At 43.7% G+C, this 121,896-nt stretch overlaps 1 protein-coding gene across 1 annotated transcript; it reads left to right on the top strand.

Annotated features, from left to right (window-relative positions):
- The first annotated feature begins 60,120 nt into the window (after positions 1 to 60,120).
- Positions 60,121 to 120,334, top strand: GLI2 (GLI family zinc finger 2). Its single transcript, XM_033162174.1, has 12 exons — positions 60,121 to 60,223; positions 88,221 to 88,423; positions 89,839 to 90,030; positions 97,960 to 98,161; positions 98,821 to 99,028; positions 100,292 to 100,405; positions 103,234 to 103,365; positions 107,232 to 107,381; positions 108,818 to 108,982; positions 112,714 to 112,995; positions 116,227 to 116,563; positions 117,885 to 120,334. Exons 1-12 carry the CDS (start codon positions 60,165 to 60,167, stop codon positions 120,251 to 120,253), a joined length of 4,413 nt encoding a protein of 1,470 aa, XP_033018065.1. The 5' UTR covers positions 60,121 to 60,164; the 3' UTR covers positions 120,254 to 120,334.
- The last annotated feature ends 1,562 nt before the right edge of the window (positions 120,335 to 121,896 follow it).

The following is a 121,896-nucleotide window of genomic DNA, read 5'->3' on the forward strand; positions in this document are numbered from 1 at the left end:
GTTGGAATGGTTTTAATTGTTTTTAGAATTATTATCATAATTTTATTCTGTTGTGTACCATTTGGATGTTTGAACCCCACATTGGGTGAAAGTTTCCTGCACTGCACCCTCATGGTTCCTTCCAACTCTACAGTTCTATGGACTTAAATGTTGGATATGTACTTAAATATCTTAGTTTAGCAGGGCCATTGGCCTGATCCAGCAGGCTCTTTCAGTGTTAATGCAGCACACATGGTTCCCTCCCTTAACAACATCTGCTTCTCATGCTACCTAATGGTAAGGCCAAGCCTGTCTCCGCACAATCAGTGACCCTACCTTCCCAGTTGTGCAGAGAGAGGTCTCCCCCTGTATACCTTTATGTACAGGGGCTCTCAATAGATGCTCTAATGAATGTGAATAGGAGCGGGGGGAGTCTGCTGGTGCTGCAGTAGCACTTCTCTCACCCCCCTGCACATCTGTCGAACCCAGTTAGAGTGTCTCTAAGGAGCTATTATGTGTGCTGTTCTCAACTAGTTCCTGTTCTGTGTGACACTCAATGAGCGAAAATCAATGACAGGAGAGTGGCGTTTTATGAAGCAGTTCAGCAGTGTCACAACTCCATGATGAGGCTAGTGGTGTCTGCCCCAAAAGAGCTGTGCATACACAGTACACAAAGAGTTGAACAGTAAGTGGCAGAGAGCTTTAAAAATATTTCTTATACACTGTTTACTGAGCCAGTGAGAGCAGGGGGAGACTGAAGGGCCAACTAACTTCTCTTGCCCTCTTAGCTCCCCTCTGACCATCTAACTTCTCACAAATGATTTTTTTAAAACAGAAACATGGCGTGATTTGCTTGCCAAATCTTATAACTGCATTGGGATCAGTAGACATTTATTTATTTAAAACATTTTTATATGACCTTACATTAAAAAAAAAATTCCAGGCACTTCACAAACACTAGAATAAAATCTGAATAAAATCAACACATAGCAAGCCATAAATACAAGAAAACCCACAATAAGGATTACACATAGTGATTTCACTTTAAGTCTGCTTTTGTTCTATTTGGATGCAGACTCCAATTCTATTGCCTGCAGACAAATATGTAAGTCTCCTGTTAATGTTAATGCCTTTCGTACCATCTTTTAATGGAAAGTGGTTCCATGAGATGTTCAGTCTATCCACCCACCCCAAGTTGGTGGTCCAAATAGAATCTCAAGCAGAATATGAGAACTGGTTTCCCTCTATACTATATTTGGACTAGTCTGCTATCACACTGTTTTCATTGACTGTTTCCCGAGGTTCTAAAGGCGGCGGGGGGGGGGAGAGAAAAACGGGGAGACTTATCTGTAGCAAATGACTGTGGTATGATTAAGGGAAGGTCTTGGTGTTGGGGAAGAAGGGTCTCTGTGTTAGTCCTCCAATGACAGGGGGAAAGGCAGGTGGAATTGGTGAAGGGGCAGGCGAAATATGTGTGGGAATATGGGAAGTAGGGAGGAAGATACTGTAGGTTTGTGTGTGTGTGTGTGTGAGAGAGAGAGAGAGAGAGAGAGAGAGAGAGAGAGTGTGTGATGGGGGAGAAGAAATCTGGAGAGGAGCTGGAATTGGAGGGGGGTGGAAATGGATGGGGTTAAAGTGCTGTGGAGGAGAAGAGAGGCCATTGGGAGAAATGAACAGGAAAAGGCCAAAATATCAGTGTCCCTCCTTTCTCCCGCACCTGCCTCATATGAGAATAATAAAGGGTGCAAGGCCCTCAAATATTCCATAGTACTTTCACAATGTATTTCACTCCTGGTACTATGTGTTGTCTTCAACATGAAGTTCCAAATTCTATGTAGTAGCTTACAGTGGCTATTTTATTAACAAGTAAATATCCATGTATGTACACCATCCATCAGCTGAAATTGATGTTCTCTAACAGTACAGATTCTATTCATCTTAAACATACAGTAACATAGGGTGTGTGTACAAAGGGGGCTGCACAATAGGAGAGAGAAGGAGGCCTGGAAATAGGGCTGGTCTATGTGCAAAGGAGAGTTGAAAGGAGGAGGAAGTAGGATAATGATGTGTGTCATAAAGGGAGGGCTGCAGAATAAGGGAAAGGAGTCAGCATGGAAATGGAGGTGTGTGTACAAGGGTGAGTTGAGAAAAAGGACCCTTGAGAAAAAGGGTGAAGATGAAGCTGGGGGTGCAAAGGGAGATGCGGAATAGGAGGTGATGGTGAATTCATAAATGGGTAGAAGGTGAAAAGGGTGTTTAGTAGGTATAATGTGTGGGAGGAGGTAACTGGGGTGTGTGTGGCCTGTGTGTCGGGGTGGGGTTGTAACTATTCGACATGGGCATGGGGGTGCAAAGGTGAAGATGAAAATGGGTGCAAAGTGGGATTGCAGAATAGAACAGAGAAATAGCTTAAAAAACAGAATTGGAAATTTGACAAGGGGGTTCATGAGGTGGGAAGTGGGATGTGTGTGTGAGAGAGAAAAGCAAGCAGGTGACAGAGTCCTGCCTAGTAAAGACCATACAAACAGAGCAAAAACGAATGATGATTGCAGCCAACAGTTACATATACAATAGTTACAAATCTATTTAATCCTTGTCACTCTTATCTTTATTACCCCTGATAATTAGGGCTGCCTGCAGGTGGTAGAAATGTCTGTCAGTTTGTGTCCTGCAATTTTGCAGTCTGCAGTATTAAAAGCCTTTGCAACAGCTGTGCAACCCCAGCTGTACCACCATGGAAATACAACACTTAACCCAATTAGACTGGAATGCTTAGATTTAAATTGGTTATGGTCCCACTTACTTCAGTGGGAGCAAATCAGTTTAAACCTGAGGGTTAACTGGATGCTTACTTGTTTTAGAATGGCATAACTTATGGATATGGTTAACCCAATGCAGAAATAGCCCCAAACCAATTTTATCTGTCTAATTCTTTATTAAAATATTCTTAGTATGCATGTTTCCTGGGAAGATCATTCCATAAGCAGGGGGGCCACCACTGAAAAGGCCCGCTCTCGTTTTGCCACCCTCCAAAACATCCATGGAAGGAGCACAAGAAGGGCCTCAGATGATGATCTCATGTGGGGTGAGATGATCCTTGAGGCATATTTCCCAACTGCCTCTACTTTTCAGAAAATAATATTGTCAGCTTATTGGTTTATACAACCAGCCTTTATTGCCCCACCAATATCACATCACACTTTGGGCTGTTGAATTGTTATGTATTTAAATAAACAGACAATTGCTCAGTTGCGTGTATCAATCTTTTTTCCTCAGAGAGCCTATAACAAAGTTCTGCTTCCAACCAAGGCAAATTAAGCAATGGCAAATTGAGAGCCAGATTTTATTTCCCCCTCTGAAAGCAAATTTTCATTTTTTACATATAAATTAGCATATGCATATTTTATGCAAATTTGTGCCGTGGGCCTGTGTTAAGTTCCCTGCCTTGAAGACTCTTCCATTGGTGGGAACTAAAGACCCGCACCCTGAATCACCCTGAATTATGCTGTCAGTTTCAACTGGATTCTGCTGACCTACACCTCACACATTTTAGCTGGAGATGTGCTGGCACCATGCTTTGAAACTAGAGCATTCTGCTGCTATGGCGCCTTTAGAAACTTCCCTTAAATGCTGGAATGTTTTCAGAAAATAAAATGAGCAGCATTGCTTGTGCTCGCACTGTAAAAACATGTCATGGTTCTTTGAAGAGCATCTGTGTGCCACATTGCTCACATTCCTATGTATGTTTCCCCCCCTTATATTAAGGACTTGATTTGCACAGAAGGCTGCATAGTAGCCATTTGCATTTAATATGCTTCCACAGAATCCATCTTATTCCCACAGTACATGGTTTATATGGCTGATTTCTTTAATCTGGAGAACCCGCTTGGCTGGATGGCGTTCAGGTTCACAGAGTTCTGAATTTTGCAGAGCAGAATCCCACCCCTTACATGGTAAGAACGTCAGAATGCGACCTGCTATTTTTTCTGTACAAGATTTGTTCCACTTGCAGTTGCACATCTTGCTCATTGATTGCTGCGGGATCATTGAAAGCAAATCCTTATGAAGAAGACTTTAGGCTTTCCACGAAAAGTCAGCTTAGCGGTTTTATTAGTTGTTTTCTACCACGAATGACTCCTATAAAGTTCATACTTCCTTTTCTTCTTTAGGTGGAGGATGGTGGGGAACTGGGAATCAAATATATATTCCAGAATATATCATTCCAGGGCGTAATACTTTAGAACTCACCAAAGGGACTCATTTGTCAGGATTACGATCCACATAAAATTGGAAATCAACACCAGCCTCTTCAGAAGCTATTCATGCAGACTTCCATCTTTCCTCGGAGTGGATAAGAATTCATCGTTAAAGTTAGCATAAAGGGGGAGGGGGCACATAGTACCACCTGTGAGGACATCACCTCTGAGTGCAAAACAGTGTAAGTGGAGGTGTTGGAAATAAAACGTTATAGTAGGATAAAAACACCCCTCTCCAAAACTATTTGCACCATGCCCAAATCTCTTCATTTTTTTTTTTAATAAAGCCTTTCAGCTTTTACAAGGTTCCACCCACCTCTGAAGCACATGACAATTTAATGTAGACCAGAGTTGAAACACTAGGTACCTATTTCTGCCTAGTCTGACTCATCATCAAAGCAGTAGAGCTGTTGGCCTGGTGATGCTGGAACTGGAGAAGTACTGCAACCTAAACAAAATAAAGAACTAGAGGCTGCAAGTGGGAAAAACCACCTTCTGACCTGACTTGGCAAATCCCTCCGTAAGAAACTTCTCTCCCCACCACCACCACCACAGCTTAAGCCACAAGGCCTCCCAGACTCAAAAGCAAGAGCAGTGTTACGAGAACACTCAGTTGTTGTTTCCTTTCAACGTGATCCAAGTGGGACCGTAAAAAAATATGCAGATTATAGCTAAAAACTAAAACATAATGTAATTTTAATTTTGCTTTGCTGTCAGCTTGCCTATTATGACCTTTTACACTGCATACTTGCAGTCTGAGGTTACATTTTCTGTTGCCATATTGGCATAGATTTCTGGCAGTATGTCATCCATTTTCAGAGTATCTACTGATCTGGGAGTCAATTGTTCTACTAAATGTTACTGTATGCCAAGAAGCCATACCTGTGAGCTTTCGGGTGTGGTATTTATTCTCACAATGAGAACTAGGCTTTCCATATTGCTACTTTGAGCTGAAGTACAAAGGGATGAAGAGTGGCCAGCCAATCAGGACTACTTTATGACTACTATAGGTCAGCTGGTAGCTCAGAGTCAGAGCTGATATTGGCCAAGAACCTTTTTTCCAGCAAACTACAACCTTCCTCTAACAATCAGTTTTTATCAGTTCATCCTGGTGGACTTAGGAAGATGAATGTTGGAATGGAATGGAATGGAATGGAATGGAATGGGAAAAGAAAGGAAAATAAATTTTAACTTCATAAATCTTTTCAGCACCATTGATGACAGTTGCCTTATGGGGCATAAGATTTTCCTGGATCAAGTCAATGGTCCATCTAGTCCAGCACCTTCTTCTCACAGTTGCCAACCAGATGCCTGTGTGAAACCAGCAAACAGGACCTGAACACAAGAGCCCTCTCCCCCGACTCCCATGATTTCCAACAACTCATATTCAGAAGCATCACTATCTCTGACTATGCAGGCAGAGCATAGCCATAATAAGTACCAGTAGTTGCCATGAACAGCTTTATCCTCCTAGCCTTATCCTCCATGATAAGCTTTCCGACTTGACTTGTGGTGTTTTGACCCTTTTTGGCCTCTGTGGTCTTGGACTTGACTACATGTATCCTGATAGGCAAAAATTGAGTAAAAAGAGGAGGTGAACCGACAGTTAATGTATCAATATGTGACACTTGAATTTCAACATGTATCCCAAGTATATCAGTTCAGCCATGAATTATACTTGGAGTACACGATGAATTCAAATATCTTGTTCTTTATTTAGACTTGCTTACACTGGCTTGGGATTATTCTTAGTAGTCTTAATGAGATACCTACCTGCTGGGCATTGCAAAAGCTTGTGCAGTTGCAATACCACTTACAGCAGGTAAGCTAGCAGAGTTGTTCCCCTGCACATCCTGGAGCCAAGGTTTTTTGACCCAATGGTTTTCATATTAAGAATTCTTTTACATTGTCAAAGATATTACCGATGACAAATATTCTTATAAATAAGAAAATAAACACAAAGGAGTCATGTACTCTGGATTGTGGAACCACGGCTCACAGTCATCTACCCCTGAGACTGGTTTGCTGAATGCTTAAAGAATATGCTTGGCAGAAAATAAGTTCCCAGGTAGGACCGGCCTGAGGCTGATTTGGCCCTGTACTATTAGGCTAAGATTGCACATCTATACTGGAGGTGGAGAGATGGAAGAAAATGTTTTTTATGCTGTTAAAATAAAAATCACAATTGCAATGAACATCTGAAGTAATACTTCTAGCTCAAACCTCCAGATGCACATCACTGCAATCCAATTTTCCGAATGTTCTTTAGTGCTGGGATGTGTCTTTCTCCTTCAGCTAATTTTACTTAAAGCAGCTCTTGCCAGAAACTAGCAAGATTTGTTTGGCTTGCAACGGCATTGCCTTGTAGGTCCTCTTTTTGGTGTAAAAAAGGAGGAAGTGAAAGAACCAGTAGGTGTTGTTTATCTCGTATTTCCTGGAGATATTTATACAGGGCAGTTCGCCATTGCTTTTGTGCATACGATCCAAAGAGCAGTAGGTTTCACTAACCAGAGGAAAGTAATATGAATAATGCAGTATTCGCTGTATATTTATTGACAATGTCTAGGCAACTCCCACCAGTCCATTTAAGGAATAAAAGAAGAGGCTTTGAATTTCTTCCTGTTTGCAGCTTGTTATAATTCAGGTTCTAGAGCAACCTGCAGACTTCTACCACATGTTAGTGAAGCTCCAACCTTTGTCGTAATCCACCTATGACTGGACCACAGCACCCAGACCTCCAGATTTTCCACCTCTTTCATTGTGATATTTGACACCTTCCTTTGGGATATCAATTCCCAAGTTGTAATGCATCCAAGTTGTGAAAACAGAGAGCAGCTGCAACCTCAGTGCAAGCCACTGGCTATAATGCTTCTTAACAGAGTGTGAGCAGTTACTGGATAGCTAAATACTTCTTACATTTGCAGTAGCAGTGGGCACTAACGACACTGAAACCTTGCAAGAAAACCTAAAGGAGCAAGTTGCTGTGATGGGAAACACTGATCTAACTGGTTGATTCCAAAGTATTTGCCTGAGCTCCTTCTGCTGTTTGGCCCATTTCCCCCCCCCCCCCCCGTCAGCTTTCAAGTCTCATTTTTCTTTTCAGCCAGAATATTGTCCTTTTCCCATACTCTCTCTCTCTCTCTCTCTTTCATATACCTTCTCCGGGTGTTGTCATTTATTCTCTTAATTGTGTGAAGCATTTTAGTTTTCAGTTTGCATGGAGGAAACACTTGCCAAATAAAAGTTTGTGTCGTATATGTGACATTGTGGTCTGTAATTTGTATTTCCTTTGCCGTAAAACTCCCCAAGATTTATTCAGATAAGGAAGGCATGTTGCCTAGCAGAATTATTAATATCAAGTAGACACTGCAATTTGTTTTTTTATGAGTTCCCCTTGCCAACCCCTCTTTATTACTTCTCTGTCTCCCTGGTGATACGGAATGCCTGATTAATTGCATTGTGAGTATTGTAGATATCTGTCCAGTCTATAGTAGTGAGAAGCAGTTTAGACAGATCATTGCCAAACATTTATTGCCCTGACCAGCCAACTCCTGGTGGAAAAGCTCTGGGGGAACCAGCCCCCCCCCCCGCCCCCCCAACTCTGAAGCTTTCCCTCTCCTTTTAATTTCCCTTAAATATTCAGACATTCTGTATTTCTGAAATGGTCTTAGGTGGCATGACGAGTTGGGAATGTGATGGCCCATAGAGCTCATTGCTATGGCATGCTGAAGCGACTTTTGTTTCCTGGGGCATTCTTATGACTTGGTGACCCTGACGGTAGCCCCGCTAAGGCCTCTGATCCCTGTTCTTTGTTAATGCGGTCGGGGAAGTCATTAAAATTAAAGTCATATAACTGTAATGAAAAGGTTATTTCCTCCTCATGCAAGTTAAGCTCTATTCACTCTTCCTTTTGTCCTCTCTATGTAGAAGCTTCATTATTTGCCTGACCACAGAGGAATTGGGGAGTGGGGGGGGGGGAGTGGAGGGAGCGAGGGAGAGGAAAAGGAGGAGGAAAAGGAGTGAGGGACTGGATGGGATAGGGTGTCTTTTGAGAGGCAGATATTCTGGCATGAACTATTTCACCACAATCATATTTTGTCAATTTTTATTGATGAACGGTATCTAATTCAATATAGATCTGTGGGTCAAGCTCAGGCAGTAACAATGGGGACTGCATCTGTTGTTCAAAAGACCCCTTTCTGCCCCCCCTCTTTCCCATCTTAATGTTTTAACGATTTCTCTTAGAAGACATACTCTTTGACACAGAAGAGGGGACAACTAGGTATGAACAGGAGTCCTTGTTTCCTGTCTAGATCAGCAGTGCATACCACATACAATTCACAAATACCTAGAAGCAAAACAGAACCATAGATGTTATTATCCAGCTCTCTGGCTGTCAGTTTAATGTCAAAAGTCTGAAGCTTGGAGCTGTTCTCTCCCCTGTGAGCCATGGGAAGGATTCAGAAATCACTAGCAGATGGGTAAACCAGGGTCATAGGAACTTGGAATACATAGAGGGATTAGGACTTTGTCCTGCTGTTGGCCTCTGAGATGGTCCAGACACAAAGTTGAAATGTGTTTCCATTCCAGAGAAGGTTTCAGTGGCACAGCTGTACCAGGCCTGCAAAAAAAAATCTCCATAAATGGAAGCTGGCATGGGAAACCATCACAAGCAAGAGCCGTTGTGGAAGGGATTCAAGGGTATGCTGAGAAATATAGATTTGCACAAGTAGATTAAAGCCCTCTGTCGACCTAACACTACAAATTCATTTTTATGGGCTTTTTGCAGTTAGGAAAGTAATGGGGAAATGCATGGAAAAGTGTAGAATGAACAAATGATTAATGGGAAGATGTATAAGAACCCCCATTAGCAAATGAGAATGAATTCTCATTGTCGTATAAGCTCCCTGCAAGCAGATCAGAATGAGCGCTCAATAACTAGGTCATCTGGAGGAGTCCCTCAAAGATGGATAATGAGGTAGGGACCATCAGAAGGAGGGATTCACTCTCTTTAGGTATCAAGGAAGAAAACCAGAATAGTTTGGTATTAGCTTTTCTTCCAGATCCCACAAGCCAGGGGTGACCCAGGTGGAGAGTCAAGCAACCACAGCTGTGGAGGTCTTGTGCAACATTTAAGTTGGTGTTATTGACAAACAGTCCTGGGTAGTATACAAGTTTATCAATAGGTCTCCAATTCAAGCAATACAAAGTTTAAGCATACCCCATATTAATATAATCAGTAATTTATCAAGCAGTGGGGTATCTTCAGAGCTATAGGCTATTTTCTGTAATGTTTGTTTTGCCCCGTGTTGCCTGTTTTGTCCAAATGACTTGTAATGGGCACCCTGTAATGATGACCAAAAATCTTCATTAGACCAGAAGGTTATCTCTGAATGCCTGGTTCTGTGATCTTTCTGGTTGTTGTTTTGAAGTCTGTTTCCCTTATGAGAAAGTGGTAACTTTTGATGACAAAAAAGTGCTCTTGAAAGTGTTGAAACAGACAGTCATAAAGCAATCTTGTCGCCCCTTGTAAAAATATGCAGTCAGCACAACAACACAATATTCCCGAAGTCAAGGTCTCCTTTACGTTAGTGAGTGTGCTGTTCCTAAAGCTTTAGCTAGCCTAATAAATGATTCATAATAGCCACACCTTTGTGCACAGACGTCCACTTGATGTTCAGTCCATCCTGCTACATCAAGAAGCTGTGTGCATGAGCTCTACAGTTCCAGTTCAGCCACATCTTCCCAGTAACTGTAACAGAGTGAGAGGCGTTGGGGGTAACAAATGAGAAGTCAGAGAAAAGGTTTCTCTCCTGCCTCTTAAAAGTGCAAATTAGCAATGCTCCTTTGTACTTTTTGTATAGCCAGAGCAAGATGCAAGCTCATGAGAATCGGGATTTTGGAGGTGGCAGCTCAGCTTATCCTCAGAGAATTCTAAAAGTTATGGAAAATAACCCTTCTGTTTCCCCTACTGCCTTGAAAAGCACATGGCAGGATTTTCAGCAAATAGATTTGCCAGATAAGGTTATAGCCAAACTCCAACTTTCTGTTTCATTCCTTTCCTCGACTGCTGCCATTACCTTCATCTAATAGGCAAAGTGCTTTGGGATCTGTACAAAACACAGGAGCTGTTTTACAACCCACAATGAGCAAATAGTACAGAGATGAAACAGGAAAATTTCAGGAAATCTGTAGGTAGGAAATATGAGACAATCCTGGTTGTTAATGAATCCTCCTGGTATCACTGGGAGATGAATAACGAATAAGGAAAATGTTACAGGTGGGTAGCCGTGTTGGTCTGCCATAGTCGAAACAAAATAGAAAATAGAAAATTCTTTCCAGTAGCACCTTAGAGACCAACTGAGTTTGTTATTGGTATGAGCTTTCGTGTGCATGCACACTTCTTCAGATACACTGAAACAGAAGTCACCAGATCCTTAAATATAGTGAGGGAGTGGGGAGGGGTATATATTTAAGGATCTGGTGACTTCTGTTTCAGTGCATCTGAAGAAGTGTGCATGCACACGAAAGCTCATACCAAGAACAAACTCAGTTGGTCTCTAAGGTGCTACTGGAAAGAATTTTCTATTTTCTATTTTGTTTCGAATAAGGAAAATGCATATTCCACCAACCTGATGCCCACTGGGTGTTTTGGACTACAATTCCCATCAGCCCCAACCAGCATAGCTAATAGTCAATAATATCCTGGAGAGCACCAGGTTGGGGAGTGCTGTTCTACAATTTGACCAGATGAAGCCCAGCCCTGTGATCATTTCATGAATGAAACGTCCTCCAGGCGAGCGTACACAGGATTTCAGCCACTGTGGATACTTTGGCTTACAGTGTGATCCCAAGAAGTCCCACTGAGTTCAGTGGGGTTTACTTCCAGTTAAGTAGGTATAGGATTGTCAGCTGTATCGATGCACAGGGACACATTTTCCCACAGCGTTTTTGAAGGGCATGTGAGAGAACTTTTGCCAGCACATCCAGGGCAGCGAGGTTGGGGGGGCTGAATTCTAAAATGCTCCTCTGTTGCTTTTCTCCGTCTATTTATTCATTCATGAATTGTAAGCATAATATAGTTTTACAAGGACAGGTATAGAAAAGTCATTAGAGACTGCCATGCATAAGAGGCATAGCTCAGACTTAGGTGCTTCCAGTTTAAAACCAAAAACAATTTTCAACTACTGAAAGTATATATAATTTTTTTCTTCCTTGCAAGACCAATCACAAACTTTTGAAGCATGAAATGATTTTCACTGGCCCTTGGCAATAAGATTCTTCCCCCTGATACTGTCTTTTTCTCAAATGGCTATAATATTTTGCAAGTATTGCATGAAAGCCATACTTTGCAGTCCCACCTAACATTCTTCTTACTGACTGATGGCGTATTGGTTTTGAAAAGTAAACCAATAGTGATTGTGAAGTAGTGATCAAATAAGTCATTTTGGGATGATGTATCTTAAGCTGTAAAACAAAAACAAAACAAAAAAAACCACCAGGAGGGGAAGGTTTTGCAGCTGATCTGGTGTGACATCCAAAAATAGTGAAGATTCTATAAAATCCTTGTTAAATTTAATTGAACATTGAGCATTTATTTTTGTGCATAATTAAATATGTATCTTGCAAGTTTGGAGCCTACCTTTCAAGCATTTCCATTTTTCTTCCTTTTTAAAATACATTATTCAGCCTTTCTTGTGGCACTTGGATGGGGAACCTGTGGCCCTCCAGAGGCTGTTGGACTCCAACTCCCATTAGCCCCAGACAGAATGGTCAACGGCTTGGGATAACGGGAGTTGTAGCCCAACATAGTCATGGGTTTCTCATCCCTTCTTTTGCCACAGGTGAGTTATAAAATAAGTGTGTATCTTGCTTCTGTCCCTTGACATTTAGTGGTCTCCCTGTCCTACCCCTCCGCCCCTTCCAGAAGCCTCATGTGTGGGAGTATTGTGGCACATGCACTTTATCTCCCCTTCCAAAAATGGGGAAGAAAATTCAGAGAACCAGGATTTGAAGTCTGATGTGCCTGACATTTCATTTTGTTAGTGAAAACTTTGAATTTGTTACTTATTCATATAGTACCATGAGGTACTCTGGAACCATACAAAAGAGAGAGAGAGAGAGAGAGAGAGAGAGAGAGAGAGAGAGAGAGAGAGCAATGACAGGTCCAGATGATCATCTGTCTATTGTGATGATAGCACTTATTACAAATTCCAAAAGCAGTTGTCTTGCAAGCTACTAAGATGCAATGTGGTGCAACCACCCACGACTCTGACGCTGACCATTTGAATTTCCCGAAGCAGGGTAGACAAGATCTAGTTTTATTAATTCCTGATACAAGTGGTAATTCCTTATTCAAGTGGTGTCAACAATAATACCATAAAGACCACTGCGTCTTGTTTATTTCAGTAGCCCAATGGGCCAATTGGCTTGAAACGTGTAAGGGATTGCAGGGCTAGTCCCCAGGTGCTAAGCATTTCTTGGCGATCCTGTAGTTATTCAATCACCAGGGTAATGCGATACACCCTCTACTTGCAATTCAAAGTGAGATTCGTTGGGCAAACCCTTTGTTGTCTTGTCTTATAATGAACCTTTTTCTTCCTGGCCTGGATTTGGTGCTAATCTTCACACCGTCAAGCCAGCCCTGATTGGTGGGAGTTTGCAAAGGGCCCCTTTTGTTCTCGTTGAGTATCTAACCTCTAAATCTATTTAATACTCTTTCCGTGGTTGTCCATCATTATGACACATGATTTTCCAAAGGATTTACTATTAGTTAGCGGCACGGGGCTTTCTCCCTGGGGTAGCAGCTCCATGCAGTGAAGAAAATGCATGTTCAATGTAGCAATTTGTCTTTTTTATATATTTATTATAAGAGTAAATGAGTTATCATGGGGGGACTTCAATATTATTGCAAATTAGGTGCTACAAACTGAGCTCCACACATTTGTTATGTCTCTAGACATACGCAGCTTGCATAGTCGCTCAAAAATCAGCCGTTGTGAGCAGTGTAGGTCCCTTCCTCAGAAACTATGCAGGTATCTGTGGAGCGGTGTTCATTTTAAAACCTGTCAAAGCTCCAAATAGGGGAAGAACAGGGTTTATAGACTCATAGAATTGTAGAGTTGGAAGGGAAACCGAGAGTTATCTAGCCCAACCCCCTGCAACACGGGAATATCAACTAAACCACACATGGCAGATGGCTATCCAACCTCTGTTTAAAAACCTCCAAGGAAGGAGAGTCCAACACTTCTTGTGGGAGTCTGTTCCACTGTTGAACAGCACTTAGTGTCAGAAAGTTCTTCCTGATGTGTAGTCAGAATCTCCTTTCTTGTAAATTGAATCCTTTGGTTTGGGTGCTAGCTTCCAGAGCAGGAGACAACAAGTTTGTTCCATCTCCCATGTGACAGCCCTTTAGATATTTGAAGTTGGCTATCATGTCTTCTCTCAGTCTCCTCTTTTCCAAATTAAACATACCCAACTTCCTCAACTTTTCCTCATAAGTCTTCATTTCCAGACCCTTTTTAATCTTGGCCAGTAAGAGTACACTAATGTACATCAAGCATCATGCTGTCTTGTTATCATCATGGTTTTATTAATTCTTTTCTGCTTTGCACCTTCTCCAACTGATCCACCCTTAATTGTCATGATTATTTTCTTTCTTTCTTTCTTTCTTTCTTTCTTTCTTTCTTTCTTTCTTTCTTCAAGTGTTCTGCATTCCTCTTATCTTTTTCAGCATTATTATTTTCAATACAAGAGGGCAGTTGCCAGTTCCAGATGGTTAAAAGGGTAACCATTATCTAGTGTTGGCAGTGATGAAGGCAACCTATTTAAACCAGTCAACTGGAAAAATTTGCTTGCACCAGTGCATTCAGTAATCATCACCCTGAAATCATCACTTTATGACTCTGGCATCAGGTGATACCATGCATGTGTGAAGGAACCATCATGGATCAAATGGAAAAGGCAAGAATCTACTTCTACATCGCCTCATACACAATGACTGGAATCCAGTTTGTGGTCTTGCACTCAGGTAAGGGCTTTTGATCCAGTGGAAATATCTGCCAATAGAACAGGAGAAATGGTTTTTGTTGATTTTCCTTCCAGCCTCCACCCCAGACTACTTGTTCATCCTGTTCTGTAGAGTTCCCCAATAATCAGGAGCTGGTTTTCAGGGAAAGGAGAAAGGGGAACTGACAAAAATTACTTCTCCGTGTCTTCTATTAGTGGACATCTTCACTAGACCAAAAGAGCACTAATTGGATTCCACCCAATGCCTTTCAGTCAAATCAGTTAAAACACTTAGTTGTGACAAATCAAATGATGGAAAAGCATGTGATGCATGTGCATATGTAAACTAGCCCTAAGCGCCACTGGTTGTTTGGGCAGTATTCAACTACCACATCCCATCAGTGTAAGGAGGAGTGGAGGATAATACTCTGTTGCACAAGTAAAAATCCTCACACTGACAGAATGTTGAGGTAGCACTAGGTTGGATACAACCCTTTACTAATTATTTTCTGATATTCTAGGAGTCCTTGAGCTGGTTTCGAGCTAGCCACAATAGCACCCCCTTGTTTCAGGTGGTATATTGCTATCTGACAAAAAACCTGGAGTGTATCGAGATTTCCCTCTTGCTCTTATTCCTCAATTACATCCATCTTTCAAAACTCTGCATTTTATCCATCTCTTTTGAAATACATATCTTCTTATTCAGTCCACTTCCTCGCCATTAAATATAAAAACTGATTAATATTTTGCATGGGAGAAGGCATTTAGAGGAACTAAAATCTGTTGGGTCTCTCAAGCAATAGACTGATTCATTGGAAAAGCCTACCTCTTCTTGTCTATTTCACTCTCCTCCTCCTCCTCCTCCTCCTCCTCCTCCTCCTCCTCCTCCTCCTACTTTTTCTTTTTCTTTTTTAAAGCCTGGGTATCGTATCTCATATTTCATGTAACACTACTTACATTTATCATAGATGACCTGTATCATTTGTACTTGTTTTTTATTGTCTCCTGACGTGCATTGTTTTCTCAGCGTTGAAATATAGTGCATGTAATGAGGTACCTATCTCTTCAGATATAGTCAATCAGTTCATGAAAGATGCTTCTGTAAGCCTTGGACTAGTTTGTTTTAAAAAGCCAGCCTTTTGTCAGATCTTGTTCTACAAGGACTACATTAAACACACACACACACAAATACAAATCTACCTTTTTGTAGCCAAAGAGCACAACTTTTGCAAAACTTAAAGGTAAAGGGACCCCTGACCATTAGGTCCAGTCACGGACAACTCTGGGGTTGCGGCACTCATCTCGCTCTATAGGCCGAGGGAGCCGGCATACAGCTTCCGGGTCATGTGGCCAGCATGACTAAGCTGCTTCTGACGAACCAGAGCAGTGCACGGAAATGCCGTTTACCTTCCCGCCGGAGCGGTACCTATTTATCTACTTGCACTGCATGCTTTCAAACTGCTGGGTGGGCAGGAGCAGGGACCAATCAACGGGAGCTCACCCCATTGCAGGGATTCGAACCGCTGACCTTCTGATCAGCAAGCCCTAGGCTTTGTGGTTTAACCCACAGCCCCACCCACATCCCTTTTGCAAAACTTAGGCTACTCTAAACACATGTAGTAGAGGGTCCCCTCTCTGCTGTGTTTTTTTTTTTTGGGGGGGGGGTTCTCCTGACTAGTGCCAGCATGAACACTGACACTAGCGGCTTCTGCCTGGCCACCCCTGGTATTCTCTTCGCTGGTGGGACTCGCCTGCCGGTCACAGCTTGCTTACAGTGGAGGCTGGCAGCAACAGTCAGGAAATAGGGACACCCCACCTCTTCCTAACCTCCTCCAGCATGGCAGGAAGCGGAGGTGTTGGATTGCTCTTCCTGCCCTACTGAGCACAGACTTACTTCTGAGTTAGCATGCATAGGATGGCTCTGTTAGTATGTCTGTTCTGAACACGATGAATTTGAGCTGCATTGTTTGTAATTCCAGCTGCACCTAAAATTAGTATGTCTTTATTTCAGTTAAAGGAGCAAGAGATAGAAAACATAGCCTGCTGGTTTGTTTTGGATTTTGGGGTTGATTTCACTTCGCACAGTTGTGGGGCACAAACTAGTCAGAGCCATGCACTTCTGAGGTCCACTGATTTCAGGGGGGCTGTTACTCCTGAAGACTGCCCAGAAGCTAAAGTTTAGGACCCAGGTACATAAAACAGCACGTACCAGCTCATGTTCTGAGATCAGCCGAGGGGATGCTATTTGTCAGCAGGCATTTATTTTTATTTAATTTCTGTACTGTGCTTCATCTGAAGATCTCAGGGTGGTTTGTATTATAAAAACACAAAAATACATAGCATAATAACAATAACATCACCTGGCCTGACTAGTACGTGGAGACATGGGGCAGGACCTTCTCTGTGACTGTGCTTGATTGTGGAATTCCATCCCAGAGGTGCTATGTCTGTCCCCTGTATTGTTCACTTTCAGATGTCAGGTGAAGGCATGTCTCTTCTCCTAGGCATTTGGGAGCAGTGTCAATATTGTGCTGTAGTACTATATTGGTCATTTAAGTTGTGTAGCTTCAAATCTTTTAATTGTTGTAAATTGTGGGGTGTTTTTTTACTGAATTGTGCAGTGCCATAGGCTCCTCTTGGAGGAAGGGTGGCATCATCATCATCATCATAATTCATTTGTTGTTGTTTTTCTACATTTTGTTCATTCTTTCAACAATTATTATCAATAATCAACAAAACTCCAATAAAATTTTTACTCCATATCACAGTATTATGCAAATAAATGCAAATTAGCACATTACAACATTTCTTCTAAAAATATTCAAAACCTACTTGAACTGGCTTTTGCAGGAGGAAATTATTTTCATGACAATATTCCACAAAGGGCAACCAATTTCCCCAGAATTTATTTCGCTATGCATTTGCCATTCTTGCTCTGAAATGAGATTTATTTTATTTTATTTTATTTTGCCATTAGAGTCAAATCCCACTCTTTATTAAGCCATTGTTTCCAGTGAGGGAGCAATGTAACTTTCCATAAATTATACCATGGCGCTCAGGTCCAAAGGTCTCTTCCTTTGGCCGCATTACCACTTGGGTTGCTTTTCCCCTTTTAGGGCCGTGCAGTTCTGAAGACGGGGAGAGGGATAAGGAAGCTGCATTTGTCACATTCTTCAATTGACAAAAGATGATGGATACGGCATAGCTGAATAAAGCAGTTGATGCTGAAGTGACAGGATTGATATGTTCAGTAAGAGGAGCTTCAAAGAGCAGCAGCCAGGAAGAAAAATGAAAGGGCAGCGAACAGCCTTGAAAGGCAGCTCTATGGTATTGTTTCAGCTGAGATCTTAAGAAGGCAAAGGCTTGCAGGCCCAGAGAAAGAGTGTGAGTTTGTACAGTCTGTCAACCTCCCAGTACTAGCATGTGAAACACCTCTGCGGCTTTTATTTCCCAGTGGGGTAGGGACTAAATTGTGCAGTACACGGGGCCTAAGACTGAAGCTGCCGGCAGTGTTAGCCGAGTTGCTGCTTCTCTGTTGAGAAGGGGGCATTTTGTGGCACAGAAGCAGCAGTTATATAGAACCCCTCTCAGCCGAGGGTTGAGGCCAGAGGGGGGAAAGGGCAGAGCAATGGATGCGACGCTTCACCTTTCTGTGTAGCCTACATTTTAACCACACCAAAGTCAGGGGGTTGTACACACACAAACATGCATACGGGCGCACACAGAGGTGCCAACTTGTGAGGGAGATTGGGGGGCTGGCGTTGCGCATGTGGCATTGTGGCGTTGGAGGAGCCAGGGAGTGGGACACAATAGCAACACAGCTTCAATGGCCAGCGGCTCCTTTGTTGTCATCCTCCTGCTGCTGCTGTCACCAGCCAGAGGCTGCTACCGCCCCCTTCCACGACAGGCCCTGATTATTATTTTTTAACATTGGATGGCCAGCACCCCCAAAAGGGTTGGGCCCCCAGGAGTTGACACCCATGCACATACACCTCTCTTCACCCTCCATCCAGGCAAGAAAGCGGCATTGCCACAGTTCAAGGACACTTTCCAGCTAGGCAACATTTTTTTCAAAGAGGGTTATCTCTTCCATTGCACCCTCACCACTTTACACTGCCACACCCCTGTTGGGAGGGTAGCGGCTTGGCACCACCCCACTGCGCTGGCTTCTCCTGGATGACAGGCTTCCCAGAGGATGGTGGACTAGATGTCCTTTGGTTTCACCGAGAAAAGTTATTCTTGTGCTTTCAAGTAATTCTTCTACTTCTCATTCCTTACCTTACCTTAGACCAGTGGTGGCCAAACTTGGCCCTCCAGCTGTTTTGGGACTACAGTTCCCATCATCCCTGACCACTGGTCCTGTAAGCTAGGGATGATGGGAGTTGTAGTCCAAAAACAGCTGGAGGGCTAAGTTTGGCCACCACTGCCTTAGTCTCAACATTTAAACAGGAAACTTTCTCAAAGGCATTTCTTTTTGGAACGGTCATTTGGACCCAGGATTTTTACAATTTATTTTCATAATGTGAAAGGCAGGGAAAGTATATATGTTCCCCCAAGGAATTTAGGCTCACACTGTGAGGTTGTCCACCCTAGCCTTAATCCTCACATAGTACAGTCAACCCTCAGTTGTTGAACATAATCCGTTCCAGAAGCCCATCCAGCATAGCTTTCAATGGGTTTCAGGAGCTTCCTGCACTCAAACGGAAGCCGCATCAGACATTCGGCTTCTGAAGAACGTTCAGAAACCGGAGCATTTACTTCTGGGTTTTCAGCCTTCGGGAGCCAAAACATTCCAAAACGGAGGTGTTCGGGATCTGAGGTTTGACTGTAACTTTCTATAGTTGAATGGAGATTTGAACCTTGTTTTCTCATACATCTAAGCCCAACCATCTAGTCACTGCACCACATTTTGCTGACTCTTTTACTGGAAAAAATAATCTGTTGCATATAAGTTATTGCTAGATAATTTGAAGGTTAAGCAATCACAAAAGAGCATGGCTCATTCAAAACATTGATCTTTAAGGTGAAGGGAATGACTGACTCTCATGTAATTACTGCTCTCAAATACTCTCAAGTATTTCTCTAGACTGTCTAAAGGCCAATGTTGTTCAGTTCTGTAAGTAATTTATCAGTCAGTTGTAATTAAAAGGTTTTGCTCTTCATTTATGGCAACTCATTTTGCAATGTTGAACCTATCTTTTTGTCAGTAGATCAAACAAATCCTGTCACATATTATACAATAGGCTCTATGTAGCCATTTCCCCCCATTCTGAAATCCACTTTGTGGATATATACTTTGCCCTTAAATAATTACATTTTCTTAATTTCTTTTAACTTGTTCATACTGCTTACTGTGGAAGTTGCGATATAATTGATCTTAAAGGAATTACTCTATATAGCAAAGTAAGCGGAGCATAAAAAACTGAAATGCCATATTTTAATTTCTTTACCAAATGTCATAATTTGTAAAATATGCAGTAACAATTTAATTCCTGTGGTTATTGTGAAAGTATTAGGAACTCCCAGTATTCTATATTATCCCAGTCTGTTATTTCATCCTTTGTAATGGACAAAACATGAAGAGCTGCCTTCAGTCAATCCAATATGTTGCTGGGAAGCACCTGAAATAATAGAGTGGTTCTTTAGACATAAATGGCTTTTCATTCAGGTTCCTGACTTTCCAGAGAAATCTGATACTCTGCTTATAATTAGCAGCAAGGAATGTTGCCCCATAATCAGTTTGTCACTCTGAAGTCCACTTAGCTTTCTGAACAAAGGGAATATTCATCCCTGTGAAAACACTTTGCAGTTTGATGTGAATTGCTCAAAACAAATGTTATTGTACAATAAAGGATCATCCCCAACTACAAATAAAGTATCCCCACTATCATCACCAAGATGACCAAATAGAAATGTGTCCTATTTATGGTTTCAGGAAGGCAGATACTGTAATGGGAAGTGTAGGATGCTCATGCATATTTGGTTTCTAGTGTAGTGAACATGATTTAATATATAATCAGTTCTCAGAATACAGAAACTGTTGGCTTAAAAATAAGTCTAAAGTTCCCGTATATTCACATTTATATAGGTGGACTAAAAATATAGTATATACATTAATATTATACATCTGCATCTAAGGTGCGGGTTATTACTAGCTTAAAATGCTTAGAGCTCAAATTACTGGGGTCTTGTTTATAATGCAAGTTAGTGTGATTCAGTGGGTAAAGCATGAATGGGGAAGCTGTGGCTATGCAGATGTTGTTGTACTACAAGCTCCATCGTCCCTGGACCCATCATCCAAAACCCATGCTGGCTGAGGCTGATGGAAGTTGGAGTTCAACATAATCTGAAGGGCCACAGGTTCCTCATCCCCAGGGCAGAGGGTCATGCTTAAATATGGAAGCACAGTCCCCCCCCCCCAAAAAAACCCTGTGCTTCTGGTTGTACCAATATGTTCAAAGGGAATTGTCATGGATTCCCAAATTTTAGAAGCCCATCAGCTGGAAGGTTTGGCTTCTGGATGGGCTGCACTGGGCAACATCTGAAGTAGGGTGGCCACATGTCCTACTTTGCAGGGTAGAACCCAGTATTTGAACAGCTGTCAGAGGACAGTCCTCTATTTGAGGGAATCCTATACTTGAAGGGCTGACAGGTCTGCTCTAGGTCTACTTTAAAGGTAAAGAACCACCTGAGCAGCAGACTGAGCAAGTATGAAAGACACCTTGTAACAGTCTTCCTCGCTATGATGAAATGTATTTCTGTTAAAAAAAAAAAAATCTCAGTTGGCATCTATGCATATAAATCAGCATGTGGAAATATTTTGCAAAGCTCTGTCATTTACTCTCCTATTTTTGGTGGTACATTCCCCCTCGGTCTCTCAAAGGGAGTGGTGGATACCCATGTGTGTAAGTGTCTAGCCTTACTTTTGAGGCTTAGCTCAAAGTCCCAGCGGCCACTCTCAGCCTCAGTTTTCTGTCTGAGAAACAGCAGTTATAGCAACCTACTTCACTCAATGTTGTGAAGATAAGCTGCTGCTTCTTTTTTAGTTCTTACAATATTAACAATATACTTTCCCTTGCACCACGTATCATTTTCATGTTTCAGATTATCCCTTTACCTTTCTATCGCTTCAAAAGGCAGCTAATAGAGATTTTGGAAGCCTTTTCACCCTATGAAAGAGAGAGCTTCAATAGGTCATACATATTCCATTTTCTTTGGACCAGATCCAGGCTGTCTAGTCTGCTTTCACGAAGGTTATGCCCCTGGGCATGGATTTTACTGACTGGCATGTGGAATATGCATTCTTGCTTTTAATCTACAAGGCACTACAAGCTGCCTTGTGCAATCACACCCCAAGGCCTAATGCTATTTTCTGGAACATTTGTTAGCCAGACCTAGTAATGATTCTCTTGTCATAGCAAGTTTGCTGGAAACAGAAAAGAAACAGGAAATTAATTTTTTTCTGATCTTCAGAAAGTTGCGGCCCTGTAGATCTCAAGTGGCATTTAATTTGGATTATGGAGAACTATTTATTCATTTTTGTCACCCTTACACATCTAGGCAGACCTTTACAACCCATCTAGTAAAATCATTAGTAGTAGTAGTAGTAGTAGTAGTAGTATTTATTACTATATCACTTAATGCCCAGATGGCTTCTAAGTGGTTTACAAAACATATAAACCAGTTCCACAACATAGTTAAAATACAGAAGTGTTGAAAAATAAGCCAAAATTAAAATATACAGTTAAACAGCCCCAGTAGAACTTTAAAATATAAATGACCATGATGAAAATGTGTTATGGAACACATTACTCAAGCATGAAAGCCCATGTTGCTTCCCAGTTTGGGAAATGGGGAGGTTATCATACCTGCCTACTAACCTGCATTTGATTTCCTGGATCATAAGTTCTACATGCCCAACAAAGAGGGGGTTCCTTCACTGTTGGAGGCAGTTTGCAGTTTCTGAATACCAGTTGCTGGAAACCAGAAGAGGGGAGAGTGCTCTTCAGCTTGGGTCCTCCTTAGGGGTTCCCATAAGTGTTTGGTTGGTCTCCCAGTGGAAATGCCAGCGTGACAGTCATACTGATCTGATAGTCTAGCTTTCTCCAACCTAGAATTTTCCAGTTGTTGTTGGACTCCAACTCCCATCATCCCTGACCATTGCCCATGCTGACGGGTGATTCTGATGGGAGTTGGTGTCCCAACAATAACTGAAGGGACTTGCCATTTGGACTAGTAGAAGTTGGTCTGGTCCCACTGTGGGTGTCGGGCATGCAGAATTTGCATGACTAGCCCACTCAGGGGTGGAGGGACTCCATCTGAAAGCACCGTTAGCAGACAGAATACTTTAGTCAATGGGAAGTGCTTGGTGATTCATTTTCTCCAGGACCTCTCTGCGCACCACATGCAAACAAGATGAAATTCCCTCTACCCCCATCGCTTTGGAGAATAAAAGAACTTAATTGCACTGAGGTTTAAGGGGTGTGTGTGGCTAATTTCACAATCTCCTTTGACTTTGAAAGCTCCCTTCCACTTTGTTCAGATCTTCGTGGCTTTCACCCAGAGACTTAGCTCTCATTCCAAAAGCATCCTTTTAATTAAGATCCATCTCCCACATAAACAAGAATCCCTCCTCCTCCTCTCTTAAAGCCCAAATTAAAACAAAGCCTAATTTCATTTCTGCGTTTCATCTGCTCACCCCTCCTTGAGTTCAGTTTATGGCTTTGGTTTTGTGATTTACTTCGGGGGGGGGTGTGTGTTGCAATTATTCTCATATTCCTCAGACATGTGATGCTGGGAGGCAATGTGAAGCAAAGCAAGGGAAATGAAATATTTCTGTTACAGGAAAATGGCGCCAGGTTTTGTCCTTTTGAAACTGGGATCATGTGCAGAACACTTAAAAGCAGTGCATCATAGCGAAGGTGTTGTTGTTGTTCATTCATTCAGTCGTGTCCGACTCTTCGTGACCCCATGGACCAGAGCACGCCAGGCACGCCTATCCTTCACTGCCTCCCGCAGTTTGGCCAAACTCATGTTAGTAGCTTCGAGAACACTGTCCAGCCATCTCATCCTCTGTCATCCCCTTCTCCTTGTGCCCTCCATCTTTCCCAACATCAGGGTGTTGCGGGGTGCAAAAATTCCTATACGGAACCAGGGTTAATAGATCTGCAAAAACAGTTTTAATGGAAAGTGCCACATTAAATGATCCTGCATTTTACACACAGAGAGAGACACACATAGTGCACATTTGATTTGCAAAATACAAGGACCATAGTTTAATAATAGACCACATGGTTTTCATGCAAGAAGACTCTGGCGTTTCTAGGTAGGACTGGGAAAGCTCCTGGAGAGTCACTGCCAGTCAGGGTAGACCGGGGTGGAGAACAAGTGTCCATCCAGATGTTGTTAAACTACAATCTAGCAACATCTGGAGGCCCAGCCCATGGCTTCCTCGCCCCAGTGTAAACAGCAATGCTTTAGTTCAGGGATGAGGAACCTCAGGCCCGGGGCCAAATGTGACCCTCCAGGCCTCTATCTGGCACTTGGGACTCCCCTTATGCCACACACCCCTCTCCAGGTTGCATCTCTTACCAGCCCTGCTTTGTCTGTTTTCAGGGGAAGACATGCAACACTTTATAATGCCTCACTCCATCTTGAATGATAAATTTACTCAATAAGCCAAGAAGAGGTGAAACTTCCATGGGGATTGGCCGTAGCTCAGTGGCTGAGCATCTGTTTCGCATGCAGTAGGTCCCGGCATCTTCAGGGAGAGAACCTATTCTGAAATCCAGGAGAACAGCTGTCTATCTGTGTAGTCAATACTAAATATGATGGATCAATGGCTTGACTATATTCCCAGTGACTTCCTTGTTTTTCATGACACAGAAAAGGACTATTGCAAATCAGTGATTTCCTGTGTTCTGATTCTGTCTCAGCGTACCTGCCTCCAAACTCTGTTTGACTATTCCGGGGGTCAGCAACCTGCGGCTCCGGAGCTGCATGCGGCTCTTTTACACGGCTGCCGCGGCTCCGGAGCTCCGGGGCGGATACGCCCGCCCACTTCTCCAGCTGGCAGCGACCGCCCTCCAGCTGGCCGGCGGCCCGCCCTCCGGAGGCTGAGGGTGCTGCTCAGGGGCGTACCCAGGATCACCTGGCCTTGAACAGCGGGGCAGCGGGGCTCGGAGGCGGTGGGGACGCAGTAGAGGTGGCGCAGCTCAGCCGAGGGCTCTGGCGGGGAGCGCGCCTGAGGCGCGCACACTCCTTCGGGAAGAGATGGAGCTGGGCGAGCGGGAGGGGGAACTTTGAAGACCCCGCCTCCGCCTCCGAAGCAGGCGCCCATGGGAGAGGCCGCCCCCCGAGCCTGCCTGGCGGGACCAACCCTGCCCAGCTCCGGGAGTCTTCCTAGCGTGGGAGGCGGCCTTGGGGCGGACAGGGGAGCTCCAGGGTCGGCGGGTATGTGGGACCCCGCGGCATCCAGAGGCAGCTGGGAGGCGGGACGGGATGGGAGTAGGAAGGGGGCCTTCAGACGCGTCCCCGCACGGGCACTGGAGGCCAGGACTCCTCGGCTGGGTCGTGGGACCGCGGGGGAGGGCTGGCCGCGGTTCCTCTCGGAAGGCTGCTGGCTGCTGCGTCGAAGCAACGACGAGGTAGGCAGCTGCGGGCTGGGCCAGGGGCAGCGGGTGGCGGGCGAGGGGGGAAGCCTTCTTTTTAAAAATGGTTGAGGAAGCGGCGCCTGTTTCCCTGCCGCTGTCTCCTTCACTCCTGGTTCCACTCGCGGGCGCGCGTCTCTCTCCGCCCCGGAGCAAGGCCGGGACGTTTTGCAGTTTTTCCTCTGTCCTGAGTGTGTGTTAGGGGAGCCTTGACAAAGCACCTGTTGGCGTGGAAGAGAGGAGTCCTAACTTGGATCTGTGTTCATGTGCAAAATCTGTCGCCATTGTCATTAAGGGGGCAGGGAACTCCCCTAAAAAGGTTTGAACACTACGAACTACTACAGCCACCTGTATGCAAGTCAGCACAAACATCACAGGCTTCTCTGGTGCAATTCTGTGCTTTATTTAGCAAGAGAGGAGGTTGGAAGAGGTGAACATAGCCTCTGGTCTGGAATATTAAGGGTAAAAGACACTAAGATTATTGTAAAAGCCAGCAGTCTTCAATAAGACATGGGACAAACATTTAACACAAGTGTGCAGTTGAGGACTCATTTTTTTAAAAAAACAACAACAAATCAAATATTTGTATGCTGTTGCAACCCACCTTGGATCAGGCTGTGACCTGGTAGTGGTCCCCAGGGTGGATAAAAATGAATGATATTTTTTAAAAAAAAAATGGATTTTTTTTATTTAAATCGGATTTTTTAAAATTTAAATCGGATTTTTAAAAATAAAATGCAGTGTTATATTTGTTTTAAATGTCGCAATGGTTTTGCGGCTCCCAGTTTTTTTTTTTCCTTCGGAAACGGGTCCAAGTGGCTCTTTTGGTCTTAAAGGTTGCAGACCCCTGGACTATTCAGTTTCACACTCTTGACTTCCTCTTTGTTGCTTAGCAGAACTTAGCCATCACTTCAGCTACTTCTTGATTCAGTATGCTTTCTTAACAATGCCTCCTGCTTCCTTGGTCACGACTGAAGTTCTGCCACTCTTTGGTGTGGAACATTATACCTACTATTAAAATATAGAAAAGCCCATAAAGAGGGCTTTTTGAAGAAGAAGAAGAAGAAGAAGAAGAAGAAGAAGAAGAAGAAGAAGAAGAAGAAGAAGAGGAAATAGTATTAAATTCTTCCCCCCTAAAAATGTTTTATTTTAACTCTGCATTCTTTATTCATCTGCAGTTTGCACACTTTCCCACAACAGTAAAATGTACTGTAATGATCACCAGGTGTCTTGAATCTGAGACCACCAATTCATGTCTCCCTGCTCAGCGTGATAATGAAATCAAAATGGTTCTGTCTGAGGAGCTGTGCAACACAATAGTCATAGCACTGCAAGCATTGCCTCCTTATTAGCTACGTGGTTGAAAAGATGACACAGAGGAAGTACTTGAATACTCCCCTTCATCATTTGAACCCCCCTTTCAGGCTGCAACTGGTTCCAAGATGTTTTTTGGCGGGTGGGAGACATGAACATAGCCAGCGGGGCAGCTGCCTGCCCCCCCCCCCAGATCAAGCAAAACAATAGAAATACTTAACTAACTGACCAATCAAGTCAGTTCTGTCTCCCCCCTAACAAAAGTCCCCCCCCCAAAAAAAATCCTGGCTAAGCCCATGGTGGGGGGTGTTCTTTTTAAACTCCGCTTTTAACTTTAGAATATCTCCTTGAAAGGGTTTCAAATTGGGATGCAGTTGCCTAGGTACTACTGCGACTAATTATTAGTATACTAATAATTGCCCTCGTGGGTTGATTGCCCTCGTGATATAGCAACTACATTTGTTAGCATCTCAATTTATCCCTGGGTTGAGGAGCCCAAGCACTCGGCAATATAACTGTGCTGCCTGATATTCAGCCACCATCCTGATGTTGTTGAAGGATTCTGTGTCCAAAGAGAAAATAAAAAGGAGGGTGGGTCAAAAGCCCCTTTCAGGTGTTCACTGCAAAACACAGAACGGAGCTTTTGTGGGAACGTGCAGGGTTGACTCTGCTCCCCGGAGTGGGAAACAGAGGTGCAGGCAATGCTCCCAGCATGATCCGCCAAGTCTAAAGTGGGGTACAAATGGTTTAGACTCAGCGGATCACTGGCTCTTGGGCTTCAGTGGGCATTGCACATCTCCTACTACCTTTGCACTCTAAAGGGCTCAGAATGTGGCTGAGAGTCTGGTGCTGATTGCTGCGTTCATTACCAAGGTCTGCTGTACCACATTTTTATGCTATGTGATTGTGGAATATGCAACGTTTGGTTACATTTATTGCTGGACATGAATATGTCAAGAGGGTTTCATTTTTTTTTTTCCTTTCATCGGTGGTCCCTGCAAAAAAGAAGCTTTTATTTAAAAACAAAACAAAACATTGTTGGTCTCTCTGAATATCTTTTTTTTTTTTTAAGCCTGCTGTTTGAGGCTAGCTCTGAGTCAACTTTTTACCGTTTACTTTGGAGCATTTCAAAGGGAGCACACACACCAGAACAAGACTGAAGGGAGAAGTTTGAATGTGTACACAACAATCATTATGGAGGAAGTCCTTCTCTATGGGAGTACATTATTCCTAAGCAGCATCGCTGTTTGCCTTGTTTTGTCTAGTCCACAATTTGCATTCACTTGATGGATTGCCAGGGTCGGAGGTGCAGCGCGTGGAAATGCTGAAGTGCCGTCTCAGCAAACTCTTAAGAGGAAGGGAACACTGATACAAGCCTTTGCCCAAACTCTTGAATCTTCCTAGGCTGTGCTAGATCAATATGACAGTTTGCTAAGAAGCCTGGACACACATCCACAAGCGCTCTCTGACGTGTGATTCAGAAGGCAGCCGTCCACTGCCAAGGGCTCATTCACCTGCACAGCCGCTAAGGCCATATATATAGCTATTGCCTGCTAGTTATCAAAAGCCTTCGGAGATTTACAGTGGCTGCATAAGAGAGAGGACACAAAACGGACAATGGGTATTCTGTAATTATTTATAGGAAACCCACTGAGAGAGCATTTCAGAGCACCAGGGAAATACCTTGGGTGACCTTATGGTAACTAATTAAAACAGCAGAATTCAAAACAGAAGTGGGGAGAGGGTTTTGGTTTTTTTTGCTATCAGAGGCTGCATTTCCTTGGACAATGATTGTTGGAGGATTCCAATCCTTTCTCCTGGAATCCTTATTCCCAACTGGTAGTGTAGAACATGGGTAGGCAAACTAAGGCCTGGGGGCCGGAGCCGGCCCAATCGCCTTCTAAATCCAGTCGTGGATGGTCCGGGATTAAGCGTGTTTTTACATGAGTAGAATGTGCCTTTTTATTTAAAATGCATCTCTGGGTTATTTGTGGGGCATAGAAATTCATTTTTTCCCCAAAATATAGTCCGGCCCCCCCCCACAAGGTCTGAGGGACAGTGGACTGTCCCCCTGCTGAAAAAGTCTGCTGACCCCTGGTGTAGGGGCCATATAGCTGTGGCAGGATAGCTTCGATGGAACTTCAGGATCCTTGAAAATATTCTATTTTCGTTCCTAATTCATGGTGATTTCACTCAAAAGTGCCCACAATCGCATTGTGACAGTACTACATTAACACGAGTCACAAGCCACCACCTAAGGCTTCCCAAGGAGTTGGTCTTATTTAAAACTTTGAAATAATTCCAGTGAAACATTTCCTCTGCAACCATATAGGCAGTCACATGCACACTATACATTTGAAGCATGTGGCCTCCATGAAAGAATCCCGGGAACTGTAGTGTCGTCGTCGTCCCCCCAGATTTCCAGCACCCTTAACAATAATTCTTTCAGGGGAGCCATATGCTTTAGATGTGTGGTGCATGTGATCAGGATCCTACTAAACTTATGCCTTGATCTACATTTAAGGTTTTTGGTGGAGTTTTTCTCTTATCATTTATGTGCTAATATTTAATCGAGGAAAGTGCTTTGAGCTCTGTTGAGGGGGGTGGTATGTGCGTAGACAGAAAGAAATCCTTCATCAGACATAGCTCTTTTAAATGCTAGCAGTCTTTCTTAGCCCAGCTACCTCCTTCCTATTCCTAACGCTCTTCAGCAAAATACTTCGGCATTTATGTGACTTTGTGGGCATTTGGCATGAAATATTTGAGGGCACCGTAAAAACCATTCCGCATTGTATCAGCCCTGCCAAGGTCTAAGCACATGTTGAATAAATTCTGAGGTGGTGGCTGCGGTGTATGTACCTTGGCTATCATACATGTGCTTGCTTTTGCTTTTTTTTTAAAAAAAACAACATTTTATATCTCTGAGGAGGGTACCAGCTGTGAAGAATAGCCCTTCTTCCATATGGCAGGGGGAATTTAAAAAGTTGTTTTAAATCATGGCTGCCTGCCTGTGGCTGAGTTAGCAAGGAGGCATTTTCAATCAGAGGTCAGGGCTGTGGTAAAACTTCTACAGTTGTTGTTTTTTCTCTTTTTTTAGTTTGCTGTAATTTTCCCTCAGACCATGCCCTCCGCCAGGCTCAAAAGTATCCAGACATTCTCTGCACCTAACCTTTCAGGGACTTTTAGCAAACTGTCACATTTTCCATTTGAACTTGCAGCTAGACTGCGGATGAAGAAGCAGTATCTTAAGAGAGAGAGAGAGAGAGAGAGAGAGAGTGCGCGCACACACACACACACACACACACACACAGAGCTGAAAAATATTTTGTCCTGTGAGTCCCCTTCACCTATCGTTTCCTTTAAAATATAATTACAAAGAGATAATTTTTTTACCAGAATTCTTCAGCATTCAGTTTTGAAGACTATATTTAAGGATCTGGTGACTTCCGTTTCAGTGTATCTGAAGAAGTGTGCATGCACACAAAAGCTCATACCAAGAACTAACTTAGTTGGTCTCTAAGGTGCTACTGGAAAGATTTTTTTATTTTGTTTTCACTATGGCAGACCAACATGGCTACCCACCTGTAACTAGTTTTGAAGACAAATATATTTATCAGATTAAACTAGTCTCAAAATTTTGAGTTTTACTAAATTTATGATCAGATTAAAGGATAAGGGGAATATATATTTTCTGATCCAGCTTGTACATTCTGGATTCCTAGGATGTGGAACCGCAGGCAGTCTTTCTTATGTGGCCAGAGACACAGCAACCGCTTCCCATAGCTGAGATTATTTACTCTTTTGTCCAAAAATGGGCAAATCTGTTAATTGATTAGGATAGTACAGTTAGTCAAGTCAGCAAAGGAACTGGAAGACTTACTTGAAATCAGTGAATACATTTCATTTCCCATCTGTGGGTAGTTGTGGTCAAAACCCCAATCCAATTCCAGGTGATTTTCAGAGATTCACTTTTCAATTCATCAGAGTTAGTGCTTGGTGTCGTGTCCAGAAAGGCCAGATTTGGGTAGGCAGGGCAGAATTTTTAAATGCTTTTAAAGCCCCTGTGCAGGGGCGTCTTAGCCATAGAGGCTAGTGGCGCGGGGAACCACGGCGCCACGTTCTGGAGGGCACCAGGGAAGAGGTGGAGGCTAGACGTGGCGCCTCCCGGCATCAGCTGGCCGCCCTCGTCCACCTCCGCCATGCCACGGCGCGGCTGGAGCCTCCCCCCTACCGGAGCAGCGCCTTCCATCCCTGCCGGCAGCACCGCCCTCGCCCGTTTCCTCCATGCCGTGGCGTGGCTGGAGCCTCTTCCATGCTGGAGTGCCCTCCAGCCCCACCGGCAGCGCCACCCTCACCTGCCTCCACCATTCTGCCCTGCGCCTCTGTCCCGTCGGAGGAGCCGCCCTCCAGCTGCTACCTGCCCGGAGGGAAATGTGGGCAATTGCCGATCAAGGCAAGGTGGCCATGCTAAGCTTTCAGCTGCCCAAGCAGCTTGCCAGGGAGGTCAGTCCATTTCCCCTGTCTCTCACCATCGATGCCAACTTAGCCACGGAGGTGTGCGGGATCTTGCCCGCTGCACCTTACGAGAAGGCTGTTTACCAATGAGGAAAAGGGGGGAGCTGCACCTGATGAGCTTCTGCCTGCTTTGCAGCAGATGAAGATACAGGAGCTCGGTGCAGGGTCTGTGAGTGAAAATGGAAGTCCCAAGCTCACAGGGGCGTGGGGGGGGGGTGGAGGGATCTTTGAACCACAGCGCCGGATAGGCTTAAGACGGCCCTGCCCCTGTGAAATATACTCAAAGTCATGTAGTGATTTCATGCTCTTTATTGCAGCTTGTAAAACAGTGACTGAATTGCCCCCCAAAGTCGGGCTTTTATAAACATTTTTTACGCAATGAGTTCCATCTGATTGGCTGATTCTGCTTCCCTCCTGGAGCCTGATTGGTCTTTTCCTGCAAGCCAACCAGTTGTTGCATTCTAGGATCCTACTTGCCTATTGTTCTAGGATCCAAGCTTAGTACGTAACACCCTGCATTACACTTTGCCTGTCAGAGCAGACACATGAAGCATATTTGACAAAATGGCATTAATTAAAAGTGACTCCTTTTTTCCTTTCTTTTCTTTTTCATCAGAAAGGAAGAAAGACCGAGGCTAACAATATCCCAGTGACATTCCTTCAGGGATTTAATCCATGTTTTTCATATTGTTCTGGGGGGCCAAGAAATCATAAAGAAGGCTAAAAAAAAACTGTTTTATTTTAGTGTGCATGTGTGTGAGAGAGTTTTAAATCTAAATTACTAAAAACAGATATTATTCAATAGGGGCTTCTTGGCAACTACAGTGGTACCTCAGGTTACATACGCTTCAGGTTACATACTCCGCTAACCCAGAAATAACGCTTCAGGTTAAGAACTTTGCTTCAGGATAAGAACAGAAATCGTGCTCTGGTGGCACAGCGGCAGCAGGAGGTCTCATTAGCTAAAGTGGTGCTTCAGGTTAAGAACAGTTTCAGGTTAAGAACGGACCTCCGGAACGAATTAAGTTCTTAACCACTGTACAGCCAATTTATATTAACTGGACTTTGCCATTCAGAACATTCTTATTAACACCAACACCTTCATGATAAAGAACCATAAGTAGAGAGATAAGGGATCTTGAGGTTGCCCATCAGCAGTTTGCACCAAGACAGCTGACTGGGCAGGTGCACAGAAATAATAATAATAATAATAATAATAATAATAATAATAATAATAATAATAATAATGTTAATATACCAGCCCATCTGACTGGGTTGTCGTCGTTGTCGTCGTCCCGGCCACTTCCAACATATATAAAAACATAATAAAACAGTACACATTAAGAGATTACCTGCTATGACAAAGTACATTGTATCTCCGTTTCTACTTTTATATTTTTGTAAACTGCTTAGAGTGGGATGGTGGTTGTTTTTCCCTCACAATTATTATTATTTTATTATTTTGTTTGTTTGTTTATACCCTGCCCATCTGGCTGGGTTTCCCCAGCCACTCTGGGCAGCTTCCAACAAAATATTAAAATACAGCCGTCCATCAAACATTAAAAGCTCCCCTAAACAGGGCTGCCTTCAAGCAGTACATAAATTGTGTTTAAATAAATAAATATTTATCTTGGGCCTCCCTTAATTCATTTTTCTAGGCAGGCGCTCCATGCAGCACCAAGGCAGTTGGGTCTAGTCACCCTTTTCACTTCTTGCAATGCCCCTTACCCAGCAACGCCCCAGGGCACTGTGGGAAATATAAAAGGTGGCTTGATCCAGCTGCCCAATGCTGTTTGGAGTGCTGCCACTGCAACCAGGTAAGCCCATGAAGGGCCACAGACGAGGAGGAGGCTCACCAGAGGTCATTTTGCCCAGTGCCCCTTTAAACCTGGAGCTGACCCTCCTATTAAGGACCTTGATTTACCTGTTGCAGCTGCCACAAAGAATTTCCACATGCCCACAGCTAATGTGTGCACCTTCCTGCAATTAACTCCCCCCCTACTGTGCTAAGAAGCTTCTTCTGCCCTCTCTCCCCAAACCTCTGTACATATGTCTTGAGGGAGGCCCCCCGAAAGCTTGTGTTTCTGTGGGAGGCAGATACATTATACGAGATTTCTTATGGCTGACTTCACCTGTATAGGAGAGAACTTGCTAGCCAATGTAGTTCGAGGAGGAAACTGAATTAGCAGGAGCCAGACAAGAATAAGTTAAACAGGAGTTGCCTGAGTAGGAGCAAGTACAGGCTAAAGGAGGTTGGAGAGGCTGAGAATATGGCCTTGCTGGTTAAAAACAACCCACAGAAATACTGAATTGCTACAGTTCAGAAACCTATGCTGGGGGAAGGGGCTGGAGTCTCCCTGGGTCCTGATGGTTTGCTCCAATTTTCCTGTCTTCTTCACACACACACACACCAATTCCCCTGGAACTGGAATCTATTTTTTCCTTTGGTCAAGTTGTTAGTTTTGCATAAGCCGCCCAAGTAATAACCCAGCCTTGGGCGAAAAAGAAGCTCAAGAGTGGAGGACAGCAGTTTGATTTAACGATTAGCCACCTGACCCGATGACACCTTTTGGAGCCTTAACTGAAGAATAAATTCCCATTCTTCTCTAAACACGGCCTGCATGTTAATCACTTGGAGAAAGGCAGGAGGGCCGGGGGTAGGGGGTGGGTGGGAAGGAGATTGCAATAGGGCCATTGTTTGCAAGACAGGGCGAAGTCTTGAAAAGAAAACTGGCCGTCCCTGCTGTTTTGTGCTGGCTTCACGCTGAGTTTTGGACACTCGAGTTTCTTTTGCTGGGCCTCTGTGCCCCTATTGATGCACTGCTTTCCAGTAGGCGAAAGTCTCTTGAGCGCCTTCATGTCCCCTTTAATTATGATTATATAGATTTCCATATGCATGGTTGAGTTACTGCTGAAAACTGCTGCTTCATGTCAAATGTAGGGTTATCTCTCGGGGGGGGGGGTGAACGCGCACACACACACCACTTATTTTTCTTGTAAAGTCATGCCTTCCCACACAGAAAGCAGCATTTTAAAAAAATTCATTTCATTTTTAAGAGGGCTGCTGCATCAGCATAGGGATTTTGAAGGGAATTGTGCCAATTAGAGGAAGCTCATGCTGCTTTGCCCCTTCCCCCAAAACGTGGTATTGTGTTAGTTCTGTAATCATACAGCTGTCTCCGCCACTTGCTTTCTGAATATTAACTGTTATCATAGCTCAGGAGAGCTTCTTGATATATCTAAGGAAAGAGAATTGTAGCAGACCTGTGAGGGCATTTAACAAACATGAGAACAAGCATCCTGGTGCTTTGAAAGTATAAAACATCGATCAGACTTGCCCAAAGAAACTAACCTTCTGATCTTAAATTTGAAGGTGGTAGTAACTAGAATTGTTCAATTATAAGAGAAATGCACTCTGCACATGCTCAGAAATAGTTTATTATAGTTGCATTCAATTTTGGAATTCCTTTTCTTTCAAGGCCCGTGCGCCTGTTCTCCCATCAGCATTCATTCTCCGTCCAGTGTGGCAAAGCTGTTTAAATCTCAGCCATCTTGAGCTAATTTATGAGGAAATTTGTAACGAGCTCACAGCAACTTGGACACTTCCTTTCCAATTTTGACATGGCAAGTCCAGTGAATGTTTTGAAATGTGGCAGGATCTCAATTTATTGCACAACCTCATTAAAACTAGTTTTCTAACAAGCGGCATTTCCAGACCGTTGCTGTTTTCAGGTGAGATTCAATCACATGCCAGGAAATTCAGGTTGAACAATTGCTTTGGAAGTTTTGTGCCCCAAATATTAAACTTTTGCAACAAGGAAAGTGACTGGGAAACGCGCTGAAACATGTGGGATAACATTTGCTTGATGCAGCATTCTGCAACCTCCTTGCAAACAAAACAAAATGAATGCTCGATAAATATACAACGTCGGTTAACTTCTCTGCAAACAAATCAAGACAAATGTTCAATAAACAGGTTGTCTGCAAATGACCAAGGTTCCGTAAAGGGATGAATGGCAATATCTTCTCATTCATAAATTCACCGTTAAAAACCCTACGGAATAATACACTTTTTGATTATTCCACCGCATCAACGTTTTGGTTCCTACCCTCCAGAGCAGGTGAGAACTAGCTTGCCCCATCTTCCATGTGACAGCCCTTTAGATATTTGAAGATGGGTATCATATCTCCTCTAGTTTCCTCTTTTTCAAGCTAAACATACCCAACTTCCTCAACTGTTCCTCATAAGGCTTCATTTCTAGACCCTTTATCATCTTGGTCACCCACCCCTGCACACCTCCAGCATGTCCATGTCCTTCTTAAACTGTGGCACCCAGATCTGGACACAGTATTCCAGGTGTGATCTAACCAAGACAGAATAGAAAGGGACTATTACGTCCCTTGATCAGGACACCATCCTTTTATTGATACAGCCTAGAATAGCACTAGATATTTTTTTGCTGTTACATCACACGGTTGACTCATGTTAAGCTTGTGGTCTACTAAGACGCCTAGATCCTTTTCACATGTACTGCTAGTAAGCCAGGTGTCCCCCATCCATCCCATATTTGTGCATCTGGTTCTTCCTGCCTAAGTGCAGAACCTTGCATTTGTCCATATTGAAATTCATTTTGTTAGCCTGCACCCAATTCTCCAATCTGTTAAGGTCATTTTGAATCCCGATTCTGTCTTTTGCAGCATTAGCTACCCCTCCCAATTTGGTGTCATCTGCAAATTTGATGAGCGTCCCCTCGATTCCTTCATCCAAGTCATTAAAAAAAATAAATAGAATTGTCCGTTCCTCTGTTTTGAGCATATTGGCTCCATGTCACACACTGGTATATTGCAGTGAGAAATTCAATAGGGGCAGATTTTCACAGGCTGGAGATGTCTCACTTCAAGGAGTTCAAATGAGCTCAGGCAAGACATACATCACACTCCCCCATCTGACCTACACAGCAACCCTGTGAGGTGTATTAGACTAAACAATATTGGAGCCAAGTGAGGATTTGAACCTGAGTTTCCCCAATCTTGGTCCACAGTCAAAAGCATCACACCATATTGCTTTTGGGGGGGGGGCTGAAAAAGGGATGAAATACATTTGGCAGTGGGTAAAAGTAAGAAATGCCTTCTAGTCTAAACGGCCACCCTATTTCAGACATTTTAGGTTCCTACTGGATTAACTTTTTGAACCCATAAACCAGAGTCAGGTCACCAGGCTGCAAATATCAGGTTGCAAAACCCAAGTAGAATGGAATCTTTTGGGGGGGGGTGCAAACTTCACATATCCCCTACGTCTTTCATTTTTGAAATATTTGCAGTAATTTGAGTGCAAATATTTAAAGGGGCTGTAACCTTTATGTCCTTTTCTGCCCCACAGGTGCAGGCAGGATATAGAAGACAAGAAGTGGCTATAATAAAATGGTTAAAAGATGGCTAAAATGCTGTAACTTGCACCTGCTGCTGATTTCTCAGATGAAATTGTAAGCAGCTGTACTCACAAACGGCTCAGTTGTTTATGTCAAGGCCCTGGGTTATTGGCATGCTTTGAAGCAGTGATGGGAGAACTTTTGGCTGTCTATATGTTAATGGACTGCAACTCCCATCATCCTTGACCATTGCCGATGCTGGCTGAGGCTGCTGGGAGTTGGAGTCCAACAACATTTGGAGGTTCCCCACTATTGCTCTCCAGCAGTTCAAGAGGAATCCAGTGTTGGTAATGAACGTGCACAGCGAGCTGAAGAAAATGTCCTCTGCAAGTGCATGTGGCTGTCATAATAAGGAGGAAGGGAGAGTCAAAATCAAATATCTCTACAACCATATAGCTTCAGAACTGTTCCCATTCCCTCTTCCCCTGAAGTCTATTCTGCGAATGGAATACTTGCCCAGGGAGACAGTTGATTGGTGGGAACCATCAAAGACCATCATTTAACTTACACTTCTTCAAAGTGTAGTGCTGACTACTTACCCTATGTCTTGTGCCACAAAGTCATCTAGTAGACAAATACCACAAACACACACACACCGCCTTGCATTCTGCCAAGTCATTATCATCATTATTTTTTTATTTAATTTCTATGCTGCCCTTCATCAGAGAATCACAGGGCAATTCACAATATAAAAACACAAAAAATACACAGCATAGTAACAAACTAAAACAATACTCCCACACAGTTTAAAAGGCTGTGGATTGTTTAATTAGGCCTGGGAGAAAAGGAATGTTTTAACGTGGCGCCTAAAGATCTGCAACACAGGCGCCAGATGAGCCTCCCTGAGGAGAATATTCCACATATGGGGGGATCCATGAGATGTCATTAGGACATCAGGTTTATTGTAAGTTCATTTCATATGAATTTGTGTTTTGTTTTGTTTTGGTGGGGAAAACCCTTTGTTTAAAACAAAAAACGATGGAGGGGTACAGGATCAATGTGATCTTGCTGATACAGGGCAGAAGTGGGGGGCCTTTCTTAGCCCAGAGGTCGCATTCGCTCATGAGCATCCTTTTGGGGCCACATACCAATGGTGGGTGTGGCCAAAGTAGGTGTGGCCAGTCCCACTCTGCTCTCCATCCTCAATCAAGGCAAGTGAGAAGGATTATCACAGTTTAAGGATGCATTCCAGGCAAAATCACAAGAGGAGAGTGCAGTGCAGAGTCAGCAAGGAGTATAGCCTGGGCAGAGTCCTGAGGACCAGATAGCAATAACTGGAGAGCTGCATTTGACCCTGGGTTTTGAGGGTCACATGAAATGTTTCCTTTGTCCTCCTTTGCAAATCATAGCTGTTGTTCCCTATTAGAACTGGGCATTAGACACATGGGAGGGTGTTGTTGTTCACGTGTGTTAAGCAGATGAGCAAAATCTCTTGGAAAGGTTGCCAGTTCCTGATGTCATATTAGGTCCATTGTTTATTTACGGACAGTGTCTTCATGGCTTTGCTTAGGTCATCACATATCACTTAGGTTCTTCTTCTCAGGTGGTCTCCATATGGACACACACACGGAGTTCTGGGCCTGCACTTGGGCTAGGTCAATCTCTCAATTTCACTTTCAGTTTTTCTTTGTTTCAATCTTAAATTTGCTTCGCCACATTTCCATAAAAGGTTGCAATTTTTATTTTTAGCTTTAAAAAAGATGGATATTTCAGCCTGGTTCACTAAATGTCCTGTGCACCTTCTAGAATAGTGCCTAGCGCTTTCATCCTGTTCTTTGACTTGCAACAGGCTTAATGGTTTGTCATATTTCCTCGTAGTTTGGAATCAGTTTAAAGAGTTAACCTGCTGTTTTGAATAGGGTAACAGCAGCTACAGGCCCACAACAGAATAGAAGACACATGCCCCTCACTCCAATACCCACTGTATCTTTTCCTGACTAAGGCTAAGTAGAAATTATAGCAGGGGTGGCCAACTTCGAAACATTCCATACAAAGCAATATTGGTGGACTTTTAACTCCCTTCAGCTCCCCTCAGCATGGCCAGTGGTCTGGGAAGATGAGAACTGTGGCATAGCAACATTAAGAAGTTCCCATTTTAGCTACCCTTGATTGATAGGAATTGCCTGGAGATGTGTCCCACCCCCCTTTACATTCCATAGTTTATTATGCAGACCCAGACACTATGATAACAGTTATATTTCACTGCTGAAATCGTTGCAAGACTTTTCTGTGGGCTAAAACTATAGGGCTTGCAGCATCTTTCCTATACGCAAAAAGCTAAAGATCTCTGATGGCAATCCCAGAGAGGGAATCCCACATAAACTGGCAGAAATGTTGCTTCTCATTCATTCTGTTCTGGATTAAGAACAGTTGGGACAACACTGAAGTAGGAAATCCCCTCCTTCCATCAAGCAAAGAGGTTCCACACAGGCTGAACAAACAACAGTTGTTTGTTTTGAGATTCATGATTTCAGTAGCATTGTGTATGAGTGTTAACCTCCATGATCTGATAGCATATTTGGTTTGTTTAGCCAGCTTGCTTGTAGGCTACACACTCATACTGAAGCCACGGGGCCTGTCCAACATCCATGATCCAACAAAAACAACACACTTTGCCACTGGGACGGGGGGTGGGGGGTGGGGGGAGGTGGCCAAAGCTACGTTCATTCATTCTCAAACTGGTGTTTTGTTCCGGTGAGATCCCTTCAAAGGGGAAACAGGTCTGTCATGGTTCAGTGGGGTTTTTTGTGTAAAGTGCATTAAATTTGCATGGAATTCCCTTAATCTGTCTTTACAAGAAAATGCCACCTTTTTTTTCCTCGAGGGAAAGGACCCTTTCGTGGGTGTAGCCAGAGGGGGCCAGGGGGGAACCTTCCCCCCATCAAGTAAATTAAGAAAAATACTTAACTAACTAAACAACTGAGTTACAGATAACTCTGTTCTTGTCCCCTAACATAAAGCCTCCCCCCCCCCAAAAAAAATATCCTAGCTATGCCTGTGGACCCTTTGGTGCTTCTATTGTTAATGGGAACATTCTTTAAATTTTGATATCATTTATTATAAAAAATAATCATGGAGTAGGGCAAGCCAAAGCTACCTTAACTCAGATCAAGGTTATGGATTCCTGATAACTTGCAATAGAAAGCGAAATATGGAGAACATTTTATGTTCAGTTCAAGCAGGAGCTACAGCTGGCAAACAGATACCCTCAAGCGTCCCAATTTAAGCTGCCATGGCTTCTGATCCCAATCCTGGGTGTTCCATTTTTGCTCCCATGCTTTGACCGTGCCAGAGCGCAGGACCAAAAGACGAGCATTTTTTGATTCTCCGCTTTGGCATGAATCTCTGGGCTCACACCCAAAGCACAGGACCAAGAAATGGAAGGGAAACCCCACACGTCACCACTCTTCTTCCTTCATCTGTTGCGGTGTGTGACCTGAATTGCCTTCCCAAAATGTCTGCAGTGCCAGAGGAAGAGGAGGAGCAGACAAGCACAGCGTCTCCAACACAGCCTCACACCAGGCACTACTGCCAGCCCCTGTTGCGTCTTCCAGTGCTGTGCAGGTCGGTGCAGCCTTCTGCTTGGCCATGCCGGTCTGCGCGGCATCTCCCAGTGTTGCATAGGCTGGTGTGACCTTGCGTCAGGCCGCACTAGTCCTGCAATGTCTGCAAACGCTGTGGAGGCCGGTGCAGACTTCAACTAGGCCACGGCAGTGTGCAGACTGAGCACGTGCTCCTTAATTCTGTGGTCCCTGAGCCGCTATTTTGCACCTGCCTTTGATTGTTGAATATCCTCAGGGATCTAGTGAAAAAAGCTAAGCAGTTTTCACAGACCTGCAGTCTAAATGTCAAGATGCTATGATTCTAAAAAGCTACCTTGAATCCCATTGTGGAAGAGAGGTGGGATATCCGTATAATAAAAGAAATAGTAATAAAACAAATGGCGTACAGGGTACTCGTGAAATAAGAATACAAAAAAAGCCTGCCAGTGCCCCATCTAATCCAGCATCCTGCTTTCACAACGGCCATCCAGATCCCTATAGGAAACCTGCAAGCAGGAGCTGAACACAAGAGCCCTTTCCCTTCCTCTGGTTTCTAGCAACTGGTGTTCAGAATATGGAAGCAGAGCACAGCCATCATGGCTAGTAGCCATTGACAACCTTCTCCTTTGTACAACAATACCTCTTGAGATCGTCAGAATTTGGGAACAGAGGCTGGATCTTCAATAAGATAGGATACTGTGCCAATTAGATCAGTGGCCTCAAATTCCTACAGTGGTATACACATTCTTAAAAGGATTTGTTTGGTGTTTTGCTTTACATACACTCAACAAATCCCAACTGCTTGCTGTTAGCCTGATCAAACAAACTCATTCCAGACCTAACTTGGTGAATGTGGTTTTACGTGGTTCAAACACCGCTCACCAAGCAAAAAAAGGGGGGTGGCGGCATTTGTTTCCACCCTAAGAGTCAAGGCCCCAGGAGAAGCCTCAGCTGCATATCAGAGAATGTGGTGAAGGAGGAGTTGCATGAATCATCTGCTGTCTGTGGCTGGGCTTGGTACCAAGCTGTGCTAGGATAGGAGGCGTTATCAGTCACAACTGAAGATAGGGGGTTTCTTTGGGTGGGGGAAGCTTTTTGTGAGCCCGAGCTGGGAAGTGGGGAAACGTGCTGTGCGCACTCAGCTCATAAAAGCCTCCTTGGTGTCAAAAGGTTTCTGGCAAAATGTGTGATGTTGCTTGCAACAGACTCCCAGCCCAAGACGATGGGATGTTAATTTTTTTTTTAAGGGTGGTTGTTTATAAGTTTACAAAAGGATGCAAGATGGAAGAATCTGGGAGTTGTTTTTTAGGATGCTGATGAAACAAGCAACCACACACTCTTCAAAGCAATAGCCCCATAATTGCTTAATAGACTCCTTGCAACCCAAGCCACATCTTCTCTTTAGGAGCTTTGAGAAAATAATGTACACAAGTAATTTCTCTCTCTCTCTCTCTCTCTCTCCTGCCACTAGCCCTATTTAGTATAAAGTATCTAATCCCCATTAACAGATAATCTTCTTCGCCTGCAGTTCAGGGTACTTCACCTAGTCTCCCTATTTCTAATGAAGAGTTCTTCTGGTTCGTGGTATGGATTGTTTTCAGGGATAGGGAACTTGTGCGCATTCAAATGATGTTAGTTTACAGCTCCAATCACCCCTCATTATTGGCCATGTTGGCTAGGGCTGATGAGAGTTGGAGTCCAACAACATCTGGAGGGCCACAGCTCCCCCAGCCGTACTTTAAAGGCAATGGTATGCACATTTAAAAAAAAAAATCTTGCTTAACTAGAGTTCCTGCAAGCTATGTAGCTCCTGGGAACACATTTCCTTTTCCCAGTAAAAGCTAATCATGCTAATGCACGGAAAGAGGTGGACTTTGCTTCATTCCCAAAAGCAAAACTAGGGCAAAGCTGTGTGGAACGTGTCCTTCAAACAGACTAATTCATGGAGGAGGAACCGGTTTTCACCTCCATGCTGCTAGACTCTCAGCTTCTATAAGCCAATTGTCGGGGACACCAGGAGCTGTAGTCAAGCAACATCTAGAACATGGGTAGGCAAACTAAGGCCCAGGGACCAGATCTCGCCCAATTGCCTTCTAAATCCAGCCTGTGGACGGTCAAGGAATCAGCGTGTTTTTACATGAGTAGAATGTGTCTTTTTATTTAAAATGCATCTCTGGGTTATTTGTGGGGCCTGCCTGGTGTTTTTACATGAGTAGAATGTATGCTTTTGGTTATTTGTGAGGCGTAGGAATTCGTTCATTCCCCCCCCCCCCAAAAAAATATAGTCCAGCCCCCCACAAGGTCTGAGGGACAGTGGACCGGCCCCCTGCTGAAAAAGTTTGCTGACCCCTGATCTAGAAAGCCACAGGCTCCACACCCCTGACCTAATTGAATAGTATATGGAAGATGGCAGGGGAAAGCAGGAATCATGAATCTGTACCTTATAACATATGATAGGTGTGTGACAGGCTCGTCAGCAGTAGTGTGGCCTGGCTATACGGCTTACCTCCTGTCCTTACTCTCCACACTGATGGATGTGTCCTACAGATGTTCTCTGTTTGAAGAGCTGTCTGTGCAAGTCCAGTTTAAAAGAACGATAAGAAAAAATGGGGGGCTTGGAGTTGAGCTCCCTCAGCTAGCACTTGGACTGAGTAGGCATACAGGTCACCCAGTCCCATTCTTGTTCCCCCATGATGGTGAGAAGTATTGTTCTTTCTAAATGTTTCCAAATGTGCATGCATACATATCCATTTTCTGCAAATCTGCGCCCTCTTTTGGCTTCTTCTTTGGCAATGCATGACTGACTAGTCTACTGATGCATTATAAGGGCATGTGGCTCTGGTAGGGTAAACACTGACATACACACAAACGAAAAGCATAAGCCCTGAGAGAGATTCTGTGTATCTGATCACATCTCAGTGACAGGAAAGCAATGCATCTCTACAAGTGCCAACCTGCTTCCCTCCCTCAGAAGGGGCTCTTAGGTGTCTAGCCTCATGGCACCAAAGATTACATCCACCTTTCAAAGAATAACACTCGTGAGTCACATGCCACAGAAAACAGTTTCAGCAGTTTTCTCATGGGAACAAAATATCCCTACCAATTCAGGCAACCTTGAAACCAAGCTGCATTTCTCCCCAGCAGCCTGATACCACTTGATGTAGTAACTAGGCTAACACTAAGCAAGTCTGGGTAGGGGCTGGTTGGAGGACCACCTATGCAGCCACGGATGCTTTCTTCAGAAACAAAGGTGGGATACAAATGTAATAAATGGGTAAGAACAATAGGTTAGTGGCTCTTCTGAATTGATGGATCTAACAGGATTTTTGTTTTAGGAGTTGTATTCTGCCCCTTCCCTGTTAAAGAGATAGGCACAGTCTCTGGGTTAATACCTGAGAAATGTACCCCATTCCAGATTTGGGGGGGGGGGTCCTGTCTTCTGATGAACCCTCTCCTTTGTCACTAGGGCCTGGTGAGCTTACATGGCTGCTCTGACAGCAGTCCGCACTTTTTTTCACAATGCCCAGAGCAACACTTGGCCAGAGGCACTGTGGGAAATTGCAAGGATAGCTAATTCCAAACAGATCAGCATCAAGTGCAGACACTGGCTGTGTGTGCCAGTCAGCTTGTAACAGCACAACTGAAGACGTTAATGAGCCAGGTAAGGCCGCTGTGAAACTCAGTAGGACCTTTTCAGGGCCTGTGGGCTGAGTTTTTTTTTAGTAGAACATACCAAATCAAAGGGTTAAATAGATAAAATATTGTGCAACTGTAGCTGTGAGGGTCGAAGGAAAATTGACCCAGGTCAGCAAGGCTCTTAATGGACTTAATAGTCTAGTCTTCCTATAAATCTCTTGCAGGCCTTGTTGGCTGCTCTCAGAATTGTCTAATCTTTCACAGAACACATTCTTTCACTTAAAAAAGTTCAGCATGCACTATCCTCTGCCATATTATGCATACACTGAGGGGTAATATGAGCATGTGTTACAGCAGCCTAGTGACAAATGCCAATAAAGTGATTTTGCATGTCAGTATTTGGCTGCAAACACACCATGCATTTTGGTCACACACACACACATCTTGGGAATCCTCACAGAGCTACAATTCCCAGCACCCTTAACAAGCTACAGTTCTCAGGTTTCTTTGGTAGGGGGGTGTGCTTTATATATATGGTGTGTACACAGCCTTAGAATAAAAGCATGGTTTAACTCAGGACTAGGTTGCATGGCCAGCTTTTGAACTGTAAGTCTGTGCTGAAGCAACCCCAACTGGCATTTGTAGTTCAGTTTGGAAGAGAGGGTTCCCCAGATTTTGCCTGTGCAGTTTGAGGTTGATTTCATCTTTCAGGAATACTTTTGCTCTGCATGCAGAAACGAACGACAAAGGGCATTTTTCTATCTCTGTACAGTACATTGATCAATTTGTAACTAATAGACCACCTTCTGGATTAGTGCTACAGGACTTCAGTTTTTTGGCGGGAGCAGAAGGGAGAGGGGGGGGGAAACGACAAACTTGCTAAGTTGATATGCTCCTGCTCTCTGTGACTTTATTTATTAGTCCTTTCAAAGAGGGTTGCAATCACTGAACCTTTTGCATATGAATTGAGCACTTGGCAAAATAAATAAACCAGCAGGGAGTCACAAACTTCTACAGTGGCCCAAATAATGTGATCTCTATTCAGCCTGTTGTGTGTGGATTCCAGCACAGTTCCCAGGCATCTCTCTCTCTTTTTAAGTGTTGTTAAAGTTGCCATTTAGGAGAAAACAAGTGGAAGTCTGTGAGAAATTGCAGATGGGATTGTATACATATGCCTGGGTGATGGGAGGGAGAGTTAGTGAAGGTTGGAGAGGCAACGTGGAAGGAGATGGCAGCTTGGGCTGCTGAGGTTCATTCATTTGCCATAGCTACAAAAACTAAAACTGAACCAAACACGCAACATCAAACGGCAATCAGGAGATGTCTTGAATGTGTGAACCTCCCGTTCCCCCCACTCATTGAATGTACCAGACAGAGCTCTATTTCCACCTTACATCATCTCAGACATGAGTCCTTTCAACAGAGGGTTCATCCACTCTTACTTTTGCTCCACACTTTTTAGGCATAGGTCTGGGCTTTCCAAGTTCTGAGCAGTTTGTTGTTGCTGTTGTCTTTCCAGCACTTACGCTGGGAAAACCTGCCTTTCACTGCTGAATTGAAGCAAACGGCAACCTGCAGAAAATCCAATTGCTGTTTGCTCTGATTCAGCGGTAAAATGTGTGTTTTTCCAGGGAAAGCGCTAGGGCATAAACAAACAAACCCACTTGGACTCAGACCTGGAAAGCCCAGGCCTATGCCTAAAAACACAGCACAAAAGGAACTGTGGATGAGCCTTGAGACAGTTTATACAGTCAGACCTGCGCTACCAACTCAGCAGAATCACGTGGTGGAGTCCTTCCTAGAGTGCACATACTGCAAAACTCATTTCTCATAGCTCTTCAGTTTTCAAAGAAAGCTCCTTAAGAAAACTGGAACATTAGGAGAAAGGTGACCCTGATGTGCTAATTTTCAACAAGCAGAGAGAATATTGTGCTTGTTTTCTGGAACCATATCAGTCACAAAGGAATCTAGCAAGTGATTTTTGCACAGCATGTTTTGCACAGTTGTCAGCTGCAAGTCCTTAAAAAGCAAAGACATCACCTTGCCGACAAAGGTCCGTATAGTTAAAGCTATGGTTTTCCCAGTAGTAATGTACGGAAGTGAGAGCTGGACCATCAAGAAGGCTGATCGCCGAAGAATTGATGCTTTTGAATTATGGTGCTGGAGGAGACTCTTGAGAGTCCCATGGACTGCAAGAAGATCAAACCTATCCATTCTCAAAGAAATCAGCCCTGAGTGCTCACTAGAAGGACAGATCCTGAAGTTGAGGCTCCAGTACTTTGGCCACCTCATGAGAAGAGAAGACTCCCTAGAAAAGACCCTGATGCTGGGAAAGATGGAGGGCACAAGGAGAAGGGGACGACAGAGGATGAGATGGTTGGACAGTGTTCTCGAAGCTACTAACATGAGTTTGGCCAAACTGCGAGAGGCAGTGAAGGATAGGCGTGCCTGGCGTGCTCTGGTCCATGGGGTCACGAAGAGTCGGACACGACTGAACGACTGAACAACAACAACAGCTGCAAGTCACGAAACGATATCAACAAGGGATGATACACGTATGTGAAACACAAACTGACCATAGTTCATAAGTGGGGAACTTGTGGCCTTTCAGATGTTCCTGGACTCCTCCATCCCTGATCCTTGGCCATGCTTGCTTAGGCTGATGGGAAATGGAGGGCCACAGTTTCTCTATCCCTGATATAATTGCAACAAAGTGCTTGCAAAGTATATGGAACCATAGTAACAATAGAAGCAACAGTTTGTGCTGCCACTAGCTGTTCAAGAGCTATATGCCTCCTTTTGCAATTAACTCTATCATGTTTTTAAAACCCCATTCCAACAATGTTTATGTTTTTAAATGTGTGTGTGTGTGTGTGATGGGAGAGAAATCTCAGATGATCTATTACATGATTTCTCCAGCACCCATTCATTCATCAGCAAAAGACTTAAAGATAATAATTTTTTTTGTTTGTTTAAGGCAATTACTTAATCTCAGCAAACTCCTGTGTTAAGCACGGCTATTAACAGAGCAGGCCATAAATCAACGCCCAACCAGGTGGGTGATTATTCTGAACTGCAATCACTCTTCGGGACCTTCTCAAGACCCCTCGCAGTCTTAAGCACCCTAATTGCATTGCACAGGCAGCATGCTAACAACCAGCACTTTGCATGAGCAGCAAGGAGGATATGCTGTAAAAGACGCCAGGCCCATTTTTAATACCAGTCAGAACATTTACTTACCAAGGCAGGATGATACATGGGGGTGATTAGCTAGCACCAAAACCACAGCTGGGTGCAACTGATAACTCCCTCATTCTCTCCTCTACACCAAGACCATCCTGGCTGTCTTATGCTCATTATAAAATGGCCACAACTCCCTGTTCTTAAGATTTGCATGTACTTCCTGGGGGTGGGGTGGTAGAGAGAAACAACATGGCCTTTACGATGTGGCTTCAGCAAAATGAAATGGTTCCCTATGTGGGGTGATCCCGGGCCCAATCTCGTGCCCTGTCTGTTGAGTACAGCAGTACATGCGAGTCAGTGATTTGGTGCATAGGGAAAACTGGATGCCCCAAATCCTATTGTCCCATGCAACTCTCTGAATATGATATCAGCCTTGCCCAACCTGGTGCCCTCCAGATGTTCTGAACTACAATTCCCATCTGTTGGGGAATGTTGTATTATATCTTTTGCACCTTTGATTTTTTATTAATTATCCCCCTTCAACATTTATGGTCTGTTAACAGCTCTTAGCTATAATAGCTTTGGGTTGCCATCATGTGCAGAGCCATTGCAGCTTTGAATACCAGGGGATCAGCAAACAATATTGTAGGGGGTGGGGGCAAAGGCACTGTTGTGTTCATGTTCTGCTTTGGGCTTTCTGAAAGGATTTGTTTGGCTACTGGTGGAAATAGGATTGTGGACTGGGTGAGCCTTGATCTGATCCAGCAGAGCTGTTCTTATTGTATCAGTAACACAGGAAACTGCCATATACCCTAACTCAGTATGGCAGTGGCTGTGCTGGATTTTAGACAAGATTCTCTCCAAGCCTTACCTGGAGATTGAAACTGGGGTACTTTGCCCACAAAACAGATGCTCTTTCACTGAATTATGCCCCTTGTATGCTCTTACCTTTCTTGTGCTCCTATTAAGCTGGACAAAGTTTGGGTTGCATACACACACACACACACACACACACACACACACACACTTACGCTGCTGCTTTGAATGGTGGCATTCCCTTTGCAATTTGGGACAGATTGCCCCAGGGGAATGATGTCATTTCTTTGTCTAGCATTGTTCCCAGGGGCATTCTTGGGACTGGGAGATGACTTCTCCCATTGACCAATGGACCTTGATGCAACAGTAAAGCTTTCTCTCTCTCTTTTTTTGGTAAACTTTATAAACTTAGTTTATAAGTTTATATATTTAAGCAATAAGTTTATATATAAGCAATAGCAGAGATCATTCCATGTGTAACTTAAAGGTTAATTCCATTCTTGGCAATAGTCAACTAGCCAAGGCGGCAGTGGGTGGAGGTGTTCCTTAGCAGCCAGCCAGAGTGGCAGGATCTTCACTGAGGTAATGGGGATCAAATTGCCCTAGAAACAGACAACAAGTGTCTATCAGTTATTCAGAACAGAATAGATTCCTTCCATTGATAATGATATTATGAGCATGAATTATGAATCTTTTTCTCCATCTTCCATGACATATTTGACTTCAAAAGTGGTGCTAGGGCTTGTAATATCTCTATGCCAAACCACAGCAGGTAAGTTTGCTTTTTGTATGACTACAGCATATAGCCCGAGTCTAGTAAAAGATACCAAAACAAACTCAAATAAAAGTTTCTGCTATAGACATTGGCCTTCATATGTTCTCCTACAGTAGAAACCTCTTTTATATTTTCTTTACTATGAAAGAAAATGAGAAAACATGCTTGAAATCCTACCTTGCTTGAAGTTGTGCCATTGACACAGAGTGTGTGAATTCCTTTATAGATTCATTGGTGGTAATGAGTGAAATGCCTTCATAGACCTAAAGAACTGGGCCATTTACTTTTAATATACAGGGAGTCAGTGTGTATTTCTTTTGGTTCAGTTCAGATTGTTTCAGCTCTAGTCAAACACTGGTGTGATCCCTAGTTGAAAAGAACTACAACCTATCCACACTGTAAGTAGTATTCTGTGGCATTCGGTTTGACGTTGTCTTGTGGTGGTTGTAATGCAGCCCTCATTCCAGGTGATCTCGGCGCCTTATGGAGTCAGGCCTTGCAAACAAGGAGGGCATCTGCACAAGGATGAATTTATTCCACATGTCTACACTTGCACCATGGAAATATAAAAATGTAATACATGGCCCCGTGGAATTTAGCATCCTCAGTTTGCTTTTCAAACAAGACAGATTAAAAAAAAAAAGTTTAAGACATATAGGAAAAATCTGATGAAACTTTAGAATCTTAGGGAGTCTGAACATTCCAATTGCTGACAACACTCAGGGGTGGATTCCAAAGCTCTCAACAGCTGCTGTGTATAAATATTAAAAAGAACCAGCGGACAAAAAGAAACAAGTGGTACCTTATATAAGAATGGTGGCCAACATGGTTCCCTCCAGCCTTATAGCAGTGGGGAACAGCAGGGAGGGTTGACAGCTATGGGCTAATGGGTGTTGAAACCTATAGTACCTGAAGGCACTATGCTGTGGGCTATCAGGTGGAAGCAACGCTACTGCCAATGAGACCTCCCCAAGTGTAATACATTTCAGGAGTTCTATAAGGATTTGATGGTAGGATGCATCACGGTAGCATATTGAACCTGAACAGTTAAACTATCCCTGTCCATCTCTAGATGTGGATTGCTGACCAGGTAGAACAATATGTTTTCAATCTTAAGCCCTTTTTTCCAGGCATGGGTCCAAAAAAACCCCATCTCACCCCAGAATTCCTAGAGCTGTGCCACCACAAGGGTAGACAATTTTGGACTATAACTCCCATCATCCATGACAATTGTCCATGCTGGCTGGGGCTGATGGGAGTTAGAGTCCAACATCACTGGGAAGGCCACAGGTTTTACTCCAATCATTTTGTCCATGAAACAGCCCGGTAAATATTTTCTTCTGTTTTACCAGTGGCTCTGCAAGGAAGTGTGGAATCATTTCCCTGCATTGACAAATTGCATTGACAAATGGCTGTACTGGCAAAAATGGGGAGTTTGCTGGGAATGTTTGAAAAGGTGCCCTCGAAGTGGGTGAGCCAGTCATGGTAATGAGTGAAATTTCTACACTCCTCTATTCATGAAGTTATGCTTGGCTCTAGGGCATCTCTGCAAGAATGTGTTCCTTGGCTGCCCATGCTTCTTCACTGTAAAAGCCATGCTAAATCCTTTATAAGCAGGTCATTGATTTCAACCAAAATGAGAATAAGAAGGGGATTGTGGCTTAGCCCATCTGAAGAGGCCCATTGCAGGATGCAGACTAGGTGCGACTCTTGCTTTGATCCATACATGCAGCCCATTTGCAAGTGGATTCCAGGAATGCAGCTTCCACCATGAAAAGCACTTGGCTGTGCAACCCCAGGAGACTGCCAGTTAAGGCCTTGATCCTTTTGACTTCACTGAGCAGTTGTTGTTTTATTTCAGTAGTACCACTGATCTGGGCCATATTCATACCGTACATTAAAGCACTGTTATAACCCTTACTCCCCTCGCAGAGCTACAAGTCCCAGAGTTCCCCATGAAGAAGGATTCATTGTTAAACCACTCTGGAAACTGTAGCACTGTGAGGGTTTCCTAACAACTCTCAACACCCGTAACAAACTACAGCATCCAGAATTCTTCGGAGGACGCCTTCACTGTAAAGAGGTGTGACAGTGCTCTAAATATATGGTGTGGATATGGACCTAGAAGCATCTGCCAGAAATGCAAGCACTAAGGCCTCACACAAAATGTTTGTAATTCTGGGACCCCAGAGTTGCACTTCAACTACCTATTGAGGACGGTGCTGTGAAACAATTCATTTTGCTTATTGAATGGACACAGCGGAACAAAGTATGGAACATTCACCAGGTTCCATACAGATATGTGCCATAATATGGCGCTCGGAAGAAACACCAGTTGTGATGGGTAGATACCAGTGGTCATTTGAACTGGCCTTATGACCTGAAAAGCTTAACGTTTGATCAATATTTATTGAATGTAATAATATGTTCAGAAGCAGCACCATGATGGCACATGCCTGCTGCCTGTCTGGTGGCCAATTGTGTTCTGATGCTGTATGCTTGCGATGGTAGAGAACAGAGTGGGGTTCTTTGTTTTGATAGTTTAAAACATGAGGAAGTATAAATATTGGTATATTGCAGATATTCCTTCTCACATTGCACCACACACACACACACACACACACAGAGAGAGAGAGAGAGAGAGAGAGAGAGAGAGAGAGAGAGAGAGAAATACTCCATATGGAAACCTTTCCTGTCAACCTAAATTCAGCAAGGGTTGCTTTAAAAGTACAGATTCAACTGTTTTATGTTGCCATAACCCATTCTGTGAACAAAAAAAAAATGTTGATAGTAAATCTATATAAAGTGATTTTACAAACTCTGATAGAAACAAAAAGAAAGAAAGAAGCGCTTTTCTTTTTTTCTTTTTTTCTTTTTTGGGAGGATAAAATCAATCTTCTTCCTTCAATATTTTTGATTCTTCAATTAAGGGATTTGATCCACTTCCCCCCATTATCCAGCGCACTCTTAAACCTCCACTAACATTTGTGTGTTTTTGACAACCACCTGCCTTCCCTTTTCATCTTCTCTTCTACCTTGGTTCACTCCAGGAGTTTTGCTAGCCAGTTGGAACTTCTTTCTTATTATTTGAAAGCAGCTGTTGGACGAATGAGCCCTGGATTCCATCTGGTTCTTTAAGTTCAATAGTCTTCCACACTAGCTTTCTACACTAAAAGACAGCAACCTCTCTTTACACAATGGCCACATTATATAACAGTGACTTCCCAGCAAAGCAAACTTCCTTTTATTCGATTGTGTCTCCCTTCTCTCTTTTAGAATTGCCTCAGCAGTCAAGCTCACAATATGTTTTCAGATCTGAGCTAGTCTAGAGGGCCTCCCCCAACACCCCTCCAATTGCTTTCTGGAGGAATTGGCAGGGGCCTGTATTATTAGGACAGCAGCCAACTTGTTCTAGTGGAATTTCCTGTCTGATTTTAATCCTACCCACCCCACCCCCCAGCTTTCATTTTTTCCCCCTCCCCTCCTTCAAAGTGAGCCGAGGAAAGCTTTTTTAATTACACTGCCGTGGGTTACTCTTTCAGGATATTATTATTCTTATTAAGTACTTCCTCTTGGGAAGAAGCAAAAGAGCGAGCCTAACAAGGATGGTGGTACAGTCAAGACTTGTGGCCTTATTGTTCCTTAATAACTTTCAGATTGGAGGGGTGCTTAGACATACGTCTTGGCATGACAGCCAAGCAATGGAAGTGATTTCCAAGGCCCTTAGCACTCTGCAGCTCTGGACTTGCGCAATTAACAAGCTGCTGATTTAAAACCCTCCAGGTCGACTTTCCAGCTTCTCTGAGTTTGCAGTTCCTTAACAGCTCACGAAGCCATCCTAGGCATGTTTGCTAAGTCCCATGGTATTCAGTAGGGCTTACTCCCAGGTACATGTGCATAGGATTGCAGCCTTGAATCCAGTACTACAACCAGAAGTGAATTTAATATGTTCTTGTGGTATCCCATGGGTTTGGGAAGGGTACTCCCTGTGTGAGAAAACCTCACAGTGAGTCTGCCCTAATACTAGGAGGCAGCAGAGGAGTCAAGAGAACTTCAGTATTTATGAACAACAGAAAAGAAACTCAACATGGCAGCTAGGACTTGTTACCCAGGCAAGACTAAGGTTCAAACTAGTTCCCACTGAGCTATGAAGGGAACCACACCCAGAATGGGAGAGGAATTTCTATTACAGACTAGGAATCTTGGTTAAAGATACAGGCCACACACGCGTAGGATTTCCAGGTCATCAGCCAGAACTCATGCTGTCTCTTTAATAGCCTGGCAACCACATCATGAGGATGAAACAGCTGCTTCTCCTCCAAAATCCCATCTTCAACACTCCACTCTTGCCAGCTGCAATGAGCACGACTCACTTCTTGTCCCTACAGCAGTTGGAGAAAGGTGACCTAGGATGTTCAGAGACAATGCCTGGTGGGGGAAGGTGTGGCCCTCTAGATGTTGCTGGACTACAACTCCCATCATCCATGACCATTGGCCAGGCTGGTTGGGGCTGATGGGAGCTGGAGTCCAGCAACATCTGGAGGGTGGCACTTTCCCCGCTTCTGATCTAGATTGTAACCTCCTTACAGAAGGGTCGGTTCTTGCTCTGTAAAGCCTTGTGCACATTGATGGCACTATATAAATAATAGATACATAATGTAAGAAAACCAAAGTGCCATCACATGGCTCCATCATGATTCATAAGAGCTGTTGCTTCTCCAAAGGCTTCACCTTCCACTATGCTTCAAGAAGTGTGGTGATACCACACTACACCATTATAAAATTATTTAGCTTCATGGGGGTAGAACAAATTCAGGGACACCTTTGCATCCTTTCATAGCCCTCCCCATAACTGAAAGCATCCAGAACCTCTGGTAGAACAATAGCACTCTGTCTTTCTGCCTAGACTTTTACCAGGGGATGTTCAAGCAGATTATAGGCCAGAGCTAAATTTCACCGCACCTCCAGTGAAGGTTTTATGACTGCTAGTTTTACAGTGAGTCAATGGCACAGTTGAGGAATAAAACCTAGGGGTTCAACAGAAAAGATCCAATTTTTTAAAGAGAGTAATAACACTTAAATTTGCAATAAATGGGTCTGAATTAAAGTGTATCGCTGACCCTCAACCGCAGGGGATGTTAGGAAACTGTGTAATGGGGACATTATTCTCTCATTATTCATGCTGGCATTTCCTGTGTGTCCATCAGAAGCACTGACTACCAGGGCAGAACGATGCCTGCTTAGTGATGTCTCACAGTGATGTCTTATGGAACAAACATCCTTTGCTTACAATTTCAGTAGCACTCGTCTAGCTTGATCATAGACTCTGGTGTGTGGAGCTATGGGTTCCCTTGCTCACTTTTCAGATGCAACTTCAACTGTTCCAACACAAGCCTTAGAGTGGTAGCTAAAAAGGCAGCATGGGTGAATTATGTCTGAGTGGATTATGCATTCACATCTAATTTAAAGCCCCATATAAGGCAAATCCTTAGGGCAGCTCCAAATATTATAATTATTGTGGGTAAACACTGGTGTGTGCTGGAGCAAATACATGAAGTGTGTCTGTCTCTCACCTGCATACATATGCATGCATCCCTAAGCAGCAGTGAATGAATACAAGTCCCACAACTCTCAGCACCCTTAACAAACTACAGTCCCTGGGATTCTTTGGGAGAAAGTCATGACTGTTAAAGTGGTATAAGAGTGCTTTGAGTGTTCATTGTGGATGTGACTTAAGGCTATGGAATATGATGACATCAGTATGTGGGTGACATCCACCCCTGTCTATCCTTTCCTCCAGGACCCTTCAGATTGTCTAAAATATCCTTTGAGGAGCCAACCATTTTCATGATTGCTTCACGTTGCTTTTAATTGTTCTTATGGTGTTACGAGATGAGCGCTGCAACCCCAGAGTCGTCCGCGACTGGACCTAATGGTCAGGGGTCCCTTTACCTTTACCTTTATGATGTTGTACACTGCTCTGATGGTTTGTTGGAGGGTGAGATACACTTTAAAAAAAATAAATATAAATCCAGTTGAGCACCCTGAGCCAGTGCTTGCAGTCAGTGATGAACTGGATGAACTAGGGAAACTAAACCGAAACTCAGTCCAAAGAAAATAGAGATAATGATGGTAAATGGTGATGGATGCTGAGGTTAAAATGGAACAGGCCTGTTCTGGATAAGGTCACATGCCCCCTTAAGGATTAGGTTTACAGTTTGGAAATAGGCCTGGGCCAAGCATTACTCCTGAGCTCCCAGAAATCAGAGTACTTTTTCCAGCTGAGGTTACCCCCCCCCCCCACTGTTGGAGGACTTAGTAGGAATTTTAATGCAGTCCTTGACTTCTTTCTCCCTCCAGCACCCATTCTTCCATTATCTCAGTGGGTGGATGCAGAAGTGGTACCTTATCACAATCTTCCTGTCCTCCTATGGTAAACTGGTTCTCTGTAGCATCCTGCCAAGGTGCAAGGGGGATTTTATCACCAATTTATTTATTTATTTTTTAAAAAAACCTCTGTACTTGGATGACAGGCTTATCAAGTGATTGGATTCACATCAAAGTAAGCTACCATTTATAGTTGCCTATAATCACCCAAGAAATAGGGGAAAGTGGGAAAGTAGTGTATTTCAACATTCCTCTTGGCAAGAAAATACAGCTGAACACTTACTGTATATACTTGAGTATAAGCCTAGTTTTTCAGCACACTTTTTGTGCTTTAAAAGCTGCCCTCGGCTTATACTCAAGTCAACCATTCCTTAAGAAGTGTACAAGAACGGTGGTTCTTTACTCTCCCCAGGCAGCTTGTTCCATTCCTGAACTGCTCACATAAATGCAAACTTCAGACCCCAAAAGGCAGAAAGCCTATCAGTTAAGGAAGTATTAAAACCCCACAGGTGCTCACTTTCCCTGGCTCCTGCTTAAACAGGACAGGATCCCAGCCTTCTCTGTATAACACAAGGGAACATTGCGCTGTGAGTTAAACCACAGAGCCCTAGGGCTTGCTGATCAGAAGAATGGCGGTTCGAAACCCTGCGACGGGGTGAGCTCCACAGCAGCAAAGGAGGAAGAGGAAGGAGCAGCCCAAAGGGCTGCTTTGGGCTGAAGGTTCCTCCTCTACCACAGTGGCAAAGGTGAACCGGCTTATACTTGAGTCAATAAGATTTCCCACATTTTTGTAGGGAAATTAGGTGCCTCGGCTTATATTTGGGTCGACTTATACTCGAGTATATACGGTATTTACTAAGTTCTTACAAGCACACTCTGGTAAGCTTACCACTTACCTGTAGTCATCCTGGATTTGTTCCCTTCTGCTCCCTCAGACCTACTCACACCCTCCTACTGCTTCTCTACTTCTCTTCCCCTAAAGCCCTCTCTGGGCACTTCTTGGCTTTTCAAATTTCGCTGTCCATGGTGGCACCTAGAAGGGCTAGAAGGGGAAGAACTACTGCAAGCATTGCATCTTCTTCAGCTGTGAGAGAAAAGAGAGGTCAAAATGCTGCAAAGCTTTGTGAAAAGCTAACAGCTGCAATCCCCAGTTTCTTGTCCTGCCATGCTATTTTGATTTTGGGGTCTATGCAGCTAAACATTTATTAGGTAGTAACTAGCCCACGTAGCCCATATCATCTCCATCTCAACGAAGTGCCCTTGGTTGAGATGGGATGCAGGAGGTGCCTTTGCACTCGCAGGTGGGCTTTTGTTCCACTGGAAGCACCCACTAAGAGAAGAAGAAGAAGGGAGGGGATTCCCCCCCCCATTTCCCCTCCTCCTTGCAACCCTCAACATTCCCTGAAAATCAGCTCCAGAAACAGGGTGGGAAATGGCATGGGAGACCGTGATGGAAAGTGGGAATTTGTATTAAAAACAACAACAACAACCCTCTCCTCCTCTTCCAGTAGTGATGCCTCGCTGGATCAAAAGCCCATCCCTGCATGCAAGGAAACCAACTGCATTCCTCCCGTAGCTTAAAAAAAAATGCAACAGGAGGCAATGCAAATCTCCAGATGGTTAAAAAATCCCAGCAACAGTATTTCCTCCAACATATTTTTGTCATGGATGATTAAAGAATGAATGATCTATAGAAAGCAATGCTGAGAATGCGGAATGCATCACACATGGTTCTCTGTGTACCTGTATCCTCTTTTGTTTTGCTAGGAGGGTGGGGGTGGGGTGGGGAGATAATTCCTGCCACTGATGCAGCAGAGCAGGGGGGAGGGAAATGTAGCAGCAATTTGAATGAGGCTTTGTTTTATAGCTCAAGTTACACATTCACCTCTGGCTTTAAAATGTGCAGACAAAGTGTAATTAGCAACCACATAATTACCTTCTTTGGCACGGAGTGCATTCGTTCTGCACTGGGCGTATTTTGTAAACTGCTTCAAATAAGTCATCTTACTTGAAGCGCTATTAAATGTAAGCCCTTAATGGAGTTTTGATTGCAGGTTAAGTCAGAGCTACTGTAAGTTTGGCTTTCTGCTCTGCTTCTCACCCACCCCCTTAGTTGGATGGGGGTCCTGCAGATGACTTTCCCAGCACGTTCCAATTCTGTGTGGTAGCTGTGACTTCATCTGCGGAGAATCCCACAGGCGTACCCATAGGATATGCTCTGTCATGCTTGCTCTGACCCAGTTCCCCCCACCCCCCGCTCTTTTGTCTCAGACCTTCTCTGACCCCTTCCCTATTCTCTCCTCTGATAATTCACCCCAGTCTATTATTAACGGTGCATTAAGCTGGAGGTTGTGGCGCTTTCAGGCAAGAGATCTTTCTTCTGCCCATTCAGCTCCCTTAAACAGCAAGATCATTATTCGGATGACATCATAAAAACACTGATAACCTGGGGGCAGTTTGCTATCTAGGATTCTGACTGAATCACAAGTTCCTGAACTCAAAGGGACATCAAATGAAAATGAGGCCCATGCCACCAGCTATAGCTGCTTAAAGGGGAAGGGGTGTGTTTCCATTTTGTTCCTCACAGCAAAACTAGATGTTATAAAGTGAAGTCTCTTTCTCTCCCCCCCCCAGCCCCCATAATGTCTGTAAGAGTTTATCCCACGCCTTGCATTTGATGTCATTAGACTTTTGTGTTTCTCCACACACAACACCAGCAGCCAGTAATGTGGACGGAGAGTGGACAACCCCCTTCTTGCATTAATTGCATAAAGGAGCTCCACACAATTAAAGCGGCAGTGCGGCCATGAACCCAATGTTGTCCAGCTCCAACAGCCACGTACTGAGCATAATCATCTGCATTGGGGAAAGACTGCACACACAGACCTCTGTGGATGTTGAAACCCTGTTAGCACAGAGTTACAGCTGCCATAGCTTTCACCACTACACTCAAAACGTGGATGTGGCAAATGTGGAAATTATCCAACACCCAGGGGGCAATATCAGCATAGTGGTTCAACTGGCCCTTTAAATCTCATGGAGCAGTACATGCACAATTAGTATTAATCTGCGTCTCCTGCTTAGCAACCTGTAAATTATTGTGCTGGGTCTCCAAACCTATGCCCACCTAGCTGGGACTAAGCACCATTGAACTCAGTGGGACTTACTTTGGAGCAGACGTGTATAGGATTTTGTTGTAAGATGTCCAGCACGGTTCCCATTCATTGCAGTAATATGATGTGTATTATACAATATTCTACACAGGATCTCGCCTGAAGCCATTCTCATCACCTCCTACCTCTTATCCTTTTGACTGTAGGTGTCAGGGATTCAACCCGAGTTCTAATGGCTACGACACATGTTATGTTTTAAAATGCACACTAAAGCAACAAACGGGTGTTTGCAAACATGTGTGATAAAGGTTCTTTCAGCATGTATATGGAATATGTAACAGGTGTTTGCCAATACGTCATACTGCGTGAGCGAGCTCTTACCTCCATTTCAGCATTGGGACTTAAGCATCAAAGTTTGCCTTGACAGATACAAAAGATGGGCCAGTTTCTTTAGCCGCCAGTACACAGTTAGGCATGGTGCTGGCCACATGTTAGCGTCCCCTAAATCAATGTGCTGGAGTTTGGTTTTCCAAAGCTGGGTGTACCACTGAAGTGGTCATCCAGTATGAGGCAAAGGCGTTGTTTGCACAACTCTTTACAGCGAGGGACTCCCCAGCTCTCTTCAGTTGGAAAGGAAGTACATTCTGCACATGTTCTCTATTGTTGATTCTCTCAGGGTTAAGCCTTGGCACTGAAAACTGTTAAGTGCTCATGGACTTGGCATCGAGTTGGACAGAGGTTGGCACTGAAGAGTCTAGCGGCTATAAAACTGGAGTGTGAATGAGATTTTGTTTTCATTTGAGACCAGACAGGGTCATGATGCCCTTTCCACTTGGGTAGACACTAGCTGCATCTTTATTTAAAAGATTCCTACTACACAGGCCCTTTGAGCAGTGTCAAATCAATGTTTACATAGAACCTGGAATGGCTGGGGTTGGGGAGGTGGTGGTGAACCCATAATACATTCATATTAACTCCATAGTTGTTGTTTTTCTCTTTGGAGGTTTAACAGTTACTCTACTGTGTGCTGACATTGGCCAGGCTGCAAAATAGCTGCCAGGATTCCCCTGTGACTCTTAGAACAAGGCTGCTATGGAACCGTGAACTCTTTCTACACCATCATCTCTGATTTTACTCCTCTCTCAACAGCCCTGGCAGCCAGATGGATGGAGATGATATATAGATAGATAGATAGACAGATAGACAGATAGACAGATAGACAGACAGATAGACAGATAGACAGATAGATATAGATAGAATCTTCTGTATTATTTCACTTTTGCTCACTGTGCAGTTCAAGCAGTTTCCTAATATTCCTCCTGTGCTGACACGACCACAGTGAAAAGAAGGGTTGGGGTGTTCTATAGCTAAGTTTTTATTCCTCCTAATAGAGTCAAAAGGGTCAGGGAGTGCCCAATCCCTCTTGCATTTTTATTTACATTGCCTGGACCCACCTTTAATAATAATAAAAATGCATTCAGGGACCCATTTCCTAATTTTTGCACCACATTATATTTATATTTATATGGTGGTAGGGCTTCTCTTGCAAATCCAACTTAGATCAGACTGTGACCTGGTAGTGAGTTCCAACCCACCAATGAAAGACTGATGTTCTAGGGCATGGTTTGAGGGCATTAGAATACCATCTTGTTGAAGCTAAGCTGGTCTGGGTTGGGTCGATTCAGTGCCTGTGAACCACATGTATGCTGCTTTGGGCGGAAGGAAAGCAGGATCTAAATGTGGGGTTGAGAGGTCATACAAATGCATTAGTCAGTTTATCATTTTTGTGCAGTGAATTTCCCAACTGCTTTACAGCTCTCAGATAACCACACTGTTAACTTTGGGGACTGGCAATACATACCAAGGCTTTCATAAGCCACTGTAGGTGTTCTGAGGTCTTTGCAGACCTCTTTAATGAAGTGGAAACAAATGCACATCAGTGGGGCCACAAATGATGACAAGTAAGGGCAATTAAGTCTCTTTCCGTGGGACCACGGCCACATTTCCTTTCCAGTTCTTACTGCTTAAAGAGTTCACATTGGTGCCTTGCTTGCCTGTTGCACTCTTAGATAAATATTTCCAAGTTGGGATGTGTGTGTATATACCTTAGGGAAAGGTGCTGCTGCTGCTGACAGTGGAAGCAATTCTGGTCTGGGTTCCACCTAGCTCTGTCGACTCTGATTTGCACTGGGAGCCGAGTATTCCTTGGTGCTTCCTATAATCTCCCTGAGTTCAAAGAGCGCTTAGCTGCTTGTCTTTGTCAAAAACCCTGTTGGAGATCTTTTATGTCGAAGATGTAGGATTTCTCCAAATGGCTTTGATTATTTATTCATTCTCCTTCTCTGGTGTACGATAGTACAGATATCTCGAAGACCCCCTTGTTTGGCTCTGCACTTGCTCTGAAATGCATGGAGCTTTCGTGCTTTTGAAACTGTTTTGTGGGGCTTCCCCCCCTTCTTTTTAATAAAATGAAGAAGTTTTTAAAAGTCGTTTTCCTTCTTTTTCCCTTCCACAGTGCCGCAGCATCTTTTTCCAGCCTTCCATGCTCCTTTGCCAATTGACATGCGTCACCAGGAAGGGAGATACCATTATGAACCTCACTCTATCCATGCCATTCATGGGTAAGTTTTACCAATTTCCTCTGGTGCTGTAGCCTCCTCCTCCCCCCTGTGTTGGACTTTAATGACAGGAAAAAGAAAGAAATATGGTACAGCATATATAGCAAGGCCTTACTGCAAGGGTAAGCATTCTATTCTTGGCTTCCTCGGAATCTATATATTTTGTCCTCTGTATAAATTTGTTAACTGGAATATTGGCTACTCTACAGGTGTTATCAAATCGCAGAAATCAGAGTGGTGTGTATCTTTATAGTTTGTCATACAGTTGTGTAAATAGTTCCATTGCTGATCGTCACAGCTCTATAAGGTCCTTAATTTGCTCTTTCCACATTCCAACAGAAATGGAATAAATTATACAGAAATATGCCAGTGAGATGGTGTGCTACAGCACATGCAACCATTCAACTCACTTACTTGGGAGTATGTCCCATTGGTCTCAATAGGGCTTACTTAGATGCTGTTCGTTGGCTTTCTTTCCGGCTTCTCACATTCCAGGAGGTGCTGCTAAAGACTAGAAATCTGCAAAAGGAAGAAATAAATTTGCTAAAGAAAGGCAGAAAACGGAAATTCTCAGGAAACTTGAGTCCTGTGCTGTGGTGCCACATTCTGCTATGTTTTCTAATCCCAGCTCAGGAGAAAGGTGGGAGATAAATAAATATAATAATGACAATGCTGGTAATAAAATGTTTTTCTGCACTGCTGCTGCAGAATCTTGGCGCGCACGCACACACACACACACACACACACGGGCATCTTTGTTCCTCCTCTTCCAGTCAAATACAGGGCCTCACTGCCTTTCATAAGTATTTTCAGCAGGCCCTCCTCTGTGTGCCCCCCCCAGAGGCACAGCTACACTTTTAGGTGTTCATACTTTTGAGACTTACTCAGCAGCCGGTGATAGACAGCAAGTAACTTGCTAGAAATGAAAATAAGACTTTGGAGAAAGAGGAGAAAATGTCTCTAGAGAGGGGTCAAAATCCTGCTCTGGCTATTTCCAAATCCAGCTGCAATCAGTGAGGAGAAAAATATGCTGTCTCCTAAGGATGTGATGAAGAGCAGCACAGCTGATGGTTTCCTCCCCCTTTCCTCTTCTGGAATGCCCTGTTTCCGGATATCCCCCTTTTTAAGCAGGAGAAGAACTGCTGTGAGGATGAAGGCGAGTCTGAAGGTCTGACAGCTGGGCAATTTCATGCAATGGGGAGTTGTGGAGGTCTTTGAAAAGGGTATTAACTGCTTCATTGTTGCCAAAAAAATACCAGGCACAGTGCCTGGGACAAAATGTGCCTCCCTAGCTGGCCTGGAATATCCCTCGTTGGATTTATCACTGCATGGTCAGCATGCTGATCACTATAGGGAAATGCCCCCATCAAGGGGAGCTGGGGAGAGCAGTTCAATAATAAAACATGGCCACTGTTATCATGTCAGTCAGTTTAAATGTAAGTGAGTTCCCTTGGAAGCAACCGGCAAATCCAGTAAATAATAACAGCAACATTCATGGCTTCTGAAACTAAAACCTAGAAGTTTCATAGCAATGGATTTGGAGTGGCAACAGGAAATGGTCTGATCTTTTAACTGTTGAAAACAAAACAATACATTGTTCTGGAGTTTCATTCCTCCCATGCAAAATGAAGCATCAAGGGTGATAGTCAACCAGGAGTGGTCCCACTGAAATGAATAAACATGACTAAGTTTGGTCCATTGCATTCACTGGCTCTGCTTTGAGTAAATCTTTGTCAAATACCACCCATAGCATTCTAGGATAGCAATCTGCTTGTGGGAATTGCAGGTTCTACAACATGACGATGAATTAACAGGCATAAACCCTCATGGAGTCAAATGGGATTTACTCCCAGGTAAATAAGCACAATATAAATAACTCCTGTCTTGAGTTTGCCCTACTGCCAAGAAATGCTCTCATATTAACCTCTGTACCTAAGACTGTCTTAGACCAAGGTGATCTAAAGCAAAGAGATGGATGCTGTCCTCCAGTATCCTCATCTGATTGGCTTTGCTTTCCTTTTTGCTGCTCTTTCCCCCCAGCATCCCAGGGGACAAGGGTGCTACTCATGAATTAGATTAGAGGGTTAAGTTATTCCAGCATTACCACTTGGACTAAATCATCCTATAATTGATTTGTTTTTCCACATGCTGGATTATTGAGCTGTGTGGACTCTTTACTACCAAGAACATAGGGGCCTGCTAGATCAGGCCAATGGCCCATCTAGTGCAGCATTGTGTTCTCACAGTGGCCAGCCAGATGCCCAAGGGAAGGCCATACATAAGCAGAACCATAAACAGAACCATAAGCAGAACAGCACTCTCCCCACCTGCGATTCCAGCAATTTGTGTCCAGAGGCATACTGCCTCAGACTCTTATGAAATCAGCAGCAAGATCTACCTGGGTTTCATCAGTTATAATCCTACCAGCTGCCAGCCTCTGACCCTAACCCAACTCCCCAAAGGATTATACTGTACTCTTTCTTAGTAACTGACTTGGTTGAAAGAACAATCAAAGGCATTAATGTCGGGTAAGATCAGTCTTTACTCTCTGAAATCAAAACACAAAGGTTTGTTTAAACAAGTTTATTATTTTGCAGACTTAAAATTACAGCCCTTTTTATTTTTTAGCGACCTGTTGTTTCTAACTTAATACTTCCCTACGTGACATAGAAGTTTACAGTTTATTTTGCTACTGGACAGTGCTTCCGGAGTTTGAAGTCAGAGGCCTTCTCTGTTTCCTTGGCAGAAACCTCTGTGGAAGTGAGGGAGTGTAGCCTTTCTGGTTCCACATTGAAAACAAGAAGAACAGACTTAGGGGCAAGGGTGGCTATCCTGTGGCCCTCCAGGTGTTGTTGGACTACAGCTCCTTTAAATAGTGGTCTTCAGCTCTTTTTTACTGATAATTATATTCTTTTTTCTAAACCGCTTTGAGGGTTTATTATGATCGAGCGTTATATAAATCTTGTGAAATACATATCTCCACAAGTGCATTTCTAAATCCCGAAGCAACAATTTTTAATGCACCGTGGTATGTTTTAACAAAATAAAATAAAAAATTCCTTCCAGTAGCACCTTAGAGACCAACTAAGTTTGTTCATACCAAGAACAAACTTAGTTGGTCTCTAAGGTGCTACTGGAAGGAATTTTTTATTTTATTTTGTTTTGACTATGGCAGACCAACACGGCTACCTACCTGTCATGGTATGTTTTGTGAGCCAAGAACTGCCCTGTAGAATTCAGGCTAGTTTTAACATTCCAATCTGCACATTGGTCTGGGGTGTGTGGATCAGGTCAGCCTGAATCAGAATTCACTGAAATGTAATTCCTCAAGCCTCCATAGCCACAAATGGCACAGGCAGAAGGCTCTGGTGGTGACTTGGGCCTTGCATAGTCATATGGAAGGCCTTCTCCATGGTAGAGGTGGTTTAAGAGTAGTGCAACCACACTGGGCACCAGCACCACAGGGGGCAATGCAACAATGATGGAGAACAGAGCAAGAGAGGTGGGGCACCAAATTTTAGTGGTGGTTCCCTTGCGAAATTATCTCCTTTTGGAGGTGCAGTAGGCAAGTGCTGCCTTGGTGTTTCACCACTGGCTAAAAGCACATGCGTTTTACTCAGGTATTCTCAGACAGTCAATCCTGAGCACCAGATTTTACTAAACCTTTGGATATCTTTTTCTAAATTTTAATTTGTTACAACTGTGTCCTTTCATTTTTGTAAACCTGCTAGTTATAATTCTGGTGAAAGTTTGTAGATAAGTGATTTCAAATATCAGTGAAATAAATTAGGGGTTGTGCCTGTTTTTGCAGTGTTGTGTCACTGTCTCCACAGGAGAAACCTCCTTACAGTATGTGCAGGAAGGAAAGAGGGCTTCCTATCTATTATTGTGCACACTGACACCATCCTGTGCTTTAGATCAGATTGGTAAACAGAGTGGCTACCACTGTGTCGATTTTATGGATGCTACAGTAGGGGCTATTGTTTCCTGGTGCCATGAGAGACAATAGAATTTTGCTGTAGAATTGATAGGGCTATCATGTGCTCATACCGTGTACAAGAAAACCTCCTTATTCAAACAATATGAATATTTCTTATGATTATTGTACTTTAAACACAACAATTTTGTGTGTGTGTCTGTGTCTACACAAGAATTCTAGTTCAAAACTGTAGCATATTTTCCCTGTGGAAAAGAAAAGTAACACTGCATACTCGGAAGAAAAATTGAGTCACCAAGCTTTGGCCTTATGATTAATATGATCAGAGCCTGACAGAGGGTCCCCCAATTCATCATGACCATATTCTAGCTGTCTACTTCCTTGCCTGTACCAAATGTATCTAATTACATGAACACTGCACAGCAAATTAAGTGTAGTCTCATTTGTTGTCAACCACAGAGTCTTATTATCTGCCTGCTGCTTTGTGTCAAAGGTTTGTTTTCTGACTGCTCAACGTGACACGGCTCTACATTCCCTTTCATCACTGTTTGCATATAACCTAATGAGCACAGGAGTTAGTTCATCACAGCTGTTGGGGACAGGAGCAGCGGGGTTCCAACAAGCGAGTCTGGTCGGGGACAGAGCATAAGCATAGAAAGTTGCTGCCTGGGCTTTTGTGTATCTCTAAAGTGACCCTAAACTGGGACAGTCATAGTGTGCAGTATGGGGTATCAAGTAAACAGATTTGCAAAGCAGAATCTTCATCTGGGGGGGAGAGAGACAGAGAGAGATGGTTTCCAGTGTTTCCAGAAAGCATCTCTTAGGCAGGAGAAAACTATGAAGCGACTATTTCTGTGCCCGATGGGCTGGGCAAATGAATGTCTCTCTTCAGACATTGTTCTATGCAGGCAAGTCAACACACATGGGGAACTGGAGTGGAGAGTTCCTTCATGCATCCAGTTGAATGCATTGTAATAAGTTACACTGTGTAATAAGTTTTGCACACTCCTCCGCTGGCTATAAGTAAATTCCCGTGTCACAAATGCTTTTCAGACCCATCTAAAGAGGAGACTGCTGAAAAAGGTAGGCTTGGTGGAGGATCTTAATAGAAGAACCAACACAAGGGTTCCTACCTTGACAGATACTCCCAAGGGTTCCTACCTTGACAGAACACTTCAATCTCCCAGGACATTCTATAAAAGATCTCAAAGTAGCTGTCTTAATACAAAGAAATTTCAGAAATAGACTGGAAAGAGAAGTGGCTGAATTGCAACTAATCACCAAACTTAAAACCATGGAGAGACCTGGTCTGAACAAAGACATTGGATTCTTATCTCATTATACATAACAAAGCTATCTTTAGCCATCTCACCCCTTGCCTTTCCCTGCAAGACTAATTGCAGCTGTTAAGAGTCATCAACAGGTTTTCCACACCTATCAGCTGATCACCCATTCCCACCACCCTTCTGAGTAATACCCCTCCCCACTCCCCCACTATATTTAAGGATCTGGTGACTTCTGTTTCAGTGTATCTGAAGAAGTGTGCATGCACACGAAAGCTCATACCAAGAACAAACTCAGTTGGTCTCTAAGGTGCTACTGGAAAGAATTTTCTATTTTGTTTTGACTATGGCAGACCAACACGGCTACCCACCTGTAACTCCCTTGACAGTATCATGTCTGTTTAATTTTATGTGACTGCCCATCTAAAATTCATCCTAGACAATTTAGAATTAAATGCCTCCTAAAAGCGTGAAATTATATCCGGATCTGCCGAGGTAGCATTGGGAGTTCTGTTCTGTCCCTCACTTTTAGTTTGCGTTTCTTACTCAGATTCATTTGTTCTCCTGTCCCACCCACTCCCCAAAAAAACTTCTGAGGGAAAACCCCTAACTCAGCTATTTAAAGAAAAAGAAAAAAGGCTGCTGGCAATCCTGGAGCCCTGAGGGCTCAGGCGTCTAAGCTCCATGCTAGAGCTTGACTTAGCAAGAGACTTCTTCAAAGCAACTTCTTTCCTGTGGTTAAAAGTTGTCAGACACTATGAAATGTAACAAGAAAGATAGCATTGTTTTTTTGGGGGGTGGGTGGGAATTGATACCCTGGTACATGTTTTAGGATGCAGCCTCAGCACTGTTGTTTTTATTCAGACGGAATTACAAAGCTGCAGGGGTACATACCTGGTAGAAATCCTCATTCGGTGGTGGTGGTGGGGAGTCCCTCAAATTTTCCCATAGTTTTTCTCTGTGCCACCCCACCCCAGTCAATAAAACAGCTGTGCAAGTCAATTAATATAAAAAGAAAGCAGACGGGGATTCTTCTTCGAACGTGTTACTTTGGCCTTGTGCAGGAGAAAAGTGGAAATGGGGAGGTTATATGTTTTTAACAGGGACTTTGGGGGGGTCAGTGTCTTCTGCATGACAATGTTTTTCACACACACACACACACACCAGCTGTAAAGAAGAGCAGAGCAAGCCCAAGAACTCCTCCAAGTAACATGTTTATTAAGCATTCTCCCTGATTTACCTGCCCAAAGCTTGCACAGAGCTTAGGAGATGTTTGCTCTTTATTAAGCATTCAGATTTGTTTGCAGGGATGTTGTACAACAATAAACATTCACCCAGATTCGTTTGTACAGAGGCCATACATCTTCCCGTCAATTGATCATTATCTCGAACATCTTAGTGCATTTTACCACCAGTTCCTAACCGCAGAAAAATCTATTTTTTAAACTGCAAAAGAACAGTTTAATTTAAATTTCTCCTCAAAAAAAAGTGACAGCCCTGAGGTAACCTGAGACATTCTGCTGCCTGGGATGCAGCACAAATTGCTGCCCCCTCCCAACTAAGTCAAGGTGTTTGGCACTCAATGCCAGCCAATTCCCACAAAGACCTCTTCCTTTCCCTGAAAGCAACAATATTTAACAATAAGAATAACAGTAATAAATAAAATTACTAATAATTCACTACAATTTCGCGACATCCAAAATCAGCCACCCGAGGCAGCTGCCTCACTCTGCCTAATAGTAGGTCCAGTGCTAGAGAAGAGCAAACAGCAAAGCAGATGAGTTGGAGTGATCCAAGAAGGCCATGGGATTCAAATCTCAATAAAAGAATGTGCAGAGCCATAAGTGTGAGCAAGCCCTAATGTTAGACTGCTGAAGAGTGCTGGGGGTGGGGGGTGGGATTGTGGGTTATTCTCTAAACATTACGTTCCGTAAATAAGTTTTGGGGGTGTGTGTGTTTTTCTGTACACAGTCTCTAAAAACTGAGTAGCTGAGGAAAGGGGGAAGGTTACTCTATATAATTTCTGAATATTCAAACTCTTGTGTGTCAGTTTTATACCTGAGCAATTCTAGTTTCTATCTGCACTTACAATAAGAGTACAGCAGTGTATTGCCCCAATCAGTCGACTGAACTTTGATCTGAGGGAGGATTAAGATGCAGTCCTGTGCACTGATTTAGGGAATAAGCTCCACTGAAGACTGTAAGTGAATACTGCAATATTTTGCTGCCTAACACAAAGACATGGATCTGTAAATATGAAGTAGTCAAACACTACTTTGAGTGCCCAAGAATTTAGAGATACACAGCTCCCTTTCATGTCTGATGGGAAGTCAAAAATTCCTGCTGTATGGGTGATATATATGACTACCTGTAAAAATGTGCCATATAAAGTGTGATACAGGGTGAATGCTATCTTCAGTTCCTGCCATGGTTGTCTTGTCCCAATGTGGCAATCTGTGACCAGATTCAGATGTAATTCTAAACCATAGTTTTGTGATAGACGAACAAACCTCAGGCTTCCATACTCCCAACCCTTCCTTCTTCTCCAGGGTGGCTGCAAGGAGGAGATCAGAAACAACCACTTCTATATTCAACTAACCACTGAATGTTGTTTTGACCAAAGTGAGGCTGCTGTTAGTTTTAAGAACCCCCAGTTTGATCTTGGAATGTTTGGACAAACTATTGTTTAAACTAACCATAGCTTTTCCCATTCAGTCAGATCACAAACTGTGGTTAGTTGAAAGTGGAAACAGTTGCTTTCAACTTCCTCTTCATGACTATTCCAGAGGAGGAGGTGATCGGAAGCATCTGTTGCTCCTTGAGGCTACAACAGAGAAAGAGTAGGGAGATGTATTGCACACAAATCACTAAACTATGGTTTAATGTTATGTCCAATTGCAATTACGTTGTTTAAATATATTTGATGGAAAATATATTTGTCATAGGGAAAACGAACATATTTCAGAGCAGCTTCTGATGTTAATTTTTAAAACCTCTCTTTAAAAACCTCTCTTTAAATATTAAGCTGTTTTCCAGGCTCCTCTGAATAAATACCCCAAAATATGGAATTAGCACAACTAACATGTATGTATCTTATGGTATTGACATTGGCTAGGCTCTTATGACACCTCTTCCGATCTATATCAGCAAAAGTTAATTTAGAAGCACTCACTGTTGAATTATTTTTCTTGATATTGATTCAGTGTTTTATCCAACTAAGATATACTCGGAGTAGATTCATTGACATCAATGGACTTAAACTAATCTTGTCCATTAATTCCAACCAGTCTACTTTGAGTCAGATACAACTATCGAAATAGTTTCCAGATTATATCCTACGTATTCTGATTTATTTATTTATTGTCTTATATGGGTGTTCCAATTGTACACTTGATTTCAATTGTACACTTGTGAGGGAGAGTGGGAGGTGTGCTGCCAAGACTGCCTCCCCCCGCCCCCTCTCCACCTCACCCAAGCATATATCCTCCTCCTCTTTTCTCAGCCCTCCAGGTCTGAAGCTAGGGACTTTATTGTGCAGGAAGGGATTAAAGCTGCGGTCGGCAAAGTTTTTGTGGCTTGGGCCGGTTCACGGTCCCGCAGACGTCGCGGTGGGCCGGAGTGTGTGTGCACGCGTGCATGTGCAAACACTATTTCCAGCACTCCTTCCGGTGCAGAGGAAGCGTGCGCAGCTTCCCATTGGCTTAAGGAGCTTCCTGCAGCTGATGGGAAGCCGGCAGCGTCGCGGAAGGCGGTCCCTGCTCTGCTCCATGTGCGGCGCATGGGAGCCAACCGAGCGGGCGGCAGGGGTCCCCAAGCGGGCGGCGGGGTCCATGGGCCGGTTAAATGACCCCCATGGGTCGTTTGTGTTCCATGGGCCTTAGGTTGCCGACCCCTGGATTAAAGGGGTCAGCCTTATGGAGGATGAGGAAAAAGAAGACTGGGAGACAGGGCTTGATAGCACTTTCACTGGTGCAAACAAAAACTCACATACAAACTGAACACCCAAGTAGGGCTATGACATCTACCCTCCCCTATTTAAAGCCAAGCAATTGGCGTGATGTGAAGCACTTCCCAACCTTATTGATTTCAGCAGCAACTCTGCACACTCCTCCAAGCTGAAATCAATTGCTGTAACAGGATCCTTATGATCTTTGCTTATCTACAATTACATCTGCATCTGCATGTTAAATTGGCCAAGTAATTTGTATTTTGAAATAAATTTCCAAGACAGAAAAAGTCCCTTCCCCAGCATACTAGACAGGCGCTTATTCTTACTGTGTTTGGTGTATCACCATATCACTTTCCGCCTCATGTGGGAACTTTACCAGTCTTCCTTTCTAGCTGCCTCTGTTCATTTTATAGGTCTCTTATCCCTTCCATATGTTGGGTGTACATTACTGCTATCAGTTTAATGAATGGTATCACTATTAATTGGGCAGCATTCCCTATTATGATCTCCCAGATTTGGTCTGTGGGGAGAAACCTTATATTTGGCAAATTAGGTTACAGTTAGCACATAACCTTGTGCACACAGGCTTCCCTTGGGGGGGGGGAGAAATCTGTTTGTAGTTTTTTGTGTGTCTAGTCCATTACATCAAAATGACATATTTCTGTAAAGAAATATGGCTTATCTAGTATCCACAGGCAGATAAAAAAGGAACACACCTGTCTTTAAAGTCACTTTTTATAAAATGAAACTTATAAGCCAGTTTAACTTCATAAAACACATTTTGACGAAGCCACAGTGTTCACTCTTATGTACTTTTCTACAGGATTTGCTTTGAAGTCTTTGGCTTTTTTGATCAATGTTTCTTTGCTTCTTTAGAGCTGGAAGTTCATCCAAACTCCAAGTTAGCAATTGAATGTGCAAAGAGTTGTTTTCTTGTAGCTGTTTGGTCCACTTCATGACATTTAGTAAAATCTACACCACTCACTAGGGCTTTCCATGAAGCTGACATTAGATAATGTAGACTTAAACTAGTTCTGCTACCAGTTTCTCTCCCTAGGGACCCCTGGAAATTGTAGTCCTGTGAGAGAGAGAGCAGGGGTCTTTAAGAGGTAAATTTTTGCTCCGTTGTCAAACTACTCTTCTTAAGCTTTTTGAGGGGAAGCCTCAGCCATTACAATGGTATAAATGTTATCTAAGGCTTCACACCTAACCACACTTACCTGGAAGTAAATCCCATTGAATGCAAAGAGACCTACTTCTGAGTATATATGCATACTGTAAGTCTGCTGTAAGTCTGTATGTTAAATAGGCCCATTATTACTGTTGCTGGATCCTTGTTTACTTTATTCATTTAGTAAGGGTGACAGTAATGGAGAACAGAAGTTAGATGACGATAAAACCAAGGAAGTACCTTGTGACCTACATACAAATATCATTGTATGTACTGCATTTATTGGGAGTTGGAGTAAAAGGAAATAAATGGTTTGTGTGTATTTCATTGTTGTGTGATCTCTATTGAGCTCTGTTCCATCTCTGACTTAGTGCTAGTAGCTATTTGGTAATCCACTGGAGGACATATTTTTTTATTATTTCTTTCCATTTATAGCTCTCTCTAAAAGCACAAGTTCAGAGTGACTTACCTTTCCCCCCCAAAAAAGTAAAACAGTAAGATAAAATATACTGGATGTATAAATATACAGCTAATATCACCCTTATCATTATGTCAGTACACTAGAACGTAGTCTAAATAATAGCCATTTGCGCTATTGTACAGGCTGACGCTGGTGGCGCTGTGGTCTAAACAACAGAGCCTAGGGATTGCCGTTCAGAAGGTCGGCGGTTCGAATCCCCGCGACGGGGTGAGCTCCCGTTGCTCGGTCCCTGCTCCTGCCAACCTAGCATAGAATCATAGAGTTGGAAGAGACCACAAGGGCCATCCAGTCCAACCCCCTGCCAAGCAGAAAACACCATCAAAGCATTCCTGACAGATGGCTGTCAAGCCTCCGCTTAAAGACCCCCAAAGAAAGAGACTCTACCACCACGTCAAAGTGTAAGTAGATAAATAGGTACCATTCTGGCAGGAAGGTAAACAGCATTTCCGTGCACTGCTCTGATTCGCCAGAAGCGGCTTAGTCATGCTGGCAACATGACCTGGAAGTTGTATGCCGGCTCCCTCGGTCAGTAAAGCGAGATGAGCGCCGCAACTCCAGAGTCATCCACGACTGGACCTAACCATCAGGGTTCCCTTTACAGGCTGATTTGATAGCTGCAAAGTGGATGATAGGAGAAAAAAACATTCATAGCTACTGCCACTGCCTACATGGGATGTTGCTGTGGTTCTCACTGTATAATCAGCACATATAGTTCTAGCTGCCCATGTTTTTTTGTTCCGTGATCAAAAATATAATGCTCAAAGCAGCTTACAACCATCAATACATGACAAAATCAACAGCTACAAGAATAATTTCATAATAACAGCAATAACAAAGCAGCAACATGTAGCAAATGTAACAGCATACAAAAATAAAAACATATTCATACCATAAATGTAGCAACATTACATCTCCTGGCAGTAGCAGAAATATAAGGGGAGTCTGAACAGTTTCATTCTCATCTCAGGCAATCAAGATTCTGTGCAGGGAAGCACAGAAAAGTTCCCCCACTTCAAACATTATGTTGACCACAATGATAGTAATAAAGGGGGCAGGGGTAACTGGGCATCCCTAGGCCAACACACTTGCCTTCTACACAAATAATGTGCAAAGAGGGGCTCATGTCAGGCCACAAACCAAAGCAGACATGTTAATTTGTGTGACATCAGAGCTCATGTAGACCTGTGTGGTATTAAGTTCTGGGTCCTTCAATTATACTTCTTTAATGGGTACAGCGTCTGTTTTCTATGTATGTGTACAGATTGCTGATTTGTATTTTTGTATGTGCCAAAAACTGTAGCTTATTTGCCTTCTGCACATATTTCTGCGGAACAGAGTTTGTTTTGAGAGAGGGAAGGCTCACAATTTGATTTAGTATGCTGCGAAAGTTGGATTTTTTAAAAAAGGAAAGTGTTTTAGAACGAGATGTTGCATGGCAATTAGAAATACACAAACAGAATGTGAAACTAAAACACGATCTTTAGTCTGTGTTTTAGATTTGCAAAGTTTCTGTGTTGGAATTTGGTGGGGTTATACCAACAGAACCAACAGAAATGGTGAAGTCACTGGAACCCATGGTTGAGTCAATAAGTGTGCAGTCAGTCACAAACAGGAGAATGTGGTCTTCTCCAGAAGATCCCCATGCAGTTCCATGCTGCAAAACATCTGAAAGGAGGAAGAGATGAGTCAATCCAATTAGACTATGTGGCTTGAAAGATCCTACAGGCTGCAGTCTAGTGCTGGGCCACCCAAGTGGTTGTGGTTAAAAGCAGGCCTGATTTGGCAGAGTTCTGGATCTGAATGCTCTGCCAGAATTTCATTGAACAAAACATGCTCTTGGGGGGGGGGGATTAAAAACAGAGTTGGGTGCCCATCAGGCTAATCGTCTCCATATCTGCACTATGTTTTGGCTCTTCCAAACGATTTCAAGTGGATGTCTAGAGGCCTCTAATTTGCTGCTAAGCCAGAGGTGCATCGTTGTATATTCCATGCACCAGATACTGATTAGGCACAAGATAGCGCCTTGAACTTGGTACTAGATTGCTATTTTAAGAATTGATATGAAAATGGGCTAATAACACAAAACATGACACATTTTGACTGCACTCCTAAGCATGCATACTTGCGAGTACATTTCATTGAAGTCAGCAGGACTTCTGAGATTGCTCTGCCAGTCTATTTCTTCTGATACGGTGCTCCTGTAACAGCTGCTGCATCCATTTAAACAATCTTCCTCAATATGGTTTCTTCAAGTTCTTTAGATGCTTGTTCTGTACAAGCCAAATGAGGGCTAGGGAGCGGCTGACCAAGTACCTCACTTAAAAAACCTCTAATAAGATCCCACAGTGTGACCACATGTGCCAAATGATTGCTGGTAGAGCAAGGGATGCAATCTTGTGGTTAATAAACAAATAACATAAAAAGGGCCACTTTTGAAGTTAGTTTTTTTCCTTCAAGGCTAAACTTTAAAATCTGTCTCTTTGCTTCATCATCGTTGTGCTTGCATCTCCTCTTAGCTTCATGGGACTTTACCATGTGTTCAATTTCAGATTTAACAACTTTAGGGATGCCTTTGTCACTGTATGCTTTGAGGCATAAAATAACTCATCATGAATATTTCTCATGACAATCGTAAGAGCAAATGCATTGCAAAAGAAGGCCATAAGAGTAACCATGCCCATCAGACCAACATTCTGTTCTGCATCTCTCTCTCTCTCTCTCTCTCTCTCTCTCTCTCTCTGACAGTGGCAAGAATGGGGTACATTAAATTAGAAGGGGTTTCAAAAGATCTAGCTGGCTTATCCTAGCAATTTGGGCCTGCAGAATATAGTCTGCAATGAATCTCCTCCACAAATGATGAGGAGTGCAGAGGAACTCCATGCACAGTGGGCAGGAAATCAGCAGAACAAGGAGTGAATGAGAAGAGACAGGTGTGGGGGGTGTTGATTGGCCAGTCTGGCTGCCTAATTTACTCCACTTCCTCCCCCCCCCCAGCTCATTCATGGCATTTGATGGGTGTGCTCCTCCCCTGAGCAATCCAGTGTCCCAAACCCTACAGGCAGCCTTTTCACCCTAGGACCAGGTTGCCAGGAGCACATGCACCCAACAAGCATCATAACTAAGGAAAGCGAGGGTTATTCTGGATTAGGGCAAAAAAACCAATCATCTCATTCCTCCTTACTTGCCTTCATTCTACCCTCCAGGCACAGGAGAGATGGATCATAATATGATTTTATTATCGTTTTCTTTCACTGGACACAATCCAGCCTTGGTGAAGCATTTTAAGGTCCATTCGTTTAAACTGTAGGTGGGAAACCTGTGGGGCTCCAGATGTTGCTGCATTGCAGCTCCTATCATTCCTGACCATTGGCCATGCAGCCTGGGTTTGATGGGAACTGCTGTCCAGGAACATCTGGAGGGCTACAGGTTTCCCACTCATTGTTTAAATTAAGTGCAAAGCATGTTCTCAGTGGGAAAAGCATCCGTGAGAGTTGGGGGGGGGGGAAATTCCACTGATGAAAAATGGTTATGCACATGCTAGGAGGGTGCATCAGTTCTCTGTGTGGGCTGAATAATGAAGTGAATTGGGGTTATTCAGGGGTCTCTCACTTCCTCCCTGTGTGGAAGTGAATTGTCAATAGCCACTCCCCTCCAGCTCAGATCATGAAGCCTTGTGTCACTCTGTTTCTGTGCTTTTCTGTGACATTTCCTGTACACTGCTATGTTTCTGTAGGTCTTTGGGCTTTGTAAAAAAGTGAGGCTGTCCAAAATGTTGCTTGAAGAACACTGATAAGCTGTGGGTTATTGTTATTATTTGAAGCACAGCAGCAGAGGATTTTCCTACAAGTTAAAAGCTTCATTAAAAAAAAAATCCTATGTGGCTCTGCTGTAACAAAACAAAATTCAGAACTCTTTAAAACTCTTCAGCCAGTGTTCTAAACAGCCTCATATTGTACGTTCTCTTGGAGAACACAAACAACCTTTCACTGGAAAGAAAGGCTGGCATGAAGCTGCAAAGTTCCCTCCCCCCTTTCTTTTCTTTTTCTTTTTCTTTTTTAAAGAATATGCATCACTCAGATACTGTACTCATAACTGTTTTAAGGTAAGAATGAGACAAGGCCTTGTTCCCTACTACCCATAAAAGAGATAAAGAAGGGAAGAGAAACCATTTAACTTACCCATATCTATTTGAAATTAATTTGGGAGGCTTTATCCACTCTGAAGGGCCTTATGTCAGGGGCGTACCCAGGATCAAAACTAGAGGGGGGCAAGCCATGGTCGTTCAGGTTGTGACATTTCAGCACGGAAAGGCGAATGAAACCAAAATTTTAGGGAAATTATATATAATTATAGCAGTGCTTTATTACAGTAGTTATTACAATTATTTGCTTGAATATTTTTTTAATTTTTATTCTAGTTACATGTCTTATACCAGGGGTGGCCAACTCCCAAGAGACTGTGATCTACTTTCAGCAGTGATCTACCCCCATTTTTTGGAGTTCAGCTCAAAGTTGTTGACCTTTTTGGGGGATGAGTAATGCCCTGCCCCGTTTTTTATGTTTTATGGGTTCAGTTCGTTTTTAGATTACTGACCATATTATGTAAACAGCAAACAAAAACAGCTTCAAAAAACAGAAAAACTTTCCCCCCCAAACAGAAAGCCCCCAAATGGCTGAAAAACTCAGTTTCCTAGGATCCTCAGCCATTGCAACTCACCATGCAAGGGAACTGTTTCCAAAGCTCTTTGCAACGATCAGCCGGCGCAACACACACACACACACACACACACGCAGTGGCCGGCTGCCGGTCCGCAGAGCTCAATTGTTATTTAGATTTTGGGAGGGGGAGAAAGACCGGTAGTTGAGCTTTTTAGGAGAGCTTTTTTTTCCTTTTAGTCTGCCAATAACCATTTAATTATTATTATTTTTTGCTTCGGGGGGGGGGGCAGCTGCCCCCTCCTGCCCCCCCCCCTTCGGTACGCCCATGCCTTATGTGCCTGTAAATTTCATGCACTTTGACCAAAAAGGGAAAAGTTTATAGCCATTTTTCAGTCCCTCGTGATAACAGGAACCAGGAACACAGAGCTTCCTTTTATACAGAGCAACTCAGAACCCAAAACACAGATCAAAGTTGAAAGAGAATAGAAATAATCAGAAACAGAACACAAATTTTTAAAATGCAGTTACAAGGCAAATCTTGGGACCCATGCACTCTCTCGCACATGAATGCATTAACCACCCCTCAGTTTTTATAGGTTAAAAAGAGGGGCTCCCTAAAATAAAATAATGCATTTTGATTTAAAGACTCCATATTCCACCCTTGTATGTTCCTCGAGGCCTTCATGCAATCTGATCATTAAGGATCCTTTGAACTTTATCCTTTGACTTCTCATATAAAATCTGAGCTAAGTTCAACTTCCTAGCCATAAGTTTGCAAATAATCTGATGATACTAAATGTTTGCTTATTTTCTCTCGAGACAGGAAAAAAATGTAAGGGCATCCAAGTTCAGCATTCTTTTAGAACTACTCCCAAAGTGATTGCAGAAAATTGTACTGTGGAAGAAGAAAATGGTGCAACGAATGCACCCTAAGAGCCTAATTTTGGCTGGTTTCTCCCAACCCAAAGCCAAATCTCTCATTCAGTGTGGACTTTTCTACTATGCCAGGGGTGACAAACCTGGTGCTTTCCACATGTTGCTAGACTCCAGTTCACATCAACTCTAGCTAGCATGGCCAATGGTAAGAGATCATGGGAGCTGAAGTCAAACAACATCTGGAGGGCCACAGGCTTTCCTGCATTTAAGTGTTTCAGGTTCCCCAATTTAATTTCTGCCATCCATGATCACTCTTGCTAGATATAAGCTACACACAAAAAGTAATCTTCTTCCTGGAGTTTATCGAGTGCTAAGCACTCTTTGATTTGATTACAGTTTCAAGTTAGTGCTGAGTCGAAATGTAAGAGTTCATTTCATGAGCATCGTCCCTGTCTGTGACAGGTGCCACCTTTTTTTGGTGCCTACAACGGCATTTATTTCGACTGCAAAAGTTTAAACAAAAGAACCAAATACTGCAAAATATTTGCTGTCTTTTCGGATACAGGACTTTGGGATACCAGTAACCAGTGTTCCATACCTAACTCTATGCAGCCCTCAGACTAACTGCATAAATTGTCTGAAAGCTATCCGTCTCAACCTCTGGCAAGAGGGATCTACCCCTCACCAGAAGCCTACTGGATGGGGAGAAAGAAAGAGAATGAGGTGGCAGAAAGAAAAATAAAATGGAGTAGCTCCAACCACTCACATGAGGCCTCCAGCAGATTTCCTCCAAGGGAATGCAGCCCTCAATAGAAAAAAGGTTGCCCACCTTAGCTATACCCACTTACCTGGGTTGGAGTCAATTGTATCCAGTGAATTTTTACACAGAGTATACCCTCTGAACTTAAGGTAAAGGTAAAGGGACCCCTGACCATTAGGTCCAGTCACGGACGACTCTGGGGTTGCGGTGCTCATCTCGCTTTACTGGCCGAGGGAGCCGGCATACAGCTTCCAGGTCATGTGGCCAGCATGACTAAGCTGCTTCTGACGAACCAGAGCAGCGCACGGAAATGCCATTTACCTTCCTGCCCCAGCTGTACCTATTTATCTACTTGCACTTGATGTGCTTTCAAACTGCTAGGTGGGCAGGAGCTGGGACAGAGCAGCGGGAGCTCACCCCGTCGCGGGGATTCGAACCGCCGACCTTCTGATCGGCAAGCCCTAGGCTCAGTGGTTTAACCCACAGCACCACCAATTGTATCCAGTGAAATTTTACACAGAGTATACCCTCTTAACTTAATGGGCCTAAATTAGTCATGCCTATTCATTTAAATGGGTCTTCTCAGAGTATTACTAAGATTGAATGCAACCTACTGTATTCAACCAGGGTTACTCCTGGGTTGACATCTATAGGATTGCCCAGTTAAATTCAGAACTCTGGTGGATTTCACAAAGAGACCCCTGTGCTTTATAATTTAATAGCCAGCAACCCACTAGTATTTAACGCTCTATTCCTTATAAACGTTGATTGGGTTAATGGCTTCTTTCCAACAACCTCATTTAGGGAGCTCCAGCTGGCCTCCTAGCCCTGTTTCCTGGTATGTAAATGTGGGTTTAGGGCTGATCCTCACCAATCTGCCTAAAGGCAGACAGGCACCTTGTTAGGCTTTTGTTCATGGGGGGGGGGGGTTCCCATGGCAGTAGTATTCTACTTTATGGTTCTTGGAATCCAGCACAGCCTTATTATTTTCATTTTTTAAAGAAAAAAAGCCAAGCCAGAGAGAATGATTGAATAAGAATGGTATGCATAGGGGTTAAAAGTAATTATAAACAGGTTTGCAAAACTCCAGTTACTTAGTTGCCATGGATGCCTTTACAATTCGGCCCAGCAACCAGACTGCGCTAGTTGGAAAGGAACAGCTCCAACTCCACAGATCGAAGTGGCCAAGTGGCCATATATGGGGTAAGGTGGCCCTGCCAATAAACGGCTGTCAAGGTTTTGGGTTAATAGTAGCGGTGGCAGATTGGCAGCCAGTAGAGATCTCTGAGCAGAGGTGTCATGTGCTGATAGGGTCTCACTCTAACATGCTGCAGAGGAAAATTGGGACACGTGTGGCATGCGCCTTTTGCTAAGAGAATCATAGACTTACAGAACCATAAAGCTGGAAGGTCTCTCAAGGGTCAACCCCCTGCAAAGCCAGAATTTCCAAGTTGCCCTGGTGGGACAGGTTTCCTCGAGACTGAGAGTGCACATTCTCTCCTTAAAGCCAGCTGCCAGTGAGGAAAGCAGCCAATCATGAGGCAGAGAGGAGGCATGGAGGGAGCTGGAGCCTGCCTTCTCCTCTAACTTTGGACAGAGGTCGTGTCTCTTTAGGCACCGCCGCCACTGCCACTCAGGACTGTGGGCACCCACTTGGCCACTCGCCTCCCAGGCAGGACAGGGTGCACATCCCAGCCGAGCACAATTTGCACCACTGCTGCACACTCCTCTCTGCTCGTCCTTGATGCGCCCCACCACCATGCTGAGGTGGTTGGCACACTGCGCTCTCAAGGGTGCAAGGGGGCCCAGGTGCCCAGCAGCATGCTGAGGAGTTTGGCAGTATCTGCCAACACCCAAAATTCAGGGTGAGTACCAGTATGTGACTGCAACTTCTGAATCAAGTGCAAGGGAAGTCTCACATAAAGTGCATTGCCCATGTTCCGAAATATACCAGCAAGAGGATTGAAGAGGAATCTTTCTCTACTCCGATTTCCATCTCTCCCTCTCTCTGAGCTGGCTGCTCAGAAATCTGGCCGGCTCTTGCATTCTGTAAAACTGTAATACGTATAAAGTCTTTTATTTATATAAGTACTCTTTATATAGAATTTAAATAGGATGGTTTTCAGTAACTGGCAAATGGCTAAGCTGTTAGGATTGCAGCCAAATGTCTCTTTTTAAAACGAGTCATATTTTACTTTAAATTAGCAAAAATGAATGTATTTTCTTTGCACTCTAGACTAAGCATGCCTTTTAAAAAAAAAAAAAACTTGCTGAATGCTTTATGTATAGAACAAATAATATCTATTTGGCTAGCATTGGGACTTACGTCATGCTACATGCTGACAGCCTACTGTAAACATTATACTGCGTATAAGTAAGCCTTCTGTCCACTGCTAAATGGTAAAAATCATATGCCATACATTGCAGAAATCTCAGATCATAAAAAGAGCCCTAGATTTGGCCAGTTTTCCACTACTCTTTCAAGCACACACAGTCTTAAGCACACAGATTCAGGAATGAACACAAAAGACTCGTTCTCCTCCAACATGTCAAAAGATCTCTTTTCTTTCAGTTTCCGTGTTCATGGCATCCAATTGGTGTATTTCCACGGGTGGAATACATCTATCTGTGAAATGAGGAACAAAGCAATATCCCCTCTCCCTTACAGTTCGTCACGCTCCCCGAATCTTCTCAGAAGGATTGGAAGATCCTCCAGAGCAGATGGGGGGGGGGGGAGGCAAGGGGTTGCAGGGGAGAGGAGGGATCACTGAAAATTGCACACCAATTGGACATCACCCTGTGGTTTATTGTCATGGTCAAACAGGGACACTGAGAGAAAATAAATCTTTTGACGTATTGGCTCACACACTCCCCCCCTCTCTGGTGCACCCGAGCATTTCATATTGCAACCAAAGCAGGCTATCTAGCCTTATATAAGCAACACCATATCTATCTATCTATCTTATCTATATCTATCTGTCTGTCTGTCTGTCTATATCTATCTATCTATCTATCAACTAACTAACAAACTACCCACCCATAGAACTCACAATTCACCTGTGTGGATGGTACCAGATTGTAGTATCTTAACAAAGTCCATCTGTATGAGTCGGTTTCTCTTTCTAGAAACAATTCTATAACTTAATTTCCCTACCAAAACACCAGTGTTTACTCAGTACGAAATCTGTTCTTTGTCAGCTTGAAACAGTGATTTCTTTATTTCTGCTCCGCAAAGGGAATGGCATTCTAGGCCTGGCACTGAAGCAAGTCTGGTTCAGCCTACAACAATGTTGTAATGGAAGCAGGGTGATCTTGGGGTCAAGCAGAATGGGATTTTGTACAGATATGTGTCTGCATAAGAAACAGAGGCATGTGCTGAGAGAATGAGAGATGAGGCCTGGCGGAAGCCTCTGCTTAGACAATGGAAAGCTGTTACCTTTACAATGGAAAACTGTGATTGGCTGGTAAGTAGGTTGCTTTCCTCCTATTGATTGCTAAAATCCAGCCACAGATAAGCATTTAAAAAAAGTTCTGTTGATTTCAATGAGAGAGTTAAGCACATAATTAATAAGTATGCCTCTCTGGGCGTGCATTAATTTCTGCACAATCGTTTTAGGCAGTCTTGGCACTTACAGAAACATTTCAACATTATACAGGGACATGATAAGAGAGCCCAGTCACTGCTGCCTATTCTTTTCTTCTAATGATGTGCAACTACAGTGGTCACTTACGTATTTGACAGGCCCAGAGTTGTTCCTCCTAGGTTGAACAAGTGTTTCATGATACATGATGTATGCTTAGACTAACTGCCCCCTTTCCTCCTCCAACTTTCTCAAAACATTCTTTTGTAACATTCTCATCATCATTTTGCCAAAAGTCTATAAGTCCAAATGGTATTTTACTGCCATTAGCTCATCTAGCTCAGTATTGTCTGCATTCACTGGCATTCACCTAGAGATGATGGGGATTGAACTTGGGATATACTGCATGCAAAGGAGATGTTCTACCACTGAGCTTTGGCCCTTCCAAATTGAGGGAGGTCCTGAATTCGCAAGGACCCCTTGGTGGGGACCACATGCTCTCTGTACATTGGAGGGGTGGGGTGGACAGAGTCCATCACTACCATTTTCAGAGGCGGGCACACATACAGTAATCTAAACGAGATTACCAGAGCACGGATACAGATACAACTTGAGTTCCCCTGCATAAGTAAAAGGTTGTCATTCATTCCTTCGGAGAAGAAATAAAGTGCTTCTCTTGGGGACACTGTCATAATATGGACACTGGCGGAGGAAGAAGAGTGCGAAGGGAGCGCACCGACCCCGGCAGTGCGATCCCAGTGGGGTGCCATTGCGGCTGCCCCCCCCCCGCCTGCACTGGGCGCCACACCTCCAAGATGCGCACCAGCCCCACCCCCGCCTGCTCTCCGCCACTGAATATGGTGACACCTGTCTTCCTGTCCTCCTTTGGGGTGGCCCAGTCCCAGAAGCGCCAGCTTCTCCACAATCTTGCTGGGTTAAGAGTACAGCCTTAATCATTCTCATGATGTGACAGAATGTTGGGAACTGGCTTTAAAATGTACTTATAACTTTTATGGATTAAAAAAGAAAAACCTTCTGCTAAGAAGAACTTGTGAGTCGTCAGCTCAACTCTCATTGTTGCAGAAAGGTTTGTTCCAAAAAAAGTTAGGGCTTGCTGGACTTAAAATAGAAAGAGCATGTAAGTAAGATAATTAGATTTTTTTTTAAAGGATATTAGGACCTGAAGCAGAATGTTTACTTCCTTTGATGTAGCATGGAAACATATGCCTGTAAAAGTGGGTTGTGAGGCATGTTAAACAGCAACAAAAATCACCATTATTAAGTTTGAATCAAAGTTCTGTCTTTACCACATTAATTTAATTTGGTTTCGGAGGTCCCCATCTCAATTCTAATTTCTGCCTTTGATGTTTGCCTAGGAGGGGCAGGGGCTACATATTTGAGGTTCACCTTCTTTATTCCAATGATTTAGCCATATACTATTGGGTATAGCGTCATTTCTGTGCACTGCTCTGGTTCACCAGAAGCAGCTTAGTCATGCTGGCCACATGACCCGGAAGCTGTATGCCAGCTCCCTCAGCCAGTAAAGCAAGTTGAGCGCCGCAACCCCAGAGTCATCCGCGACTGGACCTAATGGTCAGGGGTCCCTTTACCCTTTACTTTTATTGGCTATAGCAATTAGGCCTGTCACTGCCTGTTGAATTTCATGTGCTAAGTTTGTTGAGGGACAAAGCACAATCCTATACATGTCGACCCAGAAGTAAGTCCCATTGTGCTCCATGGGGCTTCCTCACTGGTAAGTGCCTATAGGATTACAGGAAATTTGCTATCTTGAAAGAGTTTACAAGTATAGGTACACATAAGACCACAATCAGCATGTTGGAACACAAGTTTCCCAGGCCAAAATAAAGCCATGCACTCATCACACTAACTTAACTTCGTGTGATGTGGAAAAAAATGCCTCTTAGGTATGGTCTGCCCAAACAGCAGAATGAAGTGGGAATGAGATTGTAGCAATCTGAGCTAGGAGAATGGATTTTCCCATTTTGGATTGCAGGTGGTGGACAATATTTTAAAATATTATTTCATGTAAAAACAACAATTCCCTGCAAACAAAAAAGTAGCACAGCAGCGAATGAGTGGGGCTACCTTTCCCTATTTTGTAAATCTTTCTTTCAGGGTTTTGATGGAGGACCATTCAGAACTGGTGGTCTCCCACTTCTCATCTAAAAAAAGGTACATCCTACTATAAACCATCTCAGGATTGTTATCACCATAATGCTTAGGTGCACAAGTAGACCAAGGTGGAATTCACTCTGTAAACAGCAGAAGGACAAAATCAAGATTCACATTAAAAGTCTCGTGCCTGTTAAAAACTTAATCCTGCCAAACTAAAAAGGCTTACAATGATTTTTGTGTTGAGCTCTGGTACAGTGAAGGGCGTTCCATATTTTGGGAGCAAACACCAGAACACTTTTTTACATGTTCTCAAAGAGTTTCCTTGATTTAAAAAATAGCATCATTTGTAAAGAGAAAGGCACAAGGCAAGCTGAGGAGGTATGTCTCAGGATTTGCAGTGGGGTCTCCTTCCAGGAACTGTGCTTCCATCTATTGCTCTTGGTGTTGCTGCATTTAATTTTCTGACCCAGGAGGCAGTTTTGACCTGCTCTACTTCAACATATTTGACATTGACTAAAACATGGGTTGTATCCAGCAAAATCATCCTGTTCGCTCAAGGACTTATACTTGCACAGCAGAACTTCCTCTGCTCCCTGCATGCATCCCCCCAAATCTGTTCTGAAAGTTCTCTCAATCCTTCAGAACAGCGTGGGGTGGGCAGGGACAGGAGAGGGAGGGAAGTGATGTCACACAAGTGAAAGTCTTTGCGCAAGCCCATACATTTACTCTGGTTTTCATTGTGCCCCATCCAAGAATCCACAGCTGTTGAGAAAATTAAGCTTGGCCTTAGCCCACAAGGATGCAGGGAATTGATTGCACTCCTGGAAACAACTGACATTCCTGAGGTCCTGCTGGTTATATGTGTCAGGTGTCAAGTCCTAATATATCTTACTGGCAGGAGTACATTGTTCTTACACCCCACCACATCCCAACTGCTGAGATCCCTCTCTTCCCTGAGTCTGTGGAGGAATGTACGGTACATCAGACCTTAAGACAGCAGGCTGGCTTTCAACATTGACAGGTAGCTCAGAATATGGCACCAGCAGGGGAAACTATTGACAGCTGGTGAAATAATCTGAGATATCTTCAAGGCTGGAAATTATGCTCCAAGCAAGATTGCTCCTTTCTCCTTGTGATCCTTCTCCCACTCTTCAGTTCCCAGGTACCTCATCTCTCCCCATCATAGATGCTCCAAGGAGAGACTAAAATAAGCACTGATGGTTGAGCAGGGGTGGAGGGAATTGGTAAAATTTGGCAAAAATATCCACAACTGGTGCTGACCCTCACTTCCTAGTGAAAATGTAAAATCTAATTATTAGGTTGTGTCTAGTGGTGGCATTGCACTTTCACTCAAACACTCCAATCCCCCTGTACCCCTGAAAAGCTGTTTCTGAAGGTAGGAACTTGGAAAATGCATGAGATATGGCACAGAGGGCTGTAGTAAGTAGATGGGGCAAAGGGGTTGGTGGAAATTAGGATTCTGGTTTGTACAAGCAGAAGCATTTATTCTAGCACAAAATTGCCTTTCGGCGGAACTGAGTGCATTTTATTCGAACAGGCAGTTTTCTGGAAAAGACTGTTATTGGGATCCAAGCCAATATTTGCAAGTTTGAATCACTGGTCATCGGAGACCATCTGATCTAGTATCACAGCAGTAGCCGTATAAAATTAAAACAAGGTTCTGATTTCCTAAGTGATTGTTCAATTTGTTCCACCATAAAACAATTTCTTTCTGTCATTACAAATACATAATTCATGCTTAATAAGAATTTTATGCCAGTAAGATTGTCATGGCTCCCCTGCCAAGAATCATGGGAATTGTAGTTTGTGAGGTACAAAGTATTATCTGTTAGAAATCTTCATAGAACTACAGTTCTCAGCTTTATGCCTGGGGCATGAATGACCAGTTGAATTCTATAGTACAGGTATATCCTTCATTAGATTTAGTTGTACCATATGAGCTTATCCAGACTTCCTTTTCAGGAAAAGAAAAGACTTAAGAAGTAAACACCCAAAGAGTAGGTGCTTTAAATTTTCTCCAGTTGTTCTGTAGTTTGTTCTTCACTGGCATCCTTCCCTTAAGAAGACCCCAGGTGTTGTAGGTGGGAGATGAAGAGGCAGCCAGTAAATGATCCATAAATACTTAGGCTTGGGAGCAATTTGGTTCAACAGTGGAAATGGTTCAGGCAGTAATTATATATTAAACTTACTGCAGCTATTAAAATGGGTCTGCTTATGACAGCAGAGACAGAGATTAACTCCATGCTACACCTCTCCTTTTCACATGAAACTATAAGCAATAATTATATGAAAGTGGTTTTCAGTTGTATTGGTTTGTGCTGTTCACGCACCTCCTGCTCATTTTTTTATTTTTTACTTTTGGAATGGCTTTGCGGGAAGGGCTTTAACCCAGTGGTAGAGCATCTGTTTTACAAGCAGAAGGTTCCAGGTTCAATCTGGTGTTTCCAGGTAAGGCTGGAAAAGACCCGTCTGAAACCCTGAAGAGCTGACTCCAGTCAGTTTAGACAATACAGTGGTAATAGTAATAATAATAATAATAATAATAATAATAATAATAATAATAATAATAATAATAACTTATTATTTGTACCCCGCCCATCTGGTACCTCTGGTTATGAACTTAATTCGTTCCAGAGGTCCATTCTTAACCTGAAACCGTTCTTAACCTGAGGTACCACTTTAGCTAATGGGGCCTCCCCACCACCGCACGATTTCTGTTCTCATCCTGAGGTAAAGTTCTTAACCCGAGGTACTACTTCTGGGTTAAAAGAGTTTGTAACCCAAAGTGTTTGTAACCCGAGGTGTTTGTAACCCGAGGTACCACTGTACTGAGTTAGATGGTCTGACTTGATATAAGGCAGCTTCCTATGTTCAGTTACCACCAGTGTAGATTTTTTTTTATTACATCCTTCGTGGTGCTCTCCCTTCTGAGGACAGAGTATTCACAGGCCTTTTTGTAAATAAATTAGCTGGTGGGGTCATCTTGATTTTTCAGATGTTGTTGCATTCTCCATCTATGCTGCATGTTGAGGTGTTGAGCAGGTGCTTCCAATTTCTGTGTAAACAATGACCTTCCAAAGTGAGGACAAAATATTTAGGTGATGACACACACACACACATGACTTTCCCTAATGTAGCACACATTCTAGCTAAAACCTTGATGCCGTCGTCTTGCATTACCATTTTTAGCTAATGCAAAAAAAGTTTCAGTGAAGGACTCCACTTCCCCTGCATGAGCTTTGGGCAAAAATGAAAAGCAAGCCCTGGGTATTGTTAATAGGCTTTAGATGTTGGCCTCCTAGTTTGATCGGAATGGACTCAAAAGAGTCATAAACCAAGTAATACATAGTTCCAAGCCGGCATCAAAGGCATTCACAATCCTGTTGGGAGAAACTGAGTATTGATGAAAGGGGAAGCTTATTGTGTATGTAAGAGAATTTCTTTCGAGGCTTATGCATGAAGGCAGGCTCCGTGGGTCAGGGTAGTCTGGGACTGCTTTTAATTTACATCCCTCCCCCTCCTACTCCCACCTCCCCAAATGTAGTCACACACACTTGAATTTAGCTTCCTCAGCATTAAAATGTCAGATGTTTTCTTAATGACATCACTCCTTTTATTTTTAATCCTGTTTCATTTTTTCCAGATGGGGCTAGAGATTATTTGTAACGATCTCGAGCCAAATCTGAAACACAGGCTTTGATTCGCTTTTCTCTTCCCCTGCCAGCCCTTTCTACCAATATGAAATAAATTGGTACATTTTGCACAGTTGCCTCATTATCTCCAACCTTTCCTGAGACAGGAAGCTTGCACCCTCACAGAGCTTTGCACACACAGATCACTTGTGGTGGGTGATGTCATCACAACCGAAATCCCCGAGATGCTAACAAGCTGTGTGCCACACCATGACATGCCGTAGGCAGGCAGGCCCCAAGTAGGGGAGCCTTGTTATATTTCCCATGTAACAAAAATTACATTGTCTTGCAGGTAGAGGTTGGGAATCGTTATATAATGATAATGCCTGTCCCGCCCCGCCCCCCAAAAAATGTTATTTTAGAATTGGGGCTCCATTTGTCCCATTAGACCTGGCAGAACTCTGTAGAAACATATAAGCAGCCTGCTGGATCAGGCCAAAGGCCCATCAAGTCCAGCATCCTACTTGCCACAGTGGCTAACCAGAGACCTAATCAAAGGCAGTGTGGTGTAGTGGTTAGAGTGTTGGACTAGGACCCAATAGACCAGGGTTCAAATCCCCACTGGGTGACCTTGGGTGACCTTTGGGCCTGTCACTCACTCTCAGCTTAACTTTCCTCAGCATGTTTTTGTAAAGATAAATGGGGGGAGTGTTATGCCACCTTGAGCAACTTGCAGGAAAAGTGGGATATAAATGTAATAAAAGATACCTTCTGGGAACCCACAACAATGCTTGAAAGCAGTAACTGTTTTCTCTAGTGGGCACTAGGACATCACCAGGTGTACTGTCATCCCCAAGTTGTCTGAAGGAGAAGTAGTTTAAACAGGAGGTTGCTCAAGCATGGAGCACAGCAGCCCTGCTGCCCCTGCCCAGGAATGGCTGTAGCCAGTGCTTTTTTCTATTTAAAAAAATGTTTATGGGTACTCTCATTTCCCTACTCATATTGAAATACTGCCCTTCAGTGAGGACAAACTTATATTCACAAAATGTTTAGAGGTATGCATACCCCTGCATACCCCAGAAAAAAGCACTGGATGTAGCTAATATGCAGAACTATGTGCATGCACACGAAAGCTCATACCAAGAACAAACTTAGTTGGTCTCTAAGGTGCTACTGGAAGGAATTTTTTATTTTGTTTTGTTTTGACTATGGCATACCAACACTGCTACCTACCTGTAACTGTATGTGCAGGTAGTCACTTAACTAATTAATCAGCTCTAAAGCATGTAAAAACATTTAATCAATTTATAGACCTTGGCCTGTACTGTGTAGAAATAAGACACTCTGCCTCAACAGATGATCCTGTGGCCATGGAAAAAGGCGGCGTTGGCTAGATTTGAGAATGGTTAAGCTGGCTCTATGTTCTGTCTTAACTAATATTTGTTTTGGTATTTCAAAGTATGTTAATATACCCAAAATATGCTAAAGAGGGGCTTCTTTCTAACTCCTTTGCAGACCTCCTACTCTGAGCGGTAGCCCTGTCATCTCCGACATCTCTCTCATCCGCCTTTCTCCACACCCTGCGGGGCCTGCAGAGTCACCTTTCAACCACCCTCACGCGTACATGAACCCCCATATGGAGCACTACCTCCGCTCCATGCATGGCAGCCCGACCCTCTCTATGATCTCAGCAGCTCGAGGCCTCAGCCCAGCTGACGGTAAGTGGGAACACAGGCTGAAACCTGTTCCTGTGTATCGAGGCACCTCAAGGATAGTCTCCATGATGGGAGCTGCCAATAGGCAAGGACAGTTGTGGATTGAGTAAACTCTCCATTTGAAGCATTTGAAAAGGACGTGTCTTATGTTATTAGGTTGCTTCCACTTATGAAGGAGGAGAGGTAAAACACCCATGCTGTGTGCTAGGTTGGAGGAGAAGAGATTGGAAGGAAAGATTGATTTAAATATATATATATATGATGCTTGGGGACACTGCTTGCCTTAATATTCCTGAGCGTTCTTGGTCCCCATCATCTATTTATGTCAATGGTAAATAGGAAAAGACACTATTAGTTAGTCATACCAAAAACCAAGTTCAGTAGGTAGCAGCCACCTGCCCAATACCTACATGCAAATGCTCAGGTGACAGCGGTATGGCCCATAGTCTGTAATAATTGTCCACTTGAATTATACATTTGATGAAGCCCAGCATCCAGGCTGTGCGGAATCAGAACTAGAATCCAGCCTGGCAGACTTAACCAATCTGGTAACGCCTGGCTTTTCTGTTGCTGCTGATTTAGGTTTGCTGGTCCCAGAGGCCTCTCCCCCTAGCAAGTGTTAAGATTCCAAGTCTCTGCTCTAAGCAAACTACAGATGCATTTTATTGCTCTTGTAGTCTTTCTCCCTCTTGCTACTCCCGAGCCTCCTTCCTGCCGGCAAAAGAAAAATTCTTATGACTTGGCGTTAGAAAGGGGCCTTTGTGTTGGCTTTCGGTTTTCTTTCTTTCTCCCTCCCCCTCTCCTTCAAGCCACAATAAATAAGTTAATGGAGAGCGGACGGAGAAGCAGGTTTGAAAATTCACAAATGGGCAAAAGTGAGGATAATTGGTTCTGGCAAGCCAAATGGTTTTCTACTGCCAGGCACTAAACACACAACCCCCCCCCCCACTCTGCGTATTAGACCCCTGCTTTAATTTTCTTATGCTGCTTCTCGTTAACTGGGCCGTGTTTGTCTTTTTCTTTCATAATAGCCTGGGATGTTAATTCTGACAGCGTTACTGCGCTCGGATCCCTCACCACCTCCCCTCCTTTCCTCCATTTCTCTCTCTCTCTCTTTCTTGCTCTCGCTGGTGAACTCTGTGTTCATACAGAGGGATTATTAGAAGGGGGTTGGAAATGAGAGATTGTTTATAAATTTGCGGAAATGGAGGAATGTGGAGGGCCCCAGCCTGGTGTCTTTTGTCCACAGAGAGCACACACGTCCTAAGCATACGTCAGAGTTGTAACTGCAAGCTTTTGGCAGGGAGAGGGGAGATTCTAGTGTCACGGCAGCGGTTTTACTCTCCGGAAATATTTTATTCTTGTTGCTTCTTTCTCCCTCTCCCTCCTCTTCCCCCTTCGCTCTTTCTCCCGTGCAGTAGCTCACGAGCATCTGAAAGAACGAGGTCTCTTTGGCCTGCCCCCTCCTCCTCCAGGAGCCAACCCTGCGGACTACTATCACCAGATGACGCTCATGGCCAGCCATCCAAATCCTTACGGGGACCTCCTTATGCAGAGTGCGGGAGCAGCCAGTGCAACGCACCTTCATGATTACCTCAGCCCTGTAGATGGTGAGTAAGGAAGAAGAAGCCTTCCCGAGGGCTCACCCAGACTTCCCCTTGCCCTGCCACTTTCTCCTGAGGAAATTTGGTCTTCACCCCTGAATCGGGCTTTCTTCTGGTTGATGTTTGCTCTGATCTATTGCTAAAGAGTGGGCTTTCCAAAGGAAATCAACGGGGCAAGGACAAAACCACTTGAAAGCATGGGGAAAGCATAAAACCATTCGGACCCATGCTTTCCAGGCTCGGGACAAGCGCAAGTCTGGGCAAGCCCTTGGTTGTGTACACCCTGAGGGCATTTTAGTCCCAAGTACTGTTCCTAGAGCAGATGGCAGCCATCATGCTCCTGATGACTATAGGGAGCACACTTAGCATCAGTAATTAGCAGTTGATTTCACGATAGTGTCCTCGTTGTAAAAGAGTGTGTGTGTTTATATTTTTGTACAGGGTGATGGATTATCCAGCCAGGCCTCTCTAGTTTTTGTGCTTGACTGTAGGTCCTTTTTTGTGACAGACACAGATGGTGAAACCAGGGCAGCAAAGGGCCCCACCCTCATTTTTTTGAGATTATCTATCAAAAGCATACAGCAGACATTGCAAACACTCCAGTGCTGTTGCTAACAAAGCACCCTTCATTAGACTCGTCAGGTACTGTGAGGCTTCAGAGTATGAGTTGTAAGAACTTGGTACTGCTAATGAGGGAAGGCCCCCATCAGGCTTTACAATATGCAAACCAACACAGGACAACCTCCTCTCACAGAGAGAGGGGGTGGAAATAGTTGTAGTCCAACATTTTGCCTATTTAGGCTGCATGCTTTGAAGCAGCGATGGCCCTTCAGAACAGTTAAGAGGGTGAAGAATTAATTCGCCGGTTTTGTCATAAGTGTTTTCTCCAGTTATTGGGGAAGTCAGTGGGGTTTTGTTTGCCTGCTTGCTTCTTTGAGCACAATATAGCCTAAGTTGAAGCACTTGTAATCTGGGTCCTGTTGATTTCAGCACATGCTTTACGCTTCCAATGAAAGAAATGGGACTTAAACGTACTTAACCTTGGCTGGATTGGGCACTTGGTATCCCTGCTTTCTTAAAGAAGCAGAAGAGGTGGTTCTGACTGAAAAAACGAGACAACAGAAAGAAAGAAATGTCTGGGGCGGGAACCTCTGAAACTTGAGTAGCTTGTATCCTGAGTTGCTAAGTGATTACCATATTTGGCCTTGGGTGGAGGAAAGCTTACCACAGATTAGCCGGTCAAACTGGGTAAAAATACCACAGCAGTCATTGCATTGCCATAGCTGTGTGGTGCATTTGATGGAGTCCTTTAGGGAAAAGTCTTTGTTGAACAAGATGTTTTCTGTGGATTTCGGTACATAGGGGCGAATTGTATCAGAGTGACTGTATTGTGGCATGTGTTTTGGTAGGCACTCCATCAGTTCCATGAAGTGAACTGGAAAGATGGTGACTATATATGCACATATATAGGTTCAGTGCTCATTGTGTTTAATAGAGGAGAAAAACACAACACTTTGTTTTCGATGTTCCAGATTGTTGAATAGCCAACCTTATGTTTTCTTCCTGCATCTGTGTGCACGCCACCACTTCATTTCACATTGCACATCTGTTGAAGCCAGATCTTGTCTACTGACGCTCATGCCCACAATAAACTAGTCAGCCTTTAACATGACTCTTCTCAGGAGGCAGCTCTGGAGTAAAATTTCCAGTTCCTCGCAGCTGCATTTATGTTAATGTCACACAGAAGGACAGAAGTTTGGCAACCTCCGGAGAATGAGATCAGCTTTTAAGACTGCTCCTCTGAGGAAGCTCTTCTGTAACCTTTCATGGACTACTAGCAGCTACAATAGGCTGCCAGGTTCACTGCCTTTCTATTCTCCCTTTTCTCAATTCTTCAGTTCCACGCCATACATTTGAAGCACTCTTCAACCATCCTCAAGAATCCTGGGAACTGTAGTTTGCAAAGGGAGGGCACTGGAAATAGCGGCACCTTTAACAAATTGCAGCTCCCACTCAATCCAGCTCCCATGTCAGTCATCCAGAAGGGCAGCAGTTGGGTCGCTGTCATACAAGACTGGCATAAAACATTTTCATATCTGAAGCAAAGAAGCAAACAAAAGTATATGCATGTCTCTTTCCCAGTGGACTAAAGTTTATTTGCAAAGGACCTAGAAGAGAGTACCTGAAAAAGAAAGAGTGATTCAAAGGAGGAAAAAAGTCCTTCCATGAAAAAACACATTATTTCATTTTGACCCTGCCTTCCCTTCAAGTTGCTCAAGGTGGCACACTTGGTTCTCTCATGTCAGTGTTGTGCTCACTGTCACCCCGTGGTCTAGGTCAGGCTGTGTGGGGATGAACCGAAGTTTGAATGATCCAAAGTCACCCCGTGAGCATCATGCCTGAGTGGAGACTTGTACCATGGACTTCCCTGTACAGACGACTCTCAATTTATGCAGGGGTCATGTTCCGGGGAATAGCAAAAGCCAAAATTGTACATAGTCAAAACACACTGAGTTTAGTGGCAGGTGTGACTGCCAAAGCCTTTCTTCCCAGACAACTACCCTGATTCCACCCCCTTTTATTTATTTATTTGCCAAGCGCATAAAGCTGAATGCAACTTAAATGTCTGCAAGTTGTGAGTTGCCTGTTGTAAGGTCCTTGGATGGTTGCTCATGAGAAACCAGGCAAAACTCCAGCCGTTTCTTCAGTAGTTTTATTGTGCATACTATGTACAGTGCAGAGCTCAAAAGTTCATGTCTGTATCAACCGTCTGCAGAATCCGGGAGTGGCCCCTTCCGGTTCTGACCCCAACATAAGAGTTTTGGTATACGAAATCTCCGCCTCCCCTCTTTTCGTTTCACCCTTCTGCGTACTTGGGGCGACGGAAATAGCATGTCTCCCTCCTCACCCGCTGAGCGAGAGGAGTGCAGGCAGGGTCTCTCCAACATCCCCAGAGCCTCGGCTCTCCAGCTCCTGAGCTGCCTGCACCTCCCCACTGGAGACCTCGCTGCTCCCTCCGCTGGACGAGGAGGTGCTACTGGTCAGGTGGGGCTGAGGCTCGGCTCTCTGTAGCATCCCAAAAGCCCTTTCACCACCCTGTGCTGAGCCGGGGACAGTTCCCTGACACCTGTACTAGGTTCACTAACCAGTACACCACTCTGACTTAAAAAGAGTACCCTTTATGGGGGGGCGGGTTTGGTGGAAAGGTATATTTAGAGATCTATGGGATGCTTTAAGTGGCAAGTCCTGTTTCTCACAGCTGCCAAAACACACACACCCTTGGATTGGTATCTGGAATCAGATTGACACACCTCAAGGGTCAAATTGCCTCTATTCACCACAAGTTGCAGGACCTTACCCTGTGTCATCATATGTGGGGAGAGAGAGGGAGCAGTCTGTGGTCTGTGGAAAGAGTCTCCTGTGCAAGTTTTATCTCAGTTTGGCATGTGCAAAACCCCTTGGGAGATTTCACTAGTCTTACCAAAAATCTTTTGCCTTTTCTTGAAATTCCTCAGATGTTTCATCTGAGGAAGAACCAAGAATTTTGCTTCAGATTTTATTTGAAGCTAAACCTTCAGGGATGTGCAGAAGTCCCTTTAGAAACTTCACAAGCCTCAACAAAATTCCGCAGCTGAAGTTTCGCTTTCAGTAAAAAGTTCACTTTTATCTTTCCTGCTTTATCTTGTACTTGCTGGGGACAACACAAGCCCTCTAAGGGGACCATAGTCCCAAGATGCAAATAAAAAACACACATTATGGCCATCATTGTTCATGCATGTGTTTTAAAAATATGACTTGGTTCTTATCGAATTCAATGGATTTTTCCTATGCTCATTTGAAAACAAGATTTACAAACTGAAGAGATAGCCCCTCACACACCCTGTCTGCAAGAGCTCTTCCCTCAGATCTTTTGACTAAACTTGTGCTGAATCCCAGGTTCCACAACAATCCCATTTAGTTATGCTGGTTTAGGGACTCCTAGACAACCGCTTTTGTGGATTGTGGAACAGAAAGCAGCTTTCCTGTCTCCCAGCAAGGATCTTAAATATCTTGAAATGCAAAGCAAAAGGGGCCCTCTGTGCCGTAAGAAATAAGGCATATAGGACATCACCTGGTGCCAGCACAAATGCTTGGCATTTGCAGCAGTGTAAACAAGACATGAGGAGATGCCACAGTACAGAAAAATGCTAATAAGGAAACAGTCCAGTGAGGTTGATGGCAGCTATTTGCTGCTTAGTGATAAGGGGGCTGCCTTGTGCCCAACAAAACTCCTTTTGACGATATATATTTGCCACTTTTGCATATGAGTGGATGTCAGAAAGATATGCTTCTGGTTCTGCATCCTATGTATATTTTTAAATGAAGGTGGGGTGTGGGGTGGAGAGGAAAACAGAATATGTTCTATGGTTATTCTAGATTCCTTTTCCAATTCAATCACCAGGAAAGCCAGGGCAGGGCTGAATAACAGCAGGTGGCTGACATGCTTACCTTGAAAAATTCCATGGTTCATTTCATTTCCTCACTATGGAAAGTAAAGTGTTTTAGGAGCAGGACGGTCAGAAATTGGAGATGGGAGCATAAGGGGAAGGGGGTGTTGGGTGGAAGAAAAGGCATAAGTCAGTCTGAATCAGCAGAAGGTGTAATATAAGTAGGGTGGTTGCTTAAACCTACTTAATTTTTTGTTTATATTATTAAGGAAAGGGGGGGATTAAGTACCAAACACCGCCAGTTTGGAACAAGGTTGCTTTCTTTTTGTATATCTGAAATCAAAACAAAAGCAAGCTATTCACAGAGTACTGAAGCCTTACTTAGCATGGATTCGAATGGGAAAGTGATGTGTGGAAACCCCATTAGAGGAATACCTCCAAGATGTATGTTAAGCTGATTGCAACTTCAGGTGTTCTGTTGCTGGACATGGTCAGGAAATAGACTTCCTGCTCCTCTGCACAGTGTCATTTTGCGAACACACATTCCCACACATCCCTCGCCACTACCGTTCCCTGCACTCCACATCTTTCTCTGAGGAGCCTGAACATTTCTCTGGAGAGGGAAATGCAAAGGCTGCGTTCCTGCCTTGATGTTGTTGCAGAGGGACAGGAAGCACGAGGAAGCAGGCACTTTATTCACATTTTGAGCCTTTCCCAAAGGGGGACCACCTTTAAGTTCTCAGAACTATGTTCAAATTTTATGTGAAGGAAAACAAAGCAACCTTCCTATTAGCTTCCCTTCTTCTTTCTTTCTTTCTTTCCTTCCTTCCTTCCTTCAGGAAAACCGGCACCAAGAAAGAAAAAGTAATCTGTAGAATTATCTGAGGGCAGCCTTGTGATTTCAGCACACACATGAACTCATCATAACAGAGAGACCCATGTGGAGATGCTGCATTGAAAACAGAAACAGGAAACCCCCCATCCCTGCAGAAATATCAGAAGGATTTAAATTAGAGCAGGCAGTAATAAAATGCATATTACTATATTTGTACTGGAAGAGTCCCAGGCCAACCTGCAGAATTTGACAGCTTCCAGCAGAGTTTTACACCAGGGGAAAAATTACTTGTGTGTGTAGCAAAGGGGAGTGTTAGATGGCTGCACCAGGCTGCTGTTGGACATCAAGACTTCTTCCTTCATCAAATTAATGGGGACCAATGGCAGAGCTGACACTGCGGGCATAAATCACAGGAAAGAGCAACGAGGAATGAGTACAAGGCTTTTCTTTCTATTTAGTAATTTATCAAGGGAAGTGGCACATTAATAAACAGATCTCCCTTGAGGTGTGGGAGTAACAGAGACAAATACGACTGTCAAACCCAGTCTGCTTCCTCCTCTTAGCAAGATAGGCGAGTGGACACAGAGAAAACTCTCTCTCTCTCTCTCTCTCTCTCTCTCTCTGTGTGTGTGTGTGTGTAGTTATAATCAAAATCAGGCCTCTTTGGTGCAAGACGTTTCACAGTGCCTCATTAGCTCATAGCCACTGTTACCCAAGGGCACATTCACACCAAAGCTTTGAAGGGGGGGCAGATATACATTGGAAGCTCTCCAACCTCTGCAGCACAAGCTTCCTGAGATGCTTGTACTGTACTGCTGTGGCCCACAGAACCAGGCCACAGATGGAAGTGATTGCTGGATTTGCTACAATGGTATTGGCAAACTACACTGATCAAATTTGTTAGCATGGGAAATCAGGGGGGGGAAAATGAATGCCTAGTTTTTAAAAGGAGATATCTGCTTTAGTATTGTTGGTTCAAGTGGAAAAATGGGTATAGATATTTGGAAGTTCCTTCCAAAGTTTCCCATTTGCCCTAGCATAGAAAAAGTCCACACGTTTGGTAAGTTACTTACCAACTTTTCTAAGGTCAGGCTCATGTGCTTTTCTGTGCATTAGTCAGAATGCACAGGCAGTGGTGAAAGTTCCTAAATTATTGGTATAGGAACACAATAACGGCTTGTGAGAGCCATGCTGCTAAACTGGAGCAACCAGCTTAGCTTCCTCACATGCTGAGTTTATCAGGGAGACTGGAGACTTGATTACTCATTTCCTGCCAAGGTAAGGAGAAGTGACCTTGCTAAGCCTGGCAGCTTCCTCTATGGTATTAACCTATTCATGCATTAATTAGACTTCAGCATGTAGATTATATGAGGCTGGCTATTCCACAAGCCCTTCCATGGCAGATTAGGTGAAGAAGAACTCTTCCATGTTGCCGTTTACCAACGATTCCCATGTAAATAGCACCCCCATTGATACAAGTAATAATCAAATCAAATGTTCTGACGCCCTGTGGGACATTTCTAATAAATCATGATTTGTTACTGCCTTAAATCAGCCAGAGTGTATAATTGTAAATCCAGTTTTTTTGAATTTGAATTATGTATATATACATAAGTGTATTATGTTCAAATGTTTAAAACATGTAGAATGCAGGATGTCTGAACAGTGGGTAACCTGTGAGCCTCCTTTGTGGACTGATTTCTGTGTAAGAGGGCCCCTTTTTTAATTGTAGAGGTGATGAAAGGGTTTGATCGACAGCTCTGCCAAATGAATGTCTCTATTTATTCTGTAAAAGTGGTATAATCTTTCTTCTTTAATAAGAAGTATTATATCTTCCTCTCCCCCCCCCTTCCCCACAACATGAAATTTCCCCTACTTGAAGGGAATCCCTTCCTGGGGATCAAAATGTAGTCCAGCAAAATGGATGACCAGTGTAGCTAGACTTGAATGTTTTATTTAACAAGCAAAGCAAACACCCCAACTATTAATTAAATACCAAACGCTTACTGCATGGAGTGAACAGAGAAAGACGGGCCAAAAACGAAGGGTTTTACACTACCTGCCTCCTATGACTTTGCTTATTTTGAAAACAGGAAAATTCTTTGAAGAGCGTAAAACAGCCCCTTTGAGAACGGTGGATTTGCACATACCTGCCAGAAAGCAGAGTCTTGCCTGCTGCACAAATAGCCCCTGACTGCTACCAGCCTTTATGCTTTTTTTAAATCTTGGGTTTGCCCCTAACAATCAGGCATCTGACCCTATGAAGCTGGTTTCCTTCAGCACCTGGGCTGCTTGGTTCCTCTAGCATACTCCTGTGCCACTTAGATTGCCAGTTTTAGCTTCACTAAGGAGGAAGAAGCAGTTGCTAGAGAGGAAGGCATGCCCTCTCCCTCATGCACACACAGACACAACCAAGTCCAGATTCAGTGTGTATGTTGACTATAGTCCATTGAGTTAAGTGGGTCTGTTCTGAGTATGACTTAACATTGTATATCACCCTTACAGAGTACCTCTGTGCCTATATACTCAGACATAACCCCCAACATGTTCCTTGTGTGTTTCCAATTACAGCCTAAATGTTTTTAATTTCCTTTGATTATGCTAAAATAACAACATAAAACAAACATTTCCAGCTGGATCCACAGCATTTCCCTTTATTTCCCTTTCATATAGTGTCAAGATTCTCCAGTCCACGAGTGACTCCAAGACTAAGTCGAAAGCGAGCGCTTTCTATATCTCCCTTGTCCGATGCCAGCATTGATCTTCAGACAATGATCCGGACCTCGCCAAATTCATTGGTGGCTTATATAAATAACTCCAGAAGTAGTTCTGCAGCAAGTGGCTCTTATGGGCATTTATCAGCCGGGGCAATAAGGTAAGGGAGGGAGAGCGGCTCATGCTGAAATCTTCAGTTCTGGGGGTGGGGGGGAGTGATAACCAGGAGTGGTAATGAAACATGTTTACAGGCATTGAAAGACGCTAGAGGTGTGGGTCCCTAGTTATACATAATGACCTTGAGTAACCCGTGACTCCCAAGATGCCTCAGCAGTATATGAACAGTTAGCTTTGGTTCACTCGTGAGTTCTGGACCTGCCAATGGGTAATTCATACTCTGCCAGTGCAGCACAGGCAACAATGAAAGGCCAGGCCTAGTGAGGTTGTCGGGTCTCGTAAGAAAATAAAATAAACTACAAAAGAGGGGCACTTGCTCTATATGGACGGGGAAATCAGCAAGAGGGGAATGTAATAATCTAGAGTTGAGTTGCCTATAGAGCTGCACCTTTGGAAGTTTCCCCCAATCTTTTAAAACTACAACCCCCTCTCCCAGCTTTATTGTGTTTTCAGAAGGCATACTTATGAAACAGCATCCCTTGAACACATCTCTAAGAGGAGAAAGAAACTAAGCAATATTGACCTTGTCCTGGTGGCTTTATTATCAGGCTACTTTGGCCTTAACCAGCTATTTGGAGCATCCCGAATGTTCTCACAGTATGCTGCTATATTTTCTCCTTCTGATGTTCTCTCTCTCTCCAGCCCAGCATTCGCCTTCCCTCACCCAATCAACCCAGTGACGTACCAGCAAATTCTGAATCAGCAGAGAAGCTTGAGCTCAGCATTTGGACATACGCCTCCCTTCATCCAGCCATCGCCAACGTTTCCCTCGCGGCAGCATGTGGCCGTCATCTCTGTCAATTCCACTCCAGCTCAGATCAGCAGCAACTGTGTCTCTGATTCCAACCAGGTAGGACACATGTCTGCTTCTGGCAGGATTTTAACTGGGCTGGTTGAAGACTCCTTTACAAAGACCCACTGCACCCATTACAGCTAATCTGTTTCAGTTCCCCTGTCAGTTTCACTCTAAGGATTCATTGCAAGGTTGGGTGTTCACTTTAAACACACAGAAGGCCAAAGCTGTGGCACAGAAGTCTTCACATCTCTGCTCATTTGATTGCACTGATCCCTCTTAAGCCAATATCTCCAAGATCATGACATGCACACATCATACAGCAAGAGCTATATGATCCGTATCAATTCATTGTGTGGTTAACTGAAACTTGGTCTTCCACATAATTCAGATTATCAAGGAAGATTAATATAATCTGCGTATTTGCCCTATGAGATATCATTCAGATAAGAGAGGGCCCTCTCCCCCCTTTCTTTTTTCCTACTTGTGAGAACTATTTGAAACTAGGCATATTTGTACCCATTGCACAAATGACTCAAACACTATGAGCTCAAATTGCCATCTTGAGTTCCGTGAACTGGGTGGGGAAATCCACAGAGCTTAGTCTAATCAGCAATTTGTGCATGAAACAGCTGGTTCAAATGATGAGGTTTCCATGTGCACATTTATCAAATGAAGAATGTGAAAATAAACCTTGAAAATGATTGTGTGAATCTGCAGGGTATTTTTTAAAAAAACTGGGAAGCAAATTCACTACTCAGTAACTATCAGTAGCAGTCCACAGACAGAACAGTTATTCCTTTTTGGGAAGTGTCACAGTATACAAATGAACAAACAAGGATGGAAACACATAAGCAAACAAATAATGGCAAAAAGCACTACATTTTAATACTTTAAATATTTATTAAATGTGTTCCAACTAAGATCTCAAGTTTTAAACTATGAAGAGTGAATTTGATTCTCATGTTTAAAGAAACAGAAAAGAAGTTTTTCATCCCCATGTCACTTTCTGAATGAGGAACCACTGGCTCCTTCAAATGTTTATCCCCATTCTGATACACGTATGAACATACATGTACCTTTTGCTAACATGGCTCGAAGTGGATTGCATTCTTCAGCATGGCCCAGTCTGCAAAACTGACATCCTTTTCAAAGGCAAAAAATGAACATTATCTCTGAATTAATTCTTACCCTGATCTAAACTGTGTCTCCTGCTGTTCAGTTGCTGCATTGTAAGTAAAATAATAATAATAATTAAAATGCTGCTTTTCCTTTAAAACACTGATATAACCTCCCCACTGTCCCTTTTTGTTTCCTCAGAGCAAGCAGAGCAGTGAGTCAGCTGTTAGCAGCACAGTCAACCCAGTCATTAATAAACGCAGCAAAGTCAAGACTGAAATGGAGACTCTACCACCAGCTTCCCCGCCCACTCAGGTAACTCCTTGGTGCAATCTTGTCTTGAACACTTGAGCTGATGGACTCCAAAATTTTACCAAGAACAGAACTAATTATGAAGACTCTTCAGAGAGTGACAGGGCAGCAGTTTCTAATGCTATTATTATTATTATTATTATTAATATTATCATTGTCATCATCATCATCATTTGCTTTGGAAACATGGAAGGCCACAACTGTCTCTTCATATCTGTGTCCATTTGGATGCTTTTCTTTTAGGGCAGTAGGTGGCTTGTGCCCCAAGGACATTTCATTTGGGGAAGATTTGGTGAATTGGATTTTGCTGGTTCTAAGCTGTACCCTTACATATTATCTCTGTGGCCTGGTACATTCCCCTGAGTTCAGTTCCCCATGTCTCGTCAATAATATCTGAAGTGCTTAGATCACATGGGTTCTTCCTTTGCCAGAACCACACATCGGACAAGGCTATTTTTGCCTGGGAAGTAGCAATATGCTATAAAAATGAATGGCAACCACACTGTAAAGATAGTAAGGTGTAAATTAGACATAAGAGGTTTCTCCTGGATCATTAGGCAAAACGTTTTGCTTAACTCTGCAACATGTGGTTTGGCTTCTTTGCACGAGTCACCTGAAGCTGTCCAGTCAACCTATGGGGCTATCTTATATTTATGTACTCAGGTAAAAGCCCAACTAAGTTCAATGGGACTTGCTGTCTCTGTTAAGTTTGTTAAAAGTTGCAGCCTCAATAGCTTCAGCTGCACTTGCCCTCCAATGTAAGTGTGGAAACTGTAGTCTGATTTGCACAGTTTCATCTGAAGTGAGGTTTGTGAGCAGATTATTCTGCCATGCAAAGGGAGAGGGAGAGAAAATTAGAGTAGATTTGGGGATCGCTTCCGACCAAGAAAAGGATGCTAACACAGGGGGGAAAGGGATGCCCACATTTCTCTGCCACGTGAAGATCAAATGGGAGCATGCACACCTAGAACAGCTCCAGCACATGACCAAATCTGCAGCTCAAAATTTGTAAATTATTAAGTAAAAATAAATAAATTATTATTATTATTATTTTAAACAAGGCCACTTTGAAAGATGCATGGGTTTGGGGGTGGGTGGGTTGTTGGACAAAACAGATGAGTGGGAGTGTTTGGAGGTAATAGATTGCCTACCCTAAGTCCCATCATGATGGGTAGGTGCTGGTTTTTCATGAGTGATTGGACTGAGACACGCTGTGGGTTCCTGGGTCATGGAATCCTCCTGCTGGCTTAGGCAGAAATGCCATATTTCAGCCAGATGCCTTTAAAAATGATGTTTGCCACTTGTAGACTGCAAAGCAAGCAGTAACGGTGTCTCAGAGCAAACATAGATTACAAGGAGATCTTGTGCGCAGCTAGGAAGCTCTCCAGGAAGAAGCTGCCCCTATTCAGGGAGGAATTGCTCACAGCAGCATCCTTTACCTCAATGACACCACATTTGACACCCAGAAGAGCCCACCGGCTTCTGTGCTCTTGTTGGAGCCGCACACTTCCAAACTGTTTAATGGCTGGCAGTATCTATCTGACCGTTCTTTATCACAACTGTAAACTATTGGGAGTGCTCTGGGCACTTCATTTTCATGAAATATGAGGCGATGCTATTGTCAAGCCAACAGAAGAGTTTATGACAAATTTCTCTTTCAGCTCCAGTTCAGAAGCGGGTTTTGGCATGATGCATGGGGACAGCAACATGTGCAATCATCAGGGGGGTGGTAAAATTGATGAAGATAGCATATCTGGGAAAGATAAACATGCTGTAGTCAGCACGATTAGGGCAAAGAGGCATCTCTCCTGAGCTTTGGGTTTAGGAACACCTCAGCACACAATGGCAGGAAGCAGCACATGACATAGAATAACCAGCCTGCTTTACTCCCAGCCTAATCAGGTCACAGATTGTGGTCTCTTACATGGAGAGAGTGCAAAGGGGGATTTCCTGAGGTTAGGAATGGGGCAATATTAATCTAAGTTTCTTTTAGGTAATTCCGTATGTATCTCTAAATTTTGCCACCCTAAAACCCCATACCTAAGATTTAAAATTTATTTAAAAGTAAAGGCTTCTTCAGGGACGCGGGTGGCACTGTGGGTTAAACCACAGTGCCTAGGGCTTGCTGATCAGAAGGTCAGCGGTTCGAATCCCCGTGACGGGGTGAGCTCCCGTTGCTCGGTCCCAGCTCCTGCCAACCTAGCAGTTCAAAAGCATGTCAAAGTGCAAGTAGATAAATAGGTACCGCTCTGGAAGGAAGGTAAATGGCGTTTCCATGCGCTGCTCTGGTTCGCCAGAAGCGGCTTAGTCATGCTGGCCACATGACCCGGAAGCTGTACGCCGGCTCCCTCGGCAAATAAAGCGAGATGAGCACCGCAACCCGAGTCATCCGCAACTGGACCTAATGGTCAGGGGTCCCTTAACCTTTACCTAAAGGCTTCTTCACTTGTTGTTGTTATTGGCCTCCCATCTGATTCGAGGTGCTTCCAGACAGGGGAAGCCTGATAAGTAAAACCGGGGGGGGGGAACCACACACAATTATTGCCAGAGACCTGTCTGCAGTATCTCAGTGACCCCTTGGCAAACAAAGCCCCCGTCTGGAAGCACCGCAGATTTCTATATTCAGTCACCTGGTCTGCGCGTAATGCTTGGCCTCGCTTAGATGCCATTTCTGGGCAGGCCCTTCTGTGACTCGCCAGCAATGCTCTGTCGTTGTCGCCCTGCGGTTGTGCTTCTCTTTCTTCCACAAGCACCTGCTGTGTAATCTATCGGTGACTGAGGAGTTCAGGCAAAACCAGTCCATCTTACGCAAAGTGCTTTGTATCTTGCAGGAGCATCTGACAGACTTGAAAGAGGAACTTGATAAGGACGAATGCAAACAGGAGCCCGAAGTTATTTATGAGACCAACTGTCACTGGGAAAGTTGTGCGAAGGAGTATGACACTCAGGAGCAGCTTGTCCATGTAAGTGGTGTCAGGGAAGAGACACGAGTCATAAATTTCAGGGGGAGGGGGTGTCGTCCTCCCTTCATATCATGACGCTGTGCAGCCAGAAGTCATGCAGCGAGCTACTGAAAGGGGCCGGTCAGGGCACAGCATATGTAAACCCTGCCAAATCAGGTCAAACTCCCAGAAGGACCGAGCTGCTGACTAGCTTTTGATGGATTATTTTGTATTTTTCTCAGCATTCCAGCTGCTAAGACTAAGAAACCCTGGTAACTATAAACAACCTGTGTGGATAATATAAACAACTGTTGCCTGGTGTTGAGGTATTCCCAACCCTTATTGTTAGCTTGGAAACACTTGTCTTACTTTGTCCGTCTACCTAATCACCCATGGAGTTCTCTCACAGGAAAGCTAGGGCTGGCTCCTGGTGCCAGTGTGGTGTGGTGGTTAGAGCATTGGACTAAGAACTGGGTGACCAGGGTTCAAACCCCCACTCAGCCTTCATGAAGCTCATGGGGTGACCTTGGGCTAATAATAATAATAATAATAATAATAAATTTATTTATACCCCGCCCATCTGGCTGGGTTTCCCCAGCCACTCTGGGCGGCTTCCAACAAAATATTAAAATACAATAGTCTGTTATATAGTTACTGCCTCTCAGCCTAACCTACCAACACAGGGTTGTTCTGGGGATTAAATGAAGAGGGGAAGAATCATGTGCATCTCCTTGAGCTCCTTGGAGAAAAAAGGTGTAATATAAATGCAATTAAAAAATTAATTAAATTTTGGCTCTCCTGCCTAAATCCTGACTTGCCTAACAATGAGAGCATGCTCCAAGATGCATTCTGATTAAATACACCAGTGAATCAGGGCCAGGAGTGGGCAGAGGCAGTGGTGTCCTTCATTTGTTGGGAAATGGATGCTGTGGGACAAGGTTGGGAGAGCTCCAAGGCAGTAGCGGTGGCTCTGCAGGGGTAGGCACATCTTGCAAGTCCACCAACCTGAAGCTAGCTTGGCCTTGCCACCCCTAACTGCCCCAGCCTGATGAGTGGGAAGATGCCAAGGTCTCTGCTCCTCCTCTCAGGACACATTCTTCCTTCAGCAGCACTGGACCTCTGTTCGATCTTGTAGGCAGTGTTAGATCTAGCACTGCTTACATAGACCCCAGGGGTGTTTTTTTGCACTTCATAGTCACTTGAAATCATTTTGTGTTGTGAGCTGATCGTGGTGAAGCTGCCTTTCATTGTGTCGCTGCATATCCCCTTGATTAGTCTTCCTAGGTAACAGAATACTGCAAGGAGGCAGCTATATTTTGAGCAAGTTAAAGAACCCACCATGCAAGGGCATAGTGTGTATGTAGATGCCAGAAGAAGCATGCAAGGAAGGGCATAAGGGGGGGGGGAGGGAATCCCAGTGGGAAGTTCTAAGAGTTCTAAATAGAACCACAGCCAGTAATCTGCCCCTTGCATTTTGGACCATCTGACATTTCCAAATTATCTTCGGAATCATTTTTTAAAAGCAGTGTCATGGGGCCTTAGCAAAGCATTGAGGGAAGCAGGGCAGTTGAATGCAGCTCTGTCAGCTTCAAAGGGCAAAAGCCAACTGTGCTCCTTTATTCTTTGAAAAGCTTTCACTAATGGGAGGGGGGAGACAATTTTCACGGATTCCCCCCCCCTCCCCATGCGCTCTGCATGGCCAGGGTACCCTCCTGAATAGAATGGAAGGTGTGCAAGAGGCTGCAGGGGTAAGGATAAATCAGCAAAAGTTGCCACTGCCTCCTTCCAACAGTGGAGGGATCCACTAGATCAGACTCTTCTGCAAATGGAAGGATACTGTCCATTCATATAAGGGCAAAATTGGATGCAACCAAATGATAAGCATGGGATGCCTTAACAAAGAGGTGTTCATCACTTTAAAAATATGACTAAGGAGGGGTGCCATCCCTTGTTAGGCATACAGCTTTTTAATGAGGATTTGCTTTCTCCAGAATGTTGTTTTTCAACAGTAATTGGGCCCTGCATCTCAGTGGTATACAGAGTTGCACTCTGCATGAGAAACATCTGTGTTGAATGTGGGTGAAGAAGCCCTCCAGGTGTTACCATATATTTTAATGCTTTATATTGGACTCGTAGGGGAGAAACACTGTTACTGCACTTCTTAAAATTCAAGTGTTTGGTCATTCCTAAACCTGGAAAAATAGGAATTGAAGATCTAGGCTCTGCTGCAACATTAGGCTTTTATGTGGCTAAATAATTAGTAGTACGTGAGGCTTCTTTGCTTCAGACTCTACAAATGTTATTTCTTGCTACAGACTGCAGGTGGCTACATATTCAATACAAAATCTGGCCAGGCAATAGCATTCAATGTGTATGTATGTATATATATAGAGAGAGTGTGTGTGTTAGTGAGTGAGTGAGTGAGTGAGTGAGTTAGTTAGTTTAGTTAGTTAGTTGTAGCTGGCTCTTAAAAGGAGTCCTCTGTAGCTTGCACAGGGAGCTGTGTTTTCCTGTCTGTCAAGTGCCCATGTCTTGAGCTCTGGTGAGCACCTGGAACAAGTAACCTTGAGGGATGGGCCTCATTGTGTTCCCTACAAAATGATGCTCAGGCTGAAGAAGTACATTGGATCTTGGAGCTTTGTCAGCATAGCTTTGACTCTCTGAGATCATGGATGATTTCTGGGCTAGAGTATTGGTTGCCCAGCTCCTACAGACTGTGGTTTCCTTCTCTGACCCGGACCACAGGGTTTAATCCCTGGACTCCCTGATGTATTCATGTCAAAATTATTCTCTGTGGAAACAACAAAGTGAGATAAAACTGCCATTTTTCCTTCTCTCCATTTAGCAGAGATTTTGTGTTTGTCAGCTTTGCAAACTGACAGTTATCATCAATTTTAATAATGGGTGTAATGGTAAGAGGAACGTGTGGGGGGGATAGGATGCATATCCCAAACATGACTGTCTTTTCTATTCTTTTTAAATCTGGCAAGATAAATCAGCTTTAAAGCTATTCTACTTAGGGTGGATCTATTCTACACACACACACACACACACACACACACACACAACTTAATTTCAGCTTCCCCTTTCACCACCTCACTGTGGAAACAATCTATGGCCTTCTAAACCAGGGGAGGGCAATTGTTTTTCTTTGTTACTATGGTATGCATTTCTGTGTTTTTATATTGTAAGCTGCTCCGTGATCCCCAGATGAAGGCTGGTGTGGAAATTTAATAAATAACAATAGCCTGCATTTCCATTCTGGTTGCTATAGAAAATGTGAAGCCATCATGGAACAGCAGTCCACTAAGCACTTTTAGGAGGCTAGGTAATAGAAAACAGGCAGACTTGCCCCCTTTTCTCCATCAGCCTGCTTGGTTTCCATTTTGGTTGCCGAGGAAGATACTTTTCTTTCTTTGTGGCTAGCATGGAAACAGTCCTCCTTTGGGCTGGCGGAGAAGAGACAGAGAGATCCATCAGTCCACTCACAGAACTGCTTGGAATTCCACGTATTTGCTGGAATGAAGCGACATGAGCCACTGTTCTTTAATGCCCTTTCCCAGTAATATGTATTCTGTGAGTCTTATTGATGGAATGTTAGAACTAAGAAGAGCTCTTCTGGATCAGGCCAGTATCCTCTTCTCAGAGTGGCTAAGAAACATGCCAGTGGGAAGCCGGCAAGTGGGATGTGAGCACAACAGCCCTCTCCCTCCACCCCACTTCTGCTCCCTGTTCCCCACCAACTGGCATTAAGAGGCACATTGCCTAGGATATTAGCAGTAATATGTAGCCGCTGGTAGCCTCATCATCCAGCAAGAAAGTGGTGCTGTCTTCCTTCTTCTTTTTTTAACAGCCTGACTTCTTCTTCTTCTTTCCTCTCCTTCCAGCATATCAATAATGATCACATTCATGGGGAGAAGAAGGAGTTTGTCTGCCGTTGGCAAGAGTGTACGCGGGAGCAGAAGCCATTCAAAGCACAGTACATGCTGGTAGTGCATATGCGAAGGCACACTGGGGAAAAGCCACACAAGTGCACGGTAAGATACTGACACCATCAACATGCACACAGATTGGTGTGTTGAACTGGTTGCATCATGCCCCTTTAAGCACAGAGTAGAAATCAAGGTGGGAATCTTAAGACATATATACCTGCTTGGTAAAATGTATAAAGCCTATGTGTGCTGGTCTAACCCTGCCTTCCCCATGTTTGCATACATAGCATGTAGATTCCTGCACATGCATACCCAATATCTTCCTGACAGAGGGTGTGTGTGTGTGTAAAGATTTTGTTTATTGGATGTACACTACACTATGCCCATGCGTAGTGCAGGCTTGAGCAAGGAAGTACGCTGCTTTATCCAACACAACAAGCACTGAACTGCTGCAGACCCACATAACACAATTCAGACCACAGATTCCACAAGCAGAGAGCAAATTGAATTGTGAAAGGAGTGTGCAGCACAAACATCACCCAATGAGCAGGACTCCAAAATTCCCCTTCTCCTGTTCTGGTGGATGAGCAAGCTAGTTCTGTCTCTGATTTACTTCACCCACAAGGTATGGTGTTTCCTTGAAAGGCCCTCTGAGTAATTTAATCTAGGGATGGAGGCAATCTCCTTCTGCATTCTGGAAAGTTGCAGTCTAGCCAGGTTATCACCTCATAATCACTTGGCTACTACTCCTAACTCCCGAGTGAAGAACTCATTCCATATAGTGCCGTAATGTAAGTTAAAACCTCATCTGGTGGAGAGTTTGCTGTCCATGTTCATTGTGTAGTGATTTTTCAACGTGTGCTTGGTCTTTAAAAGCAAACTGAGATGTGGAAACACATACTGGACCAGAGATTCAAACTGGACCAGAGATTAGGCTGGGGTGCAGTTTTTTTTAGACACATCCTTTTTGAGAGAATCTGTGATGGGGTGAAGGAGATGCCTAACAGCTTTTCAGATCTCAAATTTTTGGTACTTAGATTAAAATCAGAGCTGCCCAGAGTCGTTGTGTACTGCTTCAAAATAGCTAAACTACTAGTCATCTCTATCCAGTAAGATACATTTTTTCAAAGCAAAGAAATGGCACCTCAATGCACATGGAATGTCAGGGCAGCTCCACAATTAAAGTGGCAGGATCTGTTGCCATTGCTGCACTAGGGATGTACTGGTGTTTATTGCAAACACATGAAGCATTGATAAAATTCTTTTGTCACTAAATTAGGGCCTTCAGGCACATGTGCATGGCAGTTCAAAGATACAATTGTGTTTACTATAGGAAACCCTGGTGTCTCCACAACTGTCATGCCTGCTGTGCAGAGAGTGCCTTAAGATAACCATAAGAGTGGGCTATGACTAAACATTCAGGCCCTCTGCTTTAAATCAGCTGCCCAGATTATGTGCCTGTGCATAGGGGGGTGGGGAAGCCCTTTATCCCCACAGCCTGCTCAGGAAAGAAGCTGATTAACACTCCTCTTTTGTTTTAGTTTGAGGGTTGCTCCAAAGCCTATTCGCGGCTAGAGAACTTGAAGACACACCTGAGGTCTCACACCGGTGAAAAACCTTACGTCTGTGAACATGAGGGCTGCAATAAGGCCTTTTCTAATGCTTCTGACCGAGCAAAACACCAGAACAGGACGCATTCCAATGAGGTAGGTGAAGGCCTTCACCAAAACAGGTAAAGGTGTTTTGTTTTTATTTAAATGCTGCTAATAATATTTACACACTTGGATTGTGTGTGTGTGTGTGTGTGTGTGTGTGTGTGTGTGTATAATTACTACCATAATGACACACGGCTCTTTTAAGATTTGCTGAGCTGGAAATGTAGACTCTGCTAGTTTGATATTTATGAATGCCAGCCTAGAAACCACCACACTGTTGAGCAGACATCCTCCCAAGCTTTGAGCTCACAGGCTGGTTCTTGCCACATACCAAGCCCTTCCTAATCTGAGCAGCTCCTCGTGTTTGCTGTTTTGGAGTGAAGCCCCATGGAGCTAGGATCGAAGCCTAATGCAAGTTCCTGCCTTGTGGACACGCAAGGCTAGAGCACAAGGCAAATGCTTTGTTAAGCCTTTGCTAATGAAGATACGTTATTAGGAGCTGGGGGAGGCCAGGAAATTGCATTTATTGTAAAGCATGTGATGGTCTACTGCAAAAGGCTAATGCCGAGGTTGAAATTTATATTACCACTAATTAAGAAAATGGCAGGAAGGCGGGGTGCTCCAAAGTTCTGAAAACAGCTGTTACCGGGCCAGGTTTAGCCTCTAGCCTCATTTGTAATGATTAATATGAATTACTATGAGTAAGTAGACTGGTATGGGTACAGGACTTTTAAAGTGACAGCCTCAGCCTAGCCAATTTTGGGTGGCATCATGTTAGGGATCTCAGACTGATATGCCTCTCCATCTATTTTTAATCTCCTCTGCAAACTTAAGAGTTTCCTTTTTTACAAATATAGCAATGTGCTTGTTTCATTGCACAGGAGGGCTTGGAGGCAAGGTAGAGAGAGGATGGTTTAGAGAAAGAAAAGGGTTACAAAGGTACTGGGAAGAAACGTGGCATACACTATGCCAGTATGAGGAGGGGGAACTGAGGTCTTTCTTTATGGTATTTTGAAAAATTAAGGTTGCAAAGTGATATGGCAATTTCAGAAATAGAACATGTAATTTGCTTCATTAAGTAGTGCTGCATTTGTATGGAATGAATTTGTTCCAGGCATGGCAAAAATGTTGTTTGAAGTTTCTACCCAAATGATTTTTATTGGTTTTCATGTAAATACAAGAAGTTTGAATGGGTGGAAGGGGAATTAGAGATGCTGCAGGTTAGGAGTCAAGGATAGGCAGTGGGGAGCTCTGTGAGAGCATGTTTCATGTGTGTCAAACCAACACACACATACCCCAAAACCCATTGAGTATTACTTCTGGTCAGCAACTGCTTCTGCAATGTTGTGGGAAACCTCCAGCCTGCAAACCCAATGGAGTCCTTTCTGGCCTCTCTATTTCGCCACCAGAATTCTCTCTAGGGCACTGCCCCCTTCCCCATGCCTCCTGTCGCCATCCAATACCTCTCAACCACCCTCCTCCATGCCCTCCTTGAATGTGGCCTTGAGCTGCAATAATGCCTATTACTTGGAGAGAAAGCTGCATTGCGGGGCATGTAGAAATCTCTGGGTTTTCCATGAATGGAACGCAACCTACTACAGTGGTGCCCCGCTAGACGAATGCCTCGCTAGACGAAAAACTCGCTAGACGAACGGCATTCGTCTAGCGGAAGCTGCCCCGCAAGACAAAAAATTTTCGTCTTTTTTTTTTTTTTAGTTTAGCGGAGCGCGGCTGTCATTGCCGCTTCGCTAGACGAAAAAACCGCTAGACGAAAAAATTCGTAGAACGAATTATTTTCGTCTAGCGGGGCACCACTGTATACAAAAGTAAGAGTCACATCTGTTGCTCAGTCACCTTTTGGCTCTGGAGCCCATCATGGAGGAATGAGCGAATGAGCGAAGGAATGCAGCCCTCAGGTTCCCCACTCGGGTTTTACAAGATGGTCATACTGATGAAGAAACAGAGATGGCCAGAGCATCATCTATTCTCCACAAAAGAGTGTCAGGTAAAATTCTCCCTCTGACAATTGGCTGGACAGCAACTGTTACTCATCAGGGTAACTTCAATACTCAGTTCCCAAAAAGACCAAATGTAATGGTCAGAAACTGACTCTGGAGGACTCTGCAGAGGGAAAAGTTCAGGAACTTTCTGGAAGGAGTGGGGGTGAATTGTTTTTGGCAGAATTCCCAAGGTTGGCCCTAATGATGTGGAGTATGAGTCCTTTATTTCTTGCTTCCGACGCAAACCATTCTTCAGGCTTTGATCTGTTACCCTCCACTGATCTTCCCCTCCACTGTTCAAGCCAAACTGTGCAGCAGCCCACCTACCGTAGGAGGAGATAATAGCACACATGAATTATTCTGGGTTAAAAAAAAAACATAGGAAGCTGCCTTATACAGAATGAGACCACTCACCCGTCTCAGTATTGTCTACACTGACTGGCAGCAGCTGTCCAGGATTTCAGGCAGGGGCACCCAGTCGTACCTGGAGATGGTGAGGATTTAACCTGGGGCCTTCTGAATGCAGAGCACATTGCTCTACATCTACCAGGCAAAGAGATACATAGGAAAAAGCAAATGCTCACTTCTTGCTAAAATTGGAAGAACGTATACCTGCTTATTCTTCGGATGGACCCCTTCCAAGGTCCCAGTGGAAAAGTACTTTAAGCAGCTAGTTAGCCTGAAATGGCATTTTAAAATATGAATTCAGCCCTTCAGAAACAGTATCTGAGGGGCTATCCTGCTCTAACCGCATTTGTGCAAACGCACTCTGGATTTGGGAATGGATAAATTGCTGGCAGGCAGGCGAGGGGCAGGATATCTTCCTGTTTTCTTAATTCTCTTTCCAGCTGTGCAGTCCTTAACTTTGTTTGTGTTGTGGTTATCGGTGACTCATAGTTCCAATAGTTACAGCATTATCCTCTTCAAAAGCACTGCACGTCTGTGGATTCCACCGTGCAGCAATAACAGCTTACCCGCCTGACAGGTGATGGAGATGTGGGGGAGATCTGATGGCTTGTAAATCCAGTCTGGCTTGTCTCTCTGGCTCTCTGTAAAAATAGGGTGCCTCTTTCCCTCCTGCTGGCCTCCCAGGCTACCATATTTCAGCAGAAAGGTTTCCTTGAAGACATTCCCTGTACATCTCAGCCATATCCCACACTAATCCTTGTTAACATTCCTGCGGCAACTGGAACAAATGCAAATCAAGCAAAATACTATTAGGCAATGTGTTAGAGTATTTTGGGTTGGCACCCCTGGACAATTTCATCTATCCATCTGTACACACACACACACACACCCTTCCTTACCAACAGCCCAGGACATATCAGTCCTAAGCAACTCAGAGTAAGACGCTACATCTGGGGTGTGAGAAAAGTTTTTCGGCACAACTACACTTCAGTTGATTTTTTCAATGGTTTTTTCAGACTAAGTAATGCTAAAACTAGTCCAAGTGAGATGAATGGAACTTAAGTTGGTCACTCACAACTGAGTTTATTTCTATTGATTTTGGTGGCCTGCTTTAACCATGACTAAGCCCAGACCAATGAAACTAGTCTGTCAAAACGGAGATCTGCACACAGCTATCACAGAATCTGCTGTATGTTGGATCAGTGCTTGCAAAAATCACTGCCTATTGAGAAACGGCACATTCAAGCTCAGACCACCCATGCCTGCTCCAAATTCACACCAACATTGTCATTCAAGCAAAAGTGTCACTGAACTGTGTCTCGTTTATTTCTGTCTGCTTCAGGTGTATAACTTTAGCTGTGTTTCCATTGGCAGAAACCCTACGTCTGTAAAATTCCGGGCTGCACAAAGAGATACACAGACCCCAGTTCCCTCAGGAAACACGTGAAGACTGTGCACGGGCCAGAGGCCCATGTCACCAAGAAACAACGCAATGATGTTCACCTGAGACCGCCGGCACTGAAGGAAAATAGCGACAATGAAGCAAGTGCCAAGCAGAGCGGAAAGACTTCAGACGAGCGGGCTGAGGCAAACAGCACCACCAGAGGCGTGGAGGACTGCTTACAAGTCAAAACAATAAAGACGGAGAACTCTGTGGTAAGAGATGCACTTGCTTTGAAATACTGGTGATGACATTTAATGTGCCAAGTGGCAAATAAAGTTGCCCACTTATTCCTACCACCACCTTTTCAAATCTCCCAGCTCAGATTTCACTAAGGCCCACCTATGATCCTATGCATATTTTCTTCTCCATGTTCAATATTTCATAGGGTTGCAGCAATGTTAATGAACTGCTGTAAGCATTTAGAAAAGCATTCTCTCACACTCTCTCTCCAGCTGGGTTTTAACTTTTGACAACAGAATTCATTCAAGATTTGCCTACACTTCCCTTTTCCATAAATCAGAGCTGGCTCTTAATAGATGGCACTCTGAATACAGTCATACCTCTGGTTATGTAAACTTCGGGGTGCAAATGCGGCAAACCCAGAAGTATTTTTCCGGGTTTGCTGCATGCGCAGAAGCGCTAAACTGCACCACGTGCATGTGCAGAAGCGGTCCTCCGGGTTGTGAAAACCTCAGGATGTGGCTGGACCTCCAGAACAGATCCTGTTCACAACCGGAGGTACCACTGTACTCTGCATTCAAGCAAAATATACCATGCCCAAAACATCCTTGTGATATGACCTCTTGCACTCTGCAAAGTGCCATGCACACTGATGATGCAATAGAAATAATAATCAACCATGTCTACGTATTGTATTTTAAGAGGCCAAACATTCATTTACCTTTGTCGTGGATGTTGCTAATCCGCCATTATTTTTTGGTTCTCTCCATTGCTCCATCTGTACCCTCAGCCCTTTCCTTTTGTGCTGTCTGTGTTCTAACAACCTGTTCTTTCTCCTCTCTTAACTTTCTCTACTCTACTTCACAAGGACAGTCGGTACTAAGGTGAGCAAATACACTGTCTTTGTCATAGTCTCTGTACAAAAGACATAAAATGTGCATATCTGTCCAGGTGCCAAAGTAGAATGTTTGGGTGAAATTTGCCATGGTCCGTATTTCTTTCTACTTCATCCTTTCCACATTGGCATTTCACTAATTACTCCTTTTTATGTCTTACTTTCAGTTGAGGGGGAAGGGTTAGGATAAAGCACAGGCTGGAGCCAAATTTATCCAGGCACAAGGCAAAGCTGATCCATTTAATATTCCAAGCGGTGGCAGCAATTATTAAATAAGACTTGAGTCACACCATAAGCCTGTGCTGCCAACATACTGGTAGCTGTTCTAGTGTACTGCTGTGGCATTACAGGTCATAGATTTCATGCATGATGACATTCCTATGCTGTTGTGCCTGTTTCAGAGTTTACTTTGCTACAGATGGCATTGCCAACATCTCCTGGTTAGCATCTCTCCACTTCTCTAGTAAATGTGGGGCTCTAAGGAGCCGTGTGGAACTGAGATGTTGTGAAAAAGAAGGAAACCTTTAAACCAAGTGTCATCTGGCATTCCAGCTCTACAGCCATCTAGGATCAGCAATCGTAAATCATCATTCCATAGCCTGGACAGCAAAGAGCCTTTCCTTTGAGCCAGCAGAAAACATTTAACCTTTATTGCAAATAAATTACTTAATGTGAAATATACCTCCTAATAAAAAAAACATTTACCAAACCTAAGCCTGCAAATCATGCCCTTATCTGTCTATAAAGGCTGTCGGACAAGCATGTAATGGTCCTTTGAACCACAAGTCGTGCACTGTGCCTGAAGCTTTTTGGGCCTGATTCTGCTGCAGACAAACAGGCACACTGTAGAGTTTGTGGAGGGGGAAAGATCTTCTAATGTTCCAGGTTTATCTCAGAAAAGCATCAAGAGCTTAAGTTTCTTGAATGAGCACATACAGTTCTTCCAAGTTAACAGAAAAGAAAATCCACCCTCAGGGCTTTTAGCTCCCTGATGTTTACATACCCGTGTTTGAAAAAGGCATAAAAATTAGCTTAATCACTTACCTTATGGAAAACCTGTGTCCACACTACAGTGCCATCACACTTGTGGGCAATAATGAACACATTGGCTTTATCACCTAATGAGGATTTGTTTACACAGAGAACAGGCCTGGCTTACCATAGTCAAAACAAAATATAAAATAATTTTTTTTTAAAGGCCTGGCTTAGTTAAGTTTGATTGAAGCCTGGGGGCTGGGGTGACTGCTTGGTATGGCTTTTAATTCTTTTAATGTACAAAATTCCAGTGATGCAAGATACGACACTAAAAAGTTCTACAACTGTTTCAAAATTGATGATTGCTAAGTTAAACATTACCATGAGTATCCCGTTTTGTAGTACTAGTTGTATAAATAAATACAGTGCAAAAGATACTGGAATGAATAATGAGCATCTTAAGTAAATGCCAATCCACAAAGCCCTTTGTATAGACCAAGTGATGAAAACAGGTTACCCAGCTAAAAGAACCAGTCCCAATCCCTTCAGTCGTGGGGAGCCTGAGCAACAACAAAAATAAAATGAATTTTCACAGTGAAATCGTGCTCTTTAAAAAATAAAATAAATGCAGGATTAAGTTGTATGAGTTTGCCTTTTAAAAGGTTTGCTTTCATAAATCCCCCCCCCCCCGAGCATCTTATTTTTAAGTACTTTTTGATGCTGTTCATTTCAACGCTATTTTTCTTGTTTGTATTTGAGTAATTTTGTCTCACTGGAGGGAGACTGGAATATTACATTATGGAAGTTATGAAGATCTTTTATCTTTCTTCCTGTAATATTGATCATTATCATTAATTATAATTATCATCAGAAGCTGTTTTGGATGGGTTCTGCCCCCCAAAAGCAACATATAAATATTTTGAAATAAATATTTTTTGTCCTTGCTGTAATCTAATCCAATAGGTTTTGTTAACACTTGTGGTTTTTGCCAGCAACATTGCAAGATCACATCTGATGTGATGATGTCATGGACACCTCTAAACAAAACCATGCTGGTGGCCATGGCTAATCGGAGTAAACGATTATGGCAGAAGGCACAATATGGCAGAAGGCAGGGGTGGAAAGGAAGAGAATGCTAGAATGGTGCAGAGAAGGAGGAGCAACCACAGGAAGGAAAGGGTGGTGGAACAATTTAAGTTTTCAGCAAGCTTATGCATTCCCCCCCCCCCAGTAATTTGCTTGCCTTGCACTGATCCTGCTATTTTTGTGAATGTGAACTGTGAAATGAGAAAATTTGGTGCAGCCATAATAGATGTCAACAAAGCAAAGCTGATACTGGGGAAGAACCATCACATTGATGCAAACCTCCTCCTCTTTCTTTGTTTTCTCTAAGATGTATCAGTCCAGTCCTGGTGGCCAATCCTCATGCAGCAGTGAACCATCACCACTTGGGAGCACCAACAACAATGACAGTGGAGTCGAAATGAACATGCACAGTGGGGGAAGTCTGGGGGACCTGACCGCGTTGGAGGATGGCACTCCTGTTGTAGACTCGACGGTCTCATCTGGCAATTCAACTGTCAGTCTGCAGCTGAGGAAACAAATGACAACCATGCAACGCCTTGAGCAGCTCAAGAAAGAGAAACTCAGGACAGTGAAGGATTCTTGCTCGTGGGTGAATCCGGCCCCACAAGTCAGAAATACCAAGCTGCCTCCCATCCCAGGCAATGGTAAGTCTGGCCACTGTTTGAGATCTGTCCATAAGCATTAACTCAGCTCAGCATGGTGCTGATAACGCCAAGGTTGCAGGTTCAATCCCTGTATGGGACGGCTGCATATTCCTGCATTGCAAGGGGTTGGATTAGATGGTCTTTAGGGTCCCTTCCAATTCTACAGTTCTATGATCTCACAGCTTACCTTGCTATTGTTTCAAGGGCCTGCCATTATAATCCCCTGCACTTCCTTCCTCCCCACTTTAAAACAAATACAAGGGTTGAGCTGGGATCCAAACCCAAACATACAACATGCAAACAGACTTTCATTAGTTAGCTGAACTCTCCAACTCAGATATCATATTGCAAGGTGGTTGTATGCACTTCCTAGTCTCCCTGAGAAACTGCTGCTGAACCTGACACTGCCGTACTAAAAAAAGGCTCTTGCCTTCCCAGGCAAATTTCCTTCCTCTTGCTCTCAGGTTTTTTCTCCTAGAGTACCCTGGGCTCAGAGGGGAAATCTAAATGATCTATGAGGAACTGTTTCTTTCACCATGAAAATGGCATTGTTACATTTTTGTGGCGTATATTTACAAACTCGGTAAGTGTGGAGTCCCTGGAGTATGCTAAGTCAATAGGAAAGACTGGACGTGGGAGGTCCAGTTGAATAGCACTGCATTATAATCATCTCTGGGTCGGAAGTGACTCCTCTTTGTAAATCTTTGAAATCATTCGTCATAGCTGATTGATGGTACTTGTTTAAAGGAAGCTGTGCCCATCATATTTTTCATTCTGACACAGTATAGCCCTAAGACATTCTCTCATAGCTGTTTCGGTGGTAATTTAATGTGTGACTCTGCAACAGTCATTGTATTGCTTTTTGGTGCCCAGGTCCCTGTTCTCCTTTGCAATCTACATTTCCTTTTGCTGGGGGCAGACAGTTGTTCCTCTCCCCACCCCCTTTCCAAGAGCTGAAGCTGATATGACAGAGTCATCTTGTGTGCATTATCACAGATCAAGCCTATTTGGTAGCACTTCAAAAACCTGCAAAGCCTGTTTGACCAAACTTGGTCGCCAAACAAAGGATATGAGTGTGTACAGCAATGAGCAACAGTGGCTCTGTCACACCATCTTCAGATGTTTTCAATACTATTTGCTGTCCCCAGCACATGGTAAGCAATCCTGTTAACAGCCTGAATATGTTGCACGTGGTAGATGCTTGGTATATGGGTAAACGGGGAGGTAAGATGAGCTCAAGTAACAAAGTACTAGCAACTGAGTTGCCTCTCTGCTATCATCACTGAATAACAAGCCTCTTTTCTCTACCATTCTCCACCAGGCTGTCTACTGGACAACATGGGTGGTGGTGGTTCTTCTGCAGTGCTGCCTAACCCAAGGATAACAGACCTGTCCATCAACGAGGTCACAATGCTGAACCAACTAGCAGAACGTCGCGACAGCTCAACCAGCACCATCAGCTCCGCCTACAGCGTCAGCCGCAGGTCATCAGGGATATCCCCTTACTTCTCCAGCCGCCGTTCCAGTGAAGCGTCACAGTTTGGAACCCGGCCAAACAACACGAGCTCTGCTGACTCCTATGACCCCATTTCCACGGATGCCTCTCGCAGATCGAGCGACGCCAGCCAGTGCAGCGGAATCCCAGGTCTTCTGAACCTCACACCGGTGCAGCAGTACAGGCTGAAAGCCAAGTATGCTGCTGCCACAGGGGGCCCTCCACCTACCCCCCTGCCTAACATGGAAAGGATGACCCTGAGGAATAAAATTTCCCTTCTGGATGGGCCGGAGCCTGCTCTGCCTTCTTTTCGCCTTCCTCCTGGGCCACGGCGTTGCAGTGACAGCAACGCTTATGGGTACAGTGCATCCCTGGGATTTGCTCACGATGGGCCAGGCAACAATGCAAGACGCGCAAGTGATCCGGTGAGGAGACCTGCTGGAGAGCCAGTTTCCCTCCCTAGAGTCCATCGTTTCAACAGCACAAACAGTATGAACCCCCTCCACCCTCCTGCAGACAGAAGGAACTTTGGCCTTCCAAACTTTGCACGTTCCGACGGAAGCCTCGCCAGGCACATCTATTCCCCAAGGCCTCCGAGTATCACCGAGAACATTGCCATGGAAGCAATGTCTGGCGAGGCCGATGGCTCCGTCGGAGATGATGACATTGTGCTACCTGATGACGTGGTGCAATACATCAAATCGCAGAACGGTGTCATGGCCTCAGACAACTCTTCCATAGGCTATGGCAATGAAATGCAGAACTTCCAAGTGAATGCAAAAGTGCAACACAGCAATCTGGGAAGCCAACTCAGTAGGGTGGCTGCTCCAGATGTGGGTATGAATCACGCAGCTCCAGTGGTGAGTGACTGTCACATGAACTTTGGAGCAGATTCTGACTTGAGCAAGAACAACATGCCCGTCCAGTGGAATGAAGTCAGCTCAGGTACGGTGGATGCATCCTCTGCTCAAGCAAAGCAGCAGTTCCCTCCACGTAACTTAGCTGTGATTCATCAAAAGCAGAACTTTGGCCAGTATCAGAACTTTAGCCACCAGCAGATGCAGGTGGGTCAAAACAACATGAATGGAAATGTGCAACAGTTTGTGCAGAAAAACACAAGCATAGATGGACAAAGGTTAAACTGCATGCACTTAAGGCAGCAACAGGTGAATCCGGGACCCAGTAACAATCCAGATTTGAACTCGCATGAAGCGTACCATCAGGTTCATCAAATGCTGAGCCCAAACACAATGGGGGGTGACCTCAACCAGCTTTCACCTCCCTGTAACAACATGATATTGAAGCCTGCATCCCATGCTCATCCTCAGCAGATAGATATTATGGCTGATCCCACTTCAATGGTTGACAGTAGCAGAGAATGCATAATGCATAGTCAGGTCACACAGGAACCAGGACATCAGCAGGGCTTTTCGTCTCAGCCAAACCACATGAACTTTCCCATGACACAGGAGGTCTTCCATCAACCTTCTGCATTAATGACCTCCAGTCAGCAAGACTTTGAGCCACAACAGGATATGATAGGTACTGTTGCACAGAGCTTCCCTTCTGGTCTAGTTCAGCCTCATCCTCCACCTAATCCCAGTCCAGCAAACAGGCACCGAGGGATGTGTGCTATGCAACACTTGGGCTACATGAGAATATCTCACCCAGCCAATGATGTGAGCCCAGGGCAGGAAAGGGTAGAGTTCACCCCAAAGAGAACAACTGGTGTAGCATCATTGCAGCCACAGCAATACAACAACAGCATGGGGGGAAACCATTTGATGCACTATTATGGCCAAATACACATGTATGAACAAAATGAGAATTTTAATACCCATGCAGACTGTAGTGTAAGACAACAACAGTGTGCACTGAGCATCAAGCCAGCCACAATGCCATCTCCTGGAGCTAATCAAGTATCAAGCACTGTGGACTCACAGGTTCTGGAGCCTCCTCAGATAGATTTTGATGCCATCATGGACGATGGTGACCATTCAAGTCTGATGTCAGGGACCCTGAGCCCTAGCATCCTACAGAATCTCTCCCAGAACTCTTCCCGCCTCACAACTCCCCGAAACTCTCTGACACTGCCATCCATACCAGCTGGAATTAGTAATATGGCAATAGGGGACATGAGCTCTATGTTGACAACCCTAGCAGAAGAAAGTAAATTTCTGAACATGATGTCTTAACGCTTAAAGCATAACTGTCTAGAAGTATCCAAGAGATTACATGCTGAGCAATTTTATGGTTCTTTAAAAAAAAAAACAGGTTTCCATAGAGTAGACCTTTTTTTTTTTTAACAAGTATTAAATACACTAAAGGGATTCCAAACACAGGAAAAATGTCTTAGTACAAACATGTATAAACCTCATAAAAGAAGTACTGAAAGGGTGCACCTCTTGCATTATTCTTGTGCTTGTTTTTCAGAACAATCAAAGATGCCGCCATCATTCTAAAACATTTATTTAAAGTGTCTATCTTTGTAAAACAATGGCACATTTGGCATCATTTTTAAAAAATCTGACCATCACTTCCACTATTTTCCCCCTGTCATAGGCTGAAAGTCTCATTGGTTGCAATCCTATGTAGTAAGCCACACTCAGCTCAGCTTACTTCTGAGTAGGCATCTATTAGGATTGCTTCAGTAGTTTCTCAACGCTTCAGCTACAGAAAAAAAGATGGGACTTGTCCAGATGTGGAACACTAGAGAGTAATGAAACAATGCTTTTCAGTATTTTTTGCCCATATGAAGCTCTGCTTTGAAACTGCGCCTGTTTTGCTATCTCCTTTTGGTTTTCCCTTAATTATCACTGCAAAAATGCAATTTCTTGCCCACTTCAGTCACAAATGGATGGGTGCAGTTTTGACCCAAACCCAAAAGCCATACTGTGTATGCTTAACGCTTTGCTTTGTGACCAGATGGTGCAGGCATGTACACACATGCATGTGTGAATGCACACATACACAGCATTGTTTATGCAGCCAATATAGCTCTTTGTAGCTTGCAGCTTAGCCAAGAAGCATCAGCTCCTGAACAGTTTTGCAACGAAGTGCCTTACTGTGCGTTAGTTGTTGAGTCGTCAAGGCATCTCTTGTCCATTAATGTCAACTAAAGTGTATCTTAAAGCATATATAAAATAAAGATGCATTAACGTAAGGCACTGCAGTATGTATAATAAGACATTTGAGAGGGACACATTGATGGGGAGGAGATGTGAAAGATGGATGCCCTGTGTGGAATTGTTTGTTTTTTAATCAGAGGGTAATTTTTACAAGTTGGTTTATATCGCAGAGAATTTAGTGGTGGTTTGAAAATGCCACTAATTTAAAATCATTTCTGTGCTAGTAGGATAAAGTTCCCTGCCATGCATAACACAAAATGGTTATTAAAGACTGCGAATCACTTTCTAAACATTGAAATTGAAAGCACAAAGGGGGTGGCCACATCAGAGCCACATTTATCACTTTGGGGTACTTTTTTATTATGTTATAGGCAGAAGGTGTTTGCCCTCCATTAACTAGTCTCTCCATGTCTGGTATATGGTGCCATTGAAAAGGAGCACAATTCTCCTGACAAGTTTTTGGCGTGGCAGAGTTTTCAGGGGGTAGATTTTCACATCAATTTTGCATTGGTTACCCTTCCCCCTTATTACAGTGGAACTCCCATACATCCTAAATGCTAAATCTAATCGTACAGGAGCAGAATCAGCATGCCAAAATGTCAGGGAAAGATCACTTTGGTTGTGACTTTAATCACATCAAAAAAAATAAGATGAGAATTAGGCATGAAGTCCCACTGAAGTTAGTGCAAGATTTCAAAATTGCATTCTTT

Source organism: Lacerta agilis, chromosome 1 (assembly GCF_009819535.1).
Source record: "Lacerta agilis isolate rLacAgi1 chromosome 1, rLacAgi1.pri, whole genome shotgun sequence".
In the NCBI taxonomy this organism is placed as follows: domain Eukaryota; kingdom Metazoa; phylum Chordata; class Lepidosauria; order Squamata; family Lacertidae; genus Lacerta; species Lacerta agilis.

Excerpts from the sequence above, each read along its gene's own strand:
- GLI2 (XM_033162174.1), top strand. The coding sequence starts at position 60,165 with ATGCGTCACCAGGAAGGGAGATACCATTATGAACCTCACTCTATCCAT. Across the intron at positions 60,224-88,220 it reads TCTATCCATGCCATTCATGG|ACCTCCTACTCTGAGCGGTA; the intron begins GTAAGTTTTACC and ends ACTCCTTTGCAG. Across the intron at positions 112,996-116,226 it reads TAAAGACGGAGAACTCTGTG|ATGTATCAGTCCAGTCCTGG; the intron begins GTAAGAGATGCA and ends GTTTTCTCTAAG.